The 121,896-nt window shown below is 40.2% G+C and overlaps 2 protein-coding genes across 2 annotated transcripts; one reads left to right on the top strand and one right to left on the bottom strand.

Annotated features, from left to right (window-relative positions):
- Positions 1–11,858: 11,858 nt before the first annotated feature.
- Positions 11,859–63,893, top strand: ENPEP (glutamyl aminopeptidase). Its single transcript, XM_007425820.4, has 20 exons — positions 11,859–12,812; positions 21,661–21,802; positions 25,172–25,303; positions 27,687–27,807; positions 30,667–30,821; positions 32,649–32,762; positions 34,018–34,152; positions 36,902–36,967; positions 42,096–42,161; positions 43,776–43,927; positions 47,403–47,482; positions 50,647–50,786; positions 50,899–50,954; positions 53,136–53,286; positions 55,332–55,405; positions 56,716–56,817; positions 56,918–57,088; positions 57,852–57,992; positions 59,602–59,683; positions 61,903–63,893. Exons 1-20 carry the CDS (start codon positions 12,175–12,177, stop codon positions 62,059–62,061), a joined length of 2,877 nt encoding a protein of 958 aa, XP_007425882.1. The 5' UTR covers positions 11,859–12,174; the 3' UTR covers positions 62,062–63,893.
- A 28,002-nt stretch (positions 63,894–91,895) lies between these two features.
- On the bottom strand, positions 91,896–101,139 carry PITX2 (paired like homeodomain 2). Its single transcript, XM_088132978.1, has 3 exons — positions 100,256–101,139; positions 97,676–97,881; positions 91,896–93,925 (listed from the first exon to the last, which is right to left on the bottom strand). The coding sequence occupies exons 1-3, from the start codon at positions 100,518–100,520 to the stop codon at positions 93,362–93,364; spliced, it is 1,035 nt and encodes a 344-aa protein (XP_087989104.1). The 5' UTR covers positions 100,521–101,139; the 3' UTR covers positions 91,896–93,361.
- Positions 101,140–121,896: the final 20,757 nt, after the last annotated feature.

The raw sequence follows: 121,896 nt of genomic DNA, 5'->3' as shown, positions 1-121,896 counted from the left end.
GTCATGACATCATGACACGAACTATACTCTTTCATATTTACCCTGTGACAGTGCATGCAAGTACGTAAGGGATGGAACTTGCATTTACCACCCTCCCCACCACGGATGCCTATGGGTGAGACTTCCATTTTTTATTCTGTCATAAGGATTGGATGGTAAAAGTTAATACAGTAGTTTGTCATAAGCATATATGTCAAGTTAGGGAGGCCCAAGCTCAATAAATCTTCATTTACTCAAATTTCACTGGAAGAAGAAAAATGTTACATTGAAGCAATGGAAAGCCATTGTTTAAGGGGACCTGGGTGTTGATTGAGAAAAAGCAATACTTTTTTTTTTCTTTTTTGGTATGCTGGATATGATAAGTTGTTGAGTAGAGAGGCTTATGTGTTTGGTGGTAGTGCCCTAACCATTACCTGTATTAGTGCACTCCCTCTGGGTGCCCTCCAGATGCATGAGACTACTTCATAGTTCATCATCCAACATCCTTGTCCGACACAGTCAAGGGCCCCAGGTTGGGAAAGGATTATTTATTTATTTATATTTCAAATTTAGATACTGCCCATCTCACAAAAAATGACTCTGGGCGGTTCACAATAAAACAGCAATAAATATTAAAATACAATAAAACAATATAAAATATAGTAAAAACAGAATAAAACCAAACACATACACAAATGTGTCAGGCCTAGCCCAAGGAACTCCTGGAGACCGTGTAGGTTCAATCAGCAAGGTTTATTAGCTAGCGCTTATTTACAGAATCTTTTCAGACTGACCAGTAGTTCCCAGGCACAACTCTCTACTATCTTCTGGAATGTTTAGGGATGCGCCAGCTTTCTCTGCTTATCTCCAGAGCGTTGCTCTGGAGACGAGAGCACCGTTTTCACCCCCCTTCCTCCATTCCAGTCCATCACAAAATGATATCTTCCAAGATGTTGATAGTCAGTAAGATATTAACATACGGGAGCATCTTCAGGGTGCTAGCCACCCCCAGAGTTGGTTGCCCTTTTTTGCACCCCATGCCAGTTGGCAGAGCCAGGTCTTGACTGCTTTCCGGAAGGACAAGAGAGTTGGGGCCTGCCTCACCTCTGGGGGGAGAATATTCCACAGGGCGGGGGCCATGGCAGAGAAGACTCTCTTTCTGGACCCCGCCAGCCAACATTCTTTCATCAATGGGGTCTGCAGCATACCCTCCCTGCCTGATCGGGTGGAACGGGTAGATATAATGGGGGTGAGACAGTCCCTCAGGTAACCCAGTCCCATGCCATGTAGGGCTTTAAAGGTGATAACCAACACCTTGAATTGGACCCGGAAGCAAACTGGGACCCAATGCAGCTCACGTAGTAATGGTGTAACATGTGCCATCCTTGGGGCACCTAAAATTGCCCACGTGGCTGCATTTTGAACCAGCTGAAGCTTCTGAATACTTTTCAAGGGTAGCCCCATGTAGAGTGCATTGCAATAGTCTATATGGGAGATGACTAGGGCCTGAGTGACTGACTGAAGGGACTCCTGATCCAGAAAAGGGCGTAACTGGTGCACAACATGTAGCTGAGCAAAGGTCCTCCTGGCCATGACTGCCACCTGCTCTTTGAGCAGGAGTTGTGAGTCCAGGAGGACCCCCAGGTTATGCACTGGGTCTATCTGGGGTAGTGCGACCCCATCCAGAACCAAAGATGGTAAACATCTGGATACAGAAGCGCCCCCAGCCCACAGCCACTCCGTCTTACCAGGGTTCAGCTGAAGCCTGTTGTTCCCCATCCAGACCCCCACAGCCTCCAGGCACTGCAAAAGGGTAGCCACAGCATCACTCAAATCACCTGGGATGGAGATATATAACTGGATATCATCTGCATATTGATGACACCTCATCCCATTATCCCTGGAGTTTCTTGTGTTTTGCTCTGAAGTTGTTTACCTGATTCATTGCCTTTTCCTAGAGTTGATATAACTTCTTGTTTGGGAAATTGAAAAGGAGCTGGGCAAAAATGAAAGAACAGGTATGATGCAAGGACATTCCAAAAAAGAAAAGCAGTAGATGCAATATGTGCATCGCTGAAAACTTTCATCACATTTGTTATCTCCCTTTTAACTCTTCATTTGCCCTTCAGCCACTTTATTTCCCCATTTCAGAATGCCAATACCTTTATACCCTGAGTTGTACCTGTTACAACTGATAAAAAATATTGGCAGGTCTGTGAAAGCCGTTGGATTAACAAGAATATGAACAGGATAAAGCTGTATTAAAAGATTAGAGGAGCCTAAATTTACTAAAATCCACAGAGCAAACTATAGAAACTTAGCTCATAATTATAGTCCCCATGGACTGCCATGGGCTTACAAGACACCAACATTCAGAATAGACAAAATTCTTCTTGGAGGAGAGACAGGCATGATTCCAAGTATTATGTATTTTAACATACTACAGGTTTTTCTATATTACAGAAGGTACTTCAAGATCAAGCAAGGAAAGTAAAATAAATGAGGATGGACTTTTTCCTTTCTAAAACTCATAACTAAAGCCTGGTACAAAATCTTCCATGGATCCCAGGAAGGTATTCCTAGTGTTGTCAAGATTCAGTAGTTCCACCAGGAACGGATATTATTGTACCTTATAAATACTTCTTCCATTTTGTATAAAATCTGTCAGTCCTAATAACAATAATAACAGTAACAACAACAGCTTCCATTTCATAATCACAGTTTTACATAATGGCACTGCAAATAACAATCCAGAGAGAAGACTGCACGATCGGAGGAATGCACAATGAATTGCAGTCTCAGAAACTATGGACAACGAAAAGCAAGGCAGAGCTAAAGGATAATACAAAAAGCAGCTCTGAAAATTAAGTCAAAATTGAAAATTGATCGGGTTTTGAAGAACACCAAGGTGTTTCTGCAAGATGCTATTTAACATGTCCAGGAGTAGCCAGTCATCAGCCTGGGTCTACGGATGGCAGAAATCCTGGGTTTGAAAGTACTTCATTGAGAAACTGCCATCTGCAGTTAGATGGTTTGCCACAAGGGGGAGTCTGTCTGTCTGTCTGTCTGTCTATCTGTGTATGTGTGCATGTGTGTATGTGTGTATTTACCTCTTTAGTCCAGCATTGTGTTCACAATGGCCATTCAGCTCCATATGGAATGCGGACAAACAGTAGATGAGAGTAGCAATATGCTTCTACCTACCATCCTTAACAATTGTCACAGAAAGCAGAATATAACTGTCATGCTCAGTAATATTTACATTTTTGTTAAAATCTCTTTTAAAAGCCATTTTACAATTCTGTGGAAAGAAATTCCACCAGTCTTGCAGCATTCAATTCAGCCAAAACTTCAGGCAGAAAAGCTTATATGGTTGTAGCATTATCAGCAAAGGGTCTGTGAAGAGGTAGGATGCATCTCCTGAGTTTGTGGTACACACAGCTTTTGTGGACTGGCTCCTGTATTACACTTCTAGAAATATTTATTAGACGTAAGCCCCAATGAGTTCAGTGGAGTTTATTTCCAGATATAAGTATCAGATGGCGGGTTTTGTTAAGCACTTTGTACTGCATGTATCCAACATTTTTATCACAACTGCTGAATGATAAGTACATGAGTTCTAAAAGATATTTATAATCTAGCTTTTTTTTTCCAGCAAAAAGTCATTCCACTTGACATAACAGTGTGAGAATTTCCCCAGCTATTCTTGAAAAGTTCTCCATCCATAGCTTCCCTTCATGGGTATCCACCTAACCTAACAGGTCTTTGCAGACAGAAGCTACTGAAGAATTCTCTACATTTACTTTTCCAAGCAGCCAACTCCTAGCCTATCCCAGTTCCTACACTGTAGGAGACAATACTGAAATAAATATTTGCCATGCTTTGATTCATGCTTTGATGTGGTTGCTGAATAAAATAAACATCTAACAACTCTTATCATATCTTAGACCACTACAATTCTGAAAGACTCTTTAGGAGGCTTGTGCCTGCTTGTTTCACATGTTGGATTAACATACTGCTTTTTAGAGTTAAATTATATATTACATGTTCATATGTAATCTCTTACTGAATAGCAGAATCTGCCATGGTTACTGTGGTTGTCAAAAGTGTTCTGTAATTGTCTCTAAAACGTCTTGGCTGGCCATCACTGGAAACAAAACGGATGGACTAATTGTCCAATGAAGCTGAATCATTACATTGTTAATTCAGTGAACTTCTTCAGGCATAACATGACTGTTGGAAAGTAGATTGTCAAGATCAAATTACAGCATAAATCAATTTGCAAGCATTTCAATTTGAAAACTAGGAGAAAAATTACAACTGGCTTTCATTTCATGCATTTAGTCTGAAAACTTCATATTTCCAAAGTGCACATTTCCAAAAGGACATTGGTTACAAGTGAAAATGATGGCAAACAAGGCCTTTTAAGTAAACCTCAAGTCAGCAATGCTTACATCCTAGGCAATTCTAAGAATTAATGATCATTTGACAGCGGTAGTAGTTGAGATGAAGAGATCAGCTTTTTCTTCTGTAGGAAATGCAGAGCCAGACAAACGTTTGCTATAATAATGGTTTCGTCTCTTAATTTTTTCAGGGCAATCAATCCTACTTTTCCTTTCCATTTTTACAGATGTTTAGGTTTCCCTGAATTTTTGAGAAAGGTGAAATAGCCAGTTTCGGCACTGGCTATTTGTTCATGGAAATGGCAGCTCTGAATTCCTTTCAGTTTGCATGTTTTGGAGTATATAAGCAGGTTCAACATTTCTAGTGGTTAAGATGTATTTATGTCAAACATGCACATACACAGGCAGGCCTGGTTCATATAGCATGCAAAACCATAATACAGTTCATTTGGTTTTTGTTTAATATGCTGTACTAGCCCAACCAGTTGTGGTTTATTCAGCAAATCATAACTAAATAAGCCATGGCTTAGAGGGATGTAACAAAACCAATCACAGACACAATTCAGATTCTGGAAAGAGTGGAATTTTGAGTTTATCACCTATCGATGAAGTCTTTCCCTAAAAATTTGTTAGGATTGCTTTATTCAAGTAGGGCTGATACATGAACTATTCTTATAATAAGTCAAGAGTCATATTCTTCTACCTTTCTAAGGCTTATGGATTTTGACCCAATTGCATTCTTTCCTAACTCTGACTGGAAGGAGTTAATCATAAATCATTTTTTTTAAAAATAAATGAAAGTGTATGTATGTGTTTGAGTTTCCTGTCATTATTCCACTAAGATTGTAATTCATTAATACTTACTTGAAAGGACAGGTATAAAAGAAATTTGCCATGGATTTCAGTGAGATCAAATTGATACAATCTTTCAGAATGGATTCTACCATATTCTGGACAGACAGCAATGTCTACCACTCTCCTGTCATAAATCTATAAATCTATGCCCTCCCCCAAAGTGTTTATTTATTTTGCTTTACCTGTATGCTATCTCTTCCTGAATACTCTAGGCAGCAAACAATCTCAACATAAAATAATCTTCCCTCAATATTTAAACATTTATTTGAGAAAGATGAGACCAAAAATGAGTCTACATCTGAGAAAAGTTACATTTAAAAAAGCACACATGAATATACTTTCAAAACTTATAAATCAGAGGTAAGGTAAAGTTTTCTTCAAGCTGAGCTCAGTTCTTGGTGAATTCTTGGACATGTTCCCATAGGTTTCTTGGCAGCAATACAAAAATGATTTGTTTGGGGTGTTTTTGTGATTTCCCAGTTTACCTTTATATTCCCTGGAGAAATCCCATCCAAATATTATCCATGCCTGACTAAAGTTCTAAGCCCAGAGAAGGCTAATCAGATGCTGCCACCCACAGAGTTCCATATAAAACTCAATATATTAGGGAATATTGCAAACAACAGTAAAGGCTTCCTCAGAAGTTAAAAATAACTGCAACAATTTCAAAAACAGGATATGTAAATTTTACATCACTGACACAGACTATATTTGGACTGAGACTCACATTTCTATTGGGAAGCAAGCCCCATTGAACCTAATAGGATTTATTTCTGAATATATGTGCTCAGGAGAGTCAGTTTGGCCAAATGGTTAAGCCATTAATCTAGGAGTGTGGAAACCCATATTCTAGTTCTGCCTTAGGCATGGAAGCCAGCTGGATGACTTCGGGCCAGTCACTCTCTCTTAGCCTTAAAAAGAGGGCAATGGCAAACCACTATCAAAAATGTTGGTAAGAGAACTGTATGGACTTCTCCATGTGCTTACCAGATGTTAAAACTGACTTGAAGGCACACACAAACGAAATTATTTACAGAGTTGCAGTATAAATTTGTCATAATCAGAAACTGTGTCAAAATTTCAGCTATGTTGGCTGGGATTTGCCCTGCTTATTCTTCATGTTTACTTCTGAGTCTGACTACTTCCAACAGCTCGTGTTCCCTTTAAACATCAGTCAAGGGAAAGGTTATATTGTCATTCTGCCTCCTGGCAGTACAAATGCAGTTGCAAATTCACTGCAGTTCAGAGCTATGGAAAATACTACATTCTTCTTCCTGTTTGAGGTTAGAATGAAACAGAGGAAAATATATTTTGAGACTTTTGTATTTGTTCATATGTGACAAGGGAGCCATCAAGGAATCAACAACATTACAGCTTCAAAGACCAAAAATATCCTATTATTATATTGCATATGCAGTTCTGCTTACAAATACACATTTGCATCTATCAGTCTGTTCTTGACAAGTTAATTTTACTTGGATGAAGCCTCCAAAGGAGCTGGTATAGAGTGGAACGCCATTGCATATTTTTCTAGACAGGCCTAAAAAACCTTCTACAATAATGTTCAATGTAATTAGGGCTGACCTAATTTGAATGTAAATCCCACCACCACCACTTGGGGTAGTGTCTTGGGAAATAGTATTATGAATGGTTTTTATATTGCTATAATTGTGTAGTAAATCTCAAAATATATGCCAAATAATTGAAGGAGCAGTTGGATGTCTTCTAGTCTATGAAGCACAAGCCTTCTACAGCAGTTGCTTCACCATGAATGTCATTTTCACAGAAAGACGTTCTGGAGTGGGTGTAGCTGTTGCTGATATAATTGCTTCTTTGTTTCTGATGCAGGGACATCATTGCACATAGGACTACTCTTACTTTGCCCACACAATCCTTCTAGTCATCTTGATACCATAAATGCCTCAGGGCCATTGTGAGTCGCTCAATGTTTCTCAGTTTATTATAGGTTTCTACATATGAGCTTAGATGGAGAAAGATAAATAAGTAGTTTTCATCTGTGCTCTGAAGTTCAGCCATATAAAAGATTTGTTAGTTTGCAGGCAGAACATCCCTGTGCTATGATTGCTACTGACTACTAAAAGGCTCTGTGCAACTGATGTCATATTTATTGGAATGAACTCTAAAGGGTTTGAGCATAAGGAGATTACCTGTGCCTGACAAGTCCCAATTAGGATAAAATGGTTCACATAGTGTCTCCTATTGCCAGTAGCAATTATAACATCTCTCAAAACTATAGAAACTCCCTGGGAGGGCAGAGGGAGTCTTCTAGTATAAGGCCCAGTAGCTCTCAAGTCTGAGAGTGCATAAAGAAAGCACCCAAAATATTCTGCACAGGTAAAAGGCTCCTTGCCTGTCATACGAAATGAGAAGTCCAGCAGCCAAATTAGATGGTAAGATAATAGAACCAGAAAATTGCCATTACGGAATAAAGAATTCAGCTCATCTACCTAATGCAAGTACAGATGTATTACTTCTCTACCATAACACTTGAATTTTGAGCTCTAATTCTGTTTCTCCCCCCCCCCCGACCGCCCCCCATGAACAAAACTGGGACAATTCCAAGTTTGGACAATTTGAAACTTTTCTGGCTTACCAAATTTTCATAACAAATTGTTTCTGAACTATTGTTATTCTTTAGTCATTCTTTAGTTATTTGCTTAGAATAAGTGGGCTCAGTACCTGATTTCAAATTATGGTTGTTATTCTGTTTTTCCTTCACTGTGCCTGAGGATACAGCATACTTCCTTGACCATTTCTGTTTATTTGTTGCTTGTAATTGGGTTCCTTTATTTGTTTGCTTGATGCTCAGATTCACAGACAAATGTGGCATTTTGAAATGGACACATTTACAAATTATTTAAATACACAGAAATACAAGTAGCCTTTTTTCTATCCCAGATTGATGGCGGTCAAAGTGATGGGTGTGAATTCTTCACAGAAAAGACACAGTAAGACTTAGGTTTATTAAATTCTTTAGAATATTGAATTTGATGACAAGAGAACCAGGGAATGGGAAATCCAGCTAAATATTAAGAGAAATGTCTTAAATATGTTTTCTTTTTTTCCAGCATTAGAGTACAAAGAACAGGGCAATTTTTTACAGAGCAATTGTAACAACTACTAAGATAAAGTATATGAATGATTTTTCTGATTACTAAGTGCCAAAGGTTATATCCACCAATGGAAATACCTTTCTTGTGAATTAATAAATATGACATTCTAATTTTATATGTGCCATTTTCCACCTTCTTGCTTTCACTAGTTAATACCCATGATGAGCTGAAAATCTTTAAGAAAAAGAAGTGTGAGGAAAAGTAATAGTTTGCTCAGTACTTGTGTTGAGTCAGTAGACGTGATGCTCAGCTTCTAAGATTCTCAACCATTAGACTAATTTAGCACAATTACTAAGGTGATTGAATGGACTTTGGCATCATAAGTAGTTTTTAAGGACTTACATTATTCTGTATGCTTGCATAATAGCAGCTTGCTTCACTTTCATCTCACTTTATTCTTCTCACTCCTTTCTCTCTATTTGGAGCAGTCTAAGAAAAGGGAAACAAGATTCTGATCTGCCACTGAAGTCCATTCTAATGGCAAAATGACAGAGCAAGATGAGAGACAAGTGAATGACTTGTCTGTACTATTCAGGTCCTTGTGTCTTGTTTGTTGTAGGACTCTCTGCTCTGAATTGTTCACCATCAGCTGCACTTGAACTTTTGCTTCCAAAATCGTAGGTCCAAAGAGTCTGCAGAGAGCAAAGGATTCAATCATTTCTCCTCCTGTACGATAAAGCCACCTTCCCCAGCTTGGGGTTCTCCAGAAGTGTCAAGGCTAAATTACCTAGGATTCCAAGGCAGTGTGGCCCAGTATATTTGGAGGGAACCAGGTTGGAGAAGACAGTTTTAATGCATTCTTGAGTACACTCTGTGCTATAGATGCTAGTATGTGATTCTTGTAATTAGTTTTTTTTAATCTATATTTTCCCCTCCAGATTATTGTTACATACCATGAAAACCACAAAATGAAAATAAAAACTCATTAAATAGGTAAAGTTATAGACACGAACTATTTATATCCTGGTTTGCAAACTTCACTGATGCCATTACTGCTTTATATTTCTTGAACCAAGGATTAAAAGAATGTCAAGAAAAAGAAAAGGATTAAAATATATAAGAATGTCCTTAATATTTAGACAAGTTTGTACCAGATCATGATTCCCCAGTTTGGCAAACAAATATCAGAATGTGAGCAAAATATGACCTTGTCAATTAGCTGCCCATATGACAGTTGGTCATTCATAAAAAATGTAATCTCTAAAAAGTTAGCAATTGTCATTGGACTGGCACCAAGATGAGACACTTTTTCTATATACAGTGCAGGATTTTCCTATAGTTCTATGGTTAGGCAAGATAAAAATACATTTGCCTACAGTTTCCAACATTTACAACTCTACGGTTTGTTCATTCTTATGAATGCATAGCAATTCACATAATGTCCTCTGCATATTGGAAATTGAACGAATGAGATAGTGCCTCTGGGGCATATAGTACATGTGGGTTTGGGAGCAGCACCAAGCTCAATGCATTGCCACCCCAAAACCCAAAGTCAAGCCAGCGTCTGTCTACTTCTCCTGCCTGCTACTCAATCTTTATAAAATTATTATTTTATTACAATATTACGTAGTGTGGTTGCATCAGCATAAACATTACCAGTCAAAAGAGAGGGGGAAGGAATGGGAAGGGATGGCTTAGATATCAGTCTCAAGTTCAAAGTAGCTTCAGCTTTAAACATTTGCTATTTTTTAACTTAAAAATATTCAACGCAAATCTCATTCCTTCTTTTTGGTGCACATTTTCACAATGTTGGCAATTTTTCTTCAGTTTGAAGAATCATTATAGGGCACTTTATGACTAGAGAACCCAAACTTTACCCATATTTTGATAGCTTGTTCTTAGGAGTGTTGAGATGCTTATTCTTGTTTAGGTTTTGTTTTTTACTATACAATATATTGCTTTTTTCCACTCCACATTAATAAGTTATAGTCTTATCCTTGTTTACCTGAGCTTAAAGGTATACTCAGTTTAAACTGATTCTCAGTACAATAGTATGCAGCTAAGTTCATCTATCTATCTATCTATCTATCTATCTATCTATCTATCTATCTATCTATCTATCTATCTATCTATCTCATGCTATTCCCTGTCAAAGTAAGCACTGTTTTAATTAGGGCAAAAAAGGAGTACAAAACAATAAGGCAAAGAAATTGAAGGCGTGATATAAGAAAATGAAAAGGAAGCAGAGCTGAAACTGCCTTACACCAACCCTATTAACTGTATTTCTTAACCAGACCTTGAAAATTATCCTTTCTTCTACCATGTCTATACACAGCTTCATTTAGTGCCTTTTATTCATTAAGCTTCTCTTATGTCTATTTTTCAGGATCTAATCATCCCCCACTAACTTTCTCAGACTTCTTGCTGTCAACCCATTCACTTTTCCTTCATACACTGTTGTATGTAAAAGTTTAGGCACCACTTGTCAAACTCTACCTCTTAATTAACCCGTAAGAGAACAATACTGTAGTTGACAAAACCTCTACATAGTACTGTTGAACTTGACATCTTTCTACAAAATTACTATTTATGAGCAGTGATATACAGTTTCAAAATTATTTCATTTAGCAACAAACCTTCAGATCCATATTCATGCAAAACTTTCTGGTTCAGACATTGCTTCTCAACATGAGACGATGGGCCTAAATGTGCAACACTGCTCCTCCCCCCGAGATTATTCTTGGCACATTCTTTGGAATGTAAGAATAGGATCTTGGAAATGCATAGTTTTTCAAAAATTGCAAGAATTATTCATATATAGGATCAGCACCATCTGAATGTCAAATGTATTTTTCATGCATTTGCTTTGATATTTGTAACATGCAAACTAGCCCACAGAAATCAAGTATTTGCTTTAAGTATCCCAATTATCTATTTGAACAAGCAGAGTGAACCAGAAATAGCTAAATCAGATGTGTATGTCCACTGCCGCCTGTTTGCCTGGTATGCAAATTAGAGTGGATTCTTGGGGATTACATTTGGCTTTCTGTGTGTAGAAAAAAAAAGCCAGTGTTTACTGTCTGAAACAGACAGAGAAAGGAAAAGAAGGAAGACACTGCATTTACAGTTTAGTGTTCTTTCTATAACCACATGGAATAACCAAGTACAGAAAAACTGAAAGAAAGCTTTTCAACTTGGAATGGGAAAACACAGATAGAAAGGGGAATTGTGTTTTTTAAGGAGTGGAAAGCAACTTTTTTTTTTTAAATCAAGAACATGGATTTTCTTTCACAAATATCTGAGGTGGAAGTCCAAGGAGATCCATGCTCATAAAAGAAACTGGATGAGGAAGTAAAGGTAGTGACAAAGGTTGAGGTTTTTTGATCAGCTACACCTCTCTAGCAGTGAACTGTCTTTTGGAAAGCTGCTGAGTGAGCTTTGGCATTTGATCATCTCCAACTGCTGATTAACACAGCACTGTTTTATATTTAACTCTGACCAGAGCAGGAGGAGTTGGGGGTGGGGCTCTGCTGCTTATAAGGCAAATAGCAGCAGCTACAATGTTCTTCTGTATGCATTTCCTCTTTCTTCTTTCTTGAAATGATTCCTGCTTTACCAGTCATTTTCCTTTGGAAAAAATCAAACTTCCTTTTTATTAACTGAGTGTCTGAAAGGGAACTAAGGGGAGGGAGAGAGGAGAGAGGCAGACAAAAGGAAAAGCAGATGAGAAGGAAAGAGGAAGAGACAACATACTTAATACAGCGGAGTCCGTTCAGCCAAAGAGCGAGAAGAGAGCAAGCAAGCTACAGCACTGTTGCTTAATGTGTCTGTTTTAAGTTTAAGTTTGGTAAGCGTAGTGGGAGATGCTGGGAATGGATATCGAAGATAAATCATCCAAAATGTATTGCATGAGAGGCAAGCACGTGGCCATTATTTGTGGAGTGGTAATTGCTGTGGGCTTAATTTTGGGACTTGGATTAGGTTTAGGATTAAAGCCAGAGGCCTGCCATCCTCCAGAAGACAATGGGCAGGTGTCAACAAAACCACCCACACATCCAACATCACAAACAACCTCTGCTTCAGGGAGCAGAGAGTTTTGCAATGCCAAAAATAATGAAAATGGAGCCTGGACAAATTTCAGGCTGCCCCGCTATGTTCACCCAATTCATTACGACTTAGACTTGACTCCTGAGATGGAAGCTGAGGTGTACACCGGAACGGTAAAGATCTCCATCAGGTTGGAAGAACAGACAACCAGGCATTTGTGGCTTCACCTGAGAGAAATGAAGATCATGGAAATGCCTGAGCTCTGGAATGCCGCAGACCAGGTCATTGCTGTAAAGAGTTGTTTTGGATATGAACCACAGGAATATGTGGTAATAGAGGCAGAAGAAGACTTACATCCTAGCAACTATTCACTGAGTATGAAGTTCAAAGGCTATTTGAATGGTTCCCTGGTTGGATTTTATAGAACAAGCTATGTGGAGAATGGAAAGACCAAGTAAATTTCTCTTTTAACATATCTACACTATTAATTTCTGCACAGGGATTTTCTCTCTTTCTCTCCATCTTACATCTTCCCTTTTCTCACCACAGAGCTGTGGTCTTTCATATAAATTTAATGAATATTAAGAAAAGTGATAATGGGGTAATGACAGCTACAACATTGAGATGGTTGTTTTGGGAGTATGGTTTATTTTTGCTTACCAATTTACCACATATTTACAGAATACAAAGGTGACAAAATAAGCGCATATTTCTTGTGCTTTTGTTGTATAAAATTCTAATCATATATCTATTCTTTATCTTGCTTTTATAATGTTGGACAGAATGTTCCAAGTCAGGAAAGGTATGTCTGGTAGTTTAAATTATATGATATTGTAAGTGAAATTCACTATTGAATTTCACTTACAATATGGCCTAGTTTTTGTAGAAAATACATCCAGGAAAGCTTGCTTTTTTTTTTTTTTAATGCATGACTTCTTTAATTTTGTTGTCTGTAAAGTCTCTTGATGTATAATTGTTTGGTAATAACATGGCAGCATCCTTATTAAGAACTGACTACCATTAAATATGTAGAAATTTATCAGTGGAAGGCTAGATAAGAATCTGCTTGTTGCCTCTCATCCTCCTAATCACAACAGCTTCAAAATGGAGCTGTTTTGAAACAGGATTTTGGGAGTGGGGGTGTCAGCTGCATGTGACACAAGATTTCAAGTTGTGGGAAATCTCAACATCTCAGCCTGTATACTCAAGTCCTTAAAGCTTTGAGAAATTCTCAGATTTTGAAACAGATTCACTTTTTGTTGCTCCAGAGGGCTGAGCAACAATTAATGAGTGGAAATTGCAACATTAGAAAAATTTCAAACAAGAGTTGTTGCATGATGGAATAGAGTACTCCAGGAAGGACATATTTAAGCAAAAGCCGGACAGCCATATGTTAAGGACCCTGTGGCTGCAAGTTTCCTGCAGGGAACAGAATTCTATCTTGCAGGCTTTCATAATACACTGCATTGCCTGTGGAAGTCTACAGCTATAGCCTAGAGAACACTTGTTTCCAAAAATCTTACAACCTATTGTTTAATTGTAAATGTGTTTCATCACAGTGAATGTTACTTGCTTCCAGAGAAAGTGCAATAAGTGTTCAGCCAAAGGTTTGGAATTCTTCCAGGCCAGGTCCAGCCTTTCCCAATCTTGTAGTCTCCAGATGGCTGAGTACAGCTCTCATCACCCAGTGTTACTTGGATGTGTGGCTTGCAATAGTGAGAATTGTAGCCTGAGGAAAAGCTCGTCCTTCATTCCCACACATAGTCAGAATTGTAAAATAAGAAAGCGAGTGGATTAGTGATGCAACATTAGTACTGATATAGTCATACTTCACATCCAAAGCCTGGAACAATCAGAAACAAAGTGTTAGTTTTCCAAAGCCTGATTCAAGTATACACAATATGTATTGTCTTGGTTGACTTGTTTGCACTGAGATGCTTATAGATGAAGTTTTTCTTAAGAAAAGGAACTTTTATGGCATTCAGAAGAACACGTGAGGCTGAAAATTATGTAGGTCAGGGTTCCTCAACCTCAGCAACTTTAAGATGGGTGGACTTCAACTCCCAGAATTCCCCAGCCAGCCATGCTGGCTGGGGAATTATAGGAGTTGAAGTCCACCCATCTTAAAGTTGCTGAGGTTGAGGAACCCTGATGTAGGTCATGTGGTACTACAGGGTCTCCAAAGTCCCTGTTGTGGATTGTCTTCTGTTTTTGGGTGATTGAAGACTGAAGGCAGTTGTACTATGGAAATGCGTTAAGTTGTAGTCTTGATAGTTCTATAAGTCTACAAAACAGTCAGTTAGCACTGTCTAGTTCTATCCATGAACTCTTTCAATTTCCATATACAAGCCATAAACCAGTATTTCTTTTGTGCAACAGACAGAGGTTTGGAAATCAGAAGAAACTATTAACTCTATGACTGCAAGAAGAGACATAGAGCAAGAAAAGATAAATTAAAATGTGAGTCAGGATTGTGAACACAGAATAGGTTATGCAGACTGTTAACTAAAAAAAAAAAAAGCAGGATTGCTCCCAATATACACACTCAGTGATGTGTTGCCAAGGCCCTGCTCCATGTGAGAATTAATGGACTATTAAGAGACAGTAGAAGAGGGAACATCTGTTTTATGGTAATCTGCTAAGTAGATGAAAAGGACTTGAAAGGCAAGTTAGCCATTTGTTGATCTTAGTCTTCCTTTCAAAACCATTAAGGGATGTGTACTTAGTAATAACACCAGTAAAGCATCCTTTTACTCTCTCTAACAAAGCTGTCATACACTTAGGAAAGTTAAATAATGTAAAAACACGCTTTCACCACATTTTGGTATGTACTAATGGGTACTTTGGAACATAACTTCTAATTTTGTCTGTATCAGCCTTCCCTAACCTAGCATCCATCATATGTACTGAGGCTACAGCTCCCATTATCTGCTTGCTGGGGATCCTAGGAGTTGTAGGATAGGAAATGCCTGAACAATATTATTTGGGAGGAGTAGTTTAGGTGTTCCCCAAACCAGCTAGTAGATACTACTTAGCTACTTAAATGTAGCTACTTGGGGATTGAAATGAATGTACATCCATATATATTTCTTCCATATTTAAAATATCTGTTCGTTTTCAGTATTGTTTTCAATCTATTCATATGTACACGTGGCAAGGAATAAAGCATGATTAATGTGATGGTTTGTGATAAAAGATCGGTGACAAGGACATGGAAGTTACTTGAAACAGAATGAAAATAATTATATTACAAAGTGCCACAAAAGTGTGTGGAATTATGCTAATAAGAAGTATGAAAAATAATGCTTTTTGGAATGATGAAGTAAAAAAGGCTGCGGGTGAGGGAAAATTTCATATAGGAGAACAATTGCTGTATAAATAAGGATGAGAGAAAGATATTGTATAATGTGAATAGAGAGAAAAATAAAGTTATGAAGAATATACTGAAAGAAAGCAAAGCACAGTTAAGATTAGAAGAAGGAAAATGCAGAATAATTTTGATGGAAATATTTTTTTCAGAAGTGGATGAACTGGACTTAAAGAGCTTCCAGCAGAATGAATGGAATTAAAAACAAAAGTGATTAAATTATTTTAGATAAAACTGAAGTGAGGAAATTGTGAAAGGAGCAGAGATATGGATAGAAATTTACATGGAATGGAAATCAATGGTATGAATGTTAGCATCTACAAAAATGACGGAAAAGAAGTTATCAGTGCTGGGACAATGATGAGGAATTGTAACATTGCAAGTATAAATAATGTTACTAGAGGAATGACTTGCTTATGGAATGGCTGTGACTAGTTTAACCTGTTTGTAAGTACTACATCTGTGCGAGACTAGCATAGTGTTCATTGTTGCCCTATATAAAGGGAGAAGTACCAAGACAGAATGTAAACACAACAGGGGATTAGTGTATTAAGTGTTCCCATGAAACTGATTGGAAGAATTATGACTGAAAGTTTCCAAAAGGTGACAGTGAGCCAAATTTGGCAAGTCTGGTGCAGCTTCATTTTAGTCAGGAGATATAATGGACCAGATTTTTGCTCTTCAGCAGGTCACTGAAAAACTTAAAAATATGAGAAAGAAAGTTTATTGCAAATTTGTTGATTCAGAGAAAGAATATGATAAAGTAGATAGGCTGGAATTATAGAAAATTTTGCAGAAATATGGAGTTGAGAATTGGTTTGTTGCTAAATATAATAAATATGGTACGTGATATAAGTAAAGCATGCATGAGAATTAATGGAATGCTTAGGAATGGTCCAACATTGAGCAGGGAGTAAGCAAAGTAATGTGATATCCCACTAGTTGTTTAATTCATTGATGGATAAATGTATAAAGAATGCGGTAGTATTAGACATATATTGTCCAGGGATGTGTGTGTGTGTGTGTGTGTGTATGTTTTGCATATAATGCTTTGTTGTTGCTGAGAAGCTAAATGTTAGATAAATGTTATTTATGTAATGAGGAATGTGAATATAAAAATTAATGTTTCAAAGACCATTACGTGTGTAATAGGGAAAAATGGAATGAACAATTGCAATTTACACATATGGTAAAAAATGAGAGCAAGTACATGAATTTGTGTACCCTGGCTGAATGTTTCTTGAATATGCAAAAACAAAGGGAGAATTTTTAAGTCATGTAAATACTGGTTGAAAAGTAATGGGTAGCATGTGATCTGCTGTGAAAAATGAATGTTTGTCAAAAGAAGTGAAAATGGCTATGTATAAGAATGTGCTGCTCGTTTGGGGATATGGAATAAAAACTATAGAAGTTGAATGCAAAGGGGATGAGTTATTTAAGGAATGTGTGTGATAAAATAAGAATAGGTAGAGTCAAGAAGGATGGGTGGTGTATTGGTTAGATAGAATTGGTGAGATCTTCAGAAAGCGATTGCTGACAAGTGTAGAAAGCAGAAGCAATAGATGAAGTAAATGATGTGATGGAAGCAACATGATTTCCAAGGATAGAAAGGTCTGGAGAGATATAGTGAATGGTGTTGACGTAAACATGTTTTACTTATGGTTAATTTTCTTTTCCTTATCTTATGCTTTCTTGGACTTACTGTTTCATACTCCTTTTTTGCATTCTGCATAATATTGCTTACCCTGAAAGAGAAGAGCTATATATGTGTATATATAATGTATGTATGAATGTACGTATGTATTCAGTTCTACAAGCAGATCTCTTCAGAGATGAAAGTTTTTGAGGGGCTTCCTCCATACTAAATGTATGGAGCAGGACTATATATGCGAGCTGCGGTCTGATTGCACCACACTGCCATATTATCTCCTATTTGCAAGCTATTGTAAATGGCCACCTACATGTACATAGATCAAGATGGGAAAGGCCTTCATGTGATTTAAAACCACAAAGCATGAATCATCCGTTCGCTCTGTCAAGGATGCCTTTTAGCTGAAACTTGTGAAAGTTTATTTTTGCATGGAGGTGACTGCCAACATGTTGGATTTTGTTTTAAAGAAATAAATTGGAATAAGTGCAATTTGTGTGTCTGGGGGGAGGGGGAGCTGTAAGGGTGGTTCTTACATAAAACACTCTAAAAATTTGTTTAAAATCTTGGCAGTCTTGATCTCTACAGAAGCATCCATTTTGCCTACAAATGTCATCCAGTTCTGCCAAGCAATAACTTATTATTAGCAGTTCTTTTTAAAAAAAAGTAAACAAACTTTGAAACAGAAGATCATCTAGCATGAAAACTGGTACACCTATTTGTAATTTGACAGGTTCTGCCCTCTCTTTAGTGGCTATTGCTGAAATTTCATCCAATTTAGTCTAAAAAAGGGGGTATAAATGGTTATTCCTTTAGAATATTAGACCATGTGAAACATACCACTTTGGATTTTTGAATATAGACTTAGATATAAAATATATAGTCGGTACATGTCCATATGCGGATCCTGAATTGCATACTATATTGGGATCACAGTTTGACTGAAAAACAGACTTTGGTAAAAATAAAAATAAAAAGGTAGTAATAATTTATCATTGCTTTGGTTGTGTTTATTTTGGGAACAACAGCTGAATGTAGTTACAGATGTATGCTAATAATATTCAGAATGTATTTGTGCGAGTCTCACCTTATGTTTCCCATTATTAGAGCTCAGATGTTACAGTATAATCTACAAGGACAAGATAGGTCTTTTAGAAAAGACTAGAATTTTATGGCATATTATACATTTTGAAAGTAATCTATAGTATTTCTTGCTCTAATGCCTCTGTGTTTTGTAGAATATGGATTTGGACCTAAACTTAGATTGCTTTAAATGTCTTTAATGAATTCACTAACATCTGACTGTAGGATCCCTTCTCTTTCTTCCTTAATCTGATGCAGAGAGTAAATTTAAGTATTATTAAACATTTTCAATCTGAAATTCTATTTTGAATTTCAATTTCAATATTTTCTTTACATGCTTTTTTTTTTTTGCAATAGTTTAAAAATCCTTCCCTTCTGTCATTGTTTTCCAGCAGAATCTTCCCTTCTTTCCCCTTTCCGTTCTTCTGTATGATAACAATGTATCTACTGTATTCTTTTTTTCATTTTATCCCAGATAGCTTGATTTTTTAAAGTTACATGCTTATTAGTACATATTTATTGTAATATGTTTATTTTCAAAACTCTGTGACCAACACAGACGTGATGATAAATATGAGAATGCCATTGATGTGGCTGCTTTTTCCTCTCATTGTAGGCGTTAGAGTTGCTAGGGGACATGTTGATAAACAGGGCTGGGATCAAAATATGATGAAAGGCTGTTAATCCTCTCCCTTCACAGTCTAGTCCTCCTAACAAAACTCCTCCATTCTAGAAAGGAAGCTTCTGTTATCTGAGAAAAAAACTTCCATTAACATGAATGGAGGTTTCTTTCAAGATAGCAGTTTTAGAAGATATTTTTCACTGAGACAGAAAGAAGCATGAAAGAAGGTGGTTAACCCTCCCCTCCACAACATAACATGGTCTCAATCCTGTTAGTTAGAAAATCAATTCAATCATATATGTAACAAAACTTGTAAACTTATCCAAATACCAGATTCAGCTTAATAGACTAAAGGAAGAGGGGAATAAAAAAATACTAGTAGAAAAGTTCAGATGAGGTGATCACAGAAGGAGACAAGATGTTGAACTTGGGGAAATCCTTGCCTGACTTTTTTGGATTTTTAAAATAATAATATACAGGAGTTGTTTTCTTGTTGGCTTTTAAAATGATATTTTGTATAGATTGATGCTATTTTATTTTAATGATATTGTTATGCTTTCCCACATTTTGAGTGACAAAAATTCCAGGAGGTAGTACTTGCTGAACTTTGTTTTTTGAAGAAGGTTACAGCAGTTTTAGATATTTGAGTTTATTCAGACTGAGAGTAAACACAGGAAGAGCTAAACATTCCAGTTGCCACTCAACCCCATAGGCCTGCATTGCTGTAAGCTTACAAAGCTCCTGTGTTTTTGTCCTGTGAAGCCCTAAAAGGAGTTTATCCCACCCCTTGGATGATTACTATGTGAAGGAGACATGAGGAGAACCTATTTTCACATTGTCCCTTAAAGGTAGTATTTTTTAACCATGTGCTGAGCCTCTCTGTAGAGAGACCTTTCAAAGGTTTATCTTTCCAAAACAGGAGAAGCACCATAGACAATTGTGATGATGAAGTAGAACAACACAGCATGGGAATTTTAACCCAGCTTTCTTCATTGTGTGAGTGCAAAGCAGAGAGACGATTGGAAGGCTAAAAGCTAACTAGAAAGTTGGAATGCACTCATCTATTGTTAACTGTAAAGTCTCAGCAGAGCACTACTTGGACACTCACTTGGATAACATCTAGAGAAAAGCCAGCTTAGGCATTAACATTTTCCCCAAAGCCCAAGTTAATCAGTTCTGCCCCTTGGAATATGAGATCACTGAATCTGAAAGTCCTGAATCAAGATTCCTAAGGACTAGAGTCCATGGGGTAGAGATCATTAAGAAAATAGCATCCTTGATTACCAAAGATTTCATCAAACAAATGTAATTACCATCATAGGCCAGCTGCTCGTGAGTTAGAGACATGGTGGAGTATCAGGTTCTTTAATATCCAGCACAGTCTCAGAGGCTGGGATGAAATGGGAAGGCTAGAATACTATATAAGGGTTTGGACAGCAATCAGCATTTTCCAAAACAAATTGTCTTTAGTTAAGAACTTTCCAACGTCTACAGCATTACTCTAACTTTGGAAATGGCACAACATTTTCCTGTCTTTCCTTACTCTGGCTATCTATTCCAAATTCAATTTCTAGTTCACTTTCTAGCAGGTCATCTTTGCTGGGACTGAATAGCTATAGTTCATGTTGCTATCGTTCATCAGTAAATGTTGAAAATCTTAGCTATATGTCCTATTCCAAATTTCAAGACCAGTTTTTAAACTGTGAAGCATTTAAAGAACTGGAGATCAAGTCAAGGACATTAGAACACTGGCAAATTGACTTTCAAGGCAAACTTATAAAGCTTCAGAGAAATTACAATCTATTATTTTTTCTTCCTCTTATTATTTTTTCTACATTTGTTTGGACCCTCCCCTGCTTTTATACAGTTGACAGTATTTGCAAACATGTGGTTGAAAAATTACCAACACTTTAAATTAATTGAAAAGACACATTCACTCATATTTTCTCATCGATCAATTGCCACCTCTGTACACAATGCTGTTAAGAAAAGCATAATTCAACTCTGGGTGAAGATATTTAATGTAACTTTGGAAACAGTTTTAATAACAGTTTACCTCAGTCATTTATATTCTCTGCACATAAATTGATATAAGAAATACCATCATATCAATCTTTTCCAGTAGATTTCCAGAATAACTGCTGTATCCAATATTCCAGGTTATTCAAGACAAAGACACACATGTGCGCGTGTGCATGCACACACACACACTTGCTGAAAGGGCTTGGAAGGCCAAAGCACCTGGTTTTTTATTGCAATCTTGCTTGTTACATGTGTTTATCTATCTATCTATCTATCTATCTATCTATCTATCTATCTATCTATCTATCTATCCATCCATCCATCCATCCATCCATCCATCCATCCATCCTCCTACTATTACTGTCAATATGTTGTTGAAAGCTTAGTAATATTACTTTTATAGAATTAACTCTTTGTCTTGTTTAGATATGTGGCATAAGAATCTGATATCCTTTTTTATTCAAATGAAATAAGTAAGCATTGTCCTCATTCTTCTAAGAAATTGTTCCAAATATCCATGAATAATGATTTAATGCAATTATTTTCATTCTTTTCCAAAGATACATAGCAGCCACTGACCATGAGCCAACTGATGCACGAAAATCATTTCCTTGCTTTGATGAACCAGACAAAAAAGCAACATATACGATATCTATTACTCATGAACGTGACTATGAAGTCCTATCAAACATGCCAGTGCAGGTACGTATTCTGATTGTTCCTTGATTATACACACACACACACAAACACACACACACACACACACAACCTGGTAAATCTGGTAATATATCCTGCAACTTGGGCCAATGTGTTAGGACACCCTTTCCCAATCTGACTCATCTATGTGTATCTATATACTTTTGCCAGGGAACTAATCAGACTATGTGCATACATGCATACATGCTGTCTTTGTGTGTATATGTATGGTTCTAATCATATGTGTTGTGTCTTTTCTAATGTGCATTTATTGATTTATATTTCAAATGTAGATACCGCCCATCTCACATAAATTGACTCTGGGTGGTTCACAATAAAACAGCAAAAAATATTAAAATACAATAAAAACAATATAAAATACAATGAAAATAGAATAAAAACCAAACACATACACAAATAATATCTTCCAAGATGTTGATGGTCAGTAAGATATTAACATATGGGAGAATCTTCAGGGTGCTAGCCACCCTCAGGGTTGGCTGACCTTTTTTGCGCCCCATGCCAGTGGGCAGAGCCAGGTCTTGACTGCTTTCCGGAAGGACAAGAGAGTTGGGGCCTGCCTCACCTCTTGGGGGAGAGTATTCCACAGGGCGGGGGCCACAGCAGAGAAGGCTCTCTTTCTGGACCCCGCCAGTTGACATTTTTATCAATGAGGTCCGCAGCATACCCTCCCTGCCTGACCGGGTGGGACGGGTGGATATAATGGGGGTGAGACTATCCCTCAGGTAACCCAGTCCCATGCCATGTAGGATTTATGCTTTCCCTTCTGTTTCATCTGTGTGTGCTTGTACACTAAGAAGTAGAGGGTGGGCTACATATTTTCACTCTGCTTCATGTGACCAGGGTGCCTTAGAGTGGAAAAGATGGCAGCATTCTGAGCCACTACCAACTACCTCTCCCAAGGTAGAGGGATGTTTTGGACAAAACATTTCCAAAACATTTTTTTCTTTGCATCCCCCAGCTGGCTCTGGCCATTTTCAGACTTGATATTTCTTTTCTTGGCTTTCCCATTGCCAGATTTGGCCCCTTTCTGTTCAGTTTTCAGAGAATTGTCACACTGATGGAGAGAGTCCTAATCCCCTTTCCATAATTTCTTTCCAACATTCCATTGTGTTGGAAAGAGTAAAAAGGAATGACACAATATCTTTTTCATATTAGTACTAAGGCACAATTTCCTTTTTATGGCATGGTGTTTGAAAATGCCACAGTGTAAAAGGGTAGGATCCAATGCATAACTGATTATATGTAGTTTATTTATTTCAATTTTATTATTTCAATTATACTCATGTGCACAGAGTTATGTGCTGCATTGTGGCCAATTGGCTATTGCCATATAGCTCCCACATTTTCCCTTCTCATTAAATATCAATGGGTATTTCTGGTATTGTCTTCTAAGAATGGGGAATTGAGGGAGAATTATTTCTCCCTCTTTCTCTCTTTCTGTCTCTCTGTCTCTCTCTCACACACAGAGAGATCTATCCAATATCATCACACTGATATAACAGATGCTGACTTTAATGCCTTGAATGACTGCTTACCTGGAAATAAAGCCATTTGAGCTCAATGGGATTTACTTATCAGCAGGCATACTTAGGTAATTGTAGTTAGGCTCCATAACTCATTTCTAGAAACAAAAAAGTTATGGTTTGCACATAGAAGCTTTATTTTAAAACATTTGGAATGAAGTTACTGTGAAGTAAAGAACAGAATTGATTTAATTTCTTGTTAGCTATACACTTTCTAATTACTTTTGGAAACTGTCTATTAGCCATCTTAAAGCTATTAGAACCTTCGGAATGACAAGTTTGAAAAGTCTTTATTGGGTGAGTTTATCTTCAACTCTGAACAAAAGAAAAATTAATTATAAGCTTAAGAACTTAAAGAATTTGAAATAAACAGCAAAAAGCTAAGTAAGATTTTGATCTAAGAAAGTTATAAATGGATTAAGGGTCCAGATAAATTTAGAATGTTGAATTTTAATATAAGATTTTGGAATTAACTATAAAAATAAACAACTTCTCAAGGGAAACAGACTTATTTTGGCTATCCTGGCTTTTGCAAGCCATAACAAATGATAAGTGATGATTTGAGTAACTGAACACTAGAGAGGACTAAAGGTTTTAAACAGAAGAAAAAAAACATAAGCCTGTTCTTGATGTTAGTTGATACTGGGACTTATAAAATCACACAAAATGTTACATCAGAAATATTAAAGGAGATCTTTGAAGAATGGAGCCAGAAATTAGAACTACAATATTAATGCTGTCAGTAATGATGTTTGCTTCTGTGGATAGACTATGTCTAAAAGACGTTAATGAAGGAATGATAGATGTGGAACAAATTTTATCTGGCAAGAGAGAGAAAGTACAGAATGTGGAACTACAAATGACAGGCCAAGAGAATGATTTGGAAAAGGACACTTTACTGGATATACAGAAGAAACTGCCTGAAGTTTTAAAAATTAAAAGGGAAATACAAACAATAAACCAAGAAAATGACCTGGAAAATGTTTTCTTATTGGATCTACGAAAGAGCCTTGTTAAAGCTTTGAAAAAATCTGTGTGATGGGATAAAGAAGAATTGAAGAGAAATTAAATCCTACAACAATATTTGATTGAATTAAAGTTTAAGACTGTTAAAAGTAAAGAAAGGAATATAAAGTTGGTTTATTTGATCAAGGTTAAAATAAGACTTTTTTTTTTTTTTACAATGTTCTGGGAAATCTTTATGGACTTTTTGCTGACACCAGGATTGAAACCTGATGTTTTATGGATTTGCTTATAGATAAGGGTAGGATATGGGATGAAGAGATATCTGTTTAACTTTATAGGGAGTGAATAATTATTAAATTTGTTTATACTTATTGTGATGAAGGTTGGAAGTCACTTCTTTATATATTTCTTTTCTTTTCTTTTTCTTTTTTCCTGCACTTTTTCTTTTTTCCATCCATTCTCTTCCCTTTCTCTAAGTTTAGTTTGTTTAGTTTTTGGTACTGTAATTAAAATTCTTAATAAAAATTATATTCAAAAGGAAAAAAAAAGTCTTGTAAGCTAGTAAAAGCAATCATGCAGGAAAATTCTACTCATCAATGTTCTGGCAACAAAAAAGGGATAATCTTGGTAAGGCATACCATAAATGAGATGCAAAATTCAGAGGATCACTAGATAACAACAGAGAGATACAGAAAACTGAATTAGATGTAGTCCAAATTCCAAGAAGATTAACAATGAAAAAGATCACATTTCTTGATTTCATTCTGTACATAAAAGAATCATAACAGACAGTTGTTTACTTTACAGAAATGCTTCATTTGTAACCACAGGGATTTAATTTTTCCACACTTTTATTCCCCAGAAAACAGATTCATTATCTAACGGCTGGACAAAGACGACATTCATGAAATCTGTCCCAATGAGTACTTACTTGGTGGCCTGGGCTGTGCACCAGTTTGCATATACAGAAAGAATTTCATCTCGTGGAATTCCAGTAAGTTGTAGGTTGGTTGTTTTTGCAATCTTTCTAAAGGAAGTTTTGCTTTGCAAAATGAAAAGCAAACTGAGTAATTTTCCCCTGCCTCTGTTAACAGTAATTTTTGCCTCAGTTTCTCCATCTGCAAAAGGAGATCACATCATTTTCTGCTTAATTGTGCTGTTTTACAAAATTCTCTTACAGTCATGCTGTAAAGCTTTAGTAAAGACTTTGTAGCTTTGAAACATGCCTTTCTTCGAATTATATAATTATGCTAAATTTTGAGAAGATAGTTGAAGCTCTTTTTTTATCTAAGGATCTGAATGAAATAATGGCTTCAGAGTAAATGTGAAATAAAACTTCGTCTAAATATAATACATTGTGAAGAGTGTTCTAATATTCATCTACCAGCCTTGAAAAGAAACCACTCCCTTATATGAGCCACCAAGCACACTACAGCCTACCAAATATGTGTGGTGATCTGACACAATAGGTGGCAGCATTTAGCCAAGCTTGGCTGATTCCCACCCCCCACTCCCACCAAGCAGGGCCTGACCTGGATGTTACTTGGATGGAGAAAGCAATAAGAAGGCCTAGGCTAGGTTGGGAAATTGAAAAACATCTTAGGAGAAGGCAAACCATTTCTGTATTGGCAATAAACATACAGGGATGTTCCGCTGTGTTCAACAAGAGCTGAGCCTCACTCAGAAGGAATTTTCTTTTAAATGCTTTGCATCCTTTCCAATTTGGGGAACCATTCAAAGTCTTGGTTTTAACCTAAAAAGTCCTATGTGACTCAGCTCCCAGATATCTTCAGGACCCCCACCTTGGGAAACACAGCCTTACTCCCAGGGACCTAATGGCACCTACTCCTGCAACCTTCTAGAAGGAAGCTAAAATGGAACTCTTTGATGGGATCTTGAAGTTATGATTTGCTTCCCTATAGATTAAGGTTGATCTCAAGGTTATAGCTACTGATATTTTATTATCCTGTTGATATTGTTGCTTGTTTTTTAGATTTTAAATTGGATTTTATTTATTTTTGGTTTTATTTATACTCTAGGCCAGTGTTGTCCAAACATGGCCACTTTAAGATGAGTGGACTTCAACTGGGGAATTCTGGCTGGGGAATTCTGGGAGTTGAAGTCCACTCATCTTAAAGTGGCCAAGTTTGGACAACACTGCTCTAGGCCATCACGAGTTAATGTGATTTGGTAGTATCTAGTAGATGGCAATCACAAGATATCTGTCAAGGTTGTGATGAGCTGCCAGACCATTTGGATGAAAAGATAAATAGTAAGGTTTCCTTCAAATCAAATTCCACCCCCATGACATCATGCTAGGCTTAAAAGCTTAGTTTCTTCTAATAGATATGTGTACAAGGGATACACGCTGGTCTTCCAAATCCCTGATAACTCTTTTTGCTTCTCTGTGTGAGATGAAAAATTGGTAGAAATGTCAGTGAAGCAGATTTCAATGAAATAATAGGATAAACTTCCAAATATGTGAGCCTACTTTGGATGCCCTTTCAATATTAAAATAGAGCCTGGCATTGAGAAGGAGTCAGATGACTTCCTCAATCCCTTTCACTTCTTTGATTCTCTACTCAAGACCACATCGAGCAAACATTTGGTACCTGAGACTATGTTTTCCTTCAGTTCAGATCCACACTTTCTGAATCTAAATAAGGCAGAGGCCCCAAATTGTCTTTTAATAGTATCTTGTTCAAATAGGTTACTCTAGTGCAGTGTTTCCCAACCTTGGCAGGCTTAAGATGTGTGGACCTCAACTCCCGGAATCCCAGCCAGCATGGAGTTGAAGTCCACACTTCTTAAACCTGACGAGGCTGAGAAACACTGCTCTAGTGTTTCGATATTGCACCTTACCAAACATTGGCTATTGGAAGAATGAGATTGATTCATGCAAACTCTTTTCTCCTTTAGTGAAGGTTATGTTGACAGAAGAAATGTCATGCTGTCATCTAAAGCAGAGAAATGAACTCTCACAGTATTGAAATTTTTTTAGACTTTTCAGAGAATTTAATATTATCTGTGGCTACTTTGATATATTTTATGCTTGGGTGTTGTATTAAATGCAAGATGCTGAGTACATCAGTTAATAAATAACCCACAGAGATAACCCGTTATGAAAGTCCAACTTTCAATTATGCATACAGGACTAGAACATTTTCTAATTAAGGATACTAACAATAAACCTGTTAAGATATGTAATTTTACTGCCTTGAAAAAATAATATTACTTGTCTTTAACTTAACAGCTCCACTTAAATAATTTCAAGAAGGTGCTTCTTGCATAGTTTAGCTTTCAGAAGATGAAGTAACCTGAACAAAGATGGCATCAAGATAGAATATCTCTGATAACATCTCTACATTGTTTTACAGCTCCGCATTTATGCCCAGCCACAGCAGATAAAAACAGCTGAGTATGCAGCAAATGTAACTAAAGTTGTATTTGATTACTTTGAAGATTACTTCAGCATGAACTATTCTCTTCCAAAATTAGGTAAATTTCTATTCCTGATTTTTTTAATGAATGTAAAAGTTTTGTTTCCAGTTTATGTGTAATCTGAAAATTATATGCAAGGATGAATAGCTGGCATTTGGTTGCTTACTTTATATTCCAGCCTCACTGTCATGTTTTTATAGACATCCAATTATTGGTCCATATCAACAAGTATGGTCTGCTCAGATAGATCTGTCTCTTTCCAAGCAGTTTTAATCTGCATTTCTATGCTGGTGGAGAAATAAGCTGACCAAAGTGAAAACAATGGAAACAATTTTCAGGCAGAATCTTTAGATCAGGACAAGCAATGCGAAGGAAGGCATTCAACCATAGCTGATTGTTATGACTGAACTTTGGGTAGTTTATAGATGTGGGTCCCACTTACTGTACTTCATTGCCATGTTCTGGCAAATAATTTAAAATTGTAGTGCCAACAAATCATTTATAATGTTTTGAATATGAATAGTAAGCAAGAGCTTGTGAACTGTGAAAAGGAGATTCTATTGGGGACTCTGGTTATAACTTTTGATGATGCACGGATGATGTCCATTGCTGAAGAATGAAGATGGTTAAATGTATCCCTATCTTCTGTAGGATGAAAATATAGGAAACTAGAAAACAATTACCCAAATGTTGATGATAGGGCAAAATTATGTCACTCTGTGAATATTGATAAAATAATGGTTTAATTACTTAAAGAGTTTATAAAAAATAAGTTATGTGAGATCAGCCTTCTCCTCGTCCTTGATAACATTATTAGTTTGGTATATGAACACAGTTTTTTTTTTTTTTTTTGTCCTCATGAAAATATGTGACAAAGTTAACTATAATATATTTGTTGACAAAATGATGAATTACAGGTGATGGCTCTTCATCAAGCCAGAAGGGAGGTCTTGGCTGGCAAACTACCCAAAAACTTGCAACACTTTTATAAATGCTATGGTCAATATAAAAGAAAAGCTTATCATATCTCCATTGAATTGGATGGAATCTACTCCTAAGAAGAATTTATAGGAATTTTTAAATATGTTTTACATCCTTTACACCCTAGATATTTTTATTTATACGTTTGTGACCACCCAGTAAAGGACACTTTAGAAGTTTTTTAAATAAATAAAATAGTTCCTGTGAGGATGAAATAAATTTTAGCAAGTGCTGAATTAACTGTGATAGATATAAATATAATTGAATTAAAAATGTATATCAGCTACCTGTTGAGAAACTCATGTTGAACAACAATAAAGAAAACATTGGGGCTTCAAGCTGTTTAGATCCAAGGTTCATGCTTTAAGTTTGTCCTTCTGAGAAGCAGTTTGACTTCCAAGGTAGACCAGGTAGCAGTATTGTAAGCCCTCCAAGGATTCTAGAGTCCATCACTTTCATTTGAAGAAATATTGATTACCTGCCATGAAGACATGCTCCTGCATGTTGTGGTGAATAGAACCAGATGTGGTTCATTACATGTGGATTTAGTTTATTAATTTGTCAATAAATATTTCTGAGCCCCATTTACAAAATCCCTTTTCAACCTAATCACAGGAAGAGTCTATAGAAATTAGTTTGGCATTAAACACAAATCAGTGAAAAGTATTACCATGTGTGTGTGGCGGAATGTGGAAAGATTGCCTGCTTACTACATACTACATTTAAAGCTGTGCGTCTGATTGCAAAACCCTGTTTTGCAATATAGATTATGTGCATTTCCCAACTCCCATTTCTTACACATTATCTAATTTGACTAAACAGTTTAAACTTCATATTAAAAGGGTTTATGCCCTTTTAATATTAAGTTTACAATAGAACCATGAAATGACTCACTTTCATTAAAGGCTGTAAGAGGTCCCATTACTTGCTCTATAGTATTTGCTCATGTGACATTCAAGCTTCAGTTCAGGGTGGGGTTACTCAGCATATGTGCAGTGCTACACACATATTGCTCCAAAGAAGTAACATTAGGGGTTACGTTCATCATCCATCTTGTCCTTCCATATGTGTTTCTGGATTTCTCTGAGAGCAGATTTGTAAATTCTTGGCCTGGATAGCTACACCAAACAGCCCTGTTATGTCTCACTTCCCTTAGTTAAAAAAAAAAAATCCATGCAGATAAATCTCTTTTTTGAGACACACATCTGAAAAAGAATATATGTTTCTCAAAGTTATATCTAGAAGCAATACTTTGTTTTAAATAACTTTTATGAGGGGAATTTTATATTTTAAAATGACATCATATACATTAATTTAAAAAAAGGTTTTGCAGTTTTATTTAGAGAAAATTATATATAAAAGTTGTTGTATATTAGGGAAAGCTATGAATGAAAATTTGTAACAGTGACTGGGAAACTACCTAATGATGCAGACAGTAAAATGGATTAATTTTATACTGATCCTTATCATTGCCCTTAACTTCAACATAACAGAATATAATAATTATATTACTATTATTATCATCCTTGATTGCCTCTTACGTTAGTTCTTCCTGCTCTCTCTGTTCCTGCTGGACACATTCTACTGTAAATCTCATTCATTGGTTGGGAAGGTGGACAGGTAGATAGATACACTCATGGAGAGGCACCATATTTCATACACCATTTGCAATCTTTCAGTTATGTTCTCACCCTTAAATCTATAGGCTCTCTAGAATGTTATGCATGGTTGTGTCTACGTTGCCTTGGTGGAAAGGTAAAATGGAAAGGAATGGAACTGATTCTTAAGTATTATCCTATCATTCCTGGCACTGAGTTTCTGAGTTGCAGACACACAAGTAGCTATTGTCAGTTCTCTGAGAGGCAGATGTTCTGTGACTGGAGGGAGATGAAGGAGCTTGAGCAACTAAGTAAACATCTTTCTTGTTCCATTTAGACGAAATAGCAATTCCAGATTTTGGCACTGGGGCCATGGAGAATTGGGGGCTGATCACTTACAGAGAAACTAATCTCCTGTATGATTCACAAGAATCTGCTGCTTCCAACAAGCAAAGAGTGGCAGCTGTGGTTGCCCATGAAGTTGTTCATCAGGTACAGTTTACTGAATATTGTTATCAACAAGAAACCAAAATACAGTATTTCATTCAAGGAAATTACAATGTGCTTATCCCATAAATAATTTTCAACATCTGTTTGCTTCTGAGTTATAAAATAATTGGATTGATTTGATGTTTCAGATATATTTCACAAACAGGTTTCATCCCATCGTCTATCAATATTTTAGTTGTTGGATGGGGGTTTACTGTTGGCCTAAACCTGTAGCTATCCCTCAGTTCCTATGTATAAATCATGCTAAATTGCAAGAGTTGTGCTATTTATTGAAAAAGTTATTTTACTGTGTAGTGTTATTGTTACTGTTTATTATTTTTCTGTTGCTATCCAAACGCACCGTTGATCTTGCTGTTTGTCACCGAAGACAAATTCCTTGTATATATTTTATACTTGGTCATTAAAGTATTTTGTATTTTTGTATTTGTATAGGGATTCTTTTCTCTTGGCCCTTCATCTCACAAAGGAGGGTAAAAGAAAAATGTGTGAAAAAATTACACTGATTTCAGCAACATCTCAGTTTAGCAGCACAACTTCTTCACCATTATGGACAACTGCTTCCAACCACCATTTACAATATAACCACTCAATAAGATTGCATCAAAATTAATTAAAGCAAAACCTTAATGGTTTAAAGTAAAACCTTAATTATTTAACAGGTGCTTTAAACAATTATCTTAACGTTAGGCATACATTTTCAGATGAAATGTGTGTGTTCTGAGAAACCTCATCAGACTTTTAAAGGATAACATTTATGATCCTGTATCAAACACTGTGTTTTCAAAATTATTGTCTATCTTTTATTTTTTATCTGAAGCATTTTCATCCCACCTTTTGCCAAAGAGCTTTCAAAGTAGGATATTTCAGTTAGAGTTATTTTATTATCATTTTAAAAGGAAGATGCTTTTCAAAAGGGCTGAATTGAGTTGTCAATAAACCACTGGAAAAGCTTAGTTTTCCCCCAAACTGTTCTGACAACATCGTGAGCAGTTCAATTGCTTTGAGTTCTGATTATCTTTCTTTCCATTATTATAACTAGAGGTTGCCAAATTTCAGTAACGTGACACATTGACAATGGAAATGAAAAGACCCACGCCTCCTTATTATAGTCATGTTTGAGTTGAAGCACAATGTTCAGGAACATGGAAGGAGAAGGTGCTGATTTCTAATATGATAAATCATCCTCCCAAGGCAGCCAATATTAAACAAAGCTAGTTGCAAACATGCAAACCATAAAGCTTCAATAATAAAGCACCATAATTGCAGCTGCCCTACAATACGGGCAAGTAACAATGGTTTGGCTTGGTATTTGAAACTCCTAAGAGAACGCAGGAACTTTTTCATTTCAGATGATGAAGTTTTGCCACCCAAAATGTCCAGTTCTCAGCTATTACCCACCTAACCTCAAAACTCAAGCTCTTGGAAAAAACAGGCCTCAGCATATTGCCCACTTCAGAAAGTAGTACATCATTCTTCAGATACTTTAATCCCAAGATACAACCTTTTTAATACAAGGTACACCTTAATAAAACACCACAGACAAGTTGAAGATAAGGTAGGACTATCGGATATGGGCTGGAAAAATCCAGATGATCACTGGAAGAGACGCAGAAAACTCTAATCCGTTCCTTCCACCTACTGACATCTAGATTTTTTGCAGCCCCTGTCTGAGTTGTCCTTGTGTTAATTCTTTTCCGGCAAAAAGAGAAAAAGTCTTGTGTAATATCTAAACAGCTGTGTTATGGACAATATGCTCTTTATCTTCCTATTCACAAAAATAATGCTGTTTGCTTCTTTGACTAACTATAGTGGTTTGGAAATATTGTGACCATGGATTGGTGGGATGACTTATGGCTAAATGAAGGATTCGCCAGTTTCTTTGAGTTTATGGGTGTAAACGCTACAGAAAAAGATTGGCAAATGGTAAGAATTCATGTCCTTGTATAATTATAGAATGTGAATAGAGGCAGTGTTACTCATGTTTCATGTACATTTTAGCCCAAGGATTTTGATAGAAATGGTTTTTCCAAAGATATAAGGGTTCAATAAAATCAGTTTTGAAACCCCATGTTGTACTCCCCAACCAGTGACTTCTATTCTTTTTAATGAATTTATTTCTAGTGTAGTGCTGATCATAGAATACTGATCATTGTTGAAAATCAGCCTATATTAGAGAGTACGTAGTAGAATTGTGCTTCTCAATAGTCCATCCAGGACTATAGGAGTCAGGCATTTAGCTGAGTTGTAGAATCCTCCAGCAGGGGCTTTGGGGTTTACTGTTTTATAGAATAGCTATAATAGGCTTCCCCAGTCTAGCTACCCTCCAGCTACATGGATCTCCATCCCCAGAATTCTCATAAAGGACCATACTTACTAAGGAATTCTGAGAGTTGAAAGTATCAAGGCTGGAGGAAACTGCTCTAAAATATCTACAGAGACATTCCTTTCTAATAATTTAAATGAGATACACCTCTTAAATATTAAGTATGGCTACTGCTCAACAGATGATAGCTATTAGCTGGCCTTATTTGAATTCAGAAGCAATGTAGATTTGGTTAGTACTTGATTGGGGAACTGCCCAGAAATATCAGGGCTATACGCTAGATGAAAAGTTTAAAAACATCCTGGAAGAAAACAGTGGCAAACTACTTTTGAACTGCTGCCAAATAAACTGAATGGTTTTATCTGGTCACCAGGAGTTCAGCTCAACTCAAGGGAGGTATTTTTGTTTTTATGGGGGATAGGTTTCATTAACTTATTCAGCTCTGGGATATGAGATTTAGTAGATTCAATCTGTAAATTTTCCTCTGTGAAAGTTATCAAATTTGGTGATAGAAAAACAGCTTGGCTCAAATATTAGCTAATTTTTCATTACCACAAGATGTAGTGATGTTATCCTAGATAGGGTAACGCAAAATTCTGGAGAAAAACAGGAAAGTGGGCAGCACTAATTACATCTTTTTGACTATTTATTTCTTTGTTCTTTAGCCTGTTGATTAGCTAGCTATCAATCCAAAACTGGAACTTTCTTTTTATCCCATGATAAGGTGAGATTGACATTTGGCATTCTTTTGTTAGGGATGATGTGCTACTCATTCTTCATGATTAGCCTGCTTTTAGCTAATTAAGTAAATCATTTTGGGGAATAATTATTTATTCCCCTTTTTTTTCTCCACAGCTGGACCAAATTTTAATTGATGACCTATTCCCTGTGCTGAAGGATGATTCTTTGCTTTCATCTCACCCTATTACAGTGAATGTGTCTTCTCCTGATGAAATAACTTCTGTATTTGATGGCATATCCTACAGCAAAGTAAGGAAGAGCTTAAGTTTCCCCATATAATTGGGAGAAAAGAAGATAAAAATGTATAGTGTTGGAGCCAATTCAGTGAACTTAGGGAAAAACCAGGAGATGGACCTTGTGGGATATAGATGTTACACCTGTATTCTGTGTGTGTACCTACACTATGTGGAGCTACAATTTAGTGCAGGAGAGATGAAGACGTTGTTTTTCTTAAGTAGCAGAGGAATGCAATACAGAAAGTACCTGGGGCAAAAATTAAATGCATAACCTTGATATCCTGCACTGTAATTTCCATCACTTAATTATCTGCAAGAGCACAGCATCCAAGCCAATATACATTATAAGCAGTGACACACAGGGAATGGTAAACTGATCATTATCAAATGACAATGATTTTATACCTTGTGTATATGGTTCCTACTTCTTGATTTTTTTCATACTGTGTGAGTGGGTGTCTATACAATACATCAATAGTGAATGATACAACTTAGATGTAAGTGACCTTGTCTCTTTGCAATAGCCATGTCTTCCTCTCACTACTTCACCATATAATTCAGGGGAAGCGGCCGTTTAAATGGAAATTCACATTCATAGCCAGCCTCTTGAATATGTATTTGGGACTTTGATATCCAAGCTCAAGGTATGAAAAAAAGAAGGAAATGGTCTGAAATTTATAACTGATGATACGATTACCAGTTACAAAATTTATGCAATGCAGCCTTCATCTGGGTTGCAGATTACGGTCCAATCATATAAGCTTTACTCGTGTCCAGGCACGGATCTCCACTCATGTTGGCTGGATTATCCACATACTTCGTACAGGCTGAAATCACACAGCTGGGTTGCATTGTGGCAAACAACGTTGCTTACAAACCTTTTGGACATCCAATTATCTATTTTTAACATTAGGAAGGTATCTTGTATCAAATCAGAGTGCTTACATCAATGTTGCTTATGCTGATCATGAACAGATCTCCAGAATCTCAAACAAACTTGGCAGTGCCAGAGATTGAACTTAGGACTTTCAGTATGCAAAGCATGTATTTGCCACTGAACTCTGACACTTTTCTCATTGGATTGCTTCAAGTTGGAGCGGAGATGGGGAAACAAAGCCACTGACCGTAAGCAGATGTGTAAGTTGGCACAAATGGCTGGAATCAGCATGCCAAATGGAGCTGGCTCATGTTTATCAGACAATATCTTCACTAATACTATGCCCCAATATATCCTCGAATTCCAAAATGTTTTCTTCCCATTTGAAAGAGGTTTCTGCTTTTCTGTGCCTCATTCTCAGGGTTCATTTAAGTTTATTTTGTGCTTACTGAATGGTTGTAAGGTGTCAAGAAGAGTGCTTCTGTTATTTTCTATTACATATCTTTCTGTGATCCTGAAGCTTCCTTGGCTGTCCCCACTTCCCTATCTGTTAAAGTTCCATAGAAGTACGTTCCTCATGATACCATCATCTGAGGTTTAATTGAAACTAAACAACCCTGTGACCCGTTGGGTCATCCTTTGAGAAACACGTAGTGCAGTCTGATGTGACCAGAATGAACATTAAATTTTAGGGTGACTATATTTTTTTTTACCCCAATGCTGGATGGTCCTGTGATCATCCAAGTAGAAAAATAAATGTAGTGATAAATGAACTTCAATAATAAGTCAATATTTACTTACCTAAACAAATAAACAGAATGACTACAGGCGGGCAAAAAAGCAGTGGGAGCTGGAGTGACTTCTAACTTCCTGCTGGCTTCCCCCCTGACTTTGCTGGCAGGGACTGTCAGAAATCACATGACTGTGGGGATGCTGCAACAGCCACAACTTTGTGAATAAAACTGGTGTGAACATCATGGAAATTTCAATTCTACAGGAGTAATGGGTCCTGGATTTTTTTTCACATTCTTTAAATTAGTGGATTTTAGGCACCTTGATTCAAAAATTGTTGTACCATTTGGGCAAAAGGTACAAACAGACAAACAGATAAACACAATGAGAGTTTTAGTAGTATGCAGATGTGGGAAGCCAGGGAACTTGCAGATGGCTGGAAAGATGATTGTACCAGTGAAAGACAAGACAGTCACCTGCACACAGACATGCTGTATGCTCACTTGATGACAATAATCCTGTCCTTCATCTGTGAGAATTGCACTGAAAAGTTCTCCTTAGAGCTGGAGTCAAAGTAGAAGCAATCTTCAGCACAATACTGGTATCCACATATAACAGTTAAAATAATTTTGAGCAAAGCTATGCTTTTTTTTGGTATTCATCTAGTGAAGTCTGGAAGCTAGAAATTTCAACAGACCAGAATTTCTGGGTATATTAGTTTTTGTCAACATTTTCCAAAATTTAAATGACAGAGTCCACGTGAAGCCACAAAAAACCAACGAGGGCTTGGGTTGTACAGTTTGGGGCTGGACGGTAAACTTTTATATCATATGTGCTTCTATAAAGACATTTAGGGTAAGATTTCAACAAATGGCTGGGAACTGAAGCTTGGCTCATTCTTGGTTACATTTGTTCTCAGACTGGGAGGAGAAGACCTATGAGGGAAGAAGAGCAGTTTATTAGTGCAAAGAATGACTAATACTACGTATGTGTTGCTGGATTGCACAGAAATGGGGAGAGTATACATTATCAGTGTGTTTTATTCAAGCATGCTGGTGTAGCTTGCTTGTTTGTTTGTTTTTCCAAACACCCTGAATAGAAATTGGTATATAAAGTGCTATTTATCAATACTATCAAATCTCTGTCTATCTAGGGAGCATCAATTCTCAGAATGCTTGAAGACTGGATCACACCAAATAACTTCAGCACTGGATGTCAGGTATATGATCTGCTAAGATGGATGCACAGCAAATGTTTAATAATTTGAGGCTGTACATTTTTCCCTGGGGGTAATTATTGGGCTTTAGACATGAATGAACAAACTTTGAGGACTATGTGTGAAGCACAGCATAGGACAACCTTCCCTAACCAGTGCCTTTCACACAAGTTTGGATTAAAGGCCCCAGAATTCTCTTTTTATATAGTAATTTTATTAAAAATTACAATTATGACAATAAAAACTACAAGAAATACAAACTAAAAGAAAAAGAAAAGAAAGGGAAAAAAAGGAAAAAAAATAGAAGGTGCCGAAAAGAAAAAAAGAGAAAAAATAGGAAGAAAAATAAAAAAGAAGGAAAAAAATAAGAATATCGTAAAGAAAAAGAAAAGAAATTATATATTTACCCCTTCATCATAACAAGTATAAACAATTTTAGTAGCTTATCACCTTCTCTTAAAATACAACAAATGATCTCTTCTACCCATATCTCATATCTTATCTATAAAGAAATCCACAAAGCCTCATCATTTCAGTCCTGATGTCAGCAAAAGTCCATTAAGGGTTACCAGAGATAACAATGTATTTTAACCTTGATCAAATACACCAACTGTATATGCCTTCTTTTTACTTGTAAGAATCTTGATCGTTAATCCCTTCAAATACTGTCCTAGAACTTGATTTCTTTTCATTTTTTCTTTGTCCCTTCTCACAAAATTCTTCAAAGCTTTAACTAGCCTCTTTTGTAAATCCAGTATAGGAAAATTATCCAGGTCACTTTCTTGGTGTGTTATTTGTATATCCCTTTGTCAGGCCCAGCCCAAGAACAACGATGAAGCAGTCCAGTCAAGTACAGTTCCTTTATTTGCTTACACCTTATAGACAGAATCTTGCCAAACTAAATCTATACTACAGCAACTAGTAGTATATCCTGGGAGATTCTCGGGAGTGGCTATCCTGAATCTCTTACTCTTCTCATGCTCCCCCTGCGGACTGTGTTGTCTTTTACCTCCTTTCCCCTGCTGGAATGACGCCCCTCCTTCCTGATAGCCTTGATCTCCCACATCATTCCATCATACCCTTTTAATTATAGACATCAGCCAGTTTCTTTCGTATGTCCAGTGTAACATCTTTTTCCATATCATTTTTGTAGCTTGTCATTTTAAAATCCACTTTCAAATCAGTCTCAATCTTGTCAGGTAAAATTTGTTCCTCTTCCATAACATCTTTTAAACATAATCTATCTATAGAGGCAGACACTCTTAAAATAAACTTCTGGGTCCATTGTTCAAAAATATCCTTCAATATGTCGAATGTTAAAATATTTTGCTTTATTCTGTATTTGTAAGTTGAGTTTGAGTGTTCTTATCCTTTAATTGTAATATCTAGTTCCTTCTAGTTCCCTCTAGTGTCTGATTTTTAAAGTCTTGTCTGATTTTTTTAAAAAAATTCAAAACAAAGGCATTTTCCCATGGGGAGGATTCTTTATAATTAATTCCAAAATCTTATTTCAAATTTATCTGGACCCTTGGTCCATTTGTAACTTTCTAAAATCACCCTTTTGCTGTGTATCCCCCCCCCCATTTTTTTTAAGCCCTTAAACTTGTATTTAAAACTTCTTTTGCTATGGTTTGAAGGAAACTAATCTGGTGCTGTAAAACGTGTCAGTCCAAAGGTCCCTAATAGCTGAAAAGCCATTAACAAGCAATTTCTGAAAGTGATTAGAAAAGGATGTATGCGAACACAGTGTCCTTTCAAAAGCATTAATGTGCTTTGAGCAAGATGGCTATTCCCTCATCTCCCAGAGTTCTAAACCCACTGGAGATTATTGTCTTGTGGTCTCCTTGCAAGAAGCAACTGTCTGGAGCACTTGTGGGCAATCTTAAGTCCTCTCCTTCTCCAGAGAGGAATTACAAAGAGCTGATCTACTCACCGGCTCTTCATTCCACCATGGTCATCGGCTGCACTTTTAGCAGAGCTGTCTTCAGTCTGCCATTTCTTTTCTGGAAGTCCCAGAATTCTTAGCTAGCTGCCTTGCCTTGCCTTGCCTTGCCTTGCCTTTATCTCTTTTCTAAAATAATTTGTACTGAGAATTTTTACTTGAATGAAAGACAAATAAATAATACATAAAAGAAGTATAGGAAAAGGGGAAAAAAGTGCAAGAAACAATACAGTTAAGAGAAAAGAAAGAAGTGGATCAGTGTCTACTTTAAAAAGGCTTCACGCAAGGATGTGAGCATGGTCTCTTCTGTGGCTCCCAGTGCTCTACTTGCAGGTCGCCCTCTGGGCAATCACATGGCTTTTCCTTGTCTGAAGAAGCTCTGTTAGTTCAAGCATATCTCCCAGCTGTCGGTCTTTGCCTCTGCATCATCCCCACTGTTTTGCAGAGACATGCTAGTCTGCCATGTTTCCACCCAGAAGTCACTGTTCATCCTTATTTCAATATCCTAGATTTCCTAGGTTTCAATATCCTTTGCTGGAATGGTTGGGGGAGAACAGCAGCCACTCAGCCAACACAGTTAACAACTTCTACAGGAGGGCCTAGCAACTTACATTTACCTTTAAATTACCTAATGAAGATATTAGTAATCCAGGTTTTTCAAGGGCCATTGATACTGTGCCCATCAGTATTTCTGACTCCCACTAGTCTTTATACAATCCAAATCCCAATCTTACAGTTTTATGCATCAGCTGTAATACAAATAATAAAAATATATCTTTCTGAGTGGTGGTTGAACAAAAAGTTTGATTGTTTAAAAGAAAGAACTCATATCATGGTATTACATTGCTGCCTACCTTATATAAGTGCATCTTTGAGGTAGAGCTGGAAATGATATCAAAGTAGTAAAGGTTTCAGAGCCCCTAATAACATTTTCATAACTGCCACTTATGCTAGTTGAGAAATAATTATTGTGTGAGCAGTTGACTGCCTTCTACACTTGAGCAAGAAGCAATTAGTTTACATATCTGATTTGTACTTTGATTCAAGCTAGGAATAATCGTATAAACTAATTTCATGAAAGCATCAAAGTACTGAATGAGGCAAACAGTGCCATCTATCGTTGTAATGCAGCACACTCAAATTTGCAAGAAAGAAAAATGTGATTTATCAAACAACACTTTCAAAGTATCAAAACAAGAGATGACTTTTGAAGTACATCAACTGTATATAAAATGACTGGAAAAGTGCTTGAGAGACTGCACAGAGTTAGGACTTGAATTTTGCTCTTTCCTTCTCCAGTTTATCACCTTGTCCACTAAACTATGTTAACTCTAACATATATACCCTTCTGATTTATAACTTTCAATCATAGCATGACCATTGGGTAGTGGCTTATCAGGTATAATATACAATGTTCTTCATGCCTCTACAGGCTGTATTTTAGTAGCCATGTCATCCATTCATCCCACCAAGTGAAGAGGAAGGTTTTACTGACTTCCTGCATTCATTCATTAATCCAGGGTTTCTCAACCTTGGCAACTTTAAGATGTGTGGACTTCAACTCCCAGAAATCCCTAGCCATGCATATGCCAACTGGGGAATTCTGGGAATTGAAGTCCACACAACTTAAAGTTGACACAGTTGAGAAACCCTGCATTAATCTGAGAAGAAACAGTGATAGAATCCTCTTTGACAGTCAGCGGAGCCTTATGGCTGTGGTCCTGTGTGGCGAACAGAGCCATGAGATGAATATGTACCTTTATCTAATCTTTACATTTTTAGCAAACCCGGCATATTATAGCCAAAAAGAGCATAACATTCAGCAGAAGTTATTCCCATGTGCAGTCCTTGTCAAGCTCACCTCTTTTGTTTAAAAGCTGACCTCAGATAGAAATTCAACAAGAAGAAAAAAAAGTTAGTTATAAAAGTGCTCTGTGTGTGTGTGTGTGTGTGCAGAGGAGGCAGAGAACACTTAAAAGACAATTCAGCAAAAACACAGCTGTTCTCTGACAATAAAATCCACACTCCGAATCTTGCATGTCTGCAGGATCTGCTCTTTGGTCCCTGAAAGCAAGTTTCAATGGTTTTGAAAGGACAAATCTATTCTTTATCCAGGAGTGACATTGAGAGTCAGCAGTTTCTAGCCTGACAAATGTACTGGGCTGTGCATTAGGGGCCAGAGAGCTGAGAAACAGCCAGAGAGAATTCTAGTTGTGTTCTTTTTTTGTTTACTGAAACCTACGTGGTGTGCCTAGATTATAAATTCCTGTCTTGTTTAATGGATGAGAGACTTATTTTAAGAAGTGTGTTCTTGAATAATTGAAATAGAAGGTGAAGCAGAGTATTATGAGAGCAATCCACTTTACCTAAATAGCTTTCACTTGGAGAAATAATTAAGGTCAATGAAAGTTACATTTCTAACTAGGTGTAAACCAAGGACATTTTTAAAATTCAGTTGTTGTTTTTTTCATCTAGAGAACTTTTATGAAAAAAAAATGTATAGTCATAAATGATTCATTTTGCATCCTACAAACTGGTATTCTTAAAACACTCAGCTTTGTATACCCATATCCCAGTGTTGTCCAAACTTGGCCACTTTAAGATGAGTGGACTTCAACTCCCAGAATTCCCCAGCCAGCCATGCTGGCTGGGGAATTCTGGGAGTTGAAGTCCACTCATCTTAAAGTGGCCAAGTTTGGACAACACCGCCCATATCCTATATATCAGGGTGGAAAACGTACAGCCCTCCAGTCTAGCTGGGACTGTTGGAACTGGGAAGATCATCAATGTCTGGAGTGCCAATGATTCCTCTGCTTTACCTGTTCTTTCCTCAGTGCTGCTTGGCTTTGAGAACCTAGTGCTATTTTTGTTTATAATGAAACAACTTCTTTGGTGTTTAGTGGAATAGGATGGGTTGCCCTGCAGCCTTAAAGTTACAACTGGAATTGTTTAGAAAAAGTGGCATTGAGCACTATCCATTTATTTGGCTGGCTCTGTGGTAGGCATATCTCTGTATAGCTTGTACAGAGTTTGTATACTCCACCAAGCCGTGTACAATGATCAAAGGGTGATCTGGAGGCTGCCAAGTTAAGGACAGCTGCTGTAATATCAATCAATATAGTCTGTATGGTCAATGATAATGTTCAGAATTTGCAACCTCAGGTAGTAATTCTCTTTTTTTCCCCACAGATATATTTAAGAGACTATCACTTTAAAAATGCAAAAACAGATGATTTCTGGAAATCAATGGAAAAGGTACGTTCTCTTTCTCATCATTCAATTCATACTTTTCTCCAGTAGCTTCTGACCTTGCATCAGAGAAGAGGTAATAATTTAACGTTGATTGCACTTTTCTTGTTGTTCTGATGGCACAATCAGGAGAAGACAAGGAGACCACAAATGAATCAAAGAATTAGGAATTGATGAGTCTAATAGCAATTTTCAGCTTTTTTCTGTGCACTTATCACCCAACTGCCAAAATTCTCTGGATGGGTTTGTAAAGGAAACAAGCTGAAACAGCGAAGCAAGGCTCAAAGAAAAAGTACCAAAGCTTTTTTTAACCTAGATGGAAACTCAATTAAGTTATGCCCATTATCTTCGGGTATGAACCAACTACAAGGTTTGGTTGGAGGCCCAAATGATAATCTTGAAAATACTCAGAGAAGCTGACCAAAAAGAAAGAAAAGTGTACATTTAGTACAAGAGGCGCCACGAAAGCTCCAGCTACAATTTAATATCAGTGTGTCACAAATAAATGAATTACTCAAAAACCTCCAGGAAAATTTATGTCATTTTCATTTTTCTTGTTCAAGACCAGTACACATTTGAATTCATTGTTTCTATTTTTCCTTTGTTTTAAAGCTGATAATGTGATGGGGTACAACAGTGGAATGAGGTTCATTCTCATTTGGGGATAACTTGCAACCCCAGTAAGTGGGGTATCGTAGGATTCTGCAACTCTTCTGAGCTAGAACCAGTCCAGTTTGAGTCAGGCCCAGTTTGAAAGTGGCATCCAAGAAACCGAAATTTTGTACCACCCATTAACTAACAATGTAAAGCCATACAGAGTTGCATTTTTTTTTTCAACGTAATGGAATGAAAAGTGCAGATACCTTACATTCTTCTAAGAGTTAAAGCAATTTTCAGTTTGGGACTTAGTTTACTTTCAAATCTAGGTTTACTCTTTTCTTTGAAGTAAAGTGCCTACAACCTTTTTCTGTGTTTCAGATAGAATTGTAGCCAAAACATAATATCAGACTAATATAAGTGGCCTTTGGTGTATGAGGGAAGAATTCCAGTGGCCTTAATAACCACACTAAATGCAGAAGACAAGCCAATAAGTTTTCCTCCATAATTATTGCCCCCTCTGATGAGAAAAGTCTCCAGAGCTTTTTCCTAAGCCAGGGCTTGTCTTTGAAAACTGCAATTTCTTTCCTACACTTTACACTTGGCTGTACCAAGATCTCTTTTTATTTTTTTTATTATGTTCATGATAACACACCTCTTGATTTTATTTTATTTTATTTTTCACTATTGCAATTTTCTCTTGAACTCTTATGCAGAGGGAAGAAGATATCAGAATGACATGTCACTTCTGATAGTTGTCGCCAGTATTTCTGTCCAGAAACTTCAAAAGATGGCTATCAAATATAATAATGGAAGTAATATAGTGATCCTCTGTGCTATTACTAACTTTCACTAAATATAGTTACAATATTTGGACAAGTTGCATCTATGTGATTTCTAAAGCTGGTGTTTAGAAATGGAAATAGTTCTCTTTAAGGATTCTATCACTAGAACAGCCAAATTATTACTATTTTTCCAGACTGCTTTTGCTTTCTCAACATGACTATCCATTGTTATTCTTAGGCAAGTGGGAAGCCTGTCAAAGAAGTGATGGACACATGGACCAGGCAGATGGGATACCCTGTGCTAAAAGTTCATTCAAACTCAACAGTCACACAGCAACGTTTTCTATTGGATCCCAAAGCAGACTCTTCCCAACCATCTTCTGAATTTAGGTATCTGCTGTATAACAGTTTGATATGATGTTGCTAAGCTGACCACAGTTCAAACTGCGGCAGTTTGTTTTCTCAAAGATCTTCACCAGGTTGTCCTTATGCATATAATTGATATTACGGCAAAATGGTTGATTTGATTCTTATATTAGGAATGGAGAACCTGTGAACCTTCAGATGTTGCTTTGGTGTAACTTCCATTTGTATGCCAGCTGATCCTAATGACTGGAATTGATGGAATTTGGAGCCTAACATGCCAATCCATGCCTTCAGATTGCCAATCCATGCCTTACTTAACTGCAGTAAACTAAGTCTATTTTTCTCCCAAATCAACCATGGTTCTACAGACAGTGAAGTTAATCAATGAACCCACCTATTTCATTAATTTCAGTAGCTTGATCAGTCATTGCTTGGCTGGAGAATTATTCATTCCTCATTGACAGAACATATGTTTATATTTAGAAGATCCCTAAAGAAAAAACAGCTGCCAAATCAGTTTAAATAAAACTGAATTAGATGGGCAGACAGGCTGACACAGTGAAGGCAGCCTTCTATATTGCTGGAACTGTTGCTAATTTCTAGAGCTGAACTAATATATTCTGAGTTGTTATAAAAGCATTCGGTTCAAATAATTTGCCAATATCTTGATTGCTTTTCTCCTGATAATTAAATAACATGCGTCAAGCTTCAACCTGTTACTGGAGAAATGCCACTTAGTATTTTGAGAACATTAGATCTAAATGTGATGATATCACTATAGGAGGGGAGGAAAAGAAGAGGTGAACCTGCAACAGTGGCTCCTGCCATTTCACCACTTAGTTGGATTACTGTAATGCACTGCACATGAGACTGCCTTTGAAGACCACATGGAAGCTTCAGTTAGTCCAGAATGCAGTAGCCCAGTTGTTGATGGGTACTTGCCAACATGAGTGCATTACATCAGTGCTTCAGGCCCTGCACTGGCTTGCTATTAGCTTCCATGTGCAATTCAAAGTGCCAGTTTTAACTTTTGAAGCCTACATGGCTTGGCTCTGAAGTATCTTCAGAACCGTCTCATCCACTCAGTTTCAACCCACCTGATATGGGGTTCCTGAAAAAATCTATTAGTACTCCCCATTTCCAGGAGGCCTGGATGGAGGACTGCAAACTCTGTTTTTCTATGGCAGTGCCGATTCTATAAACTCCCTGCCCTCTGAAAGCCAGTCAGTTCCTGCCTTGTTGGGCGTCAGGAAATTATTAAAAACAGAAATGTTTAAGAGGTTGAGTTATAAATGTTACTATTTATATTGCTTTCTGGTTCTTTTATGCATGCTTCAATTATTACTTATTGTTAAGTAAGATGACATATGCTCTTCTATTGCTGAGATTGTAACTTACCAAGAGTATCTTCATTCTGCAACAGGTTAAAAAAATTGAATAAAGAATAAATTACATAGGAAGGAAGGAAGGAAGGAAGGAAGGAAGGAAGGAAGGAAGGAAGGAAGGAAGGAAGGAAGGAAGGAAGGAAGGAAGGAAGGAAGGAAGGAAAAGAAAACCTTCCTGAGTTGCAGAAAAATTTACATTTTATACAGACAGGCTAGAATTGTATACTGGTGAAAAGCACATTATTTGAACCTTTTTCCAAAGAACAATACTATGGTCCTCTTTGCATGACATACTTAACAGCATCAAAGCATGGGAGCAACATATCTGCAAAGAATTCAGCACAGACAAGGGTTAGAGCATATTAGTTGGAGTTGTTTGGAGCTAAATTAACTAACATGGTAGCGCCCTCTCATCCAGCTACCTGAACAGTCAAAATCTTAGAGCAGTCCCATAAAGCAGGTACTCCTAGCTATTCTGTCTTTGGTTTACCTTTCTGCCACCTTGTCTGACTATACAAGGGCAGATGGACAAGGAGAGAATCTCCTTTTGGGTGGCCCTAAACCTGTGGTGACCCTCACCTTAATCAGGCCACCACAGATTTTTCTTAAAATATGTGTTTGTTCTGTGCAAAAATGCAAATCAGGAAAATGCATACTTTCCAACCTGCTGCTCCCTATTCACTAACATGTGCGTGATTATGTGCCTCCAATGCACTGAAGTATTTAGCTTGGAGAACAACTAACAAGCTGGCCCATTCTTGAAAACATGGCTCATGGAAAAGTTTTTAAATATGACAATAAGGCTTCATTGACTTCAGTATAAAATGTAAAAGCTCTGTGTTACGCATCTCTGGAACGATCCTTTGTTTCTTATGGGATTTACTTGCTTCTTCAATCTGACATGGGGTCTAGGTGACATAAACATTCCAAGTTATAAAAACAAATTATAATAACAAATACTAATAATACAAACAAAACAGTGCCCATCCTGATACTGATGGCTCCACACTGATGAACCTCCAGAGGATTTCTGGAAAAGCCATGTTTTTACTAGCCTGTTGCAGATAGGAGCAGGATGCAAGTCCCAGGGTGGCTTGTTTGGGTTGACTGATTATATTTAAATGGTAACCCATCATCTGACACAAAATTGGAGACTGTACACTTGGCACTGCCAAAAATGTAGTCACCTCTTGGGATCTAAGAAGCCTATCCTCAAGATGTTTTGGGACTCCAGTTCCCATCAGTCAGGCCACAGGTTTCCCCCCACTTAGCTGCATTCAGATTATAATTTTCTTTCCTATAAGATCCAAAGATGCACTTTCCCTCTCAATTCCTTCTTGCCTAACAAATATGTGCGGTATCTTGTGCATGAGAATTATTCCCACAATTAGCATTTCTGAATAATTAGAGCACACCAGAGTTAGCCATGGAAATCAGTGTACATGCCATTTCTTCCAGTACTAAGAAGGGAAGGTTTGTACTCCTTTGCAGCTCCAGGTGGGCAGAAGAACCTTTACTGCACCCATGAAAGCTTGCCATACCTGTAGAGCAGTGTTGTCCAAACTTGGCCACTTTAAGATGAGTGGACTTCAACTCCCAGAATTCCCCAGCCAGCATGGTCCACTCATCTTAAAGTGGCCAAGTTTGGACAACACTGCTGTAGAGAGAGTTCAGTATTTTAGATGGCATGTTACGTTGCACTCTGCTGGGCCAAATAGGAGAGACAGAAAACTTTTTTTGAAAGTTGAGAAACTTTTGGGAATAGCAATAAGAAACTAATAGCCTTTCTGCTTAAGAAATGAAGCACTGACTCCTTTGAAGCACAGGCAGAGTAAGGGTGTAAATTTTATTTTGCAATCATCTTCCTTCCTTGGTTCTTCCTTCCTTGGATTTTATTGGATATGACAGACATTGATGTCACCCATGGCATTATAAAGAAAAATATCTGCATGAATATAGTACCAAAAAAAACAACAACCCCAAAATAACTCATTATATTGATATAAATACTCTACCCAGCAAGATCACAGATATTGTTATAGTATATTTCACAAATGCTGTCATGATTCATTCTAAAAATACTTTAAAATAATCTCTCCTTTCTGAATTTTCAGTTACAAGTGGAATATTCCAGTGAAATGGCATGAGGGAAGTACATCAAACATAATATTCTACAATAAATCAGAATTAGCAGGTAATCACAACTAACGGACAGTAGCTATCCATAAAGTAATGATTTCCTTGAATCACATCCATGGAGGGCTTTGTCGCTGCTTTCCTCTGGAATGTTTTTTCACGTTCCAGGCTCTCCTATAGGGTGGGATTCCTTGGTGATCTTCCATCCAGGTACAACCAGGCCAAATCCTGTTTAGTTTCCAAGCCCAGAAAAATCAGCCAGAATAAGTGGCATTAACTGAGTAGAAGTTTCCTTTTAAGGAGCAAGGTTGCCCAAGAGAACTCACCACCAGAATTAGGAAGAAGAATGGCTGCTCTTTTCACTGCTTCTTCTTGATTTCCTTCTCAGGGGATAGCAGTGCACCCAACTCTATAAAACTCTAAAGCAGTGTTGTCCAAACTTGGCCACTTTAAGATGAGTGGACTTCAACTCCCAGAATTCCCCAGCCAGCCATGCTGGCTGGGGAATTCTGGGAGTTGAAGTCCACTCATCTTAAAGTGGCCAAGTTTGGACAACACTGCTCTAAAGTCTTTGACTGAAATGTTCTAAGATACCAGAACTGGGCAGGCAGATACTTTATCCATCTCACAATGCATTGCTTTGAGGACCCCATCAGAACAACACATATAGGATAGCCAGTCAAGATAGCAAGTCACTCGGAAGAGCAAGGAGCAGGGACCTATCATAGGCATAATGAAGTGACTGTTGAAGGTAGTCACCATAATCATTACCCATCCTGGCCTACAACCTCAGTTGGCTGCTTCATTATTCTTGGTAGACCTGGCCATTTCTGTTACACTTCTTAATAATGTAACATGCCTTATACAGGACCTATTATGTGTCTAGTTTGGTAATTTTAGTGAATACAGAACAGCAGAACTGTTCTGAGAACAGAATACAGAACTTAGCAGCCAGGCTGGTCTCCAAATAGTGCTAAAAAAACTACTCAGATTTATCATTTAGTCATAGAAGGATTACAAAGCTCTGGTTATCATCCTTAAGATCCTGTATGGCATGGATCTAGGCTACTTGAGTGAACGTTTGTTCTTAGTTATTCCTCTTTATTCTCCAAGATTATATGAGGAGGTTCACCTTATAGTGGTATGTCTGGCCCCATAGAGTAAAAGGCTGGAATCCTCTGGGTCTACACAACTTCCTGCCGTAACAACATACTTACGGTGCTGATTTAGCTCTTTATGGCTTTTAAGAAGTCCTGCTATAAAAACACACTTTTTGAAAAAATATTTATTGCTTGGGATAGCTACTTGGTAGTTGCTGCTGTGACCACTGATCTTCCAGGAAGCAACTTGCTTGGTCTTCTCTCCCAAGCTATGGTCTGTGGGACAGATAGAGCTCCCATAACCTGTTCTTACAGAAATAAATAAAATCAAACTTTATTAAAAAGAAAAATGATCAAACATAAAGCCTATTTTAACTTCAAATATGAATAAGCAACCATTGTCTCTTAAAGAAGAGAAAGGGAGAGCTGACTTGATAAAACAGATGCTTCCAAAATTCTTAAAAAGGTGGGGGGGGGGAATGAAACCAGATGCATGTTCCAGTGACACCACAAGGTGGAGCTGGTCTGTTACAAACTGCTCGTTTAATACTCATCTCAGGATCTTACAGAGCTCCAAGTTCATCATGCAGAAATAAAAACTGTAAAGTTTTGTTCATCAACATTATTCAAAATACATAGTGGGGAAACACACTAATCCTCAGTTTGGACTGAGCTTTAAGCAGAAAAGGCAAACAGCTTATCTAATACACACAGCAAAATAAAATAAAAAAGGTTTAATGCAATTTTCCTGGGTAAAACATTTACCTATTTCTGCAGAAACAAACTGAATTTTGATGCAAAGTCCTCTGCTCTTCCCTGGATCACCGTGGTTTTGGGGAATAATTCCTGCCATTTATTAGAACTGTTGGAGATACAGTTCTCTCCCTTGTTTTCCCAGCTCAGATGAAGCAGCTTCTTGTTCTCTGGGGTTATGCCTTTGTCTTAAGGATTCAAATCTCCTAAATCCTGCAAAGAGGGAGAAATTGGGGTATCTAAGTGACAGAAAGCATTCCTCCCCCAGTGCTGATTCTGCTTAAGATGGAAAAATGTGTATTCCCAGTCTGGGACGCTGCTGGGAATGCAGGCTGACATAACAACATACTTATGGTGCTGATTTATCTCTTAATGGCTTTTGAAGAACTCCTACTATAAAAACACACTTCTTACAAAATATTTATTGCTTTTACTGTTTGATTTTATCTGTGCTTCTAACTTTGTTTTTTATGTTTTCTTGCAAATGGCCGAAGGACTTCGGTCAGTGGTGTAATAGGTGTGATTTAATAAATAATGAAAGGTGTTATTTGGGGAGGTCAGGAAGAAATTTTCCTCTCTATTGCTCTTTTGAGCTCACAGAGGACACCATTTTGACCAAGAGAGAAGGTTGTTCGCCTATTTTATAGCTGATGCCAGGGTCACCATGTCTCTGAATAGCAATTGCTGGGAATGTGAGCAAGGGGGCACTATTGCTTTCAAGATAGGCTGGCCATAAGCTGGCTGCTCCTCCACCCCATAATGGCTAGGCCAACTCTATCCACTCAAATACCTTTCTAATGCAGAGAAAGAGGGCGAATCTCTCCTTGCGTTACCCTGCAATGTGAAATATGCAGTTCAGGAAGGACTGCTTTCCTTAGACTAGGAAATTACACCCTGTTTCTCCATTATTGAGTGGATAGAGTAGTTCAGGGGTGGGATTCTCCTTCTCTGATAGAATCTATCCCACCCTATCTGTGTGTGCATGGGCTCAAGCACGCAAAGCATAATTTGATTCTTAGTCCAGTTTGGTTTCTGCAGTTGTTGCAGGATAATCTGTGATAGGGTAGAAGATTTTATTTTTACTGTTTCCACCAAATTTACTTTTGTTGGAAAGGAAATGGTGAAGTCAGCAAAAAGTTAAACTCCTCCCCCTACATTCTATTACTCTAATAATTCTCTCTGTGTGTCTCTTTCTCTCACCCATACTAACAGCCTGACTATCTGCATTTTAAAAATAGGCCTGTTAAATACAGTCAGTGTTGCATCAGTTTTGGCTCTTCCAAATGTTTGTCTTTTGGAAACATATTTCATACCACTATAATACACTTATAACTTCTTCCCTACTTTTTTCTTATTGATACCACCACAGGAATTACTATTACACGACCCAGTGATCTTCCTCCTAGTTCTTTCTTGAAAGTAAACCAAGATCATCTTGGTTTTTATCGTGTAAATTATGAAACCGAAGCCTGGCGTGTCTTAGCTGATATTATGAACAACAGCCATCAGGTCAGTCTGCTGAAATTAATCTTTTGATTCAGTTTTAGCGATGATTACGCACTGCATCTTAATTTTACACATCAGATATCAACTTCTTCTTCTTCTTTTTTCCTTCTTCTAGAACTTTAGTCTGGCTGATCGTGCTGGTTTTATAGATGATGCTTTTGCATTGGCCAGGTAGGCGTCATAATTAAATTAATGGAATAGGCAGTTTATCTGATGTTACATTACAAGTTAGCATAATTAGCTTGTAATTATAATTGTAATTAAATAATTAACATAATATTTAACTCAAGAAAGGTATGTGAACTGACACATGCAAGTACATTATAATTCATCCTCTTTCTGCTGAGGATGTGCAATTCTATGCACATTTAATTTGGAGTAATATCCAGCGAACTCAGAGAAACTTACTTCAGAGTAATTATACATGTTCTAGTTAGCCCTTTCATTCCTTAAGCTTACTCTCTCATTGTCATATTAATTCCCAAGGAGCTTTTTTGAGAAAAGAGATGGCTTCACTTATCCTTGGGTTCTGCAGTATAGATACTCTATGAGTTCTAGTATCAGTGAATCTGGAAGATATATACTTACTGAATCTGCAACTTGGAATGCTACTATCATTCCAATATTACCCTCTTTAAAATTTTGTGATGGTCTTTGTTCAAAACCATACCAAAATGTACATACTGTAAGTGGCATAATTTATAATAAAAAATGTTCAAAAAATGTATTTTGAGATAAGAATAAAATGAGAGAAAAACATGTGTTGCATTAATATTAATGCATATGCTGTATTCAAATGTATATTTAAATGCTTGTGCAGGTGTGTGTGTGTGTAATAGATTAATATAGAAACAGAAAGAAGCAGAGTTGTGAATAAACAGATCTGAAACTGATATAGACCAAAAATGAATTGTTCTGTTCTTTCTAAATTACTTTCACATGCCTTATTCTGAGAGTAGAAGAGGAAAAGAGACATTCAAAATTAGCATTTCACATGAGAGATCTTTTTAATATATTTCCCTCCCATGTTTCAAAATGTATTAAAGTCCAGCCTTTTTAAAAAACACTGTGTTTGGTCATGGACATAAAATCTGCAAGCTATATCTTTGTTTACCCCTTTTTTCCCTTGCTCCTTTGTTTTGAAACAATGAAATGCCTGTGTTCATCACAGGAATAATAATTTTCAACAGTCAGTCAAAACCTAAAGGCCCATTCCTTTTGCTTCCCCTATTTTTAACTTTAGATGCTATCAGAATGTTTTAAAAATGTGTAACAATAATCATTCCATTTATACCCTGTGACCCCAGAGCATTTGCCCCATTCTGGCACTCAGTCTTTTCCCCAGTTCCCTTCCTTTCAGTATGCTATAGTGGTCAAAACTATAGGACCTCCAAAACTGGAGGATGACTGGCGAGGGCCAACTGCAAGCCCCAACTCAGTCATGATGGCTTATTGGGTTACTTTGGGCCAGTTACTGTATCTTAGCCCAACCTACCCCACAGAGTTGTCACTGGGTAGGGGGAATTGGAGGATGTAGTACTGTATGGGCTTCGTTGACCTCCTGGATCAATGAATAACAGTGTATATTGTTACTAACAAATACCAATACCCTTGCTGGTTCTACCAACATTGTATGTATGTATATATGTATGTATGTATGTATGTATGTATGTATGTATCTGTATACAAGCAGCAAGGTTATTTGTGATAGATTATTGTAGCACTAAACCACAAGAGAAAGGAAAAGCTGTTTGAAGGACAAGGTAGTATGTTTTTGAAAGAGAAAACGTGGACTGTAGCAGCTGCACTGACTCCTTGCTTTCCAAGTCAAATTCAAAGTGTTAGTTTTAACTTATAACTCCTTTACAGTTTGGGTCGTGTTACTGAAAGGTATGACTTAACCAATATGTGACCAACTAGGAGTTCCTTTCATCTCCTCAGGATCCGGAGGAGGCTGCCCAGAAAGGAGGCCCGGCTAGAAAGGACGAACCTCAGGGCCTTCTCAGTGGCAGCACCAATATTGTGCAATTCCTTCCCCTTGGAGGAGCAACCTTCATCCTCTCCAACTGCTTTTAAAAGAAATTTGAAAAGTTGCTTTTATAAACAACTTTTCTTGATTGACACTTTGTATTTATCATTTATGTTTGGTGGCTGTCTGGGCAATATTTTATGTAGTTTTATTGTTATTGTATTGCTTTTATGCTGTGTTTTATTAATTGAGGATTAGGTCATCAAATGTTGTGGGGTGGATAGAATTATAGTATCAAATAATTAATAAATAAATGATAGTCCATGGGATTTAATTTCCTGATAAGTTTTTTCATTTTCCTTGTTCTCCATTTCCCCTCTTAGAGCTGGACTTCTGAAGTATGCTGATGCACTGAACCTTACAAAATATCTGCAATATGAGGAAGAATACATACCATGGCAAAGAGCTGTAGTAGCCGTATCCTATATTGGACACATGATTGAAGATGATAATGCACTCTATCCCAAATTCCAGGTAAAGTTCCCTGTGAAACTGTATAATCCATGAAAACAACAATAAAATCTCTAGCCCTCATCTTCATTTACCTTCTGAAGAACTGACTGCATCAATTTGGACAAAAAAGTAGTACTACATTTCTGAAATGTATATTACAAGCTAAATGTGGGTTCTGCAACAAAGTGTTACTGTATGGAAGGTTCCTGTTCAGAAGTTCTATCTGCCCCAAATTGTATTCTTTTCACTGATATTCTGAATCGATTCTGTGGTTCTTTTTTGCAGCAATCAGCATTCTGTGAATACTAAACATGCTCCTTTGTTAGCAGGACATTTTAAAAGGGTTTGTCTTTTAGCAAATGTTAGAAGTGTTTGTGATGCTTATACAAATATAGTGATTCCTCCTAAACCCACCCATTTTTCTCCCTTATGAATGGATGGTGTAATTCTGGAGTGTGGATACTTGGAATATGAAAGACTGAAAGCAAAGTTGGCTTTATATTGCCTGTGTTAGTCTCTCTCCCACCCACACCCTTTGCCCCCCAAATCCATAAGCCATATGAAAGAAATACTTGTATTAGACCACATCAAAGTCACAAAACAGCATGTAAATGTTTGAGTTTTGAAGAGATTTGAAGAAGTCTTCATCAACAGAAAAGGGGAGGAAGAGAATTTGGTTGCTTTTTGAGTTATGTGCCTGCATGTAGTTACAATCTGATACAGAGCAGGAATAGGTGGCAGATATACAAATTGGTTTGTATCAAGTCATTTCAAATTTGCATTAATATTTCCACAGAGGCTCCCCAGAGTTGGTGAGGTTGATGATCATGATAGAAATGGAGGAAAGGAGCTTTTGATCTCTCATGTTTTAAACAAATAAATCCATTTTACTCCAGCCTATTTTCAATCTCTCAAAATACAGTAATTTTGATATTGGAAAACAGAAATAGAAAGAAGTTAGACAACTGAATTTGAAATAATTATAGGAAGGAAGGAAGGAAGGAAGGAAGGAAGGAAGGAAGGAAGGAAGGAAGGAAGGAAGGAAGGAAGGAAGGAAGGAAGGAAGGAAAAGAGGAGAGGGGAGGGGAGGGGAGGGGAGGGGAGGAGGGAAGGGAAGGGAAGGGAAGGGAAGGGAAGGGAAGGGAAGGGAAGAGAAGAGAAGAGAAGAGAAGAGAAGAGAAGAGACGAGAAGAGAAGAGAAGCGAAGAGAAGAGAAGAGAAGAGAAGAGAAGAGAAGAGAAGAGAAGAGAAGAAGAGAAGCAAGCAAATCTATTTTGGGGAAAATATAAAATTTTGTATGCTATTCTGGAATTAAGAATGAGTTGATCATGCTGTACAATGAGAAGTTTCAGGGATTCTAGAATTTTGCCATTTCTGTGATATGAGTGTCATTCATACATATAAATAACACAAATGATGTGCATTAATACTGCAACAGATTTTCATTATCCATCAGTTGACTGACATGAGATAAATTCAGATCAAACCCAACCTGTTATTAGAGAGATTTAATACCAGTCATTCTCAAGGAAACAGCAATCTTGTACTATTTCATTGGAACAATGTTGTTTAGACAACAGAATGCAGACTTTTGTGATAACAATGGTGCAGTTGAAATGTATGCGGTGGGAAGACTATCTGGCCAGACACAATGACAGCAGGATAAAGAATAACCTGCTTTTTTTCCTGAAGCCTCACCCATTCTAGTGACTTTCCAGTCACTGTCAAAGATCCATTTAATGCAAAGCCTCTGATTTTATGGCCTTACGTTAGCCCATAAAAAGACCATATTTTAACCATGCTCACTGTCAACTATTCAAAGTAACACATTGTTTTTATCAACTGCCACAGTGACAGCAAAACTCTCATCCATTTCAATCAGAACTGAACTCCTAATATCTAATATCAAAGTGTACAAATGTTGGTGGCTAGTACAGAAATGCCAATCAGCTGTTTACTGCTGATGGCTAATGACTCTGAGAGTTTTCCTGAAGGTAATTAAACTATTTAAATCTGATTGCTATGCAGAGATTCCAGCATGAACCATTATTGTTTCTGTTTTCCAGAAATATTTTGGTAGCCTGGTCAAGCCCATTGCAAGTAAACTGGGATGGAAGAATGATGGGGACCATATCAATAGGTGAAGCATTTGTTTCAACTACTTTATATACAGACTTGTTTTTGAGCATTGTATTTTGAGTATTATCTCTCAAATGACCCTTAAATGTCCCACTCGGCTGATGTTTATCAGCCCTTACTTTATTTGTAGGATCAAAGTTACAGATAAATGAAATCTTGTGCATAATGAGATTTAAGGATCCTATTTATGTTAGAGGAAGGCAGCCACCCTTGTTAGCATTAAACAGACAAAAAGAACTAAACAGCTGTACTAATCAGCTTTTTAATTGGCTGCGTGTGCATGAAACAGAGAGAAAGAATGTGGGGGTGAAGATAGTCTTAAAGCTTAGTGCCTCCAGATAAGGCTGTTTTTTTAAAAATGTGAAATTACCCTACCCTGTTTGGATCCTGTTTTCTTTCACTGGTAATTTGCCTGTGTTTTCTTGTATTGCTTCCATGTCCTTTAACCATCAAAAGAGAATATTTCAGCAGTGAAAGATGGTATAGCTGCACAATTCTTTTGACTGATAGTTCTATTAACGTTCCCTCTAGAATCACTCTTACTTTTATCATCAACCTTCACTGAAATCTGCCTCCCATAGTGTTTGATCCACCCTGGGACAATGTGGTAGGGCATGCAGTAATGTAACATTTCCCCAGAAGGAATGTGATGCAATGATCATATCAATATCCTCCAGTTTCAGAAGTTCCTTTTTATGATAAACATTTTGGTCATTTCCCAAAGTATCTGCATGAGTACATGAATGATATATCAAATATTGGGTCTTTTCAAGCATTTCACTGAAAGCTCGGGTACTTCCATAGGTTTCTGCTTCTGTCCCTTTCCCTTCTTGACCTTTCGGTGTCCAGCAGGAGATGTGAGAGGGAACTGGTCTTGTGTTTGCTTGAATGGGAGTACACCTCTCAGTGTGAGCTTGGATCCTGCTTTATTCCAATCCTGAACTGTACAAGCAGATGTATTTATATTCAAGCCAAAGTGAATAGACCTTCCCTTTAGACCTCCTCCTGAACAAATAAGAAACAGCACTTTATCTGAATGCCTGAAGAGAGCTTCTGTAAGTACTCTAGAAAATACCTACAGGAACAAAGACTGTGTGGTCTTTTTTTCTCCTTCCTACAATTCCTATTTTATATCCCACCTCTACTTTTCAGAAACCCCTCATTTTCAGAAATGGGTTGTCATGTGCCCTGCAGCACTGCAGTTTGAGGCTTGAATGTGTGTAGGTTTAATATGTATATATAGTTTAATATGTACATGTACAACATATTCCAAACAAATAAAACATACTTTTCTTTCCTCCTTTTCTCCAGCCTCCTTCGTGCAACCGTTTTGGAATTTGCATGCAATATGGATGACTCAGAAGCTTTGGGGAATGCTTTTACATTGTTTAATAATTGGACAAATGGAATAAGGTGGCTATATATTTATGTGCAGAAGCTTATGGTATCTGTAGGCAAAGTGAAGTGGGAGATAGGCCTCTTTCCCTAATGGTATTGTTCTCTTCCATGTTAGTCTAGATGTAAACATCCGTCTCCTGGTGTACCGCTTTGGGATGCAGCACTCGGGTGATGAGCAAGCCTGGAATTATATGTTTCAGAAATACCAAAACACAACTTTAGCTCAAGAAAAGGAGAAGCTTCTATATGGCCTGGCATCAGTGAAAAATATCACTCTGCTGAACAGGTCTCTTTAAATTATCTTTAACTTTGTGTATTAGAAGTGTTCATTTGCTGTTCTTCAATCTTGGTTCTCAAACAAAAAAGTAACCAAAAAGGGATGGTGGGGGAACTTGAAGCAGCGTTTCTGAGCATGTGCTTAGTGGGCAGAGATGTTTAGCAGGAAGCAAGTGAAGAAATCAGTGATTAATTTCCCAACAGATACAATGCTATCTTTCTAACATCCTTTCACCAATATTTACACTGGGACCATGGGTTATGGTTTCATATACACAGGATTGCTTAAAGCAGTAGCTTTCAAACTGTGGTTCGCTGCCTGTGAACTGCAGCATTCCTTGAAATTGATCAGGGAATTCTTTAATTGACAACAAGAATAATGGACAACTTCCCTAAAGCACCATGAGCTAACTTGACCTACCCATCTTGCAAAGTGGAACTGAAGGGAAGTGCAAGATGTGTTTTGCACAGTTTACATGGGCAACCATGACACCCATGTGATTTAGCCAGTTTCCTGAATCATAGCCAATGCCATATTTAATGCAGAAATATATTGTCTTAATACATCAGGGAGGGTTTGGTCTAATGCTTCCCACTCACCATGCTCCTTACATCTTTCTTGACTGATGTCTTCGGGACTCTGAGGTTTTGTTTTTTTTTAAGTTACTTACTTCATGTAAATTAGGTTGAGAAAAGCAGTTTGTATCTCATCTTCTATGCAATCCTAATGAGGTACTAATCATCAGATATAATTGCTTTGTTTTTGATTCTAGATTCTTAAATTGCATCAAAAATACAAGTCTCATAAGAAGTCAGGATGTATTCACTGTCTTGAGATATATCTCCTTTAATAGCTACGGCAAAACAATGGTTTGGGACTGGGTACGTCTCAACTGGGAATATTTGGTCAAACGGTAAGTGTCTGCTCCCTAGACAGTTCTCTCTCTTTTTTTGAAGCCACTTTAATTTTGTTGGGAAAAAAAATCCTAAATATAAGGACATCCAATTTTAACATGTCTAAGTGCCATCAAAGCTGGAAGATAAATTTGCTTCATCTTGTTGTTTCTTGTTTTGTGAAAACAGGAACACCTTAGATGGTTATTTGCATAATAAATTTAGAAATAGTGTTTATGCAGAACCTTCCCAAGACTTTGGTTGCATCTTTTCACATCACCTGCAGAAAAAGCAAAGTGCAGAGCTGCAGATAAAGCTGAGTCTCAAATCTCCAGGGCCTGATATTGATCATGAGCCATGCTGGAAAAGGGAATTGAAGAAGTCCATAAAAAGGTCATATGCCCCCTACCCAGATTCTGGGGTAAAAAAAGAACGTGTTTATTTCTATGACTGGAATTGCCTCTGGACTGTCCTACTCCCCTATGGAAATTGGAAAAGTGGATTGAAACAAAGAAGGACAGAAAAGGTCAATGTAAGCAAGATCAGGTCAACCCTTAGGCAAGCCTGAGTATTTTCTCTTGTGGCAGCAAATTGTTGGCAGAAAGCCTGGCTGCATCCCAGGTTCTGCCTTGTGGGGCTTGAAGGAGACTCTTCCATTGCTCGTGTGGAAGAAAGATGCTGCTGCTAATCTCCTCAGAATGAAAAGAGACGTATTTTTGCTCTTCAATAGCAGGAGGGAAAGAAAAAGATTGAGATTCTTTATTACAGTCCATGATCAACCTATAAAAATATTAATTAATTTAGGTAAGCATGTTAATCAAACTACTGCACATCTTACATATTACGTGACAAAACTTGACCACACTTAAAGAAATAGTATTGCTTGAGTCCAAAAGTTATACCTGTAAATGAAACTGATCAGAATGACCAGGGAATTTGGTTAGGTGCTAGGTTATCAGTTTATGGCAGATATCATCATAAAATGAACAGTATAATAAGATATGTCTGATAGTTTCAGTGCTTCCTTCTTGGTGTGGGCATTATCTAGATTGGAATGGAATGCCCTTATATCTCCCCTATGGAAGCAGCTAAACATCTTGGGCTAGCATTGTATCTAGACTATGCTGATAGTTTTACTAAGATTTACTAACCGCAATGCATTTAAAGCCTGTTTGAAACAAGCACCAGGGCTGCCTTCAAATTTTGAGGAGGCTTGACAAAATGTTTTCTGGGACCTCCTGTCCTAGGTTAGTGGAACTCCTTGCAGGCTTGTTTAATAGCAAGTTCTCTCTAATCAACACAAACAGTAAGCAAAACATTGTTTTGCTTACAGACTACTCTGGGGAAGGAAGCAATTTTAATTTTCTACATAGCCAGGAACACAGGTATGGAAATTAAAATGCCTGCTTCCTGCAGTGTACAGGATCCTGATTAGGTTCAGTCCCTACCCAGTGGCTATTAGCTGTAGAGATGATGGTGATGGTGATGGTGATGGTGATGGTGATGGTGATGATGATGATGATGATGATGATGATGATTCTGTTTCTATTAAGTAGTTTATCCTGAAAGCCAATATATAGTAGCCTCCATGTTTGCATGCATAAATATGAATATGTTCTTTTTTCATAGATATACTCTTAATGATAGAAATCTTGGCCGCCTAATATCAAGAATATCAGGCACATTTAACACAGAGCTCCAGCTTTGGCAGGTAAGGATGCAGCCTGGTTACCTACTGTTCAGCTGTCCAGTTCTCCAGATACCAAAGATGCTAAGATACTCTTCCCCATCCCTCTTCTAGGTGCAACCATCTAATGAGATGGATGTCAATGGATTTCTTGATTGTGGCACTAGGCACCTCATAAAAGCTTGCCTAGTTCCTATGGTATAGTCTTTTGGGCCTGTATATTCTCCTGACATTTCAAAAAGGGTTTTATTGGGCATTTATATAAGCATTAACTAGGATGATCAAACCAGAACATGAACTTGGGAACCGAAATCTGACAGAAATATTGCTCCATTTTTTGATGGCAAACAAAAGATTACAATACATACAGCAGTACCTTTCACCTCAAGGTTAGCACAGAATGCCACAGTTCCCCAAAGGACTATCTATATAATATAACTCAATCAACTATAAGATCCCCCCCAAAAAACAAAACAAAGTAAAATAAAACAACAACAAACCAAGCCAAAAAGTTCATATCCAGCCATGAGCCAAGTTCGTGGCAGCCCTCAAAGGTTAATAAAAAAGAGAAAGAAAAAGAAAAAAGAAATTGCAACCGTTGCTGGCAATAAAGTTTCCTAATCCAGCCTAAATGTATTTATTTGCAGGACTTATATGACCACCTATCTCGTGTAATTTCTGTTTGTTTTCCCCATTTGTCAGAAGGTCATGTTCTTTTCCACTCTTTCTAGTTTTCCTGTGAATAATCTCTGAAAGTTGTATGACTCAGTTTAAGGTTGGGAGCAATTTAGATTGAAGCTGTATGTGGAAACAGAGTTGGACCTGTACATACCCACAGTATGGCCATAATCCAAACTAAGCAACACTCTAGCTGTTCTTAAGGAAGAAAAGAAATGTAGGAAGTTGTATCCAAGAACGCTTGCAGAATGCATAATTGGCCCTGACCTAGTAATGCAATATGAATTATGTCACCGATGATCTAAACTTGAAACCATATGGAATATGGGCAGCTCAGACTTGCATTAGTTTACATTACAGCTATAGCCATGCTAGTTTGTCGTACATTTCTATGCCATATTAGGACGGTGCCTGATCCACTCTGAAGGGTAGACCCAGCAGTCGGTCAATAGTTTGTCTGCTCTGTGACAGTCCCTGGTTCAGAAACATGATTCTAAAAAAAAACAAAAAACCAGAGCTTGGCCCTTCCATCAGCTAGAATAGGAGGAATGTTAGCAACTGAGTAACTTTAAAAAAAAAAAAGTCAAAGCAAGATATAAATAATACAAAAGCTAGACCATTATGAGGGGGTGGCCCATGCCAAATTTAGAAATCAATTCGAGGACTTTCAAGTTATGCTACCTTAAAAATCTGTGGATCTTTTTTTTTTTTAAGTAGCACAAGATTCTTGCTTTGGGGCAGATGATTTTGCAGCAAAATGTCACTTTCACGAAGAGTATCTATGGCAAATTTAAGACAGGTAGATGGTGGAGTGTAAAGAGAGGAGTCAATGATGGTAACATTTGATGATGCACACCTTTTGCATCTGATATTCAAAATCATCAGAAATCTAAAAGATTGGCTCACTGATCTTTTCCTATCAGCTAGTTAAGAGAGTTCATCAAACACTGTCGAACAATCCGTAAGGATGAAAGTCTAGTAAAAATCAGGTGGAGTGAATAGTAAAACTAAGGTTGTCTGTGGCCCTTAAGATTTCTCCAGATTTCTGCTGATATGACTGAAAAGGGTCTGATTGCATGAGTCACTTAAACAAGGATCACTTTGAGCTGAGGGTGTACTTGTTGGTCACCAAATCCAATCTCCTCCTTTTCTCCACCATGGTATTTCTTTCAACCAGTAAATTTTAGCATGACAACCACAGTGTGCTAAAATTCCAGAACAACAAATCAGGAATGGAGTTTGAAATCAAAACAAGGTGTAATAAAATTGTTCACTCTATGTCATGTAAATTATAATCTGTTTTGAATTACTCTGATCTGCTTCAGAATTCAGGATTCATTCCAAATCTATTGCATAGTTTTAGACCAGATGCATAACAACCCAACCAGGTATAACTGAGTTCAAAGCCCATTTACAGAATATAGGTGATGATTAAGTATTGGCTTGTAGCTTTATGAAAATGATGTACCCCTAAAATTCTGCAAACTGGAGATACATGAAACTGTTCGGTCTTCTGGAAACCAGTTCTATTACATTAATGTTTGCACATGTTTTATCTTCTTAAGATGGAAAATTTCTTTGAGAGATATCCTAATGCTGGAGCAGGAGAAGCATCAAGAAAGCAAGCTTTGGAAACTACAAAGAGCAATATTGAATGGCTAAAACAATACCGAGATGAGATAGCAGCCTGGCTTGAAAGTTCAACTCCACCAAGCCTTGCATAATTGGGTCTCACCCTTCATGAAAATTCTTAGGATTTTTTTTTTTTTTAAAACATATCAACGGTGGTGATTTGCAGAAATATTACATTCAGATTTTGACAAAGCTGCCAACTTTGAAATACATTGATCTATTGAAATGTATATGAAAACTAGCCAGTCATTCTCAAATGTTCCTGTAAACATTTCTTGTCTCTTAGAACATTTGTTCTCATTTTAATTGGACAAAGTGTAAAATCATCATTTGCACATACATAATTATAGGATCTCCATTACCTTTACGAGCATTACTGATGTATGTACTTACCACATAACCACCATTCTGAAAATAAATCCTTTCCTTATACAAAAAACTTCTTATTCCATGTGCTCAGGAGGCCCTGCCAAATAAAGTTTCATAAAATCCATTCCAAAGGGTGGGCTTTGCCTCCATTCAGAAAAAAATAGATAATATATATATATATATATATTCTCAAAGGAAATAAAAGCACCAGCCTGATTTTTGGAAACAAACCACAAACACTTTTTCTACTATATATATAGAGGGAGATAGACTGTTATTGTCATCAGTCATTTTTGATATTTCATAGATGGATTTTTGTAGTTTAAAGCTATTATCCTAAAGTGACTTTGAAAAACCCATAGCTCTGAGGAAGGGTACATCCATGGCAAGAGGAAAATGCATATTCAGAAATCTCAGGAATCAGCAACATTTCAATTGGTGGACATTGCTGTATGGCTTTGCATGGGCACCTAAACTTTTTTTAATGTCCAGCTCTCACCTCCAGGTCTCATATGATCTCACACACATTTGGGCAATCTTGCAAAATTTCAGCCATTTGGGATTGGATTTTAACAATGGAAAATGGCCAGGATACAATTTTATAAACAAATAATTTAATCTGAAGTTTTTATGCACAACATATAAAGAGGATGTGAGTGCTGCAGCACTCCTGGGTGGCTGTATTGTCAGTCCCTGGAATAATCAGCACTCTTGTAAATTGTCAGCCACACTAGATAGGCCAGAAAAATAATCTCCACAGGAAGACTACAAGTATACTTCACTGAGATAGGCTATAACAACAGAAACTTGCAAGCCTGATTGTGCTCAACCAACCCTCCTTCTCATGCCCCAGTGAAACAGGGAGAGGCTTGCCTGACTTGCTTCCAAATACCATCTTGCTTTGCGGAACTTAAATAATAATTCAGCCCTCTTTGCTTATGCAACGGTTCTTGCATATTTCTGGTAAAGTCATCTCCCTTACTGTCTACCTAAGTACACAAGCAGTCCAAATCATTACAGTACAGTTTGATGTCTGCAGCTGTAGGAGAAGATAATCTGACTAGAAAAAAAATCTGTAGATTTGGTTTGGTAAGGGTATGAATGTATAAATATATATCATTTAAATGTAGATACCTGGACTTGTTTAACATCATGAATCTAAGCACTTATTTTGAAGTTAAGCTATACCACGTACACATTACAAGTCATCATCAGGATGCTGTTTAAATCAACTTTCCTTCTCTGTTGTAATGTTTGCAAGATTTTTTAAAGAAAAAGATTGTCAATATCATGGAGAAAGCCTTCATGTCCTATCAGCTGCTATCAAAAATGTCTATGGGGACATGGAGATTCTCTGCACCACAGCTGCAGTGCCCATTGTCAGATTTAAACCGAGCCTAGAAGTAGTTGGTGTTGTGGGAGTCACATGCCAGCTTCCACAATTTGCTTGCAACTTAGAATGCCAACATGTACTGCCTGAATGCTATTTTGATGTTCCAAATTGTTTATTTTTATCAATGAAAAATTAAATAACAGAATATTTCCAATTTTAAAAGTTTCGTTTGTCCCATCTTTTAAAAAGAACTATGTTTGGATTAGATTATTATTGAGATTGGCCTTCAAAATAGTTCAAAAGCTGTAGTTGATAGAGTATGTTATTGAGGTTCTAATTTTAAGCAAGACTTAAGCTAATTTGTGCTTCTCTTTCCTGGTTTTCTGTATGCTCCTGTGTCCAAACCAAGATACATTTCCTATAACTCTATTAATATTCTGAGTGTAGAGGATTAGCCTTAGCTAATGTGATGTCCTTTCTAGAAACAATAGCCAGAAGTGGGAAATCTGGACAAGGACTGTAGTGAGCCGAAGAGTTCCACTTTGAGGGGTGAAGCTAAAGAAACATGAGCTGTTTCACAAGAATTCACAATGCAATATATCTCAACAACAAGCTATATGCTCACATAAGTCTTGAATTGTCCTGTCTAATGTCCCTCAGGATCACTTTTTTAAAAATTGGGGGACAAGGTCCTTCCAACTCCCACAGCTATATGGGAATAAAACAACCTCCATATGCAATAAAGGAGTTTTTTAAAAACCTGCATGTGAAACATGTATGTGAAATGTTCTAAAAAGTAGCTGGGGGAGTTAAACTTCCTATCTCCCTACCCACATACTGCATACAGATCCAGAATGCTCCACTATTCTATTCTGAATGAAATAAAACACTACTGGGCCAGATGGGACACAATCAGCATATGTTTTAGTTTGCCTTTTAATTTACTCTAGAACAATCACTTGCTCAAAAACTATTCAGCAAAGGAGGGAACAAACTGCATGATCTTGGATGTAGGGACTCCTCACCCACAAACTTATGAAAGACAGTAATCAGACTGGAACTATATTGCAGAAGTAAGAGGGCTTCAGTGGTTTGTCTTCCTGAAGTTCTTTTTCATGTTTTGTCTATTCTGAATGCAATTTCCACCATAAAAGAAGACCCTTTCAAAAAGAAAAAGAGGAAAAATGAAACAGTTGAGTATTAATAAAGGTGAAAGAAAACACACTGCAGAAAGACTTATCGTGGAAAGTAACCCTTCCGTAGCAGGTAAAACCAAAAAATCACCTGGTCACCTGTGCTAGATTGATCAATTGATAGATTGCTTATGTGGCATCAAGTCATTTGTAGACTCTTAGTGACCACATAGATAGATTTTCTCCATGATGTTCTATTCCTAACCTGGTCTTTCAGGTCTTCCAACCATGCACTCATTGCCACTGTAACTGAGTCCATCACCCTTGCTGCTGATCGTCCTCTTCTTCTCTTTCCTTTCACCTTTTCCACCATTACAGCTTCTCCAGAGAGTGAGGTCTTCACATAATGGGTCCAAAATAGGATAATTTGAGCCTGGTCATATGTGCCTTGAGTGAGACCTCTGAGTTGATTTGTTCAGTGATCCATTGGTTTGTTTTCTTGGTATCTCAGGAGTCTCCTCCCACCCCAAAGTTCAAAAGCATCAATACTAGTCCTATCCTGCTTCTTCAAAGTCCAACTTTTGATAGGTGATATCTCTGCTTCCTTTTCTGAACTGTTGAGGAACATTAACCTTTTGTAAAGAACTTTGAAGTTGTTTGAATAAGCTACAGTGACTGCAGTGCAGAAAAGTAGGAAGGTCTTTTGCTCATTCACTCTGTGGAGTGAATAGCACTGGATAAATCCACACAGGAAAGCGGGCATTGCAACTTTGCACAGGTATGAAAAATACCCCAAACCAAGTCTTAAAAATATGTTCATAATGGCAAACATTAGTTTCTGTAACAGCAGTTCTCAATGTACCACAGTGTTGGGGGACTCAGAAGTGGCCTCAAGGAACAGATTAAATCACCTTTATAACTTTAAGTCTGTAAACGTGTTGTAAATGATAAATATATAATAGTAGAGTGCAATAAGCACATGTACATCCATGGAAAAATTGGTCAATGAGACCCAAATTCTTTGACAAAGAAGTTGGTGGGACTTCAGCTTTGAAAGGTGGAAAGCCACTGCTCCAGTACATCAGAAAAAGCCATGGACATCTGCAGGTATGGTCAGGAAAATCAGGATGGCGGCCATCATTACTTCCACCTGTTTTTGATGAGCACACATAAAAAAATATGTGGAGCTTCAACTGCACCACTGTGGCTGCCATCTTGACTTTAAAAAGTCATGCACTACATCATACAGACACCCCTGGAATGAGCAAATAATGTCAATTTCAAAGAAAATAGCCCATGTGAAAGCACCCTGGCCTGGTTCACAAACCATGTGAGTAGCTGAAAGCAACCCATCTCTTCTGCAAGCTATGGTAAAACCACAGTAAAAATCTAAGAACCTCCTCCACAAACACTTTTGCATGAAGATTCCACATGGATCCAAACTATCATGGTTCTGCCAATTCCCACCCTTGTTTATCTCGCCTAGATGGAGCTTCTGGATCATACAGCCAAGTTTACCATTCTATTCACTACATCACACTGGATCATGGAAAGGGAATGTGTTTACCTCCTATGGTGGCTCATCTTCCATGGCTCCAAGTGCTCACTGGTGAATAAATCAATATGGTGAATATAGAGATGAATACTTCTATCAATTTGATCTTGCTCGGTTTATTAGTTTTCCAGTTTTAAATTTATTTCATCCTATGTTTGTATTTGTTTGCAATTTTCAGTGAAAATCTGCTTCCAATTTTATGCAGTTTTGGGCACTTTTTTTCCTAAGATACATAATTTTTTATGGTGAAAAATGTACTTTTTGCAATATAAACACAATTTGCACAGATTTAAGAACATGCATTTTTGTAATTTTCATAAGCACACATATTATTGCATACATTTCCCCCTATATACATATTTTGTATATATGTTTTTGCTTGGGGAAATCACCATAAATGTCTAGAACCTGAGAATATCAAAAGATCATTGCGATTAGTTAAGACTGCATTTAAATGTAGACTTAATACAAGGAAAAATGTATTTATTCCTACTTTTGATTGCATGTTTGCTAAAAGAACAAAAAGATTAAGTAATTCTAATATTCCAAATCAAAAGAGCAAACTGTATTAATATAGTTGCAAGTTTGCAAACTTACCTTTTATCATTATGTATTAAGAGCAACCTCTATTGGCAAAGAAGAGTCATTACAATCAATTAACATTTTACGCTGCTTTAATGTTTAATTCATAGGCACATATTGGGGGACACAACCTTCCTGAGATTGGGGGCCACACTTCAAAAATGAGCATAGCCAGGAAAATCTAAATTTATTATGATGGCTGATATTGTGTATTTCATAATATCAATGTCACATTAAAAATTACAATTTGATATTCATGTTGGAAGGGCCCCCGGGTGTTGCATAAAAAGTTTTGGGGTTCACATAGCCCTGAGGCTGTAAGTTACAAACCCTTGTTTTAAATAAACATTAGCTGGAATATCTTGTATTCTTTTCAGGATTATGGTGTTTACTATAGTTTCATGTTGCCATCCTAACTTGCGTTTTACAGGCTAATTTTATTTTTAGAGGCTTCTCCTTGATTAATAGAAACTGAAGATAGTAAATAATCCACTGTTTGCTGACGGTTTAGAGCAGTGTTTCTCAACCTCAGCAACGTGAAGATGTGTAGACTTCAACTCCCACAATTCCCCAGCCAGCATGACTGGCTGGGACATTCTGGGAGTTGAAGTCCACACCTCTTAAGTTGCTAAGGTTCAGAAACACTGGTATAGATTATACCTTATTTCAGGGCAGAACTAATCATTTTGTTTAGCAAGAACCAACTTAGAAAGACTTCAACTCCCAGAATTCCCCAGTCACACATCTTCAAGTTGCCAAGGTTGAGAAACACCTGTTTAGAGGACTGAGTCTTCTATCGTGATAGGTTTTAAGTTTTCTGGCATAGAGCTGATCTTTGACAAAACGAGACAAAAAACTGGATCGGGGTTCTGCAAGAATTTGATAGGTTCCATGAAAGACTAAGGGGAGATCCCTCAAATGCAGCCAGTTTTCTGTCTCTACAGTTTTACTTCCAGATCAGAGGTTCCAGGATTTTTTTTTTCCTTAAGTAACAGGTTCCACAGCCTGAAAAAGTTTGAAAATCCCTGGTCTGGATGTTGCCGTTAAGCAGCTTTCTCAAAACACACATAAAACACACAGAGAGAGACTGTTCTGGTCTCATTCAAGTCATGTCACAAAGTCTAAAACTAAAAATAGGCCTTTAGGTGTCCTTCCCCATCTTGGTGTCCTTGAGTTGTTGGCTAAACAGTAACAACCCCAGAAGGCATTTGCAGAGGAGAGTAGGAATGATAGCCTGACACATCTGCAGGGACATCAGATTGAGGAAGACGATTCAGATGTTGTTAGCCCTAGTGATAATGGCATCCAACCATCGCTGAGCACCGCACAATCTGAGTGCATTGGTGCTATAATTTCACAGCAATGGCTGGATGATACTAGAAGTTGATTGTACCAACCACCTATGATGCTATCTCTACTCCTTTGAAAAAGATTTATTTTTGTTTTCTTTTTCTGCTTAGGATTCCCCCCATATAGCAACTATCCAGCATGTTGCATAGAATTAATGGAGTTAATGGAGGCCTGGTTGAGGCCCCTGACGTTCTCCTGCAGCTTCTTCACATGATCATCTTCCTTCTATAAACCCTTTTGATAAACCTGTCTCTAAATGTTCCCTAATTTTGCTTCTCATCCAGCAGCCATTCTGTCAAACCACAGCCAGAAACATACAGAATGGGCAGGGAGGGGTGCAGGGAGGAAAGGAAAGCAGACTCGCCATTAATTCTCCTGTTTCCCTGGGCTTTAACTTTAACTGTCATCTCATCAGGCTGTGGAAGAGGGGGAGACAGGAAGCAGAGCCATTCCATCATTTCAGAGGAGACTAGTCACGTTAGGTTCTTTTTCACTGCAGTTTTCATTCCAGCTGTTTGCACAGGAAACTACTGGCTGCATTACAGACAAACTACAGGGCCCTTAGGAGAACCTTATAACATTAGGCAGCAGAACCTGGATTTTCTTGTTTCCCTTGACCTCCTCTTTCATTTTTCATCTTTTTGTGTTTTAAAGGACTGTCTTATTTATTGTTCTGTGTGTCACGGGCAGGGCTTGTGAGGGGTGGTCAAAAAGTCAAGATGATAGTTATGACTGTGTGAACAAAGTCCTGCTCCTCTTTTGTGTGATTGCATCATTGTATCAGTGCTTTTGAGGTAGGCCAGGTCAGGAAACAGACACCACTTGAATTCTACTTTATTGATATAGGCTATACAGTGACCGACATCCTTTATTTCAGAAAGCTATCCTTTAGATTTATTGAATTTAATTATTTATTTTCTTGGTTCTGCCCTTCAATTTTCCTTTGTGAAGCAAAGTTATAAACATAAACTTTTTTTTTTAAATCCTTATGAACCTCTTTCAGATGTGCCCTTTATTTTCCCCCAGAAAATACGGTCACTGTAATAATAACAGAATCTTGGAAGCCTGACAGGGTTTTGCTCCCTCTTGTATCCAAGAGACTCAAGGCAGACGAGTCTTAACTTTCTTCTTCACTCCTTCTTGTCCTTCTGGACTAAGCTGATTTTTTGTAATGGCTGATGCATACTTTCTTCAGGGCTGCCTCTGTACTCTTCTAGAGGTTGCAACTATCACCTTGACTTTTTTGACCACCTGAAGATGCCCCTGGTCATTGGGGAAGGTGGGAGGGAGAAAGCCAAGAATCCCTAGACCTTTTTCCTCCCTTCAACTTTTTAATAATGCATTGCTTCATTATATACATTATTCCTGTTTTTATTGTCAGTTGCTGTGAGATACTTTGGCAAAGGAAGTGTTTTACACATATATTTAATAAAGAAAGAAATGCTACAGCCAACCTGGGGTAGCTATTTGGCAACAGGAGTTTTCTACTAGTTTTCCACTAGTTCTTTTTTTAACAGGACCAAGAGAGATTTTTCAATCATGCTGGTAAGTTTTCTTGAGTTGGTATTTTATTTCATTTGTTAAAATTTCATTACTTTGTAGCTGCTATCCTCTTCACATAAAATATTTGATATTTAAAAAAAAATTAACTTGCCATTTTCATTCTTATTTATTATGGTTAGTTATTATTTTTTTCTATAATTTTTCATAAAGCAAAAAAGCAATGGCTTTTTCTCATGTTCCAGAAGCCTTTCTCTCTGAAAAGCAGGAAGCAGATGCTTTAAAACAGAAGTGCAGAGCTTCTGGATTTAGGGCTCCAGCCCTGAACAAATTAAAGTTGTTTTAATGAACCATGTTAATTTAATGAACTGTGTTAAACACTGTTAATAACATTATTCCCCATGTGCTGTTTAATTACATCATAAATCACCGCTGAGTAACAAGGGTCTAGGAGTTACTCCCAAAGTATGTGGGGCTTCTGTAGCCTTCGGAGATGGCTCCAGGAGTGTCCACAAGGTATGGCCAGAAACGGCAAGATGGTGGCTGTGATGGTGCGATTGAAGCCCCACCTGTCTATCATGTGTAACACTATTGGGGCCGCCATCTTGATTTTTTTTACCCTGCTCTGTGAACACCCCAGCACCTTTAGCATGACCCCTGCCTGTCAGCAATTATTTAATATTTACTGTATCTCTTGGCTGCCATCTAGTGCCTACCTGAATATTTTATAGCCCAGATATCGCATACATAGACTCAACAGAAACAAATAATAAATAATGCACTCCTGAGAATTGTTATTTTTACGTGCACTGTGTGAGCTTTGAAGGAAATGCTGAATTGAAAGGCTGCAGATGTTAACTACAGTGGAAAATGTTGAGTTTTCTATTAAATGTTCTATAATACTACACTGTTCATGCAATTATCTTACCAGATACAATAAATAGATAACTATGAAGAAGCAAAAATGGCCCTTACTAGATATTAGAAGTAATTCATTCCAACAAGCATACCAGCAAGAAAGACAAATGCTTTACAAATATCATAATACCGGATAATTGTGTGATGCAAAGATATCAGACGATTCTTACCAATGCTTCAGATGTAGCTTCAGAAAAAAAGCCTTAAGCAACAGAGCAAGAATGTCTCTTAATTAAAAAGAAAAAGAAAAGAAACTACAGCTGAATTCTTTTAATGAAAAATACCCTAAAGATTCTCTGATTCATGTTATGGTATTTTCACTTTAACAAACAGCCAATTAAACTGTTTAATACTGTTAAAACATCCCATGAAAGCTTTCTTGCAAAACAAAATCATACATACTGATATATATTAAAGCATCAAACATAGCTGCCATCATCTTCTAAATAGTGCCAAGGGACTCAAATGACAAAGAAGTAAAACAGTTGTTGTTGTTGTTGTTGTTGTTGTTGTTGTTGTTCAGTCGTTAAGTCATGTCCGACTCTTTGTGACCCCATGAACCATATTGCGCCAGGCCTTCCTGTCCTTCACTGCCTCCCTGAGTTTGCTCAGTTTCATGCTCATTGCTCCAGTGACGCTATCTAGCCATCTCATCCTCTGCCGTGCTCTTCTCCTTTTGCCTTCAATCTTTCCCAGCGTCAGGGAAATGTTGATGTTTCTCCCTGCAATCTTAATTCCAGTTTACAAACAATAAAACAATAGTAGCGTGTACCAAAAAGAACGTCATAATCCTGTCAGAGGGGTCTATTGTAAAAACCACTAGAACTTTGGGAAGCTTCAAAGGCAATCTTCACTTTGACAAAAGTTCAAATGAAACACCACCCCTGGAAGATGCTTGGCACAACAATGTACCCCCCCAAGCATCTAAGAGAGTATGGAAACAACCAGATTGCTTCACCTGTCTCTGCTTCAGATGCCCTCTCCGCCTTCTCCTACAAAGGTTATGCTACTGGAGAAGGGTGGGAGAACCTTTATCCTGAAGTGTGTTCCTGGGTGCTTCCAGGCTTCGTGGTTTCAGCAGGTGGGGTAAGATTGCTCATTATCATGTCAAAAGTAGTCTAGCATGAAGCACTCCTGATGTGCACCAAAGATTTTCCAGTCTCTTTGGGATTGGTCAACAGTCCAGAAGAGGCAAATAGCATGTCCTCTATAGTAAGGGGAAGTGAGTGATCAGGAGGAAGCAAGTGGCAAGTCTTCTGCAGCATTTGCCAAGGGAGAAGGCAAACAGTCCACACAGGCACCATTCATCTCTTCCTTTGGTAAGCATTGCGGAGCAAGCTCTGCTCAACTCCTACAGACTTCTGTCCAACAGCTTCATGCACTGAAGGACTTCCAGGTTGGGTGACTTCAGGGCATACTATGGGCCATCCCAACGTTTCCAAGCCTGGAGATTCTTGAACCAGCAGTGGAAGAGAAAGCTCAGGCAAACGATCTCCTGCAGCACTGGCCTGAAGGGTGTCCAGGGCCACTGGATTGTTATATTGAGTCAAATCAGGTAGGCCCTTTCTTTAGTCAGTGGGAATGATGTCACTACACTTCACTCCATAGAATCATCGTGTTGAAGCAAATCTAAGTCACTTCACACAGACCTAATACCTGCAATGGACAAACCACAGTATAATCAATATGTGTTTTCCTTACAAGAAACAAACACTAGTTTTGAACATTCCTCTCTATTTTAAAAATACTGTGCTGGGGAAGAAGACAATGCTATTTGAAAAAAGAAAACTAAAGCCTTCTTGAGTTCATCAGGCTCAGGAAGAGACAAGTTCTGCCTAAAAGATGCAAATTTAAAGTGGAATAACCTAAAGTTCCATTAATACCAATGGAAATATTAGATGGCTAGAGAGCATTAAATAGAATTTATGCTGGACTCTTAAATTAACACACAATTCAATGATAGGGTTACATCTGCAGATGTCAGTTCTATTGTGACCTCACTAGAGGGAGCAATTCATTTTGAAATATTAGTATTTGGTTTATAGGAAAGCTTTCAAGGCTTACAATTCAAAAATTATTACTGAAATAAACAGAGATTTGGGAGTAGGAAGAGAGAGAACAGAGATGACAGGAAGAAAGAGTAGTACCACAGTATATAAAAATAAATATAATGACACGCATTCAGAAGCATCTGAAAATATCCAGTCCTGCCAAAATTCATTTTGAAGCTGAAATATTTTGGTCTAATATATATACTTCTGGGTTTTCTAACTGGGATGCTGATGTTAGTCTTTTACCACCAGATTTCATTCCTTAATAAGTTTATCTGATTGAAGGAAACAGTTCTCACTGGAACTATACTTTAAGCTTGATTTTAAGAAACCTGTATCTTAATAGCATCATGGAGCAGCTTTGTCTGAAAAGGTTGATTAAATAAATAATAGCCCACCTTGGAAAACAAAATAAATTCCAAATAACTGACCTTTTTTAGCCAACAATAGGACTGAAAGTATGTCAACATTTGCTTTCTAACCTCTATTCAAATGTAAGGCATTTATGACTACTGTAAACATTCATTTAGGACTGTGGCTGAAGAGGCAAGGCCACAGCTGAGGTAATATGTTGGTTTTACTGTCCTAAATGACTGCTTGTTTTGAGGCAACATTTTCAAGGCTAATAGTCTGATCAACAAGCCTGTTCTGGTAAAGTTTGAGACTTAAGGCAATTTAATCACATCAAAGACAACTAAAACTAAATTGTCTAAATCCTGAATTTCCCAAAAATAGAGTGATTCTGTACACTATATTTTCTGAAATTTTCAGAATTAACCAATGTTAATGTGATACTTTTCATTTAGGTCTGCTTTCTCACAAATGGATCTGAAAATATTTACATGGGCTCTAAAATATTTACATGTGCTATAAACTATTGAGGAACTGCAATGTAACTTATTTTGTAAGTCCACATTTCCCATACTAGGTAATATATTGAAATCTTATGCTTATAGAAGACACCAAAGGAATTCTTCTTTTTCTATTTCAGAAATAAGGACCATGAAGCTCTTGATCTATCATACTGTGAAGAACAGGAGAAAGGATTTGTAGAGGGAGAGAAGTAAAGCAGATGGATCAGTGGAAGAAAGGAAATTTGACCATGTTAAATTTTTTTTTTTTTTTTTTAGAATGAGCTGTTCCTTCTCTAGCAATTTACTAAGTGGGAAGGAAGAGACATTTCTTGGGTAAAATAGAAATAAAATGCAGGTGGAAGAGGAAATTGTCGTACTAGTGCTAATAGTAGCAGAAAGAAAAGAAGAAAAAAAGGATTGTCTTACTACCATCATACCCATTAGCAAATTCATCCCTCAGCAGCAACAGCAAGAAGAGTGTTTTTGTGTTGGCAATATCTTGATTTAGGAATAGCTCTAAGTATTTTCTATATTGGTGTGGCCTTGTCACAAGATGATCAGCTGATACAAATCGGGAACATAAAATTTTGCTACAAACAATACTGATCTAGAAAGCTCAGTGGCTTAACTAAAAGTAAGGCTGTTTCTTAGGTTCACAACATCCTTATATTGATGCTTTTGTTAGGGTAGTCTATAAATCTAAGGCGTCAGACTGGGAAAATTGATATATGACATCTTGCTTTTTTCTGTTTTTTTTCCCCTTCAGGCAAGAAAGAACAACTGAAAATTAAAGGATTACGTTGAAGACCATACAAAATGTATGGCTGAATAAAAAAAAAAAGGGGGGGGGGGTCTTTAGGGTACTTAACTAAAAACATCCGAGCAGTAAAAAGTTAAATCTGAACATGGATATATTTTTTGGAAAATGTCTTGGTTTAGTTGTAAATTCTTTTTACCCAGGAAGGCTAGGGAAGCTTAAGATCCTTGGCCTTCAGGGGATTTCAGAATGGGCCACCCATGGAGAAAGTTGAAGTTGGCACCTGCAGTATACCCATTACAGTGCAATCTTTAAAAAACTTCCCAATATTGCTATGGGCTTCCTTATGGAAATCAAACAGACATGAAAGTGACTGCTCTGGTTGATACGATCTGGAAGAGAGCTAAGGCATAAATCATGATGTTACATTCTTTAAAAGATTGGAATTACAAATTTTGTTTCATCCAATCAGCCAACTCTGGTCAGCTTCTATAATACAATTGCTCTTAAATTCAAATGGATATAAAGAGATAGATGTATCCCTATAAGGATTGGGGCCAAAATCTGAAGACAGAATCCACAAAAATGGGTCAAACAAAATAGGTGCCTTTTACTTCCAATAGTGAACATTTGTGGGTATGTAAGAGGGAGAGACAGAGGGAGATGGTGGCTCTTAAGAGGTAGGATTGGGTACCTATGGACCTTGATTCAGCAGTTTGGAAAACAACCTAGTTTACTTCTGAATTATTCAGAGCCATCCCAGCTCAATTCAGTTTGGTCTTGAATTGTTACTATCAAGCCACCCATTAACAGTAACTGAATATTGTTTCTACTGGGAGAACTGTGGCACATGGAGGAATAGTAACTCTTTCAAGAAGATGACCCTTGCCAAACATTATGACAAAGGCTTAAAGCATAGAAATGCAAACATATTAGGACTAGTACAGTGTTTTGATTATTTGTTTAAGGGTTTTAAAAAACTTTTTTTTTAGGGAAAAGGGGGCTTCTGGGTTTAAATAAACACATTCTAAGAGCAACGTTGTCAGCCAATTGAGCAAATTGTGGGCTGCTGCACAGAAGCAAGACCCAGCAGGACTGTGAAAGGTGCACCAGAAGATCTATCCCCAAGGCAGAGCTGATCCCAGGCCAAGTTATGAATTGAAAAGCCTGACAAAAAATACTGAAAAGTTGACAAATGTTGGAATGAAGACAAGTGAACCTGGCTGGCAAACAGACTACTAGGCTGGAGTACCAACTATTGGCCATATCTAAGTCATGCTTGCAAGGTTTTAAATAACCAGACCAAATCAGAAGAACTATTGATTATCAGATATTTGGGGACACTATGCTCCTTTCTTCTTTTACTTTGTGGTATTCAGCAACTCATCATAAGCAGCCCTGGCACACAGGCTTCAAGACTCTTGATAATTTCTCATTTTTAGTGTTTTGTTCAAAATCTGGGATCCAAACTTGACACTAAAAATGAGAAATCATATAATGTCTACATCCAAAGCAATTGTAGTCCATGTCACTTCATGATCTAGAGAAGATGACATACTAGTGCTGCTATTCTCATTCCCTGCTACCACTCCATTTCTAGACAGAGACGGACAGAAGGACAGACTGACAGACATCCATCCATCTGTCCGTCTGTCCATCCGTCTGTCTGTCCATCCATCTGTCTGTCCATCTGTCAGTCCATCAGTCTGTCCCTCCATCTGTCTGTCCGTCTGTCTATCCATCTGTCCGTACATACATCTGTCATCTATCCGTCCATCGCGCGGACCAGACAGAGGGACAGACAGACGGACGGACGGACATTCAGATGGACAGATGTCTGTCCATCCATCCATCCGTAATATAGACCAGCCTTTTCCAGTCTTGTACTCTCCAGCTACTAGCCAGAAAACCTAGAACTTATATACCTTCACATCTGGAGGACAAGCTGCATTTTTTTAATGTTTCATCAGAGGCAAGTTATCCAGCTGCAAACAGACCCTTCCCTGACTTCTATCAGCCATAGAAAAAGAGGTCAGAGAAGAGCTTTCTCAAAATAATCGAAACCAAAGACTTGTTCAGTGATTCTGAAGGATATCCACAGGGTGTGGTTAAAAAAAGTCAGGATGATGGCCATGACTGAGCAATTGAAATTCTTCTTGTTTTTTATGTGTGTTGTATGCACACAGGTCCCATGCACACATATGCACATCCCTGATTTTTGAAACATTCTCTGATAAAAATGTATTGGAAAAGTACTTTTGGCAAAACACCAGTACATCACGTTATGCATGCCATTTGTGTGGCTGCTCCTGAAGTTTAGCTTTTCCTCCACGAATCCCATTCTCTGACATAATTTTCTTTGCCAGAGCTGGGTGGAAGCACTCTGGCCCTTGGGGTGGATTAGGTTCCTTGCATCTGCCTTAAACTCACAGATATGATGACAACAGGAAAAAAAAATGTTGGTACAAGTTCACAAGAGCACAAGTACATTGATACGATTTATTTTAATGTAAGTGTCATAATCCTGAGAATGCTAAGACTTGGATTTTACTAATATAAGTAGGCATCAGCACCTGAAATAATTGAGGGGGGCTTGGGGGGGAGAGAAACAAAGTTGATGTGTAATATATCACTGTAACCTGCCTCCAAATACACATAGAACACTATAGGACTCTAGGATGTGTTTGTGTGTATAACCAAAGCTGTATTACTGTACTTTCCCAAATTGTACAAAACAAGTGCTTGTTTTAATCCTAATTTGTTGAATAAACTATAATAGATTAACAACCTGTGTTTCTGAACTCAGAATGGAAACTGACTCCCTCCCTCCACCTGAAAATATGGCTTCGGATGGGCAGGATTTTCCTTCCGTGCTGCTATGAGAACATGGGAGTATGGAAGAGATAGTGAAAAGTCTGAAATATAGTAGTCATATTTGAGATGACAATTGTAAGCTCTGCAAAGTCCTGCTTTTGAGCCTGAAAACAACTAACTTTAGCACTGTCGTTATCGTTAATCTCACCACTCCAGCACTGCATGGAAATGTTTGTTTTTAATGTATTGTTGAGATTTTCAGAAATAATGTGTAGCCACCATGAAGGCTCTTTAAAGTTAAAAAAAAAAAAAAGCGATCCAATGTTCAAATAAATATTGCATTATGTCATTGCCACTCAAAGCTGAACATGCTAGTGCAGATCAGTGTGCCTTGCACCCCAGTGCCTTTAAGACTGGGGGCCAATAGCATTTGAGTGGTCATTAGAAAGCAGTACTTATGAAAACAACCCAGAGTTTCCCTTTAATATGCTGGCTACGTACCTTCTAAAGTTTGTTTGCTTTGCAGAGAGGTTGCCAGTAGCATTGTTTGCTTAAATCCCGGACCATTTTAGGAACTGTATACTATAGCAACAAAGATTAACAATAATGAAAAAGACATCTCTGTACTAGGTGAATAAAGTATTATGGATAACCCACTTTTAGACAGTCCATATTAGCCAAAAGGCCTGTGCTTTGGAAAGTTTCCCTGAAGGGTAAATCACCCCATATTAAGACCTCAAATAAAATATACTTAATGCGGATTAAAAGAACCTGCTTGGTATTGAGCCAGTCTTAACCTTGTTTGAAGAAGAGTTAAATATAACATGTTCGTGGCACTTTTGATCAGTGTCAAACTGACTGAATATAATCTTAAAATGGAGTGGTTAATTTAGATTAGGATGGATTAAATGCTTTAATAAGAGAGCTGTAACCCTCCCGATAGATAAATAATTAAATAACTGAATGTGCATCAAATATCCATTATTTAACCCACCAGAGCTAATTAACCTTGTAAAAAAATAGGCATTTGACTTTTATTCAAATCTGCAGTAAGTAGGCAAGAAACAGTGACTGTAACTCATACTGGACAATATTAATATCAGGGAAAAATTATATTTAAAAAATCTGCTAGGCTATTTGAGATTAAAACAAGCATCATCTTTCACAGCTACTTCAGCAGAAATGTTCTTCTGACAAACAATAGGACAAAGGGTGCTTTGATTCTTACTCTTACTAGGAAAACAGATCCTCCTGATTTGCTACCTGTGGGTGGTCACTAGCACGTGACTGCTACATATTTCAAAGCCAAGATGCAATATGGTGTAGCAGTGAGCTAGGACCAAATATCTCTAGACTTATAAACACAATGACTGACAGTAGTTATAACAGTAAGAGTACTGCAAATGAGACTCTACATTCCACACTCCTGTCCACAGCAAAGCACCTTTGCCATTCTTATGAGTTGTTCAAATAAAAAGGGTGAGTTATTATTTTAGTCTGGGGGACAGGATAATATTGTTTTAATTCAGACTTCTATAACTTGGTGCTATACTTGCTTGCAATGATGGGAATTGTACTCCAATACTTCTAGAGAGCATCAAGTTGAAGAATGTTGCTTTAATCATTGCACTGTTTGATTATTTTATATGTATTTTGATTATTTTATATGTATTTTGCTTCATTGTACCTCACTCTGGCAGCTTTCTGAGGAAGGGTGATGCCTAGACTCCCTAAATTAACTCATCAGCCAGACACATATGTAAAAGAAAGTCAGACACATATTCTGATACTTGTTGGAGGACTTCATTGTGCTTTTAAAACACTTGTCAGAAATGCATCAGGCGAAGTTATTGTATTTGCCTATGAGCTACAAGGATCAGCAGCAGCAGCAGAACCCTGATGGGGAGTAAGGGTGGTAGTGGGAGGTCCTTACAGGGCAAACGTCTATAGGTAGGGGGTTCTTGGGTCTAACCATTTCTGTACCCTCTATGGACCTGGTGATGATAGGAAAATTGGACATCAGATGGTGTCAGTATTAAGGGTTTTTTTCTTCTTGAGGTGGCAGTTTAAATAGAAAGGGGGCAGAGGTCCTTCTCTTTTACTGGAACGTGGAGGCTAAACGAGTAACAAAAATAGGCGGGTGCCGCAAATCAGAAGGCAAAGAAGCTGGCATCGGAAGACCTTCAGCCCATTCCCAGCCTGGTGGGTGGCCCTTACTTTGCCCCGGGCGCCCGGCGGCCAGGAAGAAAGACTGGTCCAACGGGTGATGGGGCTTAAAAAAAAAAAGGAGCACCCTTTGTGATCCACCCGACAAAAGAAGGAGGACCTCGCCAGGATTGCTTTTCGCTGGAGCGAGAGAGGCAGCTAAGCGCGCGCGCAAGGTTACCTCTGGCGGACGGGCTCGCTCCTGCGCGTTCTGTATATATCTTTAAAAGTTGGGCGGGTATAGGCCTGCGTGCTTGGAATAAAAAGGCGGCGGTACCCGGCAGCGAGCAAAACCCTTTGTGGGGGTGGGCTTGAATTGGGAGCTGTCATGGGGTTTGGCTGAGCTTTTCTTTCAGACAGACGGACGGACGGACGCGGCAGCGCTTGCGCGGGATGCGTCTCGCGGGCGGCTCTTAAACTCCGAGGCTCCTCATGGCTAGAAACGCGCTTTTCTCAGGCAATGGGGGCGAAAAGCGTCAAACCCGGCCTGGAGAGAGAAAGAGAGAGTGAGTGTGGTGGGAAGTGGGGGAGTGAATGCTACAGTGTGCAGTGCTCTCTCGTCTAGTCTTATTCCGTGGCAAGGCTGGCTTGGACGAGATGAATCTGTAGGTTCCTTGGGGATTACAGCCCTGTTCCCCGGTGATGACACCTCACGTCCGTGAATGCCTCGGGGAATTCAAGAAATCGCGTTTCTAGGGGGAAAACCCCGAAGCTTCTGCTCTCTTGAATAGGAGAGAATTAATTCCCTCGCGGGACCACTAGACTCATTCCTAATGTTCGGGGGAGATGGCTTGTTCCCTGCTCGGTGTTAATTGAATGTAGCTTCGGTTTCCCCGGAGATGCAGCGCACGGGTTACGCTCGAAGTCTATTTATTTACAAAGTGAAATTTACACTCGGGGCCCGCAGACGCGTTCATAAAATAAAAACGCCACTTGTTCTTTGTATGGTCCTTCTGTAATTAAGCAGCCCTTCCTTCTACTCTCGGCTGCCAGTCGCCAAGCAGCTAGGTGGAGTTCAGCTCTAAATCTCTTCCTGCTCCGTAGAGGATGGTCCCGCCGTCACGGCTGCGGAAATTATAATTTTTGCTAGTGTGGGAATGATGCGGAAGACATAGAAATCCCTCTTCTGAATCCTGCGCAGGATTATTGGTAAGTAAACGGGATAGAACTGGCTTTCTAGTAACGTTATCCTGGTACCTGGCTGCAGATAAACTACCTTGATTAGAGTGGGCAATAAACGTGAATAGTTCTGCCCCATTAATCAAGATTATAACGGCGGAACAGGTTATATAAACAATTTCCAAGGATGCATTGCTTTTAATGTAATTATCACTTTGATATCTTATGAAGGACTCATCTAGAAATATATTAGAAATTTTCCGAAGAAATTGTCTGGAAGTTAATTGCAAGGAGTATCTTCAGCTCTGAAGAGGGTGGAAGGACGATCCTTGCCCTGCAAAGAAGTCTCCGGATCTTCCAATCCGGCGATGCAGATTTCCCCCTTGGGTGCCTCCAAGTCTCACTATCATCCTTAGTCAGAATGCCCTATGGCTGTGCAGGCTGGGAGTTGTAGTTGAACACTGCTGGCTCTGGAGATGCCCGGCCGAAGAGCAGCCTCCTTCTTCTGCTCGTCTTGGTCCTTCCAGCCAGGACCGCCTCTTCGGAAACCTGTCCACTGAAACGCGGGGCTCTTCCACCGCGTTGCTTCGCGCTGCGAGAGACACACCCAACCATCTCTGAGCGGCCGTGCGAGAGCCCCAGCGAGGTTCTTGTTCTTACGGGGGCAAATATTTAGTGGTAACATAAGAAGTCAAGTCGAAAGGCTTAAGTGCATACCAGGATTTATAGAGCCATTTTATGGGGCTTTTTACGAGAATCTGAAAGAGATTATTCATTTTTATACGTCATATTTTACACCGCCATGAGGCTCCCAAGCAGTTAATGTTCAACCTAAGATCGAAGGAGAAGGGCGTCGGCCCCACCTCCCCCCTGCCTCTTGCTGGTGGGGCGAAATTTCTTTTACGCTGGAGGAACAAGTTCAATTAGAGGGCGCACATTTGGCTTCTGAAGCACCGTGCTTGTTCACCCTTTGTTTGGGTTCACACCATCACTAAACCCTGGTTAACAAACTGCACAGACCTTTTCCACAACCTGCTAGGGGAACACATGCAAGATTATGTCATGGTTTAACTAACAGCTTGGCTCGCACAATACTCTAAGACAAAGGTGGTTCTGTTCCAATAAAGCATGTACTCTGAGCTAACCATGGTTTACTCAGTGAACCCAATTTGGGGGAGGGGGTTGCCCAATCAACTAAACTTACAAGGGCTAGGTTCACACAATATCCTAGGCAAAATGTGATAGCATTGTGTGTGGCTTGTCCTGTGAATGCACCCAGTGTGATTTGTAAATTCAGGTTCAGGGTGACTGCACAGCCAAAAAGAAATTCTGAAAAAGAAACCACTTTCCAGGTGTAACTCAGAAGGGTGCAACGTTTTTCCATGGTCTTGGACTGTAGTCCTGTCTGCATTTGCGGGAAGCAAATTCTATTGGAATCTCTTCCTGAGCAAATATACCAAGAAAAAATGCAGGGAATTCATTTATTCAGCCTATAACCTTTATTCAACAGTAAAATGCAATGGCTTCAGTGGAGTTACTCTTCTGGAGTTCCAGCTGAAGTTCCCAGAATGTAGAATCTGGGTCTTCAGATCCCAGATCCCACAGGGACAATGGAGAAAGGTGGAGTTTCTGGGATGGGGAGACTGGTTGTCCCCATTTCAATTGCCTCTTTATTTTGCTTCCAGAAAAGGAAGAAAGATATATAGAAAGGTTTTCCTGACTCTTCTTTTATTAGATTTCAGTAATGGAGATTGACATCATGTTAGAACCTGTAGTCTATTCGAATTAAGCCTTATTCTTAGCACAATGGGATCCTAAGGTGCAGTTGTTTAAGGTGTTGAACCAGGACCCAGGACAGCTGGCACTAGGACCCAGGACAGCTGGCACTAGGACCCAGAAGTCCAACCTCACCTGAGGAAATTCAGCTGATGACTTCAGTCACTCTTTCTCAGCCTAGCCTACCTCACAAGGTGGTTGTTATGGGGAAAGAGTGGAGGTGGGATATAAACCTAACAAATAAATACATTCATGGAGAGATCCCACTGAATTCTCTGGGGCCCATTTCTAAGAAAATGTGAGATAGGATTGCCATATTCCAGTCCAACCTTACAAATGCTTAATCTAAAGTAAGTTACAATGTTGTTTATTTGTAAGTAGAGAATTGCTGCTTTACACTGCCAGACACAAATCTCTACTGCTTCTGGCTTGCGGCTGTTGTGTAACTTCCCTAGGAAAGTGCAGGGGGGAAATCAGTTTGAATCCATATCCATTTAAGAAAATATGCCAAGTAAATAACATTAGACTTTGGCTTACTGGTATTAAGACACATAAGACATGGATTTACTGGAATTAAACTATTCCCCAGACACAGCCCTACAATTCTGAGGTAATGCTATACACCACAGTGAAGAATAAAGGGTGTAATCCTTCCCTTAATTCTGTTGCTGAAGCCCCTTTTTGAATGAATGGGAAGTGTACAACAGGGCCTGCAGGGGGCAGCAATTTCTGGTTACAGATACATAGTCCAGCTAGATGACTGCATCTAGATAATCTTAGCAGATTTAACAACAGCTAAGCAGTCCTGGACCTAGCCAGTACTTGGATGGGAGACCACTAGGAAATCTCAAAGCTGTAAATTAGATTAGGAAGCTGAAAAACATCCTAAGGAGGGATTGACAGACCAGTTCTGGTTTTATTGAGAACAGAATTACAGTAAAGCTACATGGATGTGTACATGGAAACTTGACAGATGCAGTTTCAAATAAGAAAACACAGCCTCATTTGGCTCTGGAACCAGTCATTTGGGTTTCTAGTTATAGGTCTCCAATTCCCACCATACACAAAACCATGGCTTGTTTGCATAACCTTAAACCACATCCAGATTGCTTTGCATAATGTGTTAAGCCATGAGGTAATATGCTTCTTTGTGGTTTATCCCTTCCCCACCTTAGATAGCCCCAATTCAAGTTTCCACTGGACCATGAAGCTAGCTTACTGACAGACACTGGGCTAGTCATGATCTTTTGAACTTACCTCACAAGATGTTGCAAGGATAAAAATGAAGGTCAGCTGGCCATATGTATGGGACCTTGAGCTCCATGGAGGAAAGCTTAGTTGTAAATATGTCTTCATTTTAAAGACACAGCCAGATTTTTTTGCATCCCACAACCCAGTAAAAAGACCTGAGTTGAAGATCACTCCCCCAGCATCCTGTGGCATCCTAAATTTATGGATGTCAGTAATGTTGATTTCCACTGACTTCTAATTGAAACAGAAATCAGCATCTTAGGATCATAGCCAAACCATTATCTGAGCATGCATTTGCTCAGAGGTTTTGCACCCTCCTTGTAAAAGGGCTGCTGCTTGAACCATAAGTTCCACCACTTCAGTATACAGAGTTTGCAAATTTGGCTGATAGGCTCACTTTCTTCCTCCCTCTCCTCCCAAAGTTTTCTGTACTGGTATTGAAAGAAGCATGGAAAGGAGAGGCTAAAGTCAAGCAACTACAGAAAAAGACCTGTCTGCTGGGAGTCAGAATGAGCTAGTTGCCAGAGACTGCCTGACTTGGCACAATCCACTGAAGCTCAGAGTAGTCAAGTAGCTGAGCACACTGCAGCCTCAGGGTTGTGCGAACCCAGCCTGCTTGGTTAATCCAGGGTTCTGCCAGCCTAAAAGTTGGGGTTAATTGAGGAAACTGCTTTAGTTCACTAAGAAGAAATTGTTGGGCAAAGACAGGCAGAGGGTTTAAGCCACCACCCTGCCCTGCCCTGCCCTGCCCTGCCCTGCCCTGCCCTGCCCCCTCCTTTCAAAACAGACCAGCTTGAAAGCCAAGTTTCATACTGAATAAATCACCAGCTCTTCTGCTTCTCCTTCTTTATATAAACTTTGCCTCAAAATGAAAGGGAATGTGTGTAGATTGAAGATGTAGAGGATCTTAGGTGGCATTTCTTTGTAAGGATCTGCAGAACTCACACCTCACATCCCAACCCTGAAAGAGATTATGGGTTCTAATTCCCCTATACTTCAGATTCACCCCTAGGACCAGGAGTTCATTAGGCCCAGAAGGCCTGCTACCCTGCAGGAACTGGGTGCTAGATGAAAAGAAATGAATGTGTATGTGTGTGTATACATGGTGGTCAGCTATATAAATTGTGTGTGTGTGTGTGTGTATACACACACATACATATAGTGTATACACACACATACATATAGTCTGAAAGAGAATAAAGTACAGAAAAAAAACAGCTCAGAGCTTTACCCAGATGAAATACCCAGGATTTTACCAACAAATGCTAGTGCAACTTCCCCAACTTACTGCCCAGAAGATCAGTTTGGATAACCAGTCCCAGAACTCTCAGCTAGTTGGATCATTACAGGGTGGAAATTTTGGGAGAAGGGGTCCATTCTTCTGGAATGCTTAAGATAAACATGATGCACCCTAAGCCTGGCATCCATACTAGGGTGGCTTCTAAACAGCAGTGAGTTGATGTTGTAAGCTTTGCTCAAGGAATTGTTCAAGGAAGAAGACAGATGAAGACGTATGACCAGAGGGGAAGGGTCTGTTCCAAAGAACTGAACTCAGGAGTTAGAAGGATGAGAGACCTCTTGTAAGGGTAGCAGGGAGATTAATTGTTACTCATTGGTTATAATGTATGCTTCTGCAGCTCTGTAGAAAAGTTCATGCCTTTCATGCAAAAAAATCTCAGGCTCGGTCCCTATCAATTCCTGGCAGGGCTTTGGAAAGTCCCTCACTTAAATCCTCTGAGAATTGCTGCAGACTGGGTTCAGATGAATTTAAGTGAGCTAACTGGGTTCAAAGAGACATGTTTGTTTAGAATGGGCTTAACAGTGCTCTGGAGATGGCAGCCATAGATACACAGTATTGTGGCTCTCATTCATTCCAGACAGCTGCTTTGGGATCATCTGTGACCTCTGGATGATTTTTAGCCAAGGTCCAGACAGAAGACCCGCAAAGGTAACTACAATGGTGGCTGTAGCACAAAACTGTAGAGCAATACATACTGTGAAAGGTTGCTGTATCCTGGAATCCTATATCATGTCTACTCAAAGGGAATCTCATGAAACTCAACTGTCTTGGGTAGAGATGTATATGGTACTGTCTTCTACAACTTAATAACTCCCAGATGTTTTGGGCTGCTTCTTCCATCACAGCCAAAGGCCAGGCTGCCTGAGGAAGTTGTGAGTTGCTTTAAAAGATAATTCTTCATTTGTCTGCTTAGATATGATCCCATGGAAACCCAAGCCTGAGAAATAAGTCTCCTTGAACTTAATGAGAAGTACATTGGCCTCGCAGTAACTGGGATAAGAAGTTACTGTTAGCTTCTTGGGCACAATAACATCTCAGTTTTCTTAGCTTTGGCTAGAGCAGTGTCTAAAACCCAACAAGAACTTTAGTTTGGCCAGATAACTTTAAGCTTTGCATCCTATCCAGGCTTCTGCCTGCAGTGTCCCCAGCATTTTAGTATTTCTTCACAGCCTAAGAAGCCCAAGAATGCCAAATTTCCTATTTGTCCAACACCAAAGCCACAATATGGAACCAGAGGGCAATGTCATTTAGGCTGAGCTTGGCAACATTCTCTTTATTACAAACGAACCCATCAGGTAGATCAGTTGCCGGGGGGGGGGGGGGGGCGGGAGAGAAGGGTCTAAGCAAGGTTTAAGAGGTGAGAAAGATAAAGGTTATCTTTAGTCAATGTAGTCATCATTCCCTGGATTAGAACACTTTTCTGAGTTCCCAGGACACTGAAACATGAACAAATCAGGGAAACCGGTTTTGTATATACTCTGGGCTAAAATGTAGCTGGCTGGTTTGTATCAGCAAACACTGGTGAGGCAAACTATGGCTTAATGTGTCTACTCATTATTTAGTAAATAGAGTGATGGCACATATACTAACCTCTTGTTTTATTTACAGTGAAGTTACAGCACATTCTGAATTTCACTAACCTTTATTCCAGTGAATAAAAGCACATCTTATAAATGTTGTCTTTGTAGAAAAACACCATGTAGTCTAATGGGATTTTCATCTGAACAGGATTGTCATAATTGCAGTTTAGAGATGCAGCCTTATGTACATTTCCTTGATGGTGAACCCAATAAAACTCAGTATGAATTACATTCTAATAAGCAAGTCTAGAGATGCATTGCACAGCAAAGAACTGGTGTTTGCTTACTGGGAAGTAAGTCTGCAGTCTTAAATACACTTTCTAAAGAGTGTTAGGACTGTAAAAATCCAGACTACCACTAGAGATCACCAAAGAGATATACAAGGTCTGGGTCCCTGCTATTTAACAGTCATCCAGATTTTTGCTGGATAGACATGATTTTAAGTAGGATTTGCTCATTAAGGGGGAAGCCTAATGTTGTTACCAATGGTAATAATGGTATCTCAAGACATATATTCCAGTCATAAACCTGGTTATTCCTAAATTAGCCAAACTAGTACCTTGATGGAAGACCAGGATGAAATGCTAAGACTACAGGCTAGACTGGGAAAAAGGCAGTGAGCAAAGGCTTTCATATCCCTGTCAAGAAAACTACACTTGCATGTCCATGAAACTATCCCCTGGAAGAAGACTCTGTGTTTACCTCTTGATATTCCAAATACTTATCTAATGTATCTTGGCTTCCTCGCTTTACTTCTTACTTGAAAAATTCCATGGCAAGTAACCAATTTATTGCCATGTACATGTACTGAGCCTAGAATTGTCACCCATTGAGTGCTTGCTTAGTTTGATTTGAGAACAGCTGTCTATGGACGTTTGCAAATATTATGTAAATATTGATTGAAGGTGATCCATGATTATGATAACGTTATTACTGCCCTGTTCACCCAGCTACCACTTCAAATCTGCAGCCGTTCATTTGCTGGGAAGGCAGTTGTAACTGAGTAGATGCTACCAAGGAGTATGTCATTTAAGCAAGAGGGCTTGCACTGAAATCTAGGAAATTTGGTGATCTGAATGTCAGGGTGTCTAGTAGCAAAACAGATTCAATCCAAGAATAAACTGGGGGATTATGGTGAAGGTCACACCGTGGCAAATGGGTGAGAGATGGACCATCTGATCATGTCTGTGTTTGTTCCCTTGCAAGTCTCACTGAATTCATGTGTATGTGTTGGGAAGGAGTATTTGCTCACCCCTTGCACTACTCTGTATGGTATGCATGTGTGTAAAGTTAAATTTTAGCATTCAGTTAATACACTCTTACATCATTTGAAAGGTGAAAATCCTTCTAGTTCACAATTCTTGACAGTTCTGTTCCATTAGGGAAAAAGTTAGAGCAGCATCTGTATATCTGTATATCTCAAGTGGCATTTTGCTTGGATGCCTATGTACTGAACCTGGATTAAAGACTGTGCTGCTTTATGTGTTTGGGTCCTGGTGAACATTTACTTAGAACTATCTTTCTAGGAATATACATGTTGTGCTCATCAAAATGTAGATGCATTAAAACGCTGACATAAGATACACATGTACAGTTTAAATTAATAAACTTATACAGTACTGTGTTCCAAGGTGATATTTTTCATAATTAAGCAGTTTAAAAATTAAATGAAAATATTGTGTCTTCCCACCAATTCTGTTTTTGTAGGAAATTCCTCGTGCGATCCTGCCACTACTAAAATAAATTCCTGGCATTCTTCCACCACCACCACCACCACCCGCCGTTTTTAAAAAATTGTTAATTGCCCTTCAAACCCAGCCAAGGTTGAGTCTTTAACAACATACTTTGCCATTAACTGCAGAATGTAGAAGAACTGAGATTGTCTATTTGGGGACAAAAGGAACTTGCATAATCCGAAAATGTAACCTTAATAGTCAGTATTTAAGGGAGCGGAGAATATTGGACTGAATTTGTTTTTTTGCCGCCTGTAACACGAGGCGATCTTAAACAAGCTTCCTCAGACAGAAGTCCTACTGAGTACAACAAGACTTAACCTCCAAAGTGTTAAGAGATTGCAGGCTTTATGAATTCCGATGCTCTATTAAGGATCACAGAAGCCCGACAAAGTTACAATTCGTGCCTGCCTGCCTGCCTGCCCGCCTGCTAAGAAATGTTCACACTCCCCATAGATCTACAGCAGTCCAAACCCTTGTATTTTTCCCTCTTTACCTCAATACCCACCCCCAGTTGAGTTCAGAGTCTTGCCGCATTCAGACGAGCTGCACCTTCGGAATCGCTCCATAGCTGGGTGACCAATTCGGGGAATTAGAAGATTCCACGCAGCGGCTCTGCTTGCAGACTGGACCTCTTCCAGGCCTTGCACGCGCACTGGGACGCGCCCAGCTCTCCCTGCCTCCTGCCTGCCAGGGCCTCCGACGGAAAGGCAGAGAGACGAGGGCGGCGGGAGAGCTGCTCTCCGGACTCGAAAGGGTGGGGAAAGGGGAGCAGGCACTCCGCCGTCTTTTTTCCTTTCCTTTCCTTTCCTTTCCTTTCCTTTCCTTTCCTTTCCTTTCCTTTCCTTTTTTTTTTTTTTTTTGTGGATTGCGATGTGGATTCCGAGCCAGACAGCCCTGTTTGTTCACACGCCTGGGCTCAACCGTGGGGATCTCGCTGGTGTTTTTAATAGACTCCTCAAGGGAGCAGCCGCAACTCCAGGAGCTTAATTGATGGCCTGGTGCTTAAGACGTGCAACTTTGAAAAGCAATGTGGATTTCTTCTTTAGAGTCCAGACTTTCTCTCCTTCTCCCCACCCCATCCCTCTGCATTCCCCTTTCCCCCTTCCTGCCCCAACAGCTCGACCTGTTTCCAATGTCGCCCGCGATTCTAATAGAGAGTCGGGGCTGCCACGCTGCCAAACGGGAGTGATTTACTACCGATTAAACCCCAAATGGGATTGTTTTCTCTCCTTCCTTTTTTGTGCCATCAGCGTTCCCTGGGGGGGCGGGTGGAGAGCGAGGGGGAGAGAGAGTCATCACCCCCTTCCCATTTCTGGCCAAGGAGAGGGATTAAGGCAGGCAGAAAACTCCTGGGAAGCTTTCCTGGGTGGGGCAGGAATAGTTGGCCACGCAGGGCCAAAGAAAAAGAAAACCGCGTCAAATGAGGCCGGGAATATCTCTGCCTGGAGTCCTGTACCTGCTGGCCTCCTGTTTAAGCCAATAAGATGTTTAAGCCATAAGCAAGATGTTTCTTGGGAGCCAAGCATGGTTCACCAGTCGATTTAATAACGTCAGAATCCAGCATGGGGATTGATTGGATTCGATGTATGGTCTAATGCACGTGCATTTATGCCCCATTGCCAAGAATGAGATTACAGACACACACCAAGGCTGCAGTCCTGAAGCCGGTTATGTGGGGAGAAAGGCCCACTGGAACAAGCATCTATAGGGTCACTCTGTAAACCTGAAACTCTGTAATCCCTGAATGGTAAGTAAGTAAGTGCAGTGATTTCTCTGAGACTTGTTTCCAGGTAAGTTTCCTTGATACTGGAGCCTGGAAATTCCCTGGTTACGGCCCACCAGTCCATCCCCAAATAAATGGGGAGCAATAGAAACACGTTTGAATGAGCAGAATGGGCGAAAAAGAGGAATCGTCCCCAGGAGTTCTCTTCTTCTTTTTTAAAGTGCTGGTTCGGGCTGACCGCAACTGGATTAATAATTACCATTAATTTAAACACCGTGCACATGGCAGAACAACCGTAATAAATATCTCCCAGGCTCCTCATTCCCCAATTTGAAGTGTTGACAAGAGAGAATCAATCGATAGCAAACGCCTGGCGATGGAACGGGGTGATAAGGCAGAAAGTTCCCGATCCGGCTGCCTCTGGCCTCCTCCCCGCCCCCCCCCCCGCCCCGCCTTCAGCATAGCTGGAGCAGGGGCGAATTCAGAAGGCCACTCAACCTCCCACCCAGCCTTCCCACTCTAAGGCCGCCCACCTTCATGCCCTCCAGATGTGCTAGGCGTCAACTCTCAGCTGGGAAAGAGGAAAGTTGCTGTCCGATGCATCTGGAGGGCGCCAGGTTGGGCAAGGTTGTACACAATCAATTTGAGCCCAGATAAAATTCAGAAAAGATCGTTGTGATTTTGGAATCTCAATATTTAAACTTGAAAGTTGACAGGAGCGCATTTTCCATTGGGGTCCGGCTACTTTTACTTCTGGGTAAAATTTCCCTTGTGTTTGTGCTGATTCTTTCCACGGATTAAACAAGCAAAGAAATATTTAGGCTTTTACGTTTGGCCGGAACCGGAAGATGATAATCTAAGCATCTCAGAGTACCATCCGCTGGTGAGATCGGAGGCTTCAGCACTTCGGTTTTGCGCTCAGGGCCCATTTGCTTGATCTGGACCCTATAACACTGAGCCCACGCGTCTCTCGGTAGCTCGAAGGGCCTGTCTTCGCAGATTCTGAGTTTATAAATCCACCTCTCTTCTGAATCCTACTAAGTGGCGAGGGGTTTTGGGGGTGGAAGAGATGCGCCACAAGTCGTTGTCAAACCAAAGATGAGTGGTTGAATAGGTTTCCTGCCGCTGGATTTCACCGCAAAGCGACTTGCAAGTTTGCTTGGGCAGAGGCGACTTCAGGTGCTGAACACTTCCGGCTGTCCCTCTTCCATTATTCCTCCCTTCAGTTCCCCCGCCCTTCACTCGCTGTCCGGATAAGCAAGAAAGGAGAAGCTTTTGTGTTCAGAGGGGAGTCTAGTCTGCTGCTCCCCCTCCCCAGGACAAAGAAGGGGGAGAAAAGGGCCTGGCCATCATCAGCAAGGGACATTCATTGGGGTATTTCTCTCCCTGCTCTTCGGCCGCGATGCAGAGCAGAACAAAGGCACGTCTGGGTGCTGGGCTTGTTGGTAAAGTTACAACATATCAAAACCCGCACACACCCAAATCTGGGCGTCGGGGGAGAGATGGGAGGCGTTTCAGTTTGGGTTCTCCAGTCCTTTGCCCATATCCGATGGATGTGCATGGAGCTTTTCCTTTCTCTCCTACTCTCGTGTTTTTGCTCGTTTCATTTTAAATCCTTAGTCTGTCCCTCTGTCGGAACCTCTGGGCTCGGAGAGCTGGTGGGATAATTCATCCTGATTTGCGTCATCCTCCCGCAGACATGTAAAGGATAATCCGGCATGATTTTAAGAACCAGTAGCTCAAGAACCAGTAGGTCCACCTCGCTGGGAGCCAAACATTGCAACAGATTGCAGGTCCAGCCCCCGAAAGGAGACACTCAGTCTTCCCAGCCCAGCCCAGCCCAGCCCAGCCCGCTTATTCCCCCTCCCCCACCACCGGCCCACAAGGGAATCGCGGATCATCCTGGTTTGGAAGAGAAGGGGGCAGAGATCTGTCCCCCCTTAATTAACAGAGGAAACTCGGTTAAAAGGGGTGGAGGGAGAAAGAGACAAAAAACAGCGGGGGAGAAATGTTAGGCTATTTGATCATTTTATTGGTTCAGTTATTTGTATTAGGCACACTCCGGCCAAGGTTCAGAACTGTAAACCCCAAGGTTTAAAAGGGGAGGTAGAAGAGCAAACCTTGGTTGGGAAGTCAGTTCTGCGGATTTCAATGAGGCTTGCTCCCGAGCAACGGGAGTTAACGTTTGGTTTCAGTTTCTCCAGGGAAAGTCAAGAGAATCAAACCTCTTTTGGATTGTACCCATTCAGATATTGGTTAATTCGATCCATGAACACAGACTTTATTCTCCTGGTCCTGAAAAACACCCTCCACCTTTGCCTGATGAGGACTGGCACTCTTTAAACCTCATTCATATTGCTATGCCAGAGATATACCTCAAATGATAAATTCAGATATTTTCTAACGTTCTCAGGCCTAAAGGCTGTAACAGAGGTTTGATTTTTACTGGAAACACACCCCCTCCCTTTTTTTAAACAGCAGGTTGGGTAAGAGCTGAGTATTATTCTTCATCAGTACTTGGGAAATTCTCCTGCTTTAATTCATTCAAAATTAAAAAAAAAAATCCAGACCAAACTGTATGCTGTATATTTTACTCCCATGAAAGAAAACACATTTTTCCAATGTTGTCTGAAAAGGAAAACACTATACGAAATGTTATACACAGGGTATGTTTTACATTGCAGTTTCAAAAGTCACCATTGCATCCACCAGAGGTACTATTCTAAAACCGATATTCACACAATGGGACTTCCTTTTTAATAATAATAATAATAATAATAATAATAATAATAATATTAATAATATGTTAGAAACATACAGTGTCGCATTTAGTATATACATTCCCTTGCTCGCAAGCGGAAAAAAGAAAAAAGAAAAGAAAAAGAAATCCCTACTCTCTTGTGTAACATGCTTTATTTTAAAGCCTAACTTTTAAAAACACTGTGGAGATATTACTAACAACTGCTTTTATAAAATTAATTTGACATTTCGATATATATATACATCCTTTCCCGTCATTTTTTTCTTTTAATGTTAACAATGCTAAACATAAAAAATAACAAGCTTATAGGAACATTAAAATGTCATACCATATCCAGTCAAACGTTTGTCCGTATTTTATATATATTTATAATATATGTCCTTGTCGCTGTTGGGAATATTTCTTTCCCACTTTTAAAAACTCTTTCCATTTATTTTAAGGAGCCGAAGAACATCCTTTGAAAAGCAAGGAACGCCGTGATTTCAGGGGGTTCCCTTCTCTCCCTCCCCCTCCGCCTGGGTATATTTAATTCGGCCGTCTAACTGCTGCTCCTCCCGCCCCCCGTAGTGCCCGTATACTTTGGATTGAACGTTCAAGTCCTTGGATGCCGAGGCGAGACCTCCCTCGTCCCTTCCGACTTTCACGCGCGATTGCCTGCCCTTCTCCCCCGCCCCTCCCCCCAACGCAGCCACCCCGAAGCCCGGCCGAAGAGGCTGGCCTTTCTCTCACACCGGCCTATCCACGGCGTACTGGCAGGCGCTCAGATTGGAGGCTGGGGTCTGGACGCTGGCGTAGCCGAAGCTGGAGTGCTGCTTGGCTTTGAGTCTCAGGCTGGCCAAGCTAGAGTTACACGTGTCCCGGTAAACGTAAGGGGGGGTTGGCGGGGCATAGGGGCAGGCGGGCGTGGGCACGGCCGAGTTGAGCGAAGGGTTGCTCAGGTTGTTCAAGTTATTGAGGCTGTTGAGGCCGGAGCCCGGCACGCCGGTGACCGCGGAGGGCACCATGCTGGAAGACATGCTCATGGACGAGATGGAGTTGGGGGGCGAGAACATGCTCTGCGAGGACAGCGGGTTGACGTTCATGGAGTTGAAGAAGGGGAAGCTCTTGGTGGAGAGCGACGCGGAGGTCAACCCCTTGGCGGCCCAGTTGTTGTAGGAGTAGCCCGGGTACATGTCGTCGTAGGGCTGCATCAGCCCGTTGAATTGCGGCCCGAAGCCGTTCTTACAGAGTTCCGCCTGCTGGTTCCGCTCCCGCTTCCGCCACTTGGCCCGCCGGTTCTTGAACCAAACCTTAAGGAGAGGGAAGAGAGAGGGGGAGGAGGAGGAGGAGGGAAACAGGGCGAAGGAGAAGCTGGTCACTGCGGGGGAAGCCAAAGGACCCCGCGCACGCGACCCCCAGCCCTCCGCGACCCCCGCACTACGGGGCTTCCCGGGCTCCCTCAGCGAAGGGAAGGGGCAAGCCAGCTCCACAGACCAGGAGGCCGCCCCCCAACTTCTTCGGGCGCCGCCCTCTCCCCCTCCCCTCCCCCTCCCGCTCCAGCCTCGGACTTCACTCATCCAGGTTTTTATTTTACCGAAAATCTTTTTAGGCCGCCTTAAAAGAATGTAGGCCCTTCAGCTGAGCCTGAACAATAAACGCGAGTTGAACGGCAATCTGCACTCCTAGGCCGCCTCCTGACGCGGCCAATAAAGCCCTGCAAGGCTCCTTTACGGGAGGTGGGGAGGGGGGGACTTCGGAAGGGCTGCCCGAACGTGAAATGTACCGTTATTTATCTAACAAGAGCCCCTCCTGGCCCTCCCATTTTTCGAGAGAGGGGCACCACTGAAAATCTTTGCAGCCTCACAATCATAAGAGATGGTTCTTGCCCTCAACAAGATTCCCTTCCAAGGAAGCCTTAAGCAACCTGCCCGGAAAGTGCAAACCCCTTTTGCCTCAACGTGTAGGGGCCTGGGCTCCAGGGTTAAGGCCCAAGCCCCATGAAAGAAGCAAGGCTCTGTCTGCAGAGACCTACCCCTGCGTCAGTCTGAACACCTTTTCCTTGGATTTTGCTGAGGTCAGCAAGGTTTACTTGCATGGAAAACCTGTTTAGCCTAGAATGTTGCACCTTTCACGCAAACTGGCCCATGGAGCAAACAGAGTTTTGTTTCTCCGGCTTTATTAACATATTTATAGCTACATAAACAAACCAGTTTACCCTGGCATTTACATTCCAGTAATAAGCACACTGGAGCTGGCCTACGCTGAATCTAAGAAATAGCTTCTCCAGAGAGGGGCCAATCTCCTTCTCCTTAAAAGGGACAAAAATGCTTATCCGAAGCTGACTTTGAGACGAGGATGACTTTGTTCCTAGCCCTGACAAAAGATCTGTTGGCGTCCGAAGGCAAAGATAATTCATAACAAATTCTGATACCTAGCCAAGAAAATGTCCTATGTATCTACTGGTTGGTTTTCACCCCACGTTTGTGCCATCTCTTCCTTGCTTCGCAGCCCATTCATTTTGTTCCGAGAGGTAATCTTGAACAAAAGGGAAGAGCTCATTTTTTCCACTCCACACCTCAAAGTTCCCCCTCCCCGACCTCCAAAAGTCTAACGCAGCAAAGTTAATCTATTTTAACACCTATTTTCTACACAGGAGAGGAATAACGATTCTAATGATTATATTAATAATCCAGGAGTAGCATGAAATTTAAATCCGGTCAATGTTTTCTCTCCAGCAACCAGGAAAAAAAGTCAAAATAAATATCGGGCAGGAAACCTTCTAATAAATCTTTACCTTAACAGCTTGTAATAGCAGTGACTTTCTTTCATGTGCTAATCATTAGTAGACCTAAGCCACATCCACCCCAGCTTCTCCTCCTGTGCTTTTGGCAAAGTTTGCTCTTTCACAACGGGCGAAGGACGGGCGCCTCCACCGCGAAGACAAAGGCGAAAGGTTTGCGCCTCCTTCTCCAATCCACATCCTCAGTAGGCCTGCTCTGCCAACCCACCTCCTACGACCTTAGTATGTGGATTCGAATTGTCGCTAGTCTCCCCTTTTGTTGACATGCAGCAAATCTCCCTCGTAGCTGGACCCTCTGCTCTCCCCCGCCCCACACCAGTTGAAGCAAAGGCCAGCGTTTGTAATGCCCTACATTCCCCAAACACAGAGATGGCTGCTCCAGATTGCAGACAACCTGCAGGGGCAGATCATGTTTCTGCCATCTACAACTGAGGACCGAGCATCTTTTCAGGGCCTCAGGAGCTGAGCCACACACTTCTTGAGCTGGGGATCGGTCTGCAGCATCATGGACAGCTGAACTGCTGAAGCTATGTTGCTCAGTTTTGAGCAAGACCTGCTTCCTTAGTCCAAACTGCATTTCAGGCGCTTGGGACGACAACCCAACACATTCTTATTATACAGTAAACCATCCTAGATGTGGTTTACTGTTGATTAGGGCCACCATCGTAGCACAACTGGAAATCTGAGTACAATTGCATCGCCCATCAGAACACAAAAACACAGAGGAAACTTGCCTAGAACCACAACAGCAGCAATAGCAGAATCTCAAGAGCAATAATCCTATTAGGACGAACCAAGATGTCGCAAAGACCCGGGGAAGGTTGCTCAACACCGCATTGTTTCTGAGAGGGCAATTCTCTAAGTGGAGGACTTCAGTCCAAGATCAGCTTAAATGCAAGCATTCCAGTTTAAATGGATTGTACGACAAGAATTCCGGGATAATTGTCTGGGGAAGCCTCCTTATACTTTTCCATATTTTTCCCAGTTGCTTGTTTAGTTCTGCTAAAGGTTGAGCCCCAATGCCTCCGATTTTTAATTTAAAAACTTTGGGATGTATATAGTTTCCGAGCTTTGCAATTAGAAGGGATTCTGCAAAAGAATAGTAAGGAATGGATTTCGTGTTAATTTAATCTAGGAAAGACTTTACATTGGAAATGCAACATTTTATCGGAGATATTGGTCACTTTCTCACAAAACAATGTGACTTTCCACTCTACACCTCAGTTCCAAAGCCTCAGAAGAAGAAACACGGAGTAAGTATGGCTGAATTCAAAAGTCGTCCCTTTGCACAGCAACTGTTTTAGAGTGTCTTCCTCACTCTCTTCCAAGAAAACAACCGGGTTGGTTTAACCCCCCCTTTTTTTAAAAAAAAAGCGTTCCTCTTTTCTGTGTGTGTGTGTGTATAAAACAACAATAGTGACAACAATGAAACAAGCTGAGCTCTGCTTCTCTCTCCCCTTCTTCATTTCACTGGCTTTCACTGAACCCCTTGGAATGAAATTCAAAGGTTCACTAACCAACTTTCCCGACTCCAAACAGTAGTGATTATTCAGACTCTACGTAGCTTTAGAATCACTAATCCCATCGAATTAACTCTACAGTCTAGAGAGACCTATCCACGGACTGCTGCCTAAAACTTAAACTCGATTCACACAGGGAAAATTCGAGCGGCACCGGATTCCATCGGATTTTCCTACAACGAATGGTTTTGAGCTACAACGAATGGTTTGAACTACAGAAGTGCCCCCTTCTCCTTCTTCTTTGGCGCACTGGGGAGGCTTCCCCCCCCCTCCCTCCGACTGAGCTGCCTGATCCTGCCGGATTTTAGGGGCTTTTAGATGGAGCCATAAATCTAAGGCGAGAAGCGGGACGGGGAATAAGCCACCAGAGTTGTGAAAGTGGAGGGAAAGGAGGGAGGGCGGCGGGGGGGGGGGCAAAGAATGCAGAGAAGGGCGCGTCGCGGTGCCTGGGAAGGCGGCCGAGGCCTGGCGTTTGGCGCATTTGGGCTGGGCGCACGTCGGAGCCTGCCCTGAGCCGCTTTCTTGGCATCCCGTTCAGAACACGCTGCACAGCCGCGGCCATCCATTATCTTCGGAGGAGAAGGCAATCTGTCAGGGCCTGACAGACAGAACCGAGGCGCTGCGCCGGGCCAAAGCCCGCCTCGCTGGAGGCGAAATCGAAAGCGGCGGCCAGCGGCTCCGCCGCCTCTCCCAGCGAAGTCCCGCCCAGCGGCCCCCAGCGCGCCACGGAGCTCCCTTACCCTGACTCTGGCCTCGGTGAGGTTGGTCCAGACGGCGATCTCCTCCCGCGTCGACATGTCCGGGTAGCGGTTCCGCTGGAAGGTGGCCTCCAGTTCCTGCAACTGCTGGCTCGTGAAGTGCGTGCGCTGCCGCCGCTGCCGCTTCTTCTTGGACGGATCTTCGGCGCCCGCGTCCTCATTCTTGCTCGGCTGGCTTTTCTCTTTTTCTGCGAAGGAGAGCAGCCTCGGGTCAGGGGCCCGTTGGGGGGGGGGGAGGGAGGGGGAAAGGCGCGCGGCACGGCGGGGGAAAAGGAGTCGCCCCGTCCCTCGGCCGGCAGCCGGCGCTGCGCAGGCCAGCCGCCGGGAAAGGCTGCGTCCCGAGCCCGCTTCATTTCAGCCCGCGCCATCGAAATTCAAGGGGACTCAGCGTACACGACCCGGAACGAGTCAGAGCCAAAGCGATGTGGTTTGGAATGAATAGGGACCACTTTTCTTTAAACAAAAAACAAACAAAAAAAGCACTCGTGTACCTGTTCGCAATCTGTCAGGCACAGGAGCTTTGGGGATGAGAAGAAGCGGAAACCCGAAGGGCTGCTGAAATGAAGGCGCTCCCTTCCCAGCGAAACAGACTCATCCGAGAATGCGAGAGCGCGAATGCGTCTAGGTGATGAACGCCACAAGGGTGAGAAGTGGCTTCCTCGTGTGTGTTTGTGTGTGTGTGGACTTTCCCAGGTTTTGGAAAAGATTTTCCAAAAGCATAGGATGAAAACGGGAAAGGAAGGAAAGAAAGGGGGATTCCCACTACAAAAATACCTGCTTAGACTTGGAACCGAACATCGATTGTGTAAATTAATCACTCCTTAACCGTTCAAACTTCCAGGTCCAAGCAGGTTTACTGTGAGTATTCCAGGGATTGCTCACTCCTTCCCCCCTTAAGCAAATGGTTTCATTGCAATTAAACATATAACCATTCGTGGTTGTAGTGTGACAGTAGAGTCTGAACTGACAAATCTTCTGTAACATAGAACATGGATCTACTGACAAGAATAAGCTCCACTGTACTGGTTTAAGGTGCGTGCGTGCGTGCGTACACACACACACACACACACACACGAACGTTTTTGAAAGGACACACAGCTGTGTGTTCATTCAAAATTGCCTATCAAGATTTTGAGGAGACCTAATATTACCTTACATATTCTTACATTTCTAGACATGCCCCCTTTGGGGCAGATACAGGAAGACAGCATCCAGAAATTATGTTGAATAATAGATTGCAAATTAGAGAGTTGATCTCGACTGATACAAACTACTGAAGGGAATAAATGCCAAATGCCTCAAAAATCTCTTTGGAGGTTCAGTCAGACAGAATCCTTTCAGAAGCAGTTGTTTTATACACAACAGTGAGATAACAATATGAACTGTAGTAGATGTCTATGAATCTAACTCATATAAAGATAGATATACAGTTCTCTTTAGGTCTCAAGGTTGACCTTTATATAAATTAGACATGTTTATTTCTGAGTAATAATGGCTTGACCTAAGTATAATGTGAAGTGGTCATTCCAATCCATGGTCCATATCCACCGAAAACCTATATTGTTCTACTCAGCAGAAGGCCAACCTGTATCGGTGGATTTAGTCCCAAATAAAATGTACATAGCGTTAACCCAAGACTTGGAGGTTCAACCCGAAATAAAGTTAATCATATTTATTTGCAAGTAAGTCCCATTCAGTTCTTTGGGACTTAGATGGTAATCCTTTCTCCTTGGGCTGTACTGCATATTCTGACTCAGAAGTTTCTAAGCTATTGCACACATGAACTGTAACTGCAATTCAATTCTATGCACATTCATTCTAAAGAACACCCAGCTAATCTCAATGGAACTTACTCTTGAGTAAGCACACACAGAGTGGTGTTGTCTTTCAGCAGCATGTATATATGTTTAGCAGAACTCCTGGCTTCAGTGGAGCTTATTGGAAAGATGCTGTCTTGGAAACTTGCATGGGGGCTTACAATGAATTGGTTTCAGGTTTTCTAAATTCTGTGCTCTTGGGATCACACTGATTTCCCTAACACTTTAATCTCCGATTCTGGGTATCTTGTTATTCCAAGAGCCCACTCCCCCCCGGTTTTAAAGTAATTTTCAGCAAGGAAAGTTCAAGCTACTGCAATTTCACACAGATACATAAACTCTACTTAAATCACTGTGATACCCCTGGAAATTGTTGCTCTGACTGCTTTCACCTTAGTGCCCCACGCTCCTGTTGGGTTTGCTGCCAGGCTAGCGTCTCTCCCTTGCAAACACAAATATCGGCCCAGAAGATGAAATATAAAAATTGCCCCCATTCTTTGCCCTCTCTATATCAAAGCCGCAAATACCTGCCACAGTCTGATTCGCGTTCCCCAGGAGTGGAGAATTGCTTTTTGTTGATATTCGTCTGCAATTTTCTACCTTTCTAATTTGTAACTACGGAAATAACGGATCGGGTCCACAAGCCACTATCCCGCGTTGCCTCTGCAGAATAATGGTGAAGAGGGTCCCAAAAGTGAGGGGCTGGGGAAGGCTAGTGAATGGATTGGGGCGAGAAATCCCTTACCTGCGGCCTCGGGGCTGGAGGTGTCGGAGATGGTGTGAACCTCCAGCCGATGCTTGGCAGAATCCAGGGCCGATCGCGGCTGGCCAGGCGTCAGGGCTGAAGCCATAACCAGGGCCGGCTGGTGGTGGTGGTGATGGTGGTGGTGGTGGTGGTGGTGGCAAGACGAGGAGGCGGAGGAGGAAGAAGAGGACGAAGGGGAGGTGGAGCAAAGCTTATTCCCGGCTCCCAAACGCTCCAGGCTGAGCGGTTCTTTCAGGCAGTTCATCGAGCGTCGCCAGCCAGCCAGCCCGGGCGGCCGGGGGCTGCACGCTGGCGGACAAGAACCCCGGTGAATGAGAGTGCGCCGCTGTGAGGGGCGGAGGCAGCCGCAGCCGGTGGCCCAGGAGCGACGGCTGGTAAAGCCCCCTAGCCAGAATTGGCTCTTTCCCGGCCGGTCCGCAGGTAGGCAGTCAGTCCCGTCCGAGCCTCAAGGCAGGGAAGCCCCCCGCCCGCCCCCCGCCGAGTCCCCTGCCAGGCTTCGCCGCATCAGCCTCTGCAAGCGAAGGTCCCGCGGCAGAAGCGCCCCCGCTGGGAGAGCGTCGGCAACCTGGGCCGTAGACTCCCAAGGCGAACGGCGCAGACCATTAATAATCACCAGGCTGCCGGCCGGGCCAAGAGCGGGCTCGTGGACGGGCCGGCCAGCCGATCGGGCGCAGGTAGAGTGTAGTAGATCCAAAGCGAGGGTGACTGCAAAAAAGCAAGCAATTCCGGCGCGAGCCGCTCGCGCTCTTGCCCGGCGGCAGCAGCGACTTTCCGTCTCCTTCTGTGCAGCTCTGCGCCGGGCGCGCGCTTAGAGACCAGGGCTCCTCACTAGTTTCCCTGTTTGCCTAACATCTTAAACCCAGAGGCCGCCTTCTCGGGGCAGTGATATCACCCGGCCCCCTTCTCTCTCCTCCTTCCATCCTTCCCCCGCTGTCGAGACTCGCTGCTGAGAGCAAGACTGACGCAGAGCGCAGCCAATCCGAAAGCGCAATGCCCAGGCGCCGGCTATAATAAGAACAGCCTATCAGAAACTTAGGGCAAGGCTCAATGGAACGCTTCGCTGTTCGCCCCTCTCTCCCCCCCATCCCCAACATCCCCTCCCTCTCGTCAAGTTTTCAAGCCATGCATTGCAAGTCAGCAAAGGGAAAATGGGAAAATCTAGGGACGGAGAGGAAATCCGTCGACGAGGCAATCTTATTACCTAGCTTTCAACCTGCAAAAATGCTTTCGCTTGCATTTATTTCGGAGACGCCTGCAAGCGGACCCGAAAGAAGTCCTGGACCCACTCAATAACCCAAGCTAGAAGACTTAAGATCTTCAAATCACTCCCTAGTACAAAGGACCTTTCCTTAGGTTAAAAGAAAGCAGGTATCCTGGAGGAGAAACGCAGCCTTGACAATTTTTGTCGCAACCTTGGACCCTTTGTTTCAGTGACTCAGAACAGAAACTGCACTTTTTAAAACAAGCAAAACAAGCAAAGGTGATCCAGGAGGAGACGGCCGTAGGAAAGCGTAGAAAAGCTTTTATCCGCTTAGGACCTCTGTGGTTCACACGGCTGTCAACTGCTATTATTACACTGAAGTAATATACTGTACAGTGTAACAAATGTCCCCAAATAGTTGCAAATATGATTAAAATTCCCGGTGGCTTTTAACTAATTCAGATAATTTTCACTGATTGTAATGTATTTTTTTATAATTATTTATCCATCAAATTCTGAAAGATCTTTGCAGTTAAACATATTTCATTCTTTTGTTTATAAGAAGCTAGTATCCAGCAGAATCCGGAAAAAACAAGCATAATTGGCGGTTGAGCCCATTTTTCCCCAGTAAAACCAAAATTGAGGTTTTGTCTGCCTAATTTAATATGCCACTATACTTTTGCAATGTCATCTTTTAAAAAATCCCTAAAAGTTACTCGACAAAAACATCATTTTCTTGTATTTTACTTTACAATGATGAAAAATAGAGTACTTGTAAGAGGAATGAAAAACCTCTAGACAAACCATATGTTGAAGACGTTCTGTTTAATTTGGTTCTCGCTTGGCGATTAATACAAGCCAGGTAAGTGTCATAGTGAACGAGACTCACCCGCAGAGAAAGGACCTTAGAATTTATATGCTTTACTGAGCCTTTAGCAGGAATTAACACTGCATTCCTTTATTCTCATGGAATTATATTTCCCACCCGCAAATACAGCATTGCAACTTTGACAGGACAAAAATGGGGTTTAAATCTCTTACAAAAACACACGAATTTGAACTAGCGTGCTTACACACCAGCAGCTCCACATTTCAGTGAACAAAACTAAATAAAACAGAAACACCGCTCTTATTCTATCACTCTCTGCAGGTGAAATTGACTTTTCGTTTTTAAAGGGTGGTGCTATATTACAATCTTTAGGGAAAGGCAAGAGAATCTCGCGTAGACCTTGCTTTGAACCGAGCTGGAGAGACTTATCTATCCTATAGTCTCTCCCTTGAGTGTGTGGGGCAGGTTGAATAGCCCCAGAACAAGGTTTTCTTTCTCTCTCTCCCGCAAGATCCAGTCGACTATGGTACCATCGGTTACCTAAAACGGGTGCCTTGCATTCGTCCCTTAGTTATCTGGAAAAAACACCCTCTTCAATCCGGATTACCAGTTATTAATCCCGGGGAGTTTGTAACAGCAACAGCAGGAGCACCTCTCTGCCAAGGTTGACTCAACCTGGTGGATTACAGAGCTGGGCGCAGCCTCGCAGGACAGGACCCCCCGTGCCTCGGTGATCGGGATGAACTCAAGCAAACGCCGTTGACCCCCGGACGTTGCCGTGGCAAGAATGCATGGGCCAGTCACTTTCAACCCAGCCCCGTTTCCACCGCCCCCCTGTAAGGAGGGACGGTGCCGGACCTCTTCTCGCCTTCACTGCTAAACTCCACGTATGATTTTAGTAGTCTGTTTGGTTAAAAAAAAAAAGAGGTCACATTAATTTACACGCTGCTCATTATCCACTCTTTAAACGACGAGGCTTTATCCCTGAGATTTGGCAGCGACTTGCCTCTCCTCAGGACCCCTCAGCGTTTGGATGCAGACAATTCTCTTACATTTTTAGTGGATTTTAAGCTGATAAGACTCTAATTTGCTTAAGTCTTTTAAATAGGAGCTTTAAATGATTCTAGCTCTTTTCTTATTGAATTTCTTCTAATTCCCCCAAGATCATAAAGTATATGTATAAAGTAAATAGTTTCTCCCTCAGCACCGCCAGCAGATGACCTATAAGTAAATCAATAAGAATCTGGAGCTTTTCTTCACAATTTGTTTACTAACCATAGCCCGGTTCTCCTTAACCTCCCAGGGCTACGAGGGGCTACACACACCACGTAAATCCCTCCAAGCCTTATTAAAGCAACGGATGCGGCGGTGGCGGCAGAAACTGCTCCGCCGCAGCGGACGTGGTTGGGAACTGGGGACAGAAAATGCCCCACCGCACCCCAAAACGGAGGCTAGGAATTTCTCCTCAAACTTCGGTGAGATTGGGAGAAAGGAAGAAGAATGAAGACATCAACGGCTGGAAATGGGCTAGGACATGAGGCTGGGTGAAGGAATATCATCCCTTCTCCAGTCACGCTGCAAATGGCTCTTTCCGCTGAAGAGGATGCATGCTTAATCCGAGAGCATCCCAACATTTGTCTTTAAACCAATCCCAAAGATACACCCTACTTCCATTACGCTGGGAGGGAGGGGGAGCCAATCCAAAGGACTCTGTGTTCACAAGGAGTCATTATAGCTACACAGATACACAGACGGAGGGGTATCACGCTTAGCACCTTTGCCTGGTAAGAAACCAGCACTTGTGGTCTGCAACCCTAAATATATCTACTCAGAAGCCAGCTCCACTGCTGTCAGTGGGGCTTCCAGCTAAGGGAGTATAAGGTTACTGCCTTGGCATTTTTGAGTTCAGAGCGGAAGTAGAGATGTGGACACATTCTGGGTAAAACAAGGAACACCAGTTAGTACTTCTTAAAAGAAACACATCACATAAAACTTCTGCTGCTCCTAAGGAAGATGCAAATCTCATGGATTTTGGGAAAACTAGTCCATGCAATCAGTGACAAATTTCAAGTGAAGGTGTTTAAACTGGGTTAAAGTTGAATTAATGGCTTTACTATGCATACTACAGAATATGGCCCAGTAAACTGTACAGAGTGGTCTGCCTTGTGGGGTGGAGAGTCTGAGGGAGGGCATTACCCTGCATAGAAATTGTGCGGCAGCAGACCCCATCTTGGTGCCCATGGGTGTATTGGATTTCAGCCCTTACAATCCCATTGTTATTTCAACACATTTTGGAGGGCACCGGGTTTTGAAAGACTCCTGCAGGCATTTCCCTATCTAGTTGAAGTGGGGGCATGACAGCCTGATATCCTATGATTCCTACTTGATTTAAAACCTCCTTGAGTGTGTGGATCTAATGTAATGCAATCTTATCTTATCTAATCTAATCTAATCATCCAGATCATGAAATCTAATTACTCTTAATTGGTAGCGACTCTTAAACAGAAGCCATTCACAAACTCTCTCCTATCTAGAGTTGGATTACTAGGGCTGAACCTGAATCTTCTCTATAGAAAAGGATCCACACTTTACCATTAACTTTAGATGTCTCCTTCCAAAATACCAGCAGTGGGAGAATGGGAATTAACATTTCCTGAATGGCTGCTCTGTCCAGATATGGCTTTGAAATTCCTAATTTTGAGGCAAAGACCAGCAGATGGCAAAAAGAAGCATCCAACATAACATACATTTAGATGATGGTGATGAAGAAGAAGAAGATGATGATGATGATGATGATGACCACAATCTGCTTCTGGACAAGAAGAGAGATTTATTCTAGATGATGTATCTGGGTTCCCACATCACAGTTGCCCATATTTATGTGAACAAAAGTTAATTAGTTCAACATTCTGGGTTCTCAGAAGGCTAGACTAGTGTCAGTGGTTGGTGGTTTAGTATGCCATGGGAATTTGTTCATTGCCTTAGCATGTTTTTGAATCAGGCCATTAAATATTTTATTTGGGCTATTTTATTTAACACATTAACATACCCCAGGCTCCCAGCAATGCTCCCAGGCCACTTCTGACAAAATTCCACAAACAACCATCAAATCCAAATAAAATACACCAAATATCATAAAACATTATAACATCATAAAACAAGAAATAGCCAGTAAAAAAAGCAGAAAAAAAACATGGCATCAGCATTCAAAGACACACAGCAGACTAAAACACCCACTGTATGAAAGGCTAACAAGGTTTTAATAAAAGAAAGAAAGAAAGAAAGAAAGAAAGAAAGAAAGAAAGAAAGAAAGAAAGAAAGAAAGGGCCATGCAGAGAGACATTGCACCATATAACAATTATGCTTTAGCATGTTGTCTGAATTCAGCTAGTCCAGTGTCTGGCACAAACACAAACTTCATTGGGAATAGCCTTATGCCAAACCAAGCCAGTGGCTGAGTATTTCCTAAATTAAAGGCAGGGAGTTTTCAGCTGGATGTCAGAGATGGGCTTTGGACTTTTGGTATGTTAAGAATATGCTCTGTCCTTGCCCCGTATATGGACAAGAAAAGGTTTCATAAGATTTGCCCTTCCCACCCTCACTTTTTTTTATCCAGATCTACAGCAGGATGAGGGTTGGTGGGCTTTTCTACTAAATTGACCAATGCCACCAATCTCTGCTTTGGAAAGTGAAAGGACTGATACCTTAATTTGGTGGGCTCCTTTTCAGGGTGTGGCATGAAGTGCATAACTTTATCATCCCTCATCTCAGTAGCTTTTATTCCCCACTCATCTACATTTTTTTTTAACCAGACCTTGCTTTGTGTCTCTGACACTGGGAATGGAGGATGAGAAAGATGCGTCCTTACAGTCACAGGCTGGAGCCAGTGGAAAGGCTCAAGGGCCAGTGGTGTAAACTGCATGGAAGCATGGAGTTCTCCTCAAGCACTCTTGATCTTGGGGAAGACTCCATTCTTCTCAAAGAGGTTTGCACAATATGATTTTCTTCTGCATTTTACCTTAAACTGTAATCTTACGCACTCTTTGCATTGATCTGCGTGGGATACATTTTTACATAAAGTTGCAAAGTAAAAACATCTCAGTGGTATCTCGCCCAGGTTTCCTCTCATTCCTTCCAAACGCTGCCCCCTTTAAGCATCTCATGAGGCATCTACCAAAACATAGGCAATAATTAAGGTGCCATGGGATGATTTCTTGTCTTGTCTAACACCACCCTAGTTGGTTCCACTGTTCCAAGGTGCTTTGCCCCAACCCCTTCAGCAAAGAGAAAGAACAAGGTGATCCAGTTATGCTAACAACAGCTGGAAAGCTGGCAGGGAAGCTACCTTTCCCCACGGCAGTTCCAACTTTGCATTAGAAATGCAAGACTGTCATATTAAAATTAAACAAACAGACAATTGACTGATAATTAATAGGCACCTTTTTTTGAGCTATACTTTGGCATTCATATCATTCTGGGAAACAAGTATTATTACTTCACTGCTTTTTCTAGAATGGTTAGATACTCTGAGAAACTTGGATTATCAATGGTATAGTTCACTGACAGTGACAATGGATGAGAAATTGTTAATATTCTAAAGCTGGCAGAAAACAAAGCTGCAAACAAAGAGGAGATAACAAAAAACTCTAGCGGCTCCCAGAATCAGCTGATAATTTTGTAGTGAGCTCACGCTCAGGTAGAGTAAAGGATATGCAAGGGGATATTATAGTCTGATTTTCAACCTAGTTACATATAAGCAGTAAGGATTTTAAAAGGATGAGTTTCATCGATTCAGATTAAATTCTAATATTTTGTCTTAACTGATTTGTGGACAGAATTATGTGACAAAGAACAATTCGGAGAGTCCTTAGAAATTTCCCCAGTGACTGCCTTTTAATTAGGAATCAAATGTTGAAATATCAGATTTTGGGAATTGATCATCAGTGATGCTGTTATTAATATTTTAAATGCGTAATTCAGTTGCAATTACTTATGGGCAGTAAATCTCAGAATTGTGCTATTAAAAGTACAACACACTTTTATTATTCTCTTTGTTTCTATCACATCCTTTCTTCAAATAGCTTCATGTAGCATCCTTAAAGCCCTATGTTTTCTTAAGAACCTTTCAAGGTAGACTGATTAGCCCAAAGTCACACATGCAACTCTACGACATACCCATAACAGCTATACAATATTAGGTCTCAGAACTTTAGAAAATAACAGTAAAGTATTCAGAAGACTCTGTTTTGAGGAATGACATGCACATTTCAAAAAATGAAAAGAAATGAAATAAAGGGTTGTAGTGCCTGCTCAGGTGGTATTCCAATAGAACCACAAGGATGTTCCTCACCACTACTACAGCTAAATCAGTTTTCTACATTCATAATTTTTTTTCATAGGTTCATCCCTCATGATTTTGGAGTCAAAAGTAGACTGGAGTGACTTCCATGGCAGGTGTGAATCAGGGCAGGGGATGCTCTATGGACTTGAGGACACTTCATGACCCACCCTAGCTACAGTGCAGGGAAGTGAGAATTGGCCCAAAACACATGAGGTTTTCTTTGTCCAAAGCAAATGCTAAGGGAAATCAAGAGCCAACGTGTTGTAGTGACTGAAATGTTGGATTAGGACAAAGAACAGCCTGGTTCAGATTTGCCCTCAACCATGAAAATGGGATCAAGCTGTTCTCCTTGTTAAATAAAATAAAATAGTTTAAAATAATCTAAGGTCTGTAGCACAGCAGAATCAGAAGAAATAAAAAGCAAGTTATTCCTCTTTGTTCATTACAACTGGAACATTAGTTGAATTTCATTCCGTCCTGCTCTCCAGAGCCGCAATTCCTGAAGAAAGCCTATTTTGTCAGGGACTAGATCCCCAGTTAATTATGATCACATCACGGAAGCCAGACAGATAACCCTTGTTAGTATGTTGGTTAAAACAATAAAGAATATGATGACTCCTTCAGGACTAACCGTGTTGTTTATTATTATTCAAGAGGAACCATTCATTATTTTTACCAGTTTCCCCCCCTAGACTATAGTCTATTTCCAGCTTGTGCTACAATAAAATGATTACTCTTCAATTACCACAAGACTTTGTTGTTTTAGCTTATGGGGCAAAAGGTTTTTAAAGCACCCTGGTGGGTGTTCCTTAAATCATTTCCCGGGGCCACTAATCAATCTGAAATAAACAGGGTCTCCCTTTCCTGTTTTCACAGTCGCCACTTCAGCACCGAAGAACCAATTTTCTCTTGAAAGCTCTATGGGCAAACGCAAAGCAAACAAACACCTACCCGCCTACCTTGGGTGGGCGAGCAAGGAGGAAGGCAAAGAAAGAAGACCTCAAATAAAAGGAAAACGAAAGGTAGCCAAGTAAGAAGAAGCCGGACCAATTTCGCCGGCAGGGAAGAGAAAAATTAAAAGAGGAACAGAAAAGAAAGAAGCAGCAAGCAGAAAAGAGGGAGGGAGGGAAGAAACGGAGAGATATCAAGAGGAACATAGAGAAAAAAATAGTTAGCAAGCAAGGAAAAAAAATGGAGCGAGACATCTTCCTTTTTTCTCTCCTTGGTTTTTGTGGCGCTGGTGACGTTTCAAGCCTTTCCTATTTATTCCCTCACTATTCCCTAGATCAGTGTTTCTCAACCTTGGCGACTTTAAGATGTGTGGACCTCAGCTGGCTGGGAAATTCTGGAAGCTGAAGTCCACACGTCTTAAAATTGCCAAGGTTGAGAAACGTTGTCCGGGGTCTTGCAAGCCTCTGGGCGACGCTCGCCCCTCGTTCGATTCAGGGGACTCGCTTGCCGTTTTGACGCCGTTTCTGGCAAGAGCTGTTGCCTTTAAGACGACGAAAAAATGCGGGGGCAAAAAAAAAAAGAACGCTGGTTGTTGTCTTTCGCCTATCTCGGATTACCGGTTATTCGCCTTGATGAAGAGCCATTAATTACCCATTCAGTCAATATTAGGAAGGCGACGGAGTTTTTTTTACATAGGATTAAGGAGACCTCAGATTGCTCCATTAGTGTATTCCTGCTCACGACTGAAGCTTTCGTGGCGCAGCTCCCTCCCCGCGTGGCCGACCGAACCAGGCTGCATAAATTAGGAACCGAGAACGAGGACGGCGCGGCCCGCGGGATGTGAGCGGGCTTGCGTGATCTACATCTGCCTGCCTGTCTGCCCCAGGAGCAAAAGGAGCTATCGCCACCGTTTGCAGAAACACTGCAACTGGATTCAGTGCAGAACCATTGCTTTGACTCCATCGGTTGGGGCGGACAGCAAATCCACTTGTTCTTTAAGGTAGTGGCTCGCTTTGAAACACAGGTCCCTCTTCCCTGTATCTTTCTGCCCTTCCTTGACTGCTTTCCTCCCACCCCTTCAGCAGTTGTGCTCTGGCAGGTCTCTTTAAAGAAAGAGAGAGCACTGAGAAGGCTGAGAAAAAATGACCTTAAAGTGGGATGAAAACTCCATGTTCAGCAGCAATATACCGAACGAGAAATCATCCCATGGACTGCTTGTGATCTTTTGAGTCTTACCTGATTGGCTAAGAATGATACTTTGGAGTAAGCCATACAAGGAGGTCTTAACTTCGTGTACACAGACCAATTTATCAACTAAATAATGGAGCTGGAATTTGAATTTTATTGTCCTGGTCAAACTCAGCACTCTTGTTTCGCTCATATGTAGTCTCTGCATTATTTCAGTGAATGAGAAAGCATGCAATCGTCTTTCCTATCCTGATGACGTTCCAGTTGTTCTTGAATAGAACAGGCACATTGTTCCATAATTATAGGAATCATAATCCAGGCATCAGATTGAGGGAAGCTAATTAGAATTGCCCAATCCACTTTATCTTTATATGCTGCAGCTTCCTACATTCTGGTTTTTCCAAATTGCAATACTATAGGACAGTGTTTCTCAACCTCGGCAACTCTTAGATGTGTGGACTTCAATTCCCAGAATCCCCCAGCCCAGTATGCTGGGCTGGGGGATTCTGGAAGATGAAATCCCCACATCTTAAAGTTGCCAAGGTTGAGAAACACCACTATAGGAACTGACATGCAATGAATTTCAGTTCTCCCAAAGGCTCCATGCCCAAAACATGGTCACTGGGTACTAGTTGGCTAAGCCAGCAGAAATGATGGGGGAGGCAGTTAAACATCTGAAGGACACCATGCTAGAGAAGTTTGCAGAATGCTGATCAAAGCAGTTGATAGCATTTTGGGCCATTCTCCTTGTCTAGGAGAGATAGATGGAAGAAATGCAGAGAACACAGACATCTTGGATATGGGGGTTCTTAAAGTTTTCAGGAGTGCATATTCACCACAGCTTCCCTCCCTTTCTTGTCATTGTCATCAATGACACTGTCATGACTGAGTCACTGCATTTTGTTTCCTCCATGTTTATGATCCTTTGGAGCCAACTGACAGTAGGAGTGTAGAAAAATTCAAAATACTAAAAGAAGATTATGTTTTAACTGATTTGATTTAATGCCCCAAAGGAAAAGTATCCATTCATTTAATCATTTCAAATCCTGCATCATACTTTGGACGGAGTTCTTTTTATGCATGGGGTCGAGAGCAACTGTCCATCCCTTAAAAATCAAAGATCACAACTTCACATTCCTTCTGCATTAGCAGCATGGTTTCTGGATTTTTGAGGAATAAATGGAATGTTTACTTGGGTTGGCAGAGGCCCCACCAGCAAACCCCCAAAGGTGCTACAATATCCAATGCCTTCTTAAAACAAAACACTGAAGCTAAAATGTCTGAGAATCCGAACCAGGCAGACGGAGGCAGTTGAAAATGTTTAAAAAGAGACCCAACTATGGCAGGAACCAGAATGAGTTAAAATCGATGGGATTCCCGTTTTACTAAAAAAAGCACAGTGACATGACTGTATATGTTAAGGGCTTGAACCATATAGATGGTCCCAGGAAACTGCTATGCTACTCATAATATGTAAATTAAATATGCTTAAAATATGCACAGATTCAAGTACACTAACCTTAATTTATGTGTGCAGAACATGGCAGCTTTCCATCCCCCCAGTCCCTTGAAAATATCCTATAAAAAATGGATAGCTCACAAAAAGTGATCTACTAATTCTTTGGTGAAATAAACCCCTCTGTATTCAAAAAGAGGGAAATTTCTAAGCAAGGTTGTTTAGAACTGTAACCAATTTGTGAGAAATAAAACAACATGTGCCAAAGAAGTTTGGGTTGTAAAGGTTTTTCCTGTTCTTCCATTCACACACTACTTTTCTGGGGCAATGGACGTAGCATCATAATTGTAACATGCTTTGGAAGCCAACATATCTTGAGAAATGAGATATATAAATATACAATGGTATGTTCTTCCCTTCTAAATCAAAGGAAGCTGATTGATTGGATCCTATGCTGCTTACTCAGAAGTAAGACCCCTCCTTAGAAGGGATTAATTCCTATGCAAAAGTATGCCTAAGTAGATTTACTCAGAAGTAAACCATGCCATTTCATTAGGTTTTCAGCTTGATGAACATACTTAAGAAAACAGGCAATGTCCCTGTTTCCCAAGAAAATCTTCGTGGACCTGTGATTTCCCTGCATACTATATGGAAAACTATAAAAGCTACCAGGACACCAACAAAACTCAAGATAGTTTAGAAATCTGAGGCCTAAGGCTCCTCACCATAAAGGAGTGTTTAGGGTTATTCTGGAAGAGATTCCACCCATGTAAGAAAGCCCCATGGTTACCCGTACTGCATTATGAGGCTTCTGGGTTGAAACATGGTGTAGAAGTAAGACCATGGGTAAAATGTACCCAGGATGGTCCAGGCGACTTTCTGGTTGCCAGCACTATTCTAAACACTTTACTCAGAAGAAAGTCCCACAGAGTTGCTCTCCTATTAAAAGGCCACATGTGCTAACAAAAATAAAGGATAAAGCTAGGGCAAGAAGTATGCTTACATTTGCAATCCTAGACTCACCTATCTGGAATTTAGTGAATCAGACCTTGAATTCTGAAGAGATACACATTCTCCTGTGTTGTAAGATGTGATCTGTATTGTTTTTTTGTTTCTTAGATCTGAGGCAGACCCACCAGTCAGTTACAGGGGAACACTCGTAAATCTACCTAGAGTATCATTGACAATCCTGAGTTGATGAAATCTGGACTCGAGAATGCCCTTTCTGTAGTCAGCAGACATGAACTAACATTCTGCCTATTGAAGATTGCTGTATGGCCTTTATTCAAAGGTTTTTGAATAAAAACCTTTGAAAAATTTACTATATAGGATAAAGCCCTTTGACATCCTTTTATTTACAGCTATACATCCAAAGCAAGCCTGTTGAATTCAATGGGACTTATTCCCAGTAAAGATTTATGCCCTTAAGCATCCCAAAGCTCACTTAATGCCTAATTCAGCATACATCTCTCTGGAAACAATCCCACTCAACTCAGATGGCTGACTTCCCTGGTAACCCCATTAGGTCCCAGCTATTGAGTTCAATGGGGAGATCTATTCAAAAGATGCTCAACACCTCCACTAAGACACACAGTGCTCTGAAATGTTGTGCATTGTCTTATGGCTTTTTTATGAGTCAAAACGAAAAATATGTTATCTGACTCAGTAAATGCTGTTCAATAAATTACACATTTTAGTGCTTGGATTAAGATGAAATGAATTTCTATACAGGAGAACATTAAATAAGTCCTAGAAGGTGTAGGGGACAGAGACAGCCTTGGAAGGGGAGTACAATAAGACAATCAAGGAGGACGAGTGTGTAAGTACATTCCATTCCCCCTGACCATCGGTTGCAAGGAAGTGCTGTATTAAGGCACCCCATTGACATCCGGAGGAGACAAAAGGTGGGCAAAAGATGCTCTTGGTCTCGTTCAGTCAGCTCATCTGATACGCTAATGCCTATCGACCATTCGAAAGCAGACTATAAATGGTACAAATTTGTGAATTGGTCTGACCTGGTTTGAGTTGATTTGAAAATTGATTTGGTTCAAATGCTCAAATCAATTTTATTTGATTTAAGACTCATTTGGATCACTAAACACTGGTGCATATGTGTTTTCAGTCCAAAATGGTCAAAACCAATTTTGTATAATAATGTGATATGACATTCAAAACTGATTGGAATCAGCTGGAATCATTCTGTATTGTTGGCATGGTGGTGATGTATTGGACTAGGATTAGGGAGACTCAGAGGAAAGTTGGCCCTCAACCCTGGAAACTCATTGGGTGATTTAGAGCCATTTACATTCTTTCAGCTTAACCTACTTCACTGGGTTGTTGTGGGGAAAGTTTGAGGAGGGAGTCCTATGTACACTGGGATATAAATCAAATAATTCAACACCTATACAGTATGAACTTTAAATTCAAAGCAGTTGAATCTTTGCATGGTCTATAATGACAATAATTACAAGAAGAATGTATTGGTATGGATATATGGATGGATGGATAGACAAAAAGAATATTTTAATTTTAGACCTGTGTGGCAGTCACCAGGATCATATTTTAAAAAGTATTCATTTTCTCTTTTACAGACAAAGTGCCTCTCTGAAGATGTGTATTAAAAATGACAATAACAGCAACACCAAATTTAAGCTAGGGGGTGCTAAATTGAGGCATTGGTTTTGGGTCAATTAACATATTTGGATTAATCCTCTTAGCAACATGTCTCCATTAAAAAAAAAAAAAGGATAAATAGGCAACTTAGCTTGTAAACCTTTCTCTGTACTTCTTTGAATTAAACTTTTAAAATAAATAATGTTCCCCTTTGCCTGGCCTACCTGGACATCAAGATCTCAGTCACATGCCTGTCAGCTTAAATGTAAGCCCTACCCAGAGCAGCGCCAACCTTTTTGCCTCGCTGAATTCAGAACAGTTTACTTTCTAGGAAGCCCATTTAGCAAACATCCCACCCAGATTTAGAAAAACCGGTTTGTGACAAACGGAGCTGTCCCAACTGGACCCCTTTTCCGCGTCTGTATTTTTAAAACAGAAACAAAAACCCAGTCCAGTGAAGTCAGCCCCTCCTGCCTATGTAAAGCCCTGCCTGGAACTGAATCTGCTTGGAAGTATTTGTTTTAAGGATTGCAGAAAATCAAAAAGTCTTTCCAAGACTTTGGGAAAAAGTACATCTTCAGGTTAGAGTTCTCAAATTTCATTGGATTGATCATAGAGCTAGATGGTGGATACTCGTCAACATATTCGAAATAATTGAATGAAACGAGCCAGCTCCATTTGCATTTTTGTTATTTTGATAGCATGATCTTACATATATGTTATTCACCAGTAAGCCCCACTGAGCTCAGTAAGACTTATTCCAAGTTAAAAATGTATTGGACCACTGATTGGATGAAGAATCCACCTAGTTTTACAAACTGCCCACTGCTTTCCCCAACCCAGTGCTGTTGTTGAGAAGATGTTGAACTACCACTCTTATCTTCTACAATGACCATCATCCTCAGTCATTGGCCATAACGCCTAGAGCAGTGTTCCCAACCTTGGCAACTTGAAGATGGATGGACTTCAACTCCCAGAATTCCCCAGCCATCCATGCTGGCTGGGGAATTCTGGAAATTAAAGTCCACCCGTCTTCAAGTTGCCAAGGTTGAGGAACACTGCCGTAGTCACCACGGGTGGATTTGTTGTCTAGCAAGTATAGAAAGTACTAGGATAGGAAGGTTGTTGAATATTTGGTTAGTAAAGTCAAAATATGGGCATGTTTGTGACATTTGCAAATTGCTCTAAGTTTTGCTAGCCGTAACTTTCCCATTGCCTTTAAAACAAACAAGCAAATAAACAAGCCCATCTCCCACCATTCAGATGTAGGAGTTCAAATGCAAAGTATCTTCTTTAACAAAATGAACCCTTTGGGTGATGCTTCCAGGAATGCAAGCAGACAAGAGAGCCGGCTTTTAAAATTCATCAATGGAAGCACCCTCTCTTTCTCATTTCCCCAAGATACGTTTTGGAATGAACAGAGTTTGGGAAGAAAAGGAGCCCCAAGTCTCTCTGAAAGTAACTGGCTCCTGAAGACCATTTTATTAAAGGGCAGTGCCTATGCATTTCATTTGGGCATTTACTAGAAGTCTTTTTCAGACCTGATTTCAAAGCTCTCCTTGCTAAGCACAGGATAGCTGCTGAAAGCAACAATCCTGTGTGTTTTTCTCAGGAATAAGATTAAGTCCTAGTAGGTAGTAAGTCCCATTTATGCTGTCTGAAGGAAAGCAGGAAGCGGTGAACGATGCAGGCTAAAATGCACACTTTTAAGCTGTGTTTATTTCAGATGCACTTGCATTAAACATTTCCTAAAGCCTTTCTCCTTGACATCTATGGCATTTGGACTAATGCATCTTATCGGTTTGCATCTTTCAAATTGCACAAAATGTAGCCTGTTCAAATGTGAACGCCCCAGTCCTTCTGTGGATGGGATTGCAACACTCTTAATTTTTTTATTCTGTTCTGTAGAATGTTAACAAGCAGAAGGTTTGAATCTCACCACCAGCTTTCTTGAATTACTTGCCTTCCAGTGATTGTTCCTATCTGGCATGGTTTAGTACAACAAAACTGGAGAATAAAGGTATGGGCAGACCTGAAGGCCCAAAAAGATACTTCACTTTAGTTAAAAATCGGAGATCTTTCCACAATGGTCCCTCAGAATTCTGCCTTTCAAGACTGCAACCACTTTAAATCATTAAAGAAAAACTAGCAGCTGAATCCTACTTCAGGGAACCCCATCATTCTCAATTAGGATATATTTAGTCCTGGCTTCCCTTTCCAATATTGTAATTTTGTCCTTAGCTTAGCATAAAACCTTTTTTATTCCACCCTTTAATTTAAACTGATTTTTTTTTTTAAAGCAACAACAGCCTTTGCATATTTACTTAGCCATTTCCTTTCTGATTCAAGGGAGTGAAAAAGACTTTGTGGGATATTGCATAGGACAGGAAATGAAACACGCTGGTACAAAACTCCGGGCACAGAATGAATGGTTAGAAATATAACCATTTGTTTTCCAGTGCAGGTCGTGGTGGGGGAAAAAGCGCTCAACTTTTCGTTAGTTAGAAGTCCAGCCCGTTTCGTTGCGCCTCTACAGCCAATATCTTCTGTTGGGTTCAGTAGGGCAGCCCTTCTTGAGAAGAACGTTTCTGCTGGGCTTTGGAGATTCCAGACTCCTGGAGCAACCACAGAACGTGGAGCTACTTCCAGACGAGGCTCCCCTCTCCCTCCTAAGCCAAGGCTGCCTTCTTCTGGAAGATCCCAGCTCCGGCGCCGAGGTCTGATCGCGTCCACGAATTGGCTTTCTCCAACACTTGGTTCTTTCTCGAAAGGTGCATTTTTACACCTGGATAACGTACCTTTAAACGTGATTTCCCAACTCAACATTCTCAGGGGCTCCCTTTGCACGTGGGGCAGCCTCTTTTCCCCTACGGAGAGACCTTTCGCCTGGAAATGGTTTCCCCTTGTTTCGAGTCAAAGCGCTCCAGGCTGAGGGTCTCTTTGGTGAGCTCGGCGTGGACACAGGCTTCCCGCCCTTTCGCATTTATTACCTTACAAGGGATTTTCAAGGGTGGCGTGGATTCTTGCGCGGGCGCAACTCCACAGCAGTAAATGCCAGCGTGCCAGCTTGTTTAGCAGGAAAATGTGAGGTTCACCCCCCCCACACAGAATTTTACCCATCGCTTGAATAGCCGAGAGCTCGGATTTGCCCCGAAAGAGTGCGCGTTTGTATACATCTCCTTCTCAGTAAATCTCTATTGCACACATTGTTTCCTTTCACCAGATCGCCGGGTGTATTAGATTACCACTCCGGTCATCCCGAATCAGCGCAGTCAACTGCACATCACCCCAGCCCCCGGCAATGCGCCCCCCGGCTGGGAATCATGGGAGCTGTAATTCAGCTGAAGGAGATCACGTTGAATGCGGCTTTCCTCCACTCGGACCAAACCGCTGCAGGAACACGCCCCATTAACATCTCTTTTTCCGCCGCGGGCGTGTGTGAAAGAGATTCGTTTGCGCTAAAATCGCCCAAACGAAGCCGGTGGGGTTCTCCTGTCATGGAAGATTTCGCGCTAAGGTCTAATCCTCTTCCTACCCATTGCGTGTAGTGATCCATTTGAAACGACTTGAGTGGCACTTCTGCCCGGTATTTTCTTAAGAGGAAGGTTGTGCCACTGAAACTCCGTGGAACTTTTCCAATTAGAAAACACCTCTTACAATTTGCGCGATTTCTCATAAACAACCGTGCCCGTCTGCATAAACAATGCTCCAAAGAAAGTCGTTATTATCTTGGGGTATTAACAAAATGGCATTTCTGCTAATTAAAAAACACAACTGCCTTCTTAAAACAAGAACACCCAGAGCCATCTTATGATTGTAATATATACCACTGCAAATTACATATCACTGAAAAAGCGGTCCAGTTTACCCTAAAGGTGCAGAAGAAATTTATTTCCAGGTTGCTGATTTAAAAAGCAAAGGACCTTGCCCCACCCCCACCCTTTTCCTTTTTCCTATGGTGCATTTTAGACTGGGGAGCAATTCAGGCTGCTAAACACACTTTACTAAGAGGAATTTTTTTTGGAATATAGTGGGACATATTTTTGAATGAACATCGATACTTAAAAGAAAGAAACAAGAAAAGAGGCCACTTGGCTTTTTTCGAGGATAGCAAAAAGCAAAGACCTAATGGTGCCGCTACAGCCTTTCGTCCTAGTTTCTGTACGTACCATATTGCTAGCCCTGTAGCGATAGTGTGTACCTTAGACGATGAAGTCCTGTTTCGAATTCAGTGAGGATATAATACACCTGGTTCTTTTTACAAAAGAAAATCGCTAATGGTGGCATGCCAATAGCGTATTCCGGCAAATATATGTCAGTACAAATATTTCCCCTTCCCAGGAAAAGTCCCGAACGAAACCCACTTTAGCAAACCACATTTTCACCTAGCGGCTCTCCGCTCCGCACCGCTCCTTAGCAGCAGAGGGCGCCCTTGCACCGCCTTCAGCTCGCCGCCCTGCGCCGCGAGGAAGGCTGGGACAGCGCGCAACCCTTGCCCGGCCGCCGCAGAGGAGCCAACAGCTGCTAAGGAAAGCTTTGGAAAAGAGGGAAGGACGCCCCACTCTGGCTCTCCCACCCTGCCCCCTCTCCCACTGCGGCGGCCACCCCCAGGATCTTTTCCGGGCGCAGCAGAGGGCCTGTCTTGACCTGGGAGCCGTAGGCTCGCCCCTCCGCCTGCCTTAGAGCCCTGCGGGGATTTCACGGGGGACGGGGGACGGGCGCGGGCGCGTCGACCCCCGGGAAGGCTGAGCAGGCAGAAGCGGGCCGCCTCGACTCACCGTTGGCGCTGGGGTGGGGCCTGCCGAAGAGTTTGCTGCTCGAAGCCTCTTTCCTGCCTTCCGGTGACTCATTGAATTCCCCCTTTTTAAGATCAGAGTCTTTGGAGAACAGGCATTCGACGGCCGAAGGTTGCACCCCTAGGAGGGAAAGAGAAGGACGGCTCGTTGTTCCACTGAGGGAGGGGAAGCATCTGGACCCCGCATTGGCCAGTCCAGGCTAGCTGGGGATGATGGAAGTTGGGAGCGGGGCCCGAGGAGCTGGGATGCCCAGACGCGGCTGGGAAAGGCCGGCTCACCCAGCGCGAGGGGGGAGGCGCCGGCAGTCTGGTCCTCTCTGGGGACCCAAAAGGCTTCCAGCTTTCCCGGGGCCTACGCGGTCCCTATTCCCTCCCCCCATTACCCAAGGCGCTGTTTGCCCTCCTCAGCGGAGCTGGGCACCGATCTCCGCGATGGAGACCGAAGGGCGAGGCGAAGCGAGCCCCTGCACTGCAAGGGCGCTCTGCCCGGGCTGGGAGTTGTGCGGGTCTTTCAGTTCGAGAGCCCCGAAATCCCTTTTGGCTACAACCCTCGAGAGGAACAAGGGGCTCGGCCCGAGGTTCGGCTCCCAGCTTGACTTATGGAGGCCGCCTTAATTCTTTCCCGGTCAGTCGGGCTGCAGGGCTCTCGGTGGGCTTGGGAATCGGAATTTTGCCTTTGACTGGGCTGCCGTCAAGGCGCCCTGTACAGCTATGTATACGCCCACGTGCCCACCCCTGACCTTTAATGCCTCTTTTGAAAACGGTCAACAAGTAAACAGCATGCAAGCAAACTTCGATGTTAGGCTGCAGGTGGTTCTGGTTAAATGAAAAAGCAATTTGGTGCGAAACATCTCTCTTACCTAACTGGACGCAAGCCGATACAAGTTTACGGCAGTTGGACTCCATAACCCGTTACCTGCAAAACATTAGACGTATTGGCATTAAAGTGACGTGCAAAATAAACGTCAGTTTCATGACGTGAAATGCCCTCCAAAAAACAACACTTTAAAGCAAAACAAAACAATCTGCTGTGTCACAAACAACCCAACCTTTCAGTAGTGGATGGGAGAAGAGAACTGGCCCCTCTAGACACGTTGACTTCAGCTCCCATAATTCCCAGCCAAATACATTGAGTTAAGCTCTCGTAAATCCTAGGTAGCATGGTGAAGTCTTAAAATTGGGGAAAGGACGTTTTAGGGCCAACGAATCAGGTGGAAAGGCTGTATAAAGACTCAGGAGCAGGCATTTGGTTTCAGGAGTGTGGTTGCAATACTCAGCTCACAAGGGTATCTGAAGGGTGTGGTCAAAAAAGTCAAGATGGTGGCCACAACCATGCAATTAAAAGTTCTGCCTGTTCTTTACATGCATCAACTTTTTTGACCACACCCTGCGGACACCCCTCATTTGGGGTCTTATGAGCAGCCCTGGTCAGAAGCCGCTTTGTGTGTGTGTGTGTAGACACTCGCAGATCTCTCTTCCCTGTGCAGCTCAAAGCAGGGAGTGAGGCAGAGGCTCTTTACATGCTTTAAATTCTGATGCTCCAACCAGGGAAATCAAAGTATTAAACCCAGGTAGTCAGCTGACCTATGATTTAGGCTTTGGGCTTTTGAAGAAACTTAAGATCATCTAGCTTTGTCGTTCATTGAATTTAAATTCTGATTCTGCATAAAGTTAATTTTGAAATACAAGATATGTAGATATAGTTACACACACACACGCGCGCGCACACACACACAGAAAGAGAAAGCGAGTCCACTGATGCAAACCTAATGTAAATTCATGTGCAACATTTCATGCCTGGAATCTGACAAATGCCCAGTGCCCCCAGGATGTTTCTCTCCTGACAGAACCATTTCAATGCACAAAGATCTGGAGAAGTTATAATTAGAGGGAAAAGTGGATTTTCCCACAGTTTTTGATAGGGAGGCTGTATGCAGCATGCCTAAAAAGCAAAAACAATCTGATCCTGAGCAAAGGGAAGACACCTCTTGAATCAGCTGAATAAAAATGCATTAGTATGAAAGTTATATTCACCCCTCTGTGTGTTATAAACAGCTTGCTTCAATTTAACTACCCAAAATGAACTTTTTCCTCTTACATTTGAAATGGCACATTTTTCCATCCATTCATTTGTGCTGTGGAATCCCAGCTACTACAGTCTATTGTCCTAGAACTGGGCTTGCCTAAACTTGTTTGATTTTATTTTGATTCAAAGCAACAAGTCGTCTGTGGGGTTGGTTTCAGTGGGGAAATCAACCCCACGGACTTGAAGGGGGCCTGCCTTTGCCTTTACAGAATTATCGTCTTTAGGCATTTATCTGAAAGCAAAAGTGATGTGATTTGGTGCAACTGACTTCCAAGTAAAGCCAAAGCCGGGCTGCCTGTGAGTTAACACCTTCTCAGCCTGATCCTATGAAATGTTAGTCTTGTCTAAATCCACTGGAATAAATCAACAACTGGTATATTTGAGCCAGGAGCGCATATCAAGATATTCAGCCTAAAAAATGCTGTAATTTATATAATGGAGCCAGAAGGGTTTGATGGGTGTCACCTTCCACCAGGTGGGGAAGGGACATTCTTTTCAAGAGACATGAGCAGGTGTGTTTCTCTGCAGACACCCTGCAAAGAGAAGTCCTTTTCCATTCCCAAGGGTTTCAGTGCCTTTGTTGCTGAGCCATTGCCATGCCTGTATAACAGCAACGAAGGCAGCCTTTGTATTGCTTCAGCGATGGCTGGGTGATACTACAAATCCCTTGTGAGGATTGGTAGGCCGGAGTCTGAGTTTGCACCCTCCAGGGACTCTCCCTTGTTTGTAGAGATGGGATGCCCCAATGGACAGGCTGAGCCCGCTTTCCAGGTGGAGGAGGCAGCTTCTCCCTTGCAACTTTGTGGGGAGGCCTTTTTGGGATGAGGAGGAAATGGGGGCAAGAAAGGAGGTGGACCACTCCCCTTCTCTGCTTTCCTCCTTTGGCTAGAGAAGGCCAGGAGTGGGGCTACTTCCCTCGCACTCCAGATGCCACCTTCGCCCCGGATGCTCCGAATTTTAACTCTTCTGAGGAGTGCTTTTAAAAAAATAAAAAATAAAAAATAAATGAATAAATAAATAAATAAATAAAAAAGAGGTGATAGGAGTTAAAAAGGCACAGGATTAGTGCCTGATTGAGATGTCTGTTTGGGAGATATTACAAAAATCATTATCAGAGCTCTCAACTAACTCGATATGAAGTAACACAGATGGGAGGTTAT

This window comes from Python bivittatus, unplaced genomic scaffold, assembly GCF_059951505.1.
Source record: "Python bivittatus isolate LINGU-HERP-01145 unplaced genomic scaffold, Pbiv_v1 ctg000070_np1212, whole genome shotgun sequence".
Lineage (NCBI taxonomy): Eukaryota > Metazoa > Chordata > Lepidosauria > Squamata > Pythonidae > Python > Python bivittatus.
This window is presented reverse-complemented; position numbering and strand designations above follow the sequence as displayed.

Bases quoted from the DNA above. Each gene is read 5' to 3' on its own strand.
- PITX2 (XM_088132978.1), bottom strand. From the start codon at position 100,520: ATGAACTGCCTGAAAGAACCGCTCAGCCTGGAGCGTTTGGGAGCCGGG. The intron at 97,882-100,255 runs GTAAGGGATTTC...TCTCCTTCGCAG, and splicing joins CTCCAGCCCCGAGGCCGCAG to AAAAAGAGAAAAGCCAGCCG. The intron at 93,926-97,675 runs GTAAGGGAGCTC...CCTCTCCTTAAG, and splicing joins TCACCGAGGCCAGAGTCAGG to GTTTGGTTCAAGAACCGGCG.
- ENPEP (XM_007425820.4), top strand. From the start codon at position 12,175: ATGCTGGGAATGGATATCGAAGATAAATCATCCAAAATGTATTGCATG. The intron at 42,162-43,775 runs GTACGTTCTCTT...TGTTATTCTTAG, and splicing joins TCTGGAAATCAATGGAAAAG to GCAAGTGGGAAGCCTGTCAA. The intron at 57,993-59,601 runs GTAAGTGTCTGC...CTTTTTTCATAG, and splicing joins TGGGAATATTTGGTCAAACG to ATATACTCTTAATGATAGAA.